Below are 144179 nucleotides of genomic sequence, written 5' to 3'. Positions count from 1 at the left end.
GTCAGGTAACTCCAGTTTACTGACTCTTTTTAAGACCCGATCTCAACCCCGTCCCCCAGCACATTGAAACCAGAATGGGAAAATCCTCTATCATCCCCCTTCAAATTCAAGCCTGGTTATAATGATGGAATTACAATATACTATAGGCATTAACAATCAAAATAACCCTCCCCCCTCGATTTAGCTTCACTACTGTTTTCCAGGTTTCCACACAATATATTGGAAACTAATTGAAGGGCTAGGGTGTAAAACATGGTAAGTGACATTTTGGTAATTTTTAAGTTACAAGGTAAAATGTGCCATCGTTCAATTTTCGAGTGAAATTGCTATGATATACAATTTGCATTGGACTTAGTGAAGCCTTGTGAAATTGGTAAACACAACACGATAACAATTTATCTACAGTATAGCTTGTAATGACCTTTTTTCTTGGGCTTGATGACAACTGAGACGCGTTGAAACACGGAAATATCCGGCAACAGAACTTTTGTTGTCTGCTTCTATTGACATTAAATGGTGTAACGTCCACTACAGGGAAACGCGCGGAACTGAAGCACGGAATTTCCGGCTAGAAGTCTGCAGGTCATCTTGAGGGTTATCGCCCACTGAGACGCCGGAAGCGAAACTCTTTCGTTCCGTTGCCGGCCTTCCGGCGTCTCAGTGGGCGTTAAGCTTAACTGCCACTCGAAAGACGCAGGTTTTATTCCCGGGTCGGCTGATCCAAAGTCAGAATTTTTCCGGTATTCTCCCTGCTTAAGCGGCCCTGGAATTCACCCAGCCTCAAATAAGTGGGTGCCTTGGGGGGGGGGGGGGTGAAAAACTGCGATATGAAAGTTTTGATTTTGATGTTGTAAATGAGCAGCAGAAATTCCCACAACTTGAAAAATGTCAATAATCAACTTCCTTCATACTATAGGCCTATATATTTTTAAACTGATAGTAATATCATATCAAATATCATAGCATGCTCCACAATTTGAAACCTTTCTCTAACATCGAAAGTAGCCTGTTGTGTTTATTTTACGTCTATTTTCTACCTCGTGATCTAATCGCGACGATGACGATGAACAGATAAAATGGATGAGCGGGAGAAAAACAATGATACATCCATGCCTTGACTAAGCTTGGAGCCCTGGCATCGCAGCATTTGACGGTTCCCATCTCTCGTGTTGTGTAAAACGTTAGGCTAAATGCAAATGTTCTGTCCAGAAGACAAGAGTATGGCATCTTTGACATGTGCTGTAGGTCTGAGGTTGGTAGCCCATACACTGGATGATATGATCCACATTGTTATGTGACGTCATCATTAAAAGATATGTCACTAATGTATTTATTTTTGTAAAAGAAAGCGTAATTTCTTTGTTATTAAATGTAATAATGCACCTTGTTTGTAATATATATCTTTTGTTTAATGTTTATTGTATTTTATGCTCTGTTATGAGGAACTTAATGTATCTTTGTTTGCAAGAGTGCTCTATACGAATTTGTATTTCTAAAGATGTATAGATGTCAGTCTTGTTGATAGTATCCTTTTGTAGATAGTGAGTGATTCATCTGTACTTTAATCTGTGTTCTCGAAAAGAGTATAAAAGCGAGGATATCGCGTAAGAATCATCACACTTTCGCCACGGATCGTCGAAGCTTTTTAACTTAAAAAGAACTCCTCGGTATTGTGCATACATCCTGGTATGGTAGTTCGGGGCGCAAGCTAGGCCTATGTGAACATAGGTACGCCGATAGCCATGCATTGATGATATGCACAATACTGCAACTATTCTACGTTAAATAATAAAGCTAGCCTAAAGATTAATTTGAAAAAAAAAAAAGGCTAAAGAGCAAATATTGGCTCAGTTATCATCGCATATCTCTTGGTGTGGTAGTTCGGGGCGCAAGCTAGGTCTATGCAATCATAGGCTTGCCGATAGCCACGCATTGAGTTTATGCGTTTTAGTTGAGTCAATTCATCGACAAAGCGAAATCCACGCTTTCATCTCAAGTATATTTGCATTATAATTGCAATGAATAAAGAATAAAACCTTTCAGTTTATATATACTGCAATAATGTGATTTTATTTCTCTGTGCAGTGAATATTGTCTTTGCCTAACACTACCCCTGTACCTGAGAGGAGTCTGTGTACTTCACCGAGTCTCATCGTTCACCGCTGAGTATTATTAAGTTAATATTAATAGTATAATAATACGACGCGTACGTTCTAAGTTAGTTAGTCGTTAGAACGTGTCAAGTGGCAGCTCAACGTGGGGCCCGATTTTGTAGTGTACAAGGGCAAGACCATTGTTTAAAGTTGAGATTAATTGTGCAAGAGCACTGAACTTTCATATTTATAGAAAAGCACAGAACTACTTCGTTCGAAATGGAAAGAAAACATTTGCGTAGCGCAAATAAAAATCTTGCTTCAAATTCAGAGCTTAATGTTCCCGATTGTTGTCGGAACATTGATAAAGATAAAACCACATTTGTGTGCAAGAAATGTACAAAGCTTTTACATTTTGAATGTTGTGGCCTAGATATTCGAACTGAAAGCCACGAGTCTACCGATTTGGTTTGTAAAGATTGTGAATTATTGTCTACGGATAGTTCATCTGATCCATTAAATATGTTCAACGCATTAAAAGCAATGATTGAAGGAATTAGCAAACAACAAGTCGAAAGTATGGGAAAATTACAGGCTGATATTAGCAATGATATCTGCAAACAGTCTGAAGCACTGAAAGCTGATATGTGTAAACAGTCTGAAGCACTGAAAGCTGATATCTGCAAACAGTCTGAAACACTGCAGGCTGATATTAAACAGCAAGCTGATTCCATTACCAGCTTGAAAGCTGATATCTGCAAACAGTCTGAAACACTGAAGGCTGATATCTGTAGACAATCTGACATATTGAAGGAAGATATCCTCAGAGAATGTGCGTTGCTAAAGGATGATATCGGTAAGCAGCACGATGAATCCATGAAAGCTTTAAGAGCTGAAATAGGCGAGATGGCCTGTGAAATACAACAACTAAAGTCTGAGAACGAGAGTACTAGGGCCCGATTCTCTGAAGAAATTCGGCAGGCTAGAGAGATGGACTTTGATGAGTTCCGGCGTAGCTTGGCAGCCGATGTTAATAAAGCCACGGAAAGTGTTCGCATCGATGTAGAGGATATTAATTCGAGATTCACTGAGGAGTGCAATAAGATTATTGAAAAACAGCTGACGATGGAACAGATGTTGGCCGAGGCCGAGGCTGACAAAATACAGTTCCGGGCTGAGGTCCAAGAAAATATTAGTCAGATTTCAGTAGTTGTGTCTCAAAGAAGCAAGGACGTTGAGGAAATAAAGACTCAAGTAGAACAGCTTACGAATCAGTTAGAGACCATGCACGTCACCCGACAAACAGAAACAGAAACTGGATCTCGAACAGCTGGTCATCCGTCTGCAGTTGCTGAGAGTGCAGCGTTGCCAACCGTGAACATTGAACTAAATGAAGCGATGGACAGAGCCGGTGGAGAGAGAACTAGAGAAGACAAACAAGTCTGTCGCCCACGAGATACACCTGATTCAAGAGGTAATGGAGTGGCGTCTGCTGTTCCACCTACCTTTAGTCTTTCGGGCGATGACAGAAGTTACAGAGAGCGTGAATCTCGCAGGGCCCGGCACAGTCTTTATGAAGAAAGGACAAAGAGGAAACGTCTAGAAAGGAAGAAAGATCACAGTTCCTCCTCTTCCAGCACCACCTCTGACTCTCAGTATCAAGCAAAAATCAGGAAGCGAACGCGAAGGCATGGAAATTCAAGAGGCGGGCCAGATGAGTCGCCGCCAAGAACTCAGCGATCAGCAATGACTGGAACTCCAAGGATGGCAGACCTTAATTCCTTGTCGAAGTTCAAGGGAGACCTGGAAGCCCAGAATGCTGAACAATACTTAAAAGAACTTAATATCAATTTTGATTTAATGCAGATTCCATACGAATACCGATTGGAAATTATTCCTCGGCTTTTCAAGGGCCAGGCTGAGCATTGGTTTCGAGCAAACCAGTTAGAGTTCAAGTCCTATTCTGATTTCTGCCGTCGTTTTCGCAAACAATATGCTTCAGAAGAGGCCAAAGAGAGGCAGCTGACAGCAGTGAGATCTCGCCGATACTTAAAGCAGTCCGGTATGAGCATGGAGGAATATGCCTGGTCTATTTACTCAGCCTACCGCAATCTGTCTGCTCGTTACATAGAACCTGAGATTGTGAATTTAATCATCTCCCAGCTTCCATATAGAGCTCGCAGTCTGAGTCTAGCTAATTCTCCTCAAACTGTACGGCAGCTAGCCGACTTTCTGAAAAGGTTCGAAGTGCTTGAAGAACAGGACAGTTGGAAGCCTGTGTGGAATAGGGAAGGTGCAGGCCAGGGAAATGCTCCCAGACAAAATAGAATTGGAAACCAACAACCCAGAGTCAGACAAGTTATGCAGAACCAGAGGAATGGATATTCCAATTACAACAGGCGGCGTAATCCTCTGAGAAGGGATGGCAGGAACAACTACGCACGTGGGCCGCGTCGTTCCAGATCTGATCCAGAAGAACATTCCCGTGACTCTTCACGTAACGCCTCTGAACCCAGTAACTTCAGAGCGACGGCGCCTCCGTTTGAACCTTCAGCTTCACGTTTGACGAACGAGCAACGTCAAAGCGTCGACATGACGAGAGACTTTTGTTGGGCTCCATCGACTAGTGCTAATCCGAGTGGTATACAGTCGGATTTAGCCAGTCGCCCAACGTGAATTCTTCGTTCCCGATCACGGTTGGGCTAAAATCTTGGACTTCTCTGGGAACAGATGACAGCGTTATAAATAGTGAAGACAATCATCTTTTTGTTGTGCTGACTCTCAATGAAGGAGAACAAAGTTTTGATAGAGCACTACAACAGGCAGTTAGAAAGGAAAATTTACCCAGGGCTCCATTAATTAAGGCAACTGTAACAGGCGTCGAGTTTATTTGTGTTCTGGACACTGGCAGCGAATGTAATCTCATGAGCTACGCCATTTGGAAGAAGATTAAAGAGAAGCTGCCGTCATTGCAGTTACAAACATGTCCAGATGTTAGGCTGACTGATTTCACTGGGAGAAACAAAACTAGAGTTGTGGGATGTAGACAAGTATATCTGGAGATTGCTGGAAGAAATTTATTGGAGGACATGTTTGTCTTGAGAGGTCTCGAAGCTGACTTTATTTTGGGCTACCCATTCCTCAGGAAATATGAAGCAGGAATTGACCTACAGCGCGAGAAGTTATCCCTCACCGTAGACGGAGTTCCGGTAGAGCAGGACCTCGTGAATAATGGATCTTCGAAAGGGACGTATGTAAGAAATGTCCGAGAAGATTCCCATGTCGATCAGTGGACGGCTAGTCCTGACGACATTCTGCAGAAGGTCAATGCGAATGAGATTTTATGCGAAAGGGGTAGAAGCCAATTGAAAGACGTCTTATTGAAGCATAGAGATGTATTTTCCGAGAGACCAGGTACTATTAAAAACTTCCAGTGTGAGATTGAACTCACCACCACAGAACCTGTGTATCGATCTCTATATCCCATACCTATAGCAAAAAGGAAACTCCTGGAGGAAGAATTAGAAAAGTGGAGACAATGGGGTGTTATAATTCCTTGTAATTCCCCTTACTTGAACCCTTTAATTGTAGTCGACAAGCCTGACGGTACAGTACGCCCATGCATTGACTTCAGAAATTTGAATAAAATTGTACGTGTTCCACGAAATTCAGTTGAGCCCATTTCGGATGCCTTACAAAAATTTAAAGGTGCTCGTTATTTTACAAATCTGGATCTGGCTTCTGGATATTTACAGATCCCTGTAAAAACTGACTGCCAACCATGTACTGCCTTCTCCTATAAAGGACGTCAGTGGATGTTTGCTCGAATGCCTTTTGGTATCTCTAGTGCTGTGTCAATTTTCATAGCGGCCATGCATGCTGTATTTGGTCCTGAAACCGAAGAGTATCTAACTCAATATATGGATGACTTGCTGATTTTCGACAAAGAACTCTCCAAGCATCTCGAACATCTGGACGAAGTGTTGCAGCGACTCCAAGAAGTGGGGATGACTGTAAAGCTACGAAAATGTGAATTTGTCAAAAAGGAAATTACCTACTTGGGTCACATTGTTTCTGGAGATGCTATCAAAATCCAACCAGACAAAAATTCCGCCATTAAGTTATTTCCTAAACCTAAAACTAGAAAGGATGTTCGGAAATTTCTTGGCCTCGCCAACTGGAGGCGGAAGTTCATTGAAAATTTTGCAGCAAAATCTGAACCGCTCACCAAGCTGTTAGGTAAAAATCAACGTTGGATTTGGGGAGACGAGGAAGAACAAAGTTTCCAGCTATTGAAGAATGAACTTGTAAGAGATGCTGAATTAGCACAGCCTGATTTTGAACAGGAATTCTGTATCCAATGCGATGCTTCTGGGAAAGGATTGAGTAGTATTCTTTTCCAAATGGATGGTGAAGAGAGAAAGGTCATTCAGTATGCAAGCCGAAAACTGAAGGAGAACGAACGCCATTACTCCATCCATGAGTTAGAATGTTTGGCCATAATCTTTGGAGTTGAGAAGTATGCTGTTTATTTGAAAGGTAGACCCTTCACTATCTACAGTGATCATAAAGGGTTGGTATGGTTACAAGACGCCCGTAACTGGAACAGTCGTTTGACTCGCTGGTCTCTAAAACTCCAACAGTACCAGTATAAAATAGTATACGTCTCTGGTCGCCAAAACGATCTGGCAGATATTTTATCTCGGTATCCTGCTGATGATATACCCCAGATTCAACCTGAACATAGCCAGCAGACATTCAGAATAAACTACCTGTGGGCCGAAAGAGGAGAAATAGATGACGTCGACAAGTGGAGAGAGGCACAATCTGAAGATGAATTCTGCAAAAATTTACTCCAATATCTAAATTCTCAGGAACCTAACCTCAGATTGCATCGTTCCTATCGCATTCAAGAAGGAATTTTATTTAAGAGAGGATCAGACAATCAGTCCCTTTGGAAACTGTGTGTTCCGGTGGTAATGAAGCAGCCTCTCTTGAAAGTAATTCATGATGAAGCTGGACATTTTGGAGTATCCAAGACATTGAAGCGACTTGCAGTACGATACTTCTGGAAAGGCATGAAGGATGACGTGATACAGTACATCCGAGATTGTGAAATTTGTGCCCAGAGTAAACCAGACAAATTAGGGATACTCAAGGAGACCCTTCATATCAGTCCCAAGCAACCTCATGAGATGCTTTCTCTGGACTTGATTGGGAAGCTTCCTCGTTCTAATGGATACCAGTACATCTTGAGCCTTATTGATGTGGGTACACGTTTTGTCTCCGCATATGCTTTACGGACTGCCAGCACCACGGAAATTATAAACACGCTTCAGAGAGGATATTTTGCTCACTATCCAAACGTTACATTTACCCTAAGCGACAGAGGAGCTCAGTTTACCTCGAAGCTTACCTCGAAGCAGTGGAAGGAATTTACCAAAAACCGTGGTATCCATCATGTTTGCACAACAGCTTACAATCCAAAGGGGAACATGGTAGAACGAGCAAATCAAGAGATAGTCAGATTACTTCGTTTATTTTGTTATCGAGAACATCAGACTTGGTCTCGATACATATCAAAAGTTGTTTGGTTAATTAATTATTCTATTTCTGAAACAACTGGATATTCACCTGCTGAACTATTCTTCAATCATCCTATACCCAGAGAGATCCTAACTCATTTCAATTGTCCCGAACGGGAAGAAGCCCAACCGGATTGGAAGTCCAAATTATTCTTAGCCCAAGTCAGGGAGAAGAAGAAGCTGTCGAAGGATTTAAAACAGAAGGGAAACGCCAAGACAGTGACAGTTGGAGACTTCGTGATGGTTAAAAACCATTCCTTAAGTTCCTCATTAGATAGGACCATTCAAAAGTTATTTATGTTGTGGATAGGACCTTATCTAGTGGACAAAGTGGAAAATAATGTTGTGATATTGCTAATTCCAAGGACTAAAGAATTATATGGTAAGGTTAACTTGGATAACGTAACACTGATGCGTTTTTCGGAGGATAAAAAGAAAGAATTTGTAATTTAAAACTAAGTTTCCTCCAGGTAGATAACTTCCTTCCTGAAACTTAGTTTCCGAAAGGAAGGGGCAGATGATATGATCCACATTGTTATGTGACGTCATCATTAAAAGATATGTCACTAATGTATTTATTTTTGTAAAAGAAAGCGTAATTTCTTTGTTATTAAATGTAATAATGCACCTTGTTTGTAATATATATCTTTTGTTTAATGTTTATTGTATTTTATGCTCTGTTATGAGGAACTTAATGTATCTTTGTTTGCAAGAGTGCTCTATACGAATTTGTATTTCTAAAGATGTATAGATGTCAGTCTTGTTGATAGTATCCTTTTGTAGATAGTGAGTGATTCATCTGTACTTTAATCTGTGTTCTCGAAAAGAGTATAAAAGCGAGGATATCGCGTAAGAATCATCACACTTTCGCCACGGATCGTCGAAGCTTTTTAACTTAAAAAGAACTCCTCGGTATTGTGCATACATCCTGGTATGGTAGTTCGGGGCGCAAGCTAGGCCTATGTGAACATAGGTACGCCGATAGCCATGCATTGATGATATGCACAATACTGCAACTATTCTACGTTAAATAATAAAGCTAGCCTAAAGATTAATTTGAAAAAAAAAAAAGGCTAAAGAGCAAATATTGGCTCAGTTATCATCGCATATCTCTTGGTGTGGTAGTTCGGGGCGCAAGCTAGGTCTATGCAATCATAGGCTTGCCGATAGCCACGCATTGAGTTTATGCGTTTTAGTTGAGTCAATTCATCGACAAAGCGAAATCCACGCTTTCATCTCAAGTATATTTGCATTATAATTGCAATGAATAAAGAATAAAACCTTTCAGTTTATATATACTGCAATAATGTGATTTTATTTCTCTGTGCAGTGAATATTGTCTTTGCCTAACACTACCCCTGTACCTGAGAGGAGTCTGTGTACTTCACCGAGTCTCATCGTTCACCGCTGAGTATTATTAAGTTAATATTAATAGTATAATAATACGACGCGTACGTTCTAAGTTAGTTAGTCGTTAGAACGTGTCATGGGGTAAGAGTAAAAGGCAGGCATATCGCCGGAAACATGTGTAAAAGGATAGGGAGACCTCCAATGCCTTCCTGAAGTGGCAGAAGCCGAGTATACCACCGCGCCGAAAGACGGAGGTTTCCATCCCGTACATAGGTACACAGAAGAAAATACTTGGGAAGAAATTACCCTTATGATTACATCATGTAACTACTATACTCTACAAAATAAGTTTAATAATTGTGTATGTAAGTTCATAAATATGTGATGGTTGTGCAACTTTGCCACCTAAGGAGCAACCGCCACTGAACAGATCCTTACAACTACAACAGTTTAATAAAGCAGTTGGAAACATCAAAGTGTGCTTTTCTAAAAGCTTCGATAAGTCTATAAGTAGAATGTCTGCGATTTCTTAATTGTTGATTTTTTAGAATCAATTTAAACTAATATAACTTTTATTACATAGCGAATAAACATTAGTATAATATTCAAAATTAGTTTTAAAATACATACAGAACTTTTAACCAGTGATCAGAACGCTACATTTTAAAAGTAGCTTCGCTACAGCTACAGCTACTCTTCCAAAATGTAGCTTCGCTACAGCTACAGCTACATTTACCAAAAAGTAGCTCGCTACGCTACTCCTGTTCGCTACTTCGCTACTTTTTGCGCTACTTCTGCATAAAAAATGAAAACAACGGTAGGATTAAATATTTATGTTCACATCAACATATTTTTCTTGAGAATAAATATTTCATTTTTTATAGACTCATATGAAGTCAGCATTTTGAATGAAAAGTACATGGAGCCCTTTGACTACAAAAGGACCCCAGGTTCGATACCCAACGGAGGCACATAGTGGTTAGGATCCAGTCTCGATCAGCTCATCTATGCATAAAATGAACTCAAAACAAAAACTAGGAAAGACGCCAAGTTAGGAGGATGAGATTCTCCTGCTCCTCCATTCCCCACTCTGCTCATCATTCATCATTCTTCCTCGTTTTCACAATTAGCCGAAAGTGGCAGAAAACGACTATAGATAATAGAATATTTAAATAAACCATTCATCCTCATTCTTATGATTGAGAGAAGTGGAAGAATAGATGAGGAGGTAAACAGAAGAGGACAAATGGGTGGTGGACAATATCAAAGCGTTCGGAGATTAATATGGAACAGGGATGTGCCTATGAAATGCAAGAAGGTAATATATAACACATACTATGTGCCAATAATTACGTATGGAGCAGAGACTTGGAGAATGACATAGAGACAAAGAAAAGATGCAGGCAGTGGAGATTAAATTTTTAAGGAGTCTTTTGAGATAGACTAGAAGGGATAGAATAAGGAATGAGGAATCCACAGACAGTGGATGTGGTGAAGCTTCAGGACAGAATAGATCAGGCACAGATGAGATGGTTCGGATACATGAAGAGGATGGATGCAGAAAGACTACCAGTAAGAGCTTACCTTGCACAAGGACTGGGAATAAGGCAAAGGGAGAGACCAAGATGTCGGTGGAAAGAGCAGATAGCAGAGAGTGTTAGGAGAAGAGGACAAGATTGGAACACCGTGGAAAGAAGAGGAGTGGTGGAAGACCAGGAAAAAATGAACAGACTTGACTTCTATGCCGACTCAGCCAGAGGCAGGAAACAGGAAAGGATGATAATGATGATGTCATGATTAGCAAAAGTTACAGAAAAGGGACGCAAAAGTAGGAGAAATACATAAATTTGAAAACTATGTATATTGTCACGGTATCTAGTGACATGTGAAACGCAGTTCGATATAAATTATTTTTTGTTTATTGATTCATTTTATGCACAAACATGAAAGTGTGAGGTTTGATCTTATTTTGTGAATAAACTTGTATCCGAGCCAGACGTCGGAAGCTGGGGACGGGTTTTTCTTGAGTGACAGCCGCCGCTTAGAACATGACATATTTGCACCAACACAGAGAAATGGAAGGATTATTTTCGTCGCTACCGGGCTTGAGTCGCAGCGGGCGGGCTAACCCATGTTCACGGATGACCAGGAAAACCAGCTGGAGCCCAAGCCTGCAAGGATCGACGACGCGCACTTGACCGCGTTTCAAGACAATGGAGAGAGGTCATTTCCATCCCTCTGAAACAGAAGCCAAGCCACTAGAGCGTCCTTTTCAACGGAAGAATTCGAATCTCTTATATATAGGCAGTACTATGATTCCAGACACAGTTTTTCACCCGGATTTCATAGAGAGAGCAGCTCCGCGCTACACTCTCGCGTGATTATTGTTTTGCGTCCGTGAACTTTGTTTCCTTACGTACCGTGAGCGAATCGCAGATAGAGAGTTACCAGTGCGCGCCTTATTTTGGTGAAGATTACGCGGTGATTTGTTTTTGCCAAGCGTGGACTACATAATAATGGAGGGCTAAAGAAGATCGAGAAGGGAGTCCGTCGACTCCCCTGACGCCTGCAACGACGCCGAAGCCAGTCAGACGACGCCAAAACCAAACACTGCCCAAAGCCCGAAGGACGCTTTCAGATCGACGTCCCAACCGAAGGTCGTTACCAGAGAGAGAGAGGGAAGGACGATTCCAGAACGACGCCCAAACGAAGCATGTCACCAGAGAGAGATGATTGCAGATCGACGTCCAATTGATGCCCGACACTGGAGAGATTCCTGACCGGCGCGTGGCCACGTACATCCGACGCTAGTGACAAGAGGAACGCCCGAAGTACAAAGGAGGTGCAAGTACACCAGATCGTCGCAATTATTCTTCGTCGCGATCGACCTCGGAGAACAATCTCGCCACAAAGGAACCGTGTGCAAGTCCCGCGTCCAGGAGAGATGAATGACCACGCCGTGTAGCAGAGTCTGGTACAGTATACTTCAGAGGGTCTCATGGACATGTAAACGTGCGTCGTTAGTATCAACACCGTACAGTTAACGCCGAAGTCTCACTTATTCGCAAAGTTATTCAGGAAACCCCGAACCTAATCCCCGCGTCTGATAATTTTTGGTATTGTTATAAAAAAGGGTAATTTCATTTTCAGATGTTCTAATTTAATTGTCTGCATTCAGCGTTAGAAGCTCCATTTCATTTCTTTAATATTTAGTGTAAATTGTCAAAGTGTGCTCCATTTTTTTTGTGTAACCGACCGCCCCGTCGTGCCATTTAATTTGTCAATAGTTGACTGATGAGTCCTTTTTAATTGTGGAAAGCGTAGTTGTTTTTATTGCAAGGTCGTGTGCGTGAAATAGTATTATTTGTTGCATAGTGGTTTTTAAGGTAATTTTTGCTCGCGCCGACGATTGATTAGTGTATTCCGGCAGCTGGAGCCAATTAAGTTTTTGCATCACTATGTAATTGATTAGTTGTTCTCATTGGACGAGAGAGGCTTGTGTGTAATATCCCCGTCCGAGAAACTTGTATAATGTCGTGCTTACGACTCGATGCATACGTTCATTCGAACGAAAGATTTAACCACGCCGACCCAATTGTCTTAGTTAACCGCTTTCCGAGGGCTGGCACTTAAGTTAATTTAAAAGAGCACAGGAGCTGGCAGACAAATGCCCTAAATTCACATAAAGGTTTAAAAATTAAAAGGAATGATATGTTAATGAGATCCATGATTTGTATCCATACTTCACATGTAAAAATACCTCATGTGTGTGAAAGACAGATAGAATGAATGAGAGAGCGTTTGAGGAGGCTTTGTAAACAGTTGTTGATTGCAATATTTTTTTGTTGTTACAATATATATTCACTTTTTTACCGTTCGTCAGTGTTGTTATTTGACGTTTTTTCAGGTACCGGATATTATACTATTAGTGTTTTATGATTGTTCGAATCTACATACCAAAGGTAAACCAAAACAGTGTAATATTTCAAGGTATCTATCCCCGCCTCGCAATAGTATGACAATAAACGACCGTCTCAGTACCGAACTTGAAAACCTGGACCGAGAGTCTCGACCGGTCTCCCGTACACATAACGACGTTTGGCCCCGTGCCGGGGTATGATTGACACGTCATTTCGGGGACCGTGAGTGCACTCGTTACAATATTAACTAAAGAAAATTGTCGTTTCTGCAGGAAAGTCAATAAATCGTACATACTTTCTGCAATATGATAAACTTATTGAGGAAACTGTCGTGTAAACCTGAGTGTTCTAAACGTATTGTAATTTTAAAATTTGTGAACAAATATTATCGCGAAAATAATTGTAATTCCAGAAACTCTATCATTCTTGTAACAATAATTTCTTGCTGGCGAGATCCTATATACTGACGATGATCAATGCTGTTAACGTACTGAGCCATTTATTGCTGGCACTATTCCCTTGTCAGTGCAGTGGAAAATCCATCGCTCGTTTTTGCACTGCAAGTTGCGTCTTACACAGCAATTAATGACATTTTGGTGTCTCTTACACCATGAATATCCACAGGATTTGTTCCGGGGGTGACGCAAACGAGGGACTTTTTTCCAGTGGTGCAGCTAGCGAGGCATGTTTCTCCCCAAAATAGCGATGCAGCTAAAAAAAACGTAGCTGTTACCAGAAATATATTCATACATGTCAGTTGGTTATCTGGATATCTGAATTATTCAGATACTAAATAAATAAATTAAGCAGATATCTTTAATCTACAATCTAGATAATCTGTATCTCCATGTAATAGACTGTCTTTATGAACCTCCTGCAAAATTAAGGGTTATTGTCGATTTTTTTTCTGACGCTGTTGCCACAATCAAAATTCACCTCAAAATGCTGAGAAAAAATGTAGCTGTAGCGAAATTTTCGCTACAACTACAGGAATTTTGTAGCTTCGCTACCGCTACAACTACAATTTTCAAAATGTATCGTCGCTACAGCTACAGCTACAAATTTTGTAGCTAGCTACAGTAGCGACGCTACAAGTAGCTCGCTACTTCTGACCACTGCTTTTAACATATTGGAAACCTGAAATGAGCTGAAAGTTTATGTGTTAAATCCATCAATCAAGTTGGTTGCGAAATGAATCTCTTGTTTCAATCGCATGCATTGAAACTTCAGCGTAAGGGGTTTGGAAGGGGAAGGGGTGGGCAAGGGGAAGGGGCACGTACGCAGGATTTTTTTTCGGGAGGTGCTGGAATTGTAAAAGTGGATAGTGCATAGCTGTTTTGTATAGGGGCGGCATACACAATAAGATATTTCATGTATTAAAATCTTTCCACACTAAAAAAATGGCAATCGGGGATCATTTTAAGGCGAGTTTGCATTTATCACTCCGATCTTTCCCGAATTCTTCTCTGCTATTATTTGAAAATGTTGGCTTTATCAAAATTTTCAGGGGGCTGTAGCCCCTTCAGCCCCCCTCTGCGTACGCCAGTGTCCACGCCCCCCAGCAAAATTAAAGTAAACTAAAAAGTGCACATTTGATACATATAATTTCAGTCACAGTAATGTATGTTAATTTATTGCAAGGACGTTGCAGAAACATGATAACTTCAAACTTAAGCAATGTTTTTTGAGGCGACAATACTATTATGGGGAGAAATGTACCTCGTTTGCTCCCCCCCCCCTCCCCGTAAAAAATACTTTGCTTGCCCCTTCCTGGAAAAGATCCTCCGGACGTCAGTGATTACAAACAATTCTGAAACAAAATTATTTCACTTAATTACTACACTTCATACTCAACAAATATGAATACCATACTTAGGAAAAAGAGAGAAAATTTGTAGACTTGGGTTTGAACCCGTCCATTAAAAGCAAGGAACCTTAGATGCGAACAATTTTACCAGCTACTCTACGACATCACTGAAAGTAAGTGTCTTGAAATGTGTTAATGATTACGCATCATGCGTAACCACTTTCCCATGTAACGATCATATTTTCACTGCAGCTTGTGAGAAATAAAAATCATTTTCACAGTACATTGAAAGTTATTGTTGGAGAAATTCGGATAGAAATAAAGTTTTGGGAATGGTGTCTAGGTACTAAGTACGCCATATTATAGTTCTCGGCTTCATAAGGAAGGGTGGAGTGGTTGGGTCTGTGTAAATTCTTCTATCTTGATAGAAATGACACACGAATTTAGTACCGAAGGTGAGTAAGAAGGAGCCCAACAACGTACACGTAGCACGTAATATTTTAGTCTACCTGTGGAGGTGTCGGTTTGGATGGTGGTACTGTGTGGTGGTGCCATCTGTCGTATTTTCCACAAACTACACCCTGACTTGTTGCTCGTCTTGCGGAGCTATCTCTATCTAATTCTGTAGGGCTAGACGGATAATAATTTATTATTTATTTTCATCGTTCACAATTACTGGCAATATTTTCCTTACAAATTTGAAGGTGCTACAGCACTGTAAAAATAAAATGGAATTTATGGCTGTAGTGCGATAATAAGCAATGGGCCAGACAGTATCATCTGGAGTAGAGTGGCATCTATCATTTTCATTACTAGGAGCAAGTCAACAAAATAAAGTACCATGTACGTACAGTCACGGACACTGCTGGGTTGTATTGATTCCATTGAAAGTCAATGCATTCACTACAACTCAGAACTGTCCGTGACTGTACAACCATGCATAAAAAAGTATAATCAGGAAGAAATTAACTGAATTGCTTGCAAGATATGGCAGCTTCTCGAACAGTGAGTGAGGGAAACACGGTAAGACCAGCGGTGTTCACATGTCATCGAGAAAGCGTTTACTGATCATGTTAAGTATTTAGACGTGGATTTGACCTCACTCAGAAACAATGGCATATATATCAGCCTATTTTTATGTTTTGAAATACAACATGAAATACCAAGTTCTTGGAGAAAGAATAAAATGGCTGTGAAAGACTGTTGTCTTGGGTTTTTGCGGAAGAAATGCTTTGTTTGAGAAAGCCTAAAGATCTTTCTAAGGCGAGAGCAGCGTTGCTGGGTAACCTACTAAAGAATTTCTCTCAATGATAAGCCCCCCCGATACACACATTCATTATCGAAATAATATATTCGTTCGAATTTGTGAATGCATTGATATATTATCATATTATTTTTCTTAATAGTGTACTATGTATGTGCTCATTTGAACGCTCTGTACATCACCGTTTTCCTTCGTTTAAATGTTTTTGTTAACGTATCTAAATTACCCCGCTTTACCCCATCGCCTAAACGCTTCGTAATTATTCCTCTCCGTGTTTAGACAGCAATTTTCTCCAGATGGACGTCTACCGAGTGCAGTGTTTCACTTAGAAGTTTGTAAATTTCCCAAGAAGTTTAACTATGGCCACCTTTGGTTCACATATCTTTGTAGGATACAGTAACCTCCTCTGGACTGCATTACTTTTCCTCTGACGAAGTTATGCAGTAACTTGGCTTCTATATATTAGTTTTATGTATATTTTTAATAATTCTTTCTATTTTGTGGTGGCTGTGCCTTAAATCATTTCAATCTTGATGTTTGCTTTCCACATCAGTATATACGTGAGAATTTCTTATGTAGAAATTAATTAAAATATAATTATTATATAAAAATAAATATCGGCTTCAAATGCTCCATATGGATTCGCACAAAATACAGCATGTACAATGGAAATTGTGTCTGCATTTATTATTGTACCACTAGATGTTTCCGCATGCGGTTATAAAAAATTTGAATGTGGCCATTTAGTTGATCTATGTGTTTGCTTACCTTCTCGTTACTCTACATTTGTGATATCGAACCAGAACCATGAGGGGCAACAGCCCCATCTACTAGGCAGGATGGACTTCATTGTCTGCTAATAGCTTACTCATTTACTCCATCCTATAGATTTCTGTTTTTTTTTATAGTGTAATATCAGTAAAGCTCTTCAGTGGAATGGGGGGGGGGGGGGGTTGGGGTCAGTCAGTCACTTCTTTCGAAGAATTTGGATTTTAGACACAACAACCAGGGGCGTAACTATAGCCATATGCCTTACTAATGATATACTGTTTTCTCTACATTAATAATTTTCACTACATTATATTAACCGCACATATACATAAAATTTCTCTGTCATGTTAGATATTCATTCCTAGATACATAATAGTAGTTTTAATATATATTATTATACATTATTATTGTTATTACATTCATATTTAACTTAGTCTATATCTCAACAAGTACAATTTACTAAAAGATGAAAGCAATAGTATACATGAAAAGCATTCTAATAAAATAATTGGGAATTTTTTAACGTACAAATTTCCTCAAGACCAGTGCTAATTTTCGGGGAGGGGGGGGAGCAACGGCTATCTGGCGGGACACACACACATGCAACAAATACCACCCCGCGTTTATTTTAATATCTTTCTCACTTACTCACGCATGTTGATTCTAATTTTGTATTTTTATGTACGTACTTTAGTTTACACTACTTTTCCATCTCCATAGATTAATCACCAATAATGATTGATTAAGAACTCTTGAAGCAGGCGGAAAAAGAACAAGCAACGCAAACTTTCAAGGCAAGAGCCTTTCTTGTCACCCCATCTGATACCTTAAACAGAGTTCCAAATTGCTTCAGTCATCTTCGGTTTAGACGCTCAAAACTAAGCTGACACGCTCGTCATTCCTGATGCAATAATTTTAAAGGCCAAAGGAAGTACCAGTTTTCTTATCACTGGAACTGTCTCATTATTTGCTCCATATATTGCGTAACGCTATTTATATGGTATGATCTACGTCTCGGAAGGGTTCAATGCCCTACTATTTCAACCTAGTTTCCTTATTTATAAGAAAACGGGGCAAGATTCAGTCGTCGACCGGGTGATGAAGTACGCAGAAGACCAAAACAATAAGCAATTAATGTACTCACAATTTGAAAGTTTAACTGCCCTATTTTTATTTTGATAATAACATTTTTTTTTCTAACTCAACATGTATCTGACAATTCTGGGATACATCTAACCATGCGTAGATATTTCATCAAGAAATGCAGGCTCGACCAGGACTCGAACCCGTGTCATTGTTCTACCAATTGAGCTACAAAGTCAGCCCTCTTTCGCATATGTAATCATGTGCAAACTCGCCCATTGAGATAGAAGCACGGAAAAGAAATTACACTGAAGTTTTGGGTAAAAAAATTCGTCTTGTGTTGTTCAGTTCTATTTCAGGACTTATCAGAGCGTGTTCACAGATCTTGGCAGAGAATTGGAACCAGTGTGAAAAACAAAGAGGTAAAGGAGCGAGAACATGAAAAAGCTGAAAAGGAAGAAATCTCGCTACCACTGTGCCGTGTTTACGTGATAGCTATGTTTACCTTGTTCCTTTGCAAAAAGTATAAATACTGCCGTCTTTATCTCATTCTCACTGTTTGATAAATGTAGCTGTCCCTGGGGGGGGGGGGGGGGAGAAGATATATATCCATCCTTCTACAGACACACCATTACCCCCCATATATACAGAGCATTCCCTGACATTCGCTACGAGACTCGGCGGCAAGCGGCCCTGCATCAGTGCTTGTCAGGGCCTCCCCCATGGCGCAGTGGTAGCGTCATTGCCTTGTAATCAAGGGGTCCCAGGTTCGATACCCGGTGGAGGTACAAGTGGTTCGGATCCCACTTTAAAACTGTAGGTCCAGTCCCGATTAGCCTTACTGTGCATAAAGTGGACTTAAAAACAGCAACTCAAACTCAATCAGTGCTTGTCTTTCCCGGTTAACGGGTTCGCGACAGTCGCTTACATTAAACCTCGTAAAAAAGTTTAGAGTAACAGGGCTAGTTCTGAATAAAAGTGGAAAGAAAAATGGGGAAATCTAAAAAATAAAGTATACAAAGACAATCCGCACACGATCCGTGAGTTAAATGAGAGTATTGTACGAAAAATCGGGAGAATTACAGTAGACGAACTTGCACGTGTAAATGCCAATTTCCTTCGGAGATGCCAGGAATGTGTTGCAGCAGAGGAACATCATTTTCAACACCTTCTGCAGTGAAGGTTAGTACACAATATGAAAACTGTAATTTTAATAGCCGACTCTAGCGACTGTCGCTGACCCGTTCACCGGGAAAGACAAGCGCTGATGCCGGGCAGCTTGACGCCGAGTCTCGTAGCGAATGTCAGGGTATGCTCTCTCTCTCTCTCTCTCTCTCTCTCTCTATATATATATATATATATATATATACATATACACATACAATGTATGTGTATGTGTGTGGGGGGGTTGATGGTGTCACGGTTGCCAAAATACTCCCTTCATATTAATCTATTAAAAATGGAAAGAATCATTCGTAATACGTAAATGTGCTTATATACCTACAAACCCCCCCACACACACACACACATACATACATGGACGTCCGCAGAATATTTTCCAGTGAGAGGCAAGCAAGACGTTTTTTCATGGGGAAAGCGAGACATATTTTCCCCCAAAATAAACACTGCAACACCCTTCCAATAATTAACATAATTACTGTGACTGGAATGAAATTATATGTAGGGGAACTAGGGCAAAATGTGCACTTGGAGAATGTAGACACAATTAAGGTGTTACAGCGTATGGTGTGTGCGACGTGCGGTGAAAAAATACATTGTAGATCGACAACATTGATGGAGTTTTGATCGTCACTTGAAACTGCGTTCCCATCTGAGCTGGCGAAAATAATCGTTCTGGACGAAGTACTTCTCGAAATTGCACTAAAAAATACAGCTGATGTTATTTTTGACTACTAGGAGTTAAGATCTCAGCATTCCTGTCACACGTAGGAAAATAGCTGACTGCTTTAAAATTTAAACATAAAATACTCATCCAGGGAGAACAGAAATTTAAACGAATCGTCTGATAGCTTAATGAGTTAGTAACTATAAATATTTTTGTATTTCGCCTTTAGCAAAGTTGGTTCAGCTGTTACGCATATGCTTCATGTATACTTTCCTAGCTTTGTGTTTTAACTAAAAAAAAAAAAAAATCGTGGGAAAATAATGGAAATTTGCAAGCGTTTCTCATATGCCACTCCTTACCCTAGAACACTGATGATTTTGTCGAATTACTGCGTTGCGTAATCAATGTTCTTTTCTAAACATAAATAAAAATCGTTTTTCAGACAACTCTTGGTCACTTTCAAACTCACAATCTAACCCCTGCCTCTCTGCTCTACAGAAGATGCGTTATAAGTCTGCATTGGTATTTTGCACTGTAGTCTTATTTTATAATCGGACTTCTCGTAATTATAATCATACGTGCTTTAAACGGAATCAAAATTTCATCCCTTTCGACACTCATGCGCTCCTGTATTACTTCTTATATTCACTTTATTGAATTCTGTTAGATGAGTGTGTGGAGCACGCGAAGACCGGTTCTGCATTCGCCTGCGATTTTAAGCACGTCAGGTGGGTGGAAACAGTTCATCATCACAGGCTGCGACTACGTTCTACCTGTCTGGAATGAAAAAAAAACTGCTTTCTGGGATTCAAATGTGTGTGTGGGGGATCATTTCAAGATATTTAAAACACATACATACGTACACACACTGTGAATGGGCGTCCGGAAGGGGGGCAAGGGGGATCACCCCCCGCTGGAAAATGAATGTCCAATTAAAAAGTATATATTTCACACAGCATTCCATTTCATTCACAGTAATTTATGCTAATTATTATAATGGTGTTGAAGGAACATGATAATTTCAGACTGAAGCAGTGTTTTTTGAGGAAGCATCACTATTAAGGGGGAAAATATGCCTCCTTTCCACCCTGAAAAAAACACCTTGCTCGCCCCTCACTGGAAAAAATCCTGCGGACTTCCATATGTGTGTGTGCGCGTGTGTGTGTACAGACATGTTATTCGGGACTGGACGTATAGTTTAAAATGGAATCCACGTCACTATGTGCCTCCACCGGATATCGAACAGCGGGAGTCAGTTCAAGATATCGTGTTGATTTTGATCCTCCTTAGAAATTCTCATCAGTAGCGTGCTAACAAGTTTTAACCGCAGCTTTTTCTATTATTATTATTATTATTATTATTATTATATTATTATTATTGAACACATAATTGCTGACTATTTGTCTTTTTCTTTTAAACAATATATTGATGGAAATCATCATGGTTTTTTTTAGAAAAAGGTCTACTATTACAAATTTATTGGTTTTAATAGACTCGTTTAAATCTAACATTAGGAAGCAATCCCAGACTGATATTTTATTTATTGACTTGGCTAAAGCCTTTGATAGTGTCAGCCATCAGCTATTAATTTACAAACTCGACCAAATGGGATTACCACCACGATTTCTGAAATGGTTTTCCAACTTTTTAGTAAATAGAAGTTTCTCTGTTAAGATTGGTGAAACAACTTCTTCTAAAAAAGAAATAGTTTGCGGAGTACCTCAAGAGTCGCCACTTGGTCCAATTCTGTTCGCTGCTTCTATCAATGGTGTTACATTATGTTTTAAATCTAGCACATGTTTACTATATGCAGGTGACATAAAAATGTTTAAAAGTATTTTAACAAATAGGCCTAATGATGTCGCTCAACTTCAGGCTGATCTCGATAGAATGACATATTGGTGCAAGATTAATGAAGTGGAAATTAACTTGAAAAAGTGTAAAGTTTTAAGATGTACTAAGAAAGTTCATTATATAGTCTCCAACTATTTTATTTATCAAAATAAAATCCAAGTGTGTGACATTCATAAAGACTTAGGAATATTAATAGACTCCTCTCTCATATTTGATGACCACATTTCAGAAATTTGCAAAAGAGCAAAGAGAATGCTTGGTTATATATTTTTCTCATGGAAAGTTTTTTTTAAAAAAACAAGATACCTTAATATTCCTGTATAAAACAATAGTTCGTCCTATTCTTGAATATGCAAATAAATTATGGTTTCTGACTGCAACCAGTCACCTTCAAAAAGTTGAAGCAGTTCAAAAACTTTTTATCAGGTAAAAGTGCACAAAGTTTAAAAAAAATACTATGACTAACATTACTCTGAATGGTTAACGCAGTTGAATATGTTTTACCTTAGAAGAAAGAAGAAAAATTAAAAGGATAAATTTTGTATAGAAGATATTAACTTTCCAAGTTGACAGTGAATACTTTTTGAATAATATAGCTCATAAAATTCCGAGATATTCCCATAGGTATATCTCAATTCTCACATGCCTAAACAAGGCCAGAGGTTTAGTAGCTAATCTTGTTGAAACCTACAATTTGAATTTATGTTGATGTATAAGATTGTAGGATCCACTGTTTTATTTTATAATTATGTATTAATTTTTAAATTTTGTATAACCAATTTTGACATAGTGATATACCTGGTTGTTTAATCGTTATCATCACTTAAATAAATATTATTATTATTATTATTATTAGAACAATACACAGTTAATTGCACAATATTATATAACAATAAACAATTATTAGTTTCAGAGATATAATAGATCTCGCTGAAAACTGTAAACTGAAGTGTAATTATGCTAACTTGTTATGTTATGTTATTCTATTTTATTCGTGTAACTTTGTACTTTTGTATTTGACTTAGTGCTGTATTAGGTTTTATACTGTGCTCAACACTTAAAATAAACGATTATTATTATTTTATTTTTAGACCTAACAGCTTTTAATCCAATTTTTGTTCATTATAATATGCATATAAAACATACATAATTGCTTTACATAACAAATATCAGTCTCCCCCTCCCCCTATTTCACAGATATTAGATTCAAAAAGAAAAACATTCCCCTTTACAATTGTATTTTACACTTTCTTAAAAATGTTAACAGACTATAACCCATGCGAACATGCGGATTGACAACAAAACTTGTCAAATTTATTGGAAGCTGAACCCTTAAATTATATAAAGTTTTGTATAATGTATTTCTTTCCCTATTTATTTTGGAATTCCAGTATTATATGTTGCGCACCTGCACTTTCTCAACCACATTCACATCTCTTATTGTCCGTTACTCCATTTGTTAATAAATATTCCCTAGTACATAAATGACCCGATCTCAGTCTGTTAATTAATACAATTACATTTCTTGTACCACTGACATGATGAAACCATGGTTTGTGGGCTTGAATTCGGCAAATGATCTCTATGATTTTCCAACTGTTACAAGTGTGTCTTCCGTAATATTTGGAAGACACACTGCTTTCTTTGCACACTCATCAACATGGGAATTGCCTGTAATATTACTATGTGCTTTAACCCAAGTAAACTCGATAATTTTACCAGGTTTTTGCATTGTTTGAACTAATTGAATACAATTGACAATATAAGGGGATAATTTATAAAGATTCTTGTAAGAGGATTGAAGCGCCTGTAATAATAGACTTTGGTAGTCAGTCAATATTAAGAAATTCGACGAATTTAATTTTTGGAATACAATAAAGCTTGATAAATTACATAAGTTTCTGCAGTAAATATTGGACTGTCTTGTGGAAGACGAAACAATGATTCTATTTTCTGTTGTGGGTCGTACACTGCACATCCAACTCCTGTCTCACTTTTAGATCCATCTGTGTATATAAAATAAAAACTTATCCACTGATTAAAATATTCCGATATGTGCGAGGGAAATGAATATTATCCAGAGACTGTTGAGGATAATCTAATGAAAAAGCAGGTCGTGAACGCATCTGCAAGGCATTTTGGTATTCTTGAGGAAATGTATTGTATAATTGTATCCAAATTGCATTGTTTCTGTTCGTTATTTTTCCTGTTTCATGTAAATGTAACATATTTTTTGGTACATTGTTGAAAGGATGTTCACAATATGCTTTTACTTTGAAGAGCGTATTTGCTGCTAACATTCTCTGTCTACGTGAAATGGAACATTCACACGCTTCCATGTATACTACGTACTACGTTTGGAGTGCTGTTTATACTCCTAAACATCTTCTCAAGAATTGTCTTTGTATGACATCAATAGAATTCAATTTTCCTTCTGTCAGGCTACACATTGGCAATAAAGAGTAATCTATCATAGGCCGAAAATAATTCTTGTAAAATAAAAGCATAACTCGAGGATGACATCCCTACTGAGTATTTGCTATTGCTTTGAATAAATTATACACTTTTTCTGATTTGACTTGTATGGCTTTAATTTGATCCTTCCAAATTAGTTTGGCATCCAATAAAGCACCAAAATATTTTACTCTGGATTCAATTGGAATACTTGTTTTTCGAGACGATGAGTGGGCTGTTGGAGGTGTTCCCTTTTTACTAAAAACTATAATAGAAGATTTTTCCATGGAATTGAAAGTATTTTACTTTCAAGCCACTTTTTCACTTCCAATATTTGGTCTTCTAGAACAGGAAAATGATCGGTATGAATCTGTAGCGTATTCTAACAGAGATAATGAAATACAGAAGGGAAGTTGCTAGCAACTTTGCTTGCTTGATTGATTCTTAAACTATGGACACATCAACACACAGGTTATTTTTACCCGCCATGCAATATGGGGGTAAGCCCACTAACTAAAACAAAATTGAGAACAGACCCCTAACAAGAAAATCAAATATGTCTGTTAAAAACTTGCTCAACTTTTAAAACGAATTCATTCATTACTTAACAAGAACTAAAGCTACACTGTGTCTGAGTACTAAAATCTCATAGATCAGCGGTTCTCAAACTTTTTTCTCATTGTACCCTTTAGTCGTAACTAAACGTCTAATGTCCTCTCCCCCCCATAGTTTTGTCCTAATAGTGAGTGGGTTTTGGGGATTTTTCTTGGCTGCCTGATTAAAGGGGCGTTTTTGATATGTTGGAAGCCTGTATCTGCCAAAGAGCAAAATGGCATTCGGACTGTGTGTGGAAAGGTGGTAAACAAATAAACATTAGAATCCTACGTTTATTATTTTATTGGGTGTTCCTGCGTTTTCAATCTATATGATTAAGCACTTTAATTTTCATATATTGAAAAAAGTAAAGAACAAAAATAAGTTTGGAAACAAACTGTCATGCACAATTTTGGAGTTCTTATTGTAAACCCTCAGTGTTTCTAATGAGAAGGATATGCCTGCATAGTCTGACAGTTTCTTGATGTCTAGTTGTGCACTTGAAACTTTCAAGCGGAGATTCGGCTCCAAATTTTGTTTATTATAGATTTCGAATGAGCATTTTATTTCAAAACATATGAAACGAAGATAAAAGTGTCAGTGACAAAATCAGCCTTATTTTCCTGTTGAGTGTTAAAGTTATGAAGTCTGAAACAATGAAGTCTGCTCTACACACCTGTAGCAAAAATGTTGTCATGTGGGTATTCTCGACATTTCTCTTTCGAGCTGATCGCGTACCCCTTCAAGTCGTTCTTGTACCCTTGGGGGTACGCGTACCACAGTTTGAGAATCAATGTCCTAGATTAAGAGCCGAGGCTGTAAAGGGCCACTCGCACACAGGACAACACACAGCCCTACAGAGCCTCGTTGGCCTGAAACATTGCAGTTACCGAGGTATACTACGTGTAAGTGAGATTGACTTTTGGGTGCCTTTCCAGAAGGTCACCCTTTACTACACCCCACCAGACAACTTTGCCACATTACTAGTAATTTTTAGTAACGGGCTAATCAAAACATTATATGATGTAAACTACATCATTGTAATCCACTGAACACAGAAAATTAAAGCAACACTTATGTGTAATAACTTTACAAGTAACTTATCACACCGCAGGCGTGAGTCGAACCTAGGACCCGGGCATCATAAATAAATAAGCTAATCATGTTATAAAAAGGGTCCCGCTGAAGCATTGAAAAGGAGCTTCTTAAAAGCTAATCACGACAGCGACCTTCAGCGAAGTTGGAAAACAACCGCTGACATTGCATTAGGCCGACACAGTATGAAAATCAGGAAATCAGCCTTTTTCCTCAGAATCGCCGTTGCCAAAGGACGCGATCAAGTCAACTGTCTTAACGGCCAATAGTTAGAATTTCATTTGAATACATCCCGTGAGAAAATTTCTTTCTTAGTTGCCTTTAAATTTTCAGCGAATGTAGTAATTGCTAGTAAGCTCCTGAATCGCTTTCCGTTTCACATTGAAGTTAAGTCGTAATAATTGAGCTCTTAAAATAATAGAAGTTAAAAGAAAAAGGAGAGAATTACGTTCAATAAGTGATCGTTTAGAAATCGCGTTTACGTAAGGGCAGTTTTGGGAGAGACCGAGTTATGCTCCGTAGTTGCGTTTATACAGAATAGGGCTACATCGCAACGAGGACCAGCGTAGAAGAGATTGCAGCAGAACTACAGGCAAACGAACATTCTGTATGTCTTTCCTTCCCCTGCCTGTTCAGTCAAAGATAGTATTTTTAAATAGATGTTCGTGTGTTGTTATTTCACGGGGCTAGCTCCCTTGCTGTTTGAGGTTGACGTAGCTCTTCAGAGCTAACCCCCTTTCTCTTACAACGTTCCTCTCGCTCAGCAAGCGAGTGGCCAAAGGCTGTCATAGCCAATCGACGATCCCCCCTTAGACTTTAGACGGTAACAAGAATCTGTAGCTGACCTCCGTGGCTAAGTGGTTAGCACAGCGCGCTACTATGCCAGGGGACCCGTGTTTGAATCCCGGCCTTGGCATAGGTGTTCTTTGTGAGTGTCCCTTCATCGATTTCATCCACGTTGTCGCGATTAACCAAAAGAGGAAGAAAACAACGCCAAATAACAAAAAAATCGAACAAGAGTCTGCATTTGTTCAGTTCCGATTCTTTCTTATTTCCTAATTTGGAATTAACGTTATTTATTGGTCTACCCTTATATCATAAGTGAATAAGATTATGGAATTTTTCCAACTGGTGGTAATTTTGTTTTCTTACGTTAACGTCCTTGCTTCCGGCAACTCTTTATCATTTACAGTTCTGCCCGAAGAGTCAGCTTCGGCAAGGGGTTTGTATTTGTGACGACGAAACCGTCGTCCTCCCATGCCTGTTATTCTCCCCGCTTGTCTCGCCCTGCTCCGCCAGAGAACACAGCAAGAGAAAGCTCGCAGGCACGTAAAGGGCATGCGCGTGGGAGTGCGGCGCACCGCCAGATTTCTCTCTGTGAAGTCAAATTTTATATTCCGGCACAGTGGCCCGCAAATTTCACAATTGTCGCGGAAGAAAAATAAATACGCAATCGGCTAACCAGTGACCTGTAAGCAACGAAATGTTTGCTATTCAAACGAGGTGAAAACTATAGTAGATGTCAATGTTCATTGTGGTAACACACGGCAGTGCGGCGTCCGTATCGTCCTTACGAACGGCCACTGGAAACATTTCAAACTTGGTCAAACCATTACATTGGTTGAAAAGATTGTACACACACACAAGTAGGAGTTTTAAAAATACCGAAGTTACATTTTTATGGTTAATATAATTGATGTACTATTTGAAACCAATAATTACCAAATTGTTTACAGAGAAAATTATATTCACTGTATTTAAAAGGGTTTATTAATAATAAAGAAAAAGCAACAATTAAATTATTACTATTAAACTTGACCATCCTTCTTGGGCTGCTAACTTGAACTCCATTATTTCTACACATGTACGGCCATGATGACATGTCCTCACTGAGAGTTGAATCCGCACGCCTTGGTTACAAGACGAGCATTAGGGGTGTAAGGGGTGACCTTCCACGAACTGCACCCAATTGTCAACCTCACTTCCACGTAGTACACCCTGGACTGCATTTTGCAGACGAACGAGGCTGTGGCGACTGGCACTATGGCCAGTATAATTGTGTGTGTGTTGTCCTGTTTTTGTCCTTGTGTGTGCTGAGTGCCCCTTTACAGCCTCAGCTTTTAATGAGTCAGAATATTTTAATATTTTAGTAACACGACACTGCAATTATGCTATTTGAGTTATGTAAGGTGCTGGACCCCGAATAATGCGACGGGCGCAATAATGCTGACGCACCCAAAATTTTAAATTCAAATTCAAATTCAAGACGAGCATCAGAAAGTAAACTCAATAAGCCGAGTTATTACCTATAATATTGCATACATCCAGTACGAGTTTGCGATTGTTCGACGAGTACACAATTTATCACGCAACAGACGTTCTCTATAACCTGCGATATAGCTTAACGGAATCTTTCCATTGGTTGTAGTTCTATGCGCTTAGAAATAACATTTCTGGTGTGAATCGGAACTAATGCCAGTTTGACTCACCTTGGCCTGAGGTCTGTGTACATTTGCTTTGAACATGTTTATTTGCAGATGGTGATTGATTAGAAGGAAAGGAGCTCGCAGTTTTTCTCTCTTCGTAAGTGGAACGAAAGACCTTTTCGAATATAAACTTGAAGTATATCGAGCTAATTTACCATTGCAATTGCCACGCTAGCGCAATCGAAGCAAGATTTTCGTGCTTGAATTTGTCAGCATGGAGCGGAACTGCGTTACAAAGATAGACTGACGTTAGCAAGCTTCGGCCAAAGCGCTACGTCACTGGGTAGGTTCTTCCGGAACGAACACGAGAGGCGCTGGCTGACGTCTACGCTGGAGTATATAAAAAAAGCAAGGATGAAAAATTATCACGAGTAAAGAGCATACTAGGATTTACCTTCGCACAGAAACAGATCGCATGCAAGAAGCGAGCGTTTATAGCATGGCCTGCGTGCTTGGGTTATTTAACTTCATCTGTTTGTCACTAGATGTCCCTAGGTTAGGGTATAAGTGCTTCTAGTTTAGTTGATGCACTGTGCTTGCAGCGATGGGTCAGCCGCGGCGCGCTACTTGTCTATTATACGTGGGTCGTGATCGTCAACCAAGCTTTGTTGTTGAACATTGTCGTTTACCAACACTCAACGACCTTCAACTTGGCGAATTGCTAGTCAAGGTCCGACTAGCCGGACTCTGCAATTCTGATATTGAAGTGTTCACTGGACATAGGAAGGACGTGGAACAAATTGCTCCCAGGTAAGTTATTATCCAGTTAACTAATGTACATTTCCAACTATTTATACTTGTACAGTGTCAACATTTACCTGAAGGTGGCAAAGGAGATAATCGAGCTAAACTAACAAACGTGTGAAATTCTCATTTCAATAAAAAACCGGAAATAATTAGGAAATTTGGAGATGTAGCCAAGTTTACGGATATCTCGCATTGTGTACATAAATAGTCCGATGTTCATTTTCGATAAACATTGGTACGTCAGTGTTGTGCAGAACTATTTTGTTATGAACGATACAATTCACCTCGTAAACACACATTCCGAGTTCTCGGAACTTTGATGTTTATTGATACACAGTGCCGCAGCAAAATATACAAAAGATTCTCTCCAGAAAAGAAAATAAGCAAGCTTTCGCTGAAAGTATAAGAAAGATTGTTTCTAAAAGAATACATTATTTGTTTTTCCTTTGCATTTTTACCCTAGTGGACTAAGCCTGGAAAGACAACGTACAAAATAAAAGTAGCTTCGCTAAAGTAGCTCGCTACAACTTGTCAATAGCGCTGGTTCACTGCATTAATGTGGCTTTAAATGAAGTCACATGCCTTTTTGTTATCCTCATACATTTGATCGTGACCCTATTTAGAGGTTTATTTCAGAACAGTTAAAATTAGTTTTGTTATAATCTTCACGGTATTGATACTGTGAAAATATAGCATACGAGTTATTAGCGTCATTTTCACAACTACTGTTCTCACTTAATGTCAACAATCATGATGTTGTCAAGTACACTAATTTCAAACAGGTGATCTAAGTTTTAAAACAATAGTCTTTCCAAAAGTAGTTGTAGCGAGTTTTTCATGTTCGTATACTGGAAGAATACTAGGGTCAGAGGCGCAACCACAAATTTTTGCCTGGGGGGGGGGGCAAGTACCAGGATAAATGTACCAATAATAATAATAGTAATTATAATAATTGATATTATTATTATAATAACATCATTATAATTATTATTAGTAGTAGTAGAAGTAGTAGTATCAAAGACGTTATTATCCTCGTAAATTACGCAAAAAGGGATAGAAGAATAATAATTTGACGGAGCACCATGGCATTCTCTCTTTTCCAACATTTTTCATTTAGATCGTTCGGCGCCCAGGGCCGACTCCCGCCGCCCCCTAGCTACGGCTTTGAACTTGATGAGACTAAAGAAAGCAGGTAAGCAATCAAGCAAATTTTACGAGAAGTATTTTTATTTTTCCATAAAATTTGAAATTGAGGGCGGTACTTGCCCCCCTGCAGGTACACTTGGCCGTCAACGTTTGCCCCACCTATAACTCATTTCCGTCCAAGGTTGGGGGGTCGGCAATGCCCCCCTTGCTCCCCCTGTGGTTGCGCCACTGGCTGGTGTTGGTTCATTTGACAGTCAATTTAAAAATAATATTTATTGACATTGTTCATTACGCTGTCCACCATGTGGGTCAATTTTAGGGGGGTGAGCAAGAGACTTGCTACCCCTCCCCCAAATTCCCCAAGAGGAGCATATATTACACACACACACACACTCTCACACACACCCACACACACACACAAATATTTAAATTTGTCTTGCCCTCGCAATATTTATTTGAAGTTGGTTCTTCTGAGTGTGATAATATGTCTTTTCACATGCAACATCAAAATGATAAAATAATACCAAGTAATGTTCTTAAAATTTCACATATGAATGTTCAATAGAATTGTTGAGAAACATCTAAATACTACGACATGCTAGGGTTAGTGTGTTCTGGCCAGTTTACTAGCAATGATAAATGCAAACGCAAACATGCGGAGTTGTCATTTTCGTCACGCAGGTAAATGTCAACAAATGTGTACACTCTTTCGCTAGAAAACTATGAGCACAACACAACAGTATAGAATGCGCATTCAGTGCTCGTCTTAGCTGAAAAATATAATTCTACGAAAACATTGTGTGAATTCAAAAATATTCAACCACTAACGGTGCGAATGTAAGCGCAACAATAAAACCTACTTTGAAAATAAGTAATCTCTAAGAATATTCCATTTGTTTACATATATACTGAGGTGAAAATGATCCCTGTCTACGGATATATATTCTAATCGACTTCATACGATTCCGGAACAATACCCTCATAATCTACTAAACGAGATAGAAAGTTTATTAATCTTTTGACACGTACACATATTACACAATGCATTAAAAGTGCTGTTTGTTAACTGATAGTGGATATAGAACAGGGTTGCGGTTCTTCTTCGTCAAGGTTTTATCAAAAAGCGGGACTGTCCTGGTGCCTCGAATATATCTCAAACGTCCCGCTTTTTAAATATACTTTCTTAAAAATTTATGGAGAAATTTTATTCCATTTTGTTTGTAGTATAGTCATGTAACACACCCCCTGGTGAAACACTGTTGACCATTTTGCATTAATTATGTTTATGGTTTATAATTATTTTTAAAGTGGAATTTATGTTATAGTGTGTCTTGTACCGGTTCATTTATATTAAATGTGTATAATATATACTTATTATATGTATATAATACATATTTTTTTGGTTTTCTTAAGTTTTTAACATGCCTCGGCTTCTTACAAAATGTCCCAGGTTTTTAAACTAAAAATTTGCAAATATCCAAGCTTTTTTTACAATTATGGAACCCTAGGCATGCTGCCCTCTCTTGGGAGTATTTGTTAGGGACCAAAAGCGTCTCCTCTCTCCCCAAATATGGCGCCAATGGTCCAAGTTATGGGTGTTACACTCCGTTTGCTTTCTTATACGTATGTTTGATTTAATTACATGTAATACATAATGTCATTCCAAGCGAATTTTAGGATTACCTTGAACGAAGTGTACGGACTCTTTCTTCTTTTTTTCCTTGCCGTTTTCTTCAAATATTTGGTCATTTCATTTGCTTTGTCGTGCTTAACTTGTATAAGTTAACAAAAACAATTGGCGGCACAATGTTAGGAATTTCTTGTGACTGTCTACAATTTCGTAAATGGTTTATTCACGACTGTAGAATAAGAAAGATATGACAATCTCCAACAATTTCAATAGCATATGTTTTGGAACGATGATAGATTTCGCTAGTGAACCTATGAGCGTAAATGAAAATCAAAAAAACTTTGAACGCTCCAATTTATATTGAAGACAATGCATGAATTTTGCGTACACAAATATATAGCTACCTCAAAATAACATAGGTAATATGATTTGTCTAAGCATTGACATTATCGTCTATGTAAAGTTTCCAGATATCGGTGTGTTATTTAGAATAGTCTTGTTGAAGTTGTTTTAATACCGAAAATATAGGAATGAATTTGTACTTTTTGGTATTGGATCTTTCCTGTATATTGAAACCATTTAGTTGAGAAAAATTGCTTAATTTGCTGAGGAAACTTTCAGTTAACTTTTAACCCGACTTTTTGTAGTTTTTGATTTACTATTACAGTGGAACCTTGATAAGTCGAACATCAACAACTCGAATAAAACCTTGATAAGACGAATTTTTGTACAGTTTATGGGATGCCGTTCCACCTCAATAACTCGAAGGTAGACTATGGAAAATTTCTACGAGTCGAAGTTAAATTCTAATCACCTCTATAACTCGAAGTTTTAGTTCCACGGACCTCAATAAGTCGAAGTGTAGTAAACTTTAGACCTCTATATAACTCGAAGTCGGCGATTTTGTCCCTCCACAACTAGAACCTTGGTAAGTCGAAATCCTTGATATCTCGAATTCCCCCCCCCCTTTCAAGTTCGAGTTATCAAGGTTCCACTGTATATAGTAGGTTAATCGCAACGATGAGAATGAATTGTGAATTGATAGTATAGATGAAGAAACACGCACTATGAAATATTTTTTCTCAGGAAAGGCGTAGCCGGAAAACAACCATTCCGCCACGGAGGTTGGTTAATTGTTTCCTTGTGTTAATTTTTAAGTAAGATTCATTCTCTGGTGTACTGTATCCAGAACGAGCAAGCCCAGGTGTCTTATCAGCTCGTTAGGCGCATTCTGAAAGTCGTAGGTTCACAGATTGGGACTTATATTCAATGAACACCACACCACGGTCACTACATTATCGGTGTTCTTCCACATTTCTCTCGTCTCCTTGTCGTGGTCAACCTAATGGTACGAATAAGCGACGTTCATTAAATCATCAACTCATCAAACGCGTGTGAGAAATATGTTATACAACTCTTCCTGCTGTTGCCTTACAAGTTAACCATCGTTTACATTTCCTAAGTGTAAAGGTTTGCCATCGCTGATGGATTCCTGGACAATGTATGTGTGTACTGCTCGTAAGGCTTTGACCATTGCCGCCGCCCCAGTGGGGAGCTTGTTGAGTGGTCGACTCAGGATCTCGTTTCCCCGGCGGAATGCCTTAGTTGCTAGGTTAGTTTTAGGTCTCTCAGCATAAATACACTGCAATATTTCGTGGCTTGACCAAAAAGGTATCTAACAAGCCTAACCTAACAGTGAGAACATTTATCGTGGTCTCACTAGACAAGGGAGCTCAAAACTGTAACTGTGTGCGACTAATGAGACCCTCGTTTCCGAGGATTTCTTATTCAAGTCCTGGTATTGGCATCCTCTCCAAGAGTCCCTTCATCAATTTCATGTAATCACCATTTCATACACATCATTTAGCCAACGGTGGCAGAAAAACGACGTAACATTATAGTAATCATTGCATTCCTAGGCTAGTGATGTTGCTTAGATTCTAATCACGTGATCAACATAGGTCGTTCAGCCAATTAATATCTTCCAATCAGAAGAAGCAAATTCTGTGGCTTCCCTGGATTTAAGAAATTTATATAGCTTAGTATTGACCACACTTTAAACAAATACAGAAAGTAGACCTATATTTTTCTAATTCTGCAACGTTATATCGTTGCCAAACACAACGCGAGTTTCATGTGGTGTAGTAAGCTATAGACACTTTTATCTTATCTCGTTTGTTGACTATTCTTTCGACAGAATACATCTGTCACTGTGACAGAAATAAGCTATACATCAACAACTCTGTATCACTACTTTCGTAACATGACAGAAATTTAGTTAAAGTCTTAAAATACACGTGTGCTTCATAGTCCTCTCTCTAGTATATGACATTGACAAACAACGTGCAAGTTGACTGAAGCATGATTCACAACTTGCGTGGATTCAGATATCCGCAAGCTAGGACGGAAAGGAAAACATTTAGGCTATGTCTAATGTGCTGGAACTGAATTACAATTTTCTTCTGATATGAATTCACAAGGTCAGACATCAGAATGTGCGAGTTCTCGACTCGGCTTTTTTTGCTACATCAGTGGGATCATTTTTTGAAGTGATTTGACATGGAAGAACACATGTCTACTGCGTTCTTATCTATGTTCGTGTGACGAACTTTATTCAGCCGGAAGTGGGATTCAGTATCGGAAATGCCTATCACCAAACAAGTCTCTTGTGGACAACAAATAAGTGTTGCCACTTCTTACTAGATGAAAATTAACATGGCATGAAAGCAATTAACAGAAGAAGTTGAGTGAGGCTATGATGTTGATAATGTTTGCATATTGTTTGTGACAAGGGTGATAGATAGATATTAGTGCTATGAAAATAATTAATTACATCTATGTGGTTCGTTAGGGCATACGTATACATATTTGGCTATTTCCACGTGATCGAGCATATTTTGAACCATTTTTCGGTCATATTCAACACACTTTCGTTTTTTCAATGTTAGCCCTTTCTGAAGTAAATTTATTTCCATCTTCTGTGCTCGTTCAAGATGTTGAATTTGTTAGGGAACTTTTAGACTAAAGCGACAAGTGATACGGGGGTGTCACACCGAAGCGACAAGGAACAAGCGACATGGGCCTCTTCAGTCTATAAGGAAGCATTCACTGCGCATGCGTGATTTTCGCTTTAATATGTTGCGCTTCCTTCATGTTTCACTTGATTTTTTTCCCCTCTACATTTCTCATTCCCTCTTTTCTCCTTAGATCCCATATTCTTCTATTTTCCTCTTTTAAATCTCATCGCGCTACGACGCTAGGGGTCCCGGGTTAGAATCCCGGCCTGGACATGGATGTTTGTAAGTGTCCATTCATCAATTTCATCATGTCATCACTCATCCCCATCTTCGCAACTTTGCCAAAAGTGGCACAAAAGCGAAGTAAAATAAAGCAAATAAATAATCTTTTAAAGCTATTTCTTCTTGTAATTTCTCCTTTGTCCTCTTTCCTGGTGTTCCATTTTCTGTTTCTCGTGTTCTCCCCACTCGCTTCTTGAAGTTCATTTGGACTCGTTTTTCACGTATTTTACATTTTCATTCTTTTGATGATTTCTAATAAATCAGATTTTTTAAAAACTTATTAATGTTTCTCTGTGTTTTAAATCAATTTTGCTTGGGCAGTTTGTTTTGTCTGAACTCATACATTTCAACTTTAGTAATGCTTTATTTTCCACTGTGATGTACATTCACTTGCTTTTATTCTAAAAGACCTTTCTTATAACCAACCCTTCTCTCTCTCTCGTAAATTTTCTCAATCTAACTGACAAACCTTTCATTAACTTTTTACAGAACTCAAAACAAACTCCTGAATGAGCTGGTTAAAAAAAATCTCTGTTTCGAAACTAGATTTCCATAGAAAATAATATAGTAGTTCTTAGAATTTCACAACCGAGCATGGCTATGTCTAAATTTCACTAGATTCTGGGTTTCCAAAGCTCTGTGGATTGGACAAACAGAACCCTCGCCAGATAAGAGTCCTCTATTGTTTCCCCTACCCTCAAAAAGCTTATCAAAATTTACACAAAGCCACAAAGAACGTAGTTTTGCGTGTCAAGAGATTAGCATCCATGGGAACATGCATGGCATGATGGTGTGAGAAAATATTGTAAAATTGACTTTTCGTCAAGCTTGTTTGTTTCGCGTAAATATGTCGTGGATATCTTTCGCGTGCGGGTATTCTGCAATGTCACTATTTATTACTGTTTTACGTAAGAATATCGCAATGTGTGTTCTTCACATACTTATTTTTACGCAGTGTGTCGTTGTTGTTAAATCTGTAACTAAATCTGCAGTGCTGATTTCGTAATGTTCAGTGTTGTAGTCCCAAAATTTTGCAGAGGGTATACGCTAAGTTTCGTGAAACGTTTCCATTAAGTTTGTGATTGATTGATTTGGTGTTTTAAGTCCACTTTATGCACAGTAAGGCTAAACGGGGCTGGACCTACAGTTTATAGATGTGCCTCCACCGGGTCATTAAGTTTGTGGATTATCTTTCTATTAAACATATGGATAATGTCATTTAACTTGAACAAAATTACCATTGGCAGTAGTTTTACTTCGCTTTTCTTTCACTTTTGGCTAATCGCGAAGATGTGAATGAATGGTGGTGATGAAATTGATGAACACTCACGAAGAACATCCATACCCGGCCCGGGATTCGAACGCAGGACCCGTGGCCTTGTAGCGCACTATGCTGACAACTCCGCCTTGTGAGCCCATTGATGGTAGAATACTCATAATTGGCATATGAGAGGCATGTTATGAATGGAACTAGTATCTTAATGATTACATATATACGTAAAGGCTACAGTAGTATTTTTGAATTGTCAATTTGAATACTCTTAATAACTTTAATGATACTGATAAGAACAGTAAAAATGAAAAAAAAAAAACCCTTGAAAAAAAACAAACAAAAAAAAAACTTTGATCAGATACGTGCCAGATCAACTGGGCCGACAGCCTGGCTTCTCAAAAACGACCACAAGCAAGCTGTAGGATAGTAGAAAAAAATGCACATCAACAATGCAACCTCACTTTTTTCTAAAAAAAAAAAATCTGTTATTTTCTGATATGAATGGATACGCTTAACATATAAAACATACATAAATATACGTAGTACAACGCTGGGGGAGCAAAGAGCATGTCAGTAATTAATTTATGAAACGAACTCGAATAAGTGCTCTTTCCTACAACCTTATGATCGACCTTTTTAATGCTCCTGTCTACTTGGTGTTGATTTTAATTGAGGTTGACATGGAACGATGCGGTACATTATGATTCCTTATATTCCGTGACGTCTTGATTCAATAAGGCATCGTGAGTAAAATTTACACCAGCAGATGGCTCCACGATCGTTTATCTTATTACGGCCAGTAAACCTTGAAACAGGAGGGTACTGTTTTGAAACACCAAGGGCATTGATCTGGTCTGTTGAAATTTATGGCCTTTTTTCGTTTTTTTGTGAAAAAAAGTGTGCAAGTGAGCAGTTGGCGTAAGGTGGCGTCTCAAGTAAGCACAAGCTGTTATTCTTGTTTTACTACCGAAGCCGATGGGGGGACAGCGAACAAAAAAAGTTGGAAAGTGTGAAACTGCCCCCTATTAAAGTAATATTATCGTCAATTTACAAATAAAGAAGTAGAACTACTGCTCTACCAAGAAGAGAGAAACCCTTTGTCGCTGCCGCTTTTTTAACCCAAAGAGTGCGTGGTGATGCAATCAGCTGCTTCTCATGTAATCCTGCCCATGCGTTGCCAAAATGTTTCGGTGTTCAAGATGTCGTCGTCATATTTAACCACTTAGTGTTTGGACCATCATGAAGGGGATTAATTTGATGTGATTTTTGTTATTTAGCGTCGCTCTTTTTGCAACTTTTGATTAATTGCGACGATGAGGATGAGTTATGATGTGATAAAATTGATGAAGGGACACTTACGAAGAACACCCATGCCCAGGTCGGGAGTCGAACGTCAAACCCGTTGCGCTGTAGCGCGCTGTACTAACAACTCCGCCACAGGTCTGTCACCGTACACAGCGAAAGAATAGACGTAGGAGTGCCACACACGTAAATTTGCCGTTGCGTAGAAACGAATTTTCGTTTCGTCTCCCTCTCTCTTAGCATCATGTGTTCTACCCTGCTCGAAAACCTTCGCTATTGTTGCCACATTGTCATTCCATTCCTGGACACACTCGCGCAAACATCATTGAAAACAATTGAATAGCTCTCCAGCTCGCGGTTCCCACCGTTCGGTAGGGACGCTAATGTGGCAATATAGCACGGCGTAGTGCTTGCTTCTTTTATGCAGTGCATGTTCATTGGCTAGCTAGTAACTAGTGTTGCCAACTGTAATAATGAAGCACTATTTCTGTCACGGAAGGGGAAAAGGCAGGTAAAGTGGCGGTGAGTTTTGTTGGATTGGAAGCACCATATTTTTATTTTATACTAAGTATTTGACCGGTTTGACGTTGTGTGCGTGTATTGCGTGTGTTTATGTAAAAGTGTGTGTTTGCTAATGAACGTTAAATTCCATAATGCCTCCAGTTCTGTCGAAGTTGAAATCAAAAACCTTGCATAGCCAAGCTCGGGAAATTCTAAGCAACGTGCACGAGTTCATGAAGGAGGAAGCCAGTCATGGTGTTAGCATCCCAATAAAGCATTTTGGCAAGAGAGCAGCGAACAGCAGCAACAAATTGTTCATATTTCATAATTTTGGAATTATTCAAAATAAATAAATTATGTGGTTCCAACATCATTTCAACTCTGGCTCCGGCACGTGTTCTTGTAGAAATTGCATAGAGGAGGCTGTCATTTTTGCTGCTTAATGCGATACATATTGTTTTCTGTGTTAAAATTGCCATGCTTTGATGGGTGACCAAGTTCATAGCAGGGCCGGCGGAAGGGGAGGGCGAACCGTCCCATCGCCCAGAGCGGCAAAATTTGAAGAGAAGAAAAAAATAAGCCTATTGAAAACTGTGATCGAGCGAGATATTCTTTTGCGCTGAATAGTATTGAAATAGCATAAGAAGTCTCATTATTTATTTTATATTTTGATGTTTTAGTTAGGAATATATTGATTTTCAATTTTCCGTTGCTGCGTAATGACCGGGGGGGGGGGGGGGGTCGAAATAGAGCGGCATCTGCCGCCACCTCCCAGGGAGGCAAAATTACTAGCGCCGGCCCTGGTTCATAACAAAAGAAAAAGCCGCGCAGCTTATCGTCTAGTGGCAGTATATGTACTTGTTATTGTTGTGGAAGCCGGCATCCTTTGTAAATGTACAACAAAGGCAACCGACTGTCGCCGATCTCAGAGAGGAAATAATAATACTGCTTCAGGAGGAGTGTTATGGTGCAATTGTAGCGGTTTAACACGTTGGCATGTTATTATCTGCCGTTGCAGTTCCATACCAGTGTATACGGGTTTTGGGAGTGAAAAGTTAGAACGCCACCAGTGCATTAATGCAATGAAAAATAATATATATTTTTTTTTATTTTGTTTGAAATCACTCAAATAAGGAATCGTATGAAGAAGTCTTCTTTGCAGCATTTTTGGTAATTTTACTTATGTGTTAGTTCATATTTTGCGAATTTTTAGTCCATATGTATGTAGCTACATACATAGTCACTTGTTAGTACATATTAATCCTAGTCCTGGTATAATGCATGACGTTTAAAACTCAACGTTAGATAGACCTGAATTCTCTAATTTTATTGTTGTACGTAACAGCTGTGCATCGGCGCACCGCAGCGATTTTTCTATCTGCTCCATTAGCAACACTGCTTCTTTAGTTCTGTCGCGCATTGCACGGCAGAATTATCTGCGCTGGACTCTAATATTAAACGTTGTTGAAATCTTTAACAGCGAAAAAAGGGAAGGAAGTTATATATATATATATATATATATATATATATATATATATATATATATATATATGACAACAGGGGGCACTCAGGCATAAGCTAAGGGAAACATCTTCGTCTGCGAAAAGAGTAAACAAATGAGAGTTGGTCATGTTCTTTCGTAGACTGTAAAAGTGTTCCCCTGTGCATAGCACCACGCCATGAAGGCGTATAGGGGGTGTGGGGGTAACGCCCCACACTTTCTTGATCCGGTCGTGAGTGGGGGTGATGTGATCAGCATCACCCCCAGGGTTTCCCCCAGGTACCCATGTTATTCGACGCTGGGTAGGCGCCGGGGCCGCTTCCACCGTTAGAAAAGTTCCCGGATTTGAACCGGCCGGGGATCGAACCCGGGACCTTGAGCATGGTAGTCAGACGCGTTACCGACTGAGCCACCGCGGCCACTGTAAAATTCTCATTTCGCTCGCAATTCGTTTAGGGTTAAGCATTTCTGTAAGAGTCGTATCCAGTTACTTGTTGCATACAATTGTTCATGAGAAAGTGATACACAGTACAAGAACCGAGTGATTGTTTTAAAATTCTTGCAGGCGACAGGGTGACGTTTACAAGATCGAAAACGGTCAAAGTCGAGGAAATTTGAGGTAAAACCATATTTTTTCTGTTGCTTCGGAAGTCCGTAAAATCTGCGAAGTTTTATTTCACATAAAAATGCATAATTTTACCTTTAGCACGTAATACACATATTTCTAGAGAAAGAGCACCCATGTACATATTTTAGACATTCCAAACAAAGTAAAGTTTCCGAATTCTTTGTGTAAACTTGTTAATGCTTCAAATAGACGAAACATACGGTAAATTAGTAAATTATTATTCTATTCGGGACTCATCCTCATCTTCACAATTAGCCAAAACTGCCAGAGAAGCGAAGTAAAAAAAACAACAAGTTAAGCTTACTTACTAATACCTTGTATGATACCATAATCTTACCGTTTATGTTTTGACACTCCCGATGTTTAGTCCAGTTTTCCCCTTGCTTATGTACCCTAAACGAATCCAAGTTGTGCTTTCTATCGTGTCAGCTCTTGAGGGAAAAAAAAGCTCTCATGTGAAGAGACCCACAGTTGAAAAGGACCAGACCCCGTCCACTTAATTCGAGAGGACACTTGTGACCTAAATTATACAAGAGACCACTTATCTCTTGAATTACTCGGGGTGGGATGTTGTGGAGGCATGGAGGAGAGTTCTGCTATGCCAAGTGACGTCTCTGTCTACAAATTAAGTTTTCGACGTAACGTTATTGGATTCTGTCTTCGACTAAGAACTTCGTATCCTCTACATTATTAGCCGATTTGTTTCTAAAGTGTTATTTCGTGCTTTCTTTCTAGTCACGTTCCACGAACGATTTCTTGTTTTCTAGATTAATCACAGCGGATAATGAACTGATGAAGTACATCTCAAAAGGAAAGAAACATTCAAGCAAGGACCACAGACTTTTTAGCAGCTTTCGTTCCCTTGACAATGTGGATTTACATACCCACAGATCAAAACTTTCTCTCCTGCATGCTTGAGCTGGGATTTGTGCTCTGCGGTTCCGCGAAATAGCGAAGCGTTTTACGTTTCCATATCATAATCAGAGTCCAGAATTCAATTCCCCATTATTAAGGTTTGAGACGGTTCAGCAAGGTACCGGACTACATCCTACACTTGCAATAGAAATAACTCATCACTGGAGATGTTTGTGGTAATGATTGTACGCGTTCGAGGCATATAGGCAACGGGTGAAGCGACGTGTACAGAAATCAACGGGGCACTCATCAGTTAGGACGTGCCGTTTGTTTTAGCTGTCTATTTTTGGTGAAATGTTAATGCGATTCAAGTTTTGTTACATCCATTATTATTTTTCGCCTTGAATTTTTGAAAACATTGAATCATAGCAACTGAACCTGCAGTTTCAGGTGAAATCCTAAGTGTCCTACCAGAACTCTACCTTGAATCGAACGCGGAAGGCACCACTAGAATCGAACCTGTGCTTCGCCACTGATTCCGATTAGTTTATTTACAAGGTGCAATTGGAAAGCGCTGGAACAATAAATGGAATGGAAACAGCGAAAGAATAAGAAACGTGACAGGGCGTACTTCACGCTCTTTCTTCCCAAGTGAACCTCAAATGTTGCGATCCTGTACTCTGTGCAGATGATGGCCAGCAAGAACAATGCTTGGCGACCTTGAGCCTAGCAACACCCATCAACCGAGGAAGCAGCCCACGCATGGGTCGTATTGGAAACTGCTGCTTATTTTAACTCGACCTGAAATGACTTCATTCCAACAAACCTCAGGTGGCTCTAGCCGTCGTGGGGAAACTCCCCCCCCCCTCGCCTTTTAAAGGCAGGAGGAGCTGAAGCTAATATAGTTTGGGTTTGGATACATCAGTACTCACTGCTCAGGCAAGTTGAACTCAACAAAAGTTAGCAATGGACCGATATGAAATTTTGATAAATAACAATATGTAATATACCAAAACTAATAATAACTTGGTTACAAATTAGCTTGTTAGATTATGTTCCGTACTTGAATTTCTGTCTAACTATCTTACCTCTATGTTTATTTTTCTACATTCTTGTAATTAAATTTCCTTTTTACTATTCTTATTAGCTGTACATTGTAGATTTAATAGAGTAAATGTCATCGTTGATCTTTCATGTTAACCATCTTCTTGTTTATGAAATCCTGTAATTACAATATTTGACTGTTTTCCACCTTTTAAATAATACCTAAATAAAGGTTTCAAACTTGTAATTTAAACTAGATAATAGGATATGAACACTGCAATATGTTTTCAATAAAGAGAACGCAACTAGTTATTATTCTTTAAATTAACTGTAAACCGAATAAAAATAATCGTAAATATACTAGATACTTAATAACATAATTATTTGGAATGTTACTGGTGCGATTAATTTATTTCAGTCGATCTCTTATAATGCAGCTATTTCTTGAAAAAGTATTTTAGTTAATTAGCACCTTGGGGTACTGTATTTTAAATATAACATTTATAAATATAGAACTTTTTATCATTTGGTTTCGTATTTTAAAACTTTCTATAGATGATCAAACAAATTAATTGGTATAATATGATTTATTACTCTTTATCGCAGAGTTCAAGGGTGTGGAATTTGATAAGTTGGCCTCAGTTACGTATTATTGATTATGATGGATGGGCATCCACATGAAAATTAGAGAATTTTGATTATTTATGTACTTATCGTCAACCAATGAACCTTAGATCCCCGTTTTCCGTGGGGCCTCCCCGATGTCGCAGTGGTAGCGTCGTTGCCTTGTAATCAAGGGGTTCCCGGGTTCGATACCCGGTTGAGACACATAGTGGTTCGGATCCCACTTTAAACTGTAGGTCCAGTCCCGATTAGCCTTACTGTGCACAAAGTGGACTTTAAACACCAAATCAAACCAAAAATCAAACCCGTTTTTCGTGTTTCTGATATTCTTACATCTTACATAACCTTATCGTAAGATTTGGGAAATCTTGGCTCCTAAAAGTGCATCTTTATAAACACGAGCCTCCTCTAATGGATTTCTCTTTTTTCGTTTACTGCATTTGCTTTTTCCATTTCTCGCTCCCTTTTATTTATTTTGATCCTTGTTCTCGCTTTCCCTTTCTTCATTTCTTTCTCTATTTTTATTTCGTTTTCCTGTTTCCCGATCCTTTAATTCTTTATTCATCTTTTCTTCCTTTCTTTCTCTCCTCTCTGTCTACCTGCCGAACTTCGTGGCGGAGTGGTTAGGACAGTGCGCTACGACTCGAGGGGTCTTGAGTTCCAATCGAGCGGTGTTTTCATGAGTGCTCTTTCATCCATTTCGTCTTATTACCATTCATCCTCATCTTCATTAGACAAAAGTGGCAGAAAAACGACGTTGATTGACTTGGTATATTTTACTTCGCTTTTCTGCTACTTTTGGCTAATCGCGAAGATGGGGATGAGTGATAATTTGATGAAACTGTCCAAGCCTTGATTCGAACCCGAGACCCCCGGCGCCATTGTGCACTGTGCTAACCACTCCGCCGTGTGAAAAGCGAAGCAAAATAAACCAAAGCAATCAATCCTCACTTAGTTTCTTTTCCTGTCTCTCCCTTTCTCACACTTTCACTTTATTACTCCTTTTCCGGAATGTCTGGAGTAAGAGAACGCGAACGCGTCCGGGGCGCATGTTGCGGGGTGTGCCTCGTCCAATGAACGCGCGGAGGGGAGGGGTCGCGCGGGACGGGGCGGCTCGACTGGTCATTCGCGGTCCAGTAGTTCTGTAGTAAACATGATAGCTCGCACGCACTAGGGGAATTCTGCATTCCCCACCTAGTCTGGCCCCGCCCACAAGCTTTTGCCTCAGCGCGTCGATACTCCAGACATTCCGGAAAAGAAGTATAGGCTATTGTGGGTAGAAGGGTGGGCTAGAATCATACTGAAAGAGGCTATAAGTTTAAAGCTACCAGAAATGGAAAACAGTTCACTTAATTCCTTTGGATATGGTAAATAATTCATACTCTGTATTTCATGTCTTTACAACGATGAAGTAAGTGGACGCTCATCGTTGATTTGTTTCACTTCAGGATTTGCGTTAATTAACTTTCATTTGTTTCTTGAATAGGCAGGGCTTGTCAAACAGCGCTGTAACTATCGTGCCTTTGTCTCTCTACGTTTAATTACAACTAAGCTCTAGGGCCTCCATAAGCCGCTTATCGAAATTGATACCAGGTGTTTGAATATAGGGCGACAGAGGTTGCAGCGAATCTTACAGCGACGCCGCGTCTTCCCGTTAACTGAAGGTTCTGCCCTGTGGCTTTTTAGAAAAGCCATGCCGATTGGTTTCTTGTATGCCATTTCATGTTTATTTGTGTGCAAAAGCAATCTGATGGTTGGTCCGATGCATTTGCATTTTACGCGTTCTCTCTTCCCTTTGTGAGCGAAAACAATAGACTCTAAGATTTCGTGCATTCACACTTTGTTTTACTTCTTTTTTTCCATTTCAGTGCGAACAATATTTTTCGTCTCCCGTCATGTATTTTTAACACCATCGAGTACTGAAGCGATAGGTCGTCGTAGAGATTGAAGTTGCACAAAGCAAAAGCAACATGCACAGTTTAACATTCAAGAAAAAAGGCAGTACAAGGCCTTTGACAGAATTTAATATAATACTGTAGCTTGTGTCATAAAAATATCCAATAAATCCCCAGAGCATGTTTTGTTCGAATACTTTCCTTTCCTCTATTAATTCAAGTCAGGAGTTTAGCGTACTTTTGCATTGTAAGCAAAGCTCACAAATAATAATAATAATATATTCCGCGAGTAATCTACACGCGAAATTTAACTAACTAACTAACTCTCTAGCCTTTTTAAACCCGAAGGTTCATGGCTGCAGCAACACAGGCCTTCCATCTGTCCCTATCTTGAGCAAGATCTATATACTCCTTTCCATCCCTACCGATTTCCTTTAAATCCATCTCAACGTTGTCCCTCCATCTTCGTCTTGGCCTTCCTACAGGTCTCTCAACATCAGGTTTCCCAACAAGAATCCTGTAAACTCCTCTTTCCTCTCCCATTCGTGCCACATGGCCTGCCCACCTAAGTCTTCTTGATTTAATGATTATAATAATATCTGGACGTGAATACAAATTATGTAGTTCTAAATTATGTAACCTTCTCCACTCACCTGTCTCCTCATCCCTTTTAGGTCCAAAGATTTTCCTAAGGATCTTATTTTCAAATACTCTCAATTTGTGTTCCTCTTTCAATATAAGGGACCAAGTTTCACACTCATATAATACTACAGACAAAATTACTGTTTTGTACATTTTAACTTTTAGTTTCTTAGATATTAAACAAGAAGACAAAAGTTTATGAATAGAGAAGTAACATGCATTTCCTGAATTAAGCCTACTTTTTATTTCCTCTTTAATATAATTTTCATTTGTTAATATTACTCCTAAGTATTTGAATTTGGAAACTGGTTCAAACGAGTTGTTATCAATAATTAATACACGCGAAATTTAACGTCTTCAAATGTTAACCAGTGTGGCTAGCATGTGACGAGCGGATAGCGACATATTTAGCAAATGTCGAAATGTACTGTTCCCAGCAAGGGGTAGGCCGGGGGGGGGGGGGGGACGCTGAAGCCTAGGGTGCCATTCAAAGCTTTTTTTCTTAAAATACAACGAAGTTTGAATATGCGACAGGGAAATTACACTAGGCAGATGTTACTCGACCTTACTTAAAAAAAAAAAAAATCAGAAATGGAAACTTCAAGTCATTAAATATAACCTATATTATTTTAATGAGATTTTATTTGTTTCCTGATTTCAAAATTTGTAGGATGTAAATATCACAAACCGTCCCGTATCGTGGCCGTTTAGTCTCGGGCGACTGCCCTTGGGCTCTGAACGCTCGCTGGTTAGTCGGGAGAAGCGTAACAACTTTTCCCCTGAGATCTCGGCCAGTGTATGGGATCGGTGGCCATCCACCACCGTGAGGAAAATTGGGGAGCTACGAGCGAGTAGCGTAACCCGATCATGGAAAACCTACAACGACCGGGGGTTCGTCGTGCCGACCACACGTCATCCCGTAACTGGTTGGATGGTTGCCCACCTCTACTTAGACATGTGGGAGTGAGCCCGGCCGTCAGTCTGTTGCGCCTCGGGTTACGTTATGTTAAACATCACAAACCTTGGCTAAAGAAGAAAATATCGAAGGACGCACATAAAATGTCGGTGCTTGGTAATGGGGGAGGAGGGCGTCAAACCACAATCTGCCTTGGACACCAACGAAATATCTAGCTACGGAGCTGGTCCGCAGTGACTGTATGACGTCACGTACCGGTATATATTGTCTCCTGTGCAAAATGCACCAACAGCACTCAATCTAATTTGCCTGACCTATTCATATGTTTACATTTCCTATTAGATGCATAACTGAGTAGGGTAGGCAGGTCAGGTTTGGTAATGTCATCATATATCTCAAAGTTGCTGTAGCTATCGATAGCCACTCGTGATTGTCGTGGGTCTAGTATTCAATAATGTCAACATATGTCGTAAGCCACATGTAAGCAATTCAATTGTCAAGCTGATTTGAGAACGTCACGCTGTATTCCAATAACCCAACATATTGTTAGCTAGATATACCAATGCATGTTGCACAAAAAAGAATACATTATAAAGATAAACTGAGCTCATGTTTTAAATTCAGCACACCAAACTGTTTGACATTTTTTAAAAAAAGTTTTTATGAATCATAAAATTTGGCTACTATATTCATACTTAAAAATGTTCCTTTTGGGTATAAACATTGTAATTCTCGCCTTTTCCTCATAAACTCCCCTGATTCCGTTATCTTTCTACATGTAAATTCTGCCTTAATAAATGCCTCCCCTATGGCGCAGTGGTAGCGTCATTGCCTTGTAATCAAGGGGTCCCGGGTTCGATAACCGGTGGAGGCACAAGTGGTTCGGATCCCACTTTAAACTGTAGGTCCAGTCCCGATTAGCCTTACTGTGCAAAAAGTGGACTTAAAACAACAACTCAAACTCTGCCTTAATAAAAACTGAAAATGTGAACTAAATCATTGTGTAACTTGATTTTCTTTTTTTTTTTCCAGCATTCTAGGCCATGAAGCGGTTGGTGAGGTGGTCATATCACGACGAGCGGGGTTCCAAGCCGGCACCCGAGTGGTGTTTTCAGTTGATGATTGGTGTGGTTCATGTGACTGGTGCCAACGTGGTATGCAAGTTGCCTGTAGCAGTGTTGTCAAGGTAATGTCCACATTCACACTTCTTTCTGTTCAGTTATGGTCGCAGATTCTTAAATTGTTCCTCATAATTGATTTGAAACCGACGTTATTATGTACCATATCTATAAAAGCCGTTAAAATGCAGGATCACTACCATCAGTAGAAGATGAAAACGCCCTGACAGAAAATACTTTACATCATATCATACATACTGGACGTCATTAGAAAATCGAACCGGAAGTCCCCAAGCTTCATCAACTATTCTGAACATATTTGTATACTCCATAACTTTTATCAAAAGAATGAGTTTAGACGCGGTCCAGCCAACACTGTTTTTTATTTTACTAAATTTCTTTGAAAATGATATAAGAACATTCTTTCGTTTGTGTAGCTGTTTCTGATGTTAAACATCTATGTACAGATAAGCAAGACACTCTCCCCACAAAATAAGCCATGGGTGAAACGGGTGACCTTTTCAGAAATCTCTCTTCCAACCAGTACACCCATGGGCGCCCAAAGGGCGGAAAGGTCTCTCCTTGGAAAATTAATATATATATATATATATACACGAGGGGGTATCAAAATGTTTTGCCTGTTGAGGTATAATTTGTTTAATAATGGATTGAAACAATGAACATACATATAGTTTGCCTGTAGTGTCCTCTACTCAGAGTTACTACAATCTTTCCATTATTAAACAAATTATACCTCAACAGACAAAACCTTTTGATACCTCCTCGTATTACACATAGTTTCATTTCAGTCAGAGTAATTTATCTAAATCATTATAAGGGAGTTTCAGGAACATGATAACTTCAAAATTAAGACGTGTTTTTTGATGCAGCACTATTATGGAGGAAAAATGCCTCGTCACCCCGGGATAAAATTAGCTTGATGACCTCTCCGTGGGAATAATTCTTCGGACGTACATGTGTACACCTTGGTCTGCATTATTTCAGGCCAACGGGGCTCTGGTATCTGTATCCACAACCAGTGTAATCATCTGTGGAGCTTGAGTTGTGTTCTGTCCATGTGTGTTTGTGATTGTCATTTAATCAATTTCGTCACATCACCTTTCATCCTTCCATTCGCGATTTGTCAGAAGTGGCAGACGAGCGAAGTAAAATGAAACAAATCAATCAAGAATTTGGAATATCCGCTCTCACGGGAGACCGTCGCTAATCTGCCACTGTGTCGGTTCGGTGCAGTACAGTACAGTTACTAAGCTAGGTGGTAACAATGCGGTATCGAATCGTAGCGCCAAGCGAAAACATTCTCATAAACCATTCGAGGAGACACGCAACCAGACAAGAGCAGTGTTACTACACGAAGGGAAAATTTTAGGTGAAAAGGGTAATTTTATGGACAAATAAAAAAAAAGGAAAATTTGAAAATTTCGGGTTCACATAATTAGAACGAGGCACTTTCGTCGAGTAATTTATCCCATTCCAGAAATGAACCATAATGCCTTGCTACTTGCTATTATCTTTTAGTGATAGTTTGATTTATTTTATATATTTACTTCGTTTTTCTGCCACGTTTGGTTGAGAGAGAGAGAGAGAGAGAGAGAGATATGGTGTTTTAAGTCCACTTTATGCACAGTAAAGCTAATTGGGACTGAACCTACAGTTTAAATTGGGATCCGAACCACTATGTGCCTCCACCGGGTATCGAACCCGGGACCTCTTGATTACAAGGCGACGACGTTACCACTACGCCATCGGGAGGCACTTTTGGTTGATCGAGTAGAAGGAGATGAACGGTGATTATATGAAACTGAAGAAAGGATAATCAATCACAAACACACATGTTCAGCATTTAACACAAGTCCGCTGAGGATTATACTGGCTGTGGGTCCAGACGCCAGAGCCTCGTTAGTCTGCAATATGAAGTCCAGGGTGTACTAGGTGAAAGATCTTGACATTTGGGTTCTCTCCGAAAAGTTGACTCCTTACACCCTCAGTATCTGAATATCCATGTTTTGAATATTTTTCACAACGTACGTCTGGTTTGAGTTTTTGTTTAAAGTCCAGCGTATCGGACTCGGGATCCCTTGATTACAAGGCGGAGGTCGCAACGTGTGTCGATTGATTGATTTCGTTTATTTAACTTCGTTTTCCTGCCACCTTTGGCTAGTCGCGAAGATGAGGGAGTGTGGGACAGTCGTCAAGAACATCCGAACCTCCCGAGACCCTTCGTAGCGCGTTGTGATAACAACCACCCCTACGCCGGTACACCGTGTGTCATTCGGTTAGTCTTTGAACTGATGATTCTATGTCAGCTAATAATAACAATAGCAACACGACAACAATAGTTGACGTTTTGAAGTTTTGTTAACACGTATTTCAAGTTCTCAAAGATGAAGGGAAAAGTTAAGACAAAAAGGGAATTTTTGCATCTGAAAAAGGAATTTATGGCAACACTGCACGAGACAAACTTCGCCCTACAAAATCTTTCTGGTTATGCCGACTAACGTCATTTCCTTGCGAGGATAAGTGCTGTTCGTAAGAAACCGAAAGCAAGAGTTTGTGGGTTTGGCGGTGGAGCTTTTCCGATGATTCATTGAGCAATAAACATAATAATAACTATTCTGCTAACCAAAAGCACTTTCATGACGTCAGCAGAATTGCAGTTTTAGGAAGAAAACGAAAGGCCAAGGCTGTATGTATGCACGAAGTGAAACAAAAAGGAAAGTTTAAGAGCGTCTTTTTCGTTTCAAGCAGGTAGTACCAAGGGAGGAGGGGGTATATTTCAAGGGCAAAACCAGGAAAGTCATATTCAGAGCACGTAGAATATGAAGTGCATAATGTTAGTTTTTTTGTATCTGAAACCGGTCTATGAAATGCTCGGTTAGTACTCTTGTAATTACTATTGTTTGTAAATTTCAGAATTATAATATTTACATTGTGCAAGATGGACCTGTCTGTATCTACTTCTGTCACTCATTTGAAACGACATACCCAAAAACAACACACGACTAGTGAAATTTAGGTGGATTTCGACCCTTAGTAAACTTTCAGACCAGAAAAGTCGAATCATTGCTCGCTGTTCTTTGGTGCAAACGCAGAGCAGCACGGCCATTTTTACCCTGCAGCAACAAGAAAAAATGAGTGACGAAGGTCAAATATGCGTTCAAAGCAACGACAGAGGCACATTTGATTCGCATGCGCGCGCAGAACGCAACACTGCTAACCTAAACAAAATTACAGCAAATGTGCACATATTTAATGACTGATCCTCGTAGCTGGGTCATAGTACGAATGTTTAGAACGAATGTTAAGTTCACTTTATGCTCATATAGGTTAACCGGGACTGCATCTACAGTTTAAAATGGGATCCGAACCACGGTGCAATGTGAATTCAGCTGAGTTCGAACCCGGAACCTCTTGGTTACAAGGTGATTGCGTTACCATTACACCATCAGGGAGGTTGTGTCGTAGTAAATACAATAGAATTTGTAAAAAAAAATCTTATTTTATGCTGAGTTCTGCCTCTTTAGGCTAATCGCAACGTGAAGATAAGCCATGGGATTGTTTGTATTTTTATTGCCTCTTAACGCAAACGATTGATCATATTGTTGTTTGGCTCGTCGTGTTGCACATTGGTTTGCTGACAAAAATTATCTCGAAATAACTTATTACGTCATCTGCCAACAAAATTACGGGTCTCTTAAAAACATTTCACCTAATGAATGCCCATGACGGACATTGCATGATCAAGAGCCTCCCGGAAGGCATTGTGGTAACACTGTCACCTTGTCATCAAGGGGTCCCGGGTTCGCTCCCAGGCAGAGGCACATTCTACAATGGTTCGGATATCAATTTAAATTGTAGTTCCAGTCGCAATTAACCTTTCGGTGCATCAAGTAGACTTAAAAGACTAAAAATACATCAAATATAAACTGTAGTAGCTTATCTGTGCATAAAGTGAACTAACTTAATCTTTTGGGATTGCATGATCGGGTCACGATCGTGTCATTGAATAGTTCTGCTCCGGGTATGTTATGTTGTGCTCACGCATGCGTGTGCTGGCGTACGGAAATGTTGAGAAAAATCAAAGTTTTCAAATGAATGTAGTAAAGTACTCGTGAATAACCAAAGTGGTAAATGCAAAGCCTCCTTAATCCCCGATTGCCATTTTTCCCTTTGATCAAGTTAAAACGACCATTATAAATGATAAGTACGAATATTTTATTGGTCTCCTGTATTTCACGAGACATTTCTAGTATTTTATCGACACAACATGTACGCCGTTTTTGCAATAAGTGAAGTCATTAAAAAGTTATGAACTGTGTATTAGTTTCACAATATCTGATTGTTTTCAGTCTAGCGTAGTCAATTGTCTTTGGGCAGAAGCTACGCCAAGCCGCCTTCGAGTAAAGCTACCTTTATGCAGTAAACGCGAGAGCGAAATCCTGTTTTATATTTTAGAAGAACAGTTTTCTTTCAAAGCATAAATCAACGACTTGATAAGACATCCAAGCTTACGTTAGGCTTCGAATGAAGGCTGGTTGTTTACGGCGCTTTCAAGGACATTGGCGCATACCTTTATTTCGAATTAACAGTCAGGTTAGGACTTCAAGGATCATATAATCCGGCAAAGAATTAATGTATCGTTTTATCAGGCAGAAACTTCGATAAAGAACATTGCAGTTCAAACAATGATTGGATGCGCAGTGTGCAACGTGAGCACACCTGCGTGAGTCATCGATACAAGGCGATTGCTACGAAGGGGGGAACTGTAGCGTGGACTACGAGACCATGTCTACATGCTGTGTGCGAATTTAACTTTCAGGATTTGATGGGAGTGAAGTTGTCCATTGCAGGATGAAGCACTTTTAGCGTTTTATCGGCACACATGCCATTTTGAAATAAATAATGTTATTAAAAAGTTAAGAACTCCTGTGATTTAGCATTCGTTATTTGTTCCACACTGATTCAATTGTTATTGGGCAGCTTAAACAACTTTTGCCTAATAACAATTTGCTACACTAGACTAGAAAAATCAGATATTGTGGAACAAATAGCGACTGAATAACCACGGGAGTTCTGTTTTGCTTTTGCTTAAAATGCGTGCTCGTTTAAAAAAAGAACAAACCTTTGTCTAAAAGATTTGAACTTTTTACGTACAGTATATTTAGCGTCTTTTCAATGTCACATTTTGCCTAATTGACAAGATGAAAGTGAACTTAACGATGATTGTATGAATTTAATAAAGAGACACTTACAATCGGTAGAGTACGCAGGAATATTTTCGGAGGATATTAGATAAGCTCCGTTCTAGAGGGGAGGGGGACATGATACCAATAAAATATTTGGTAATTATAATTTTTAACCTTAATTTTAGAAGTTGTTCAAAGTAATCGGGGGTCATTTTTAATGGGACTTTGGCTTGAAGATGGCTGACATCGAAAATGTGACTTAATGGCACGGTACTATATGCACAGGTAACTCTAACTTTACCGTTACCTGTGTGTATTGTATTCGTTTCTGTACCCCTGAGTAACTATGTCAATGGCTGAGGGCCTCCTAAAGGCTTACTTGTCTTCGCCTCCTCCTCCCCCCGCACTGCAGGGTTTTGCGGCTTGTAGATCCGGCACTGATGACAAGAAAATCTAAAGCCACGCCCTCATGATTTTTTTCCAATCACTAAATCGTGTCGATTAATCCATGCAAGTAGAAAAATATTAAAGATTAAAAAAACAAACACAAAAATCTACGTTGATATAACATTGTGTGGTTGCTGATTTCAATTCCTATTATGAAGGGATAAATTGGTCGAAATAGGGAAATTCCAAACCTGCTGAAGGGAAATTACTTTTCACATTGTGGCAACACTGCATCCCTGCATTACCAGTCGAGCTATCGAGCAGGCTACTTTGGAACTGCTCGATGTTGGAGCGTGAATTTAAACCTGTTGAATCGGAGTTTTAGTATTTTTTGGAAATATTGGGAGAATACCAGGAAATGGCTTTTTGTTTTCATTGTTGTAAGAAACGCAAAAGGAAGACACTAGAGCACTTTGGCTTCTTCACCACGACGATCGTGAAGGTAGAAATGGCTGACTGTAAAGTCGCATGTTAGTCTCAACAGAAAACCTACTAGTAAGTAGTATAATTAGGCGTATTTTTATAGCTGTGTAGAAAAAAAGTGTATTAAATAAAGCCATTAATGTTTTTCCCCATGTTAAGGGTTGAACTGGTCTATTCTAACATTTAAGTTGACAATTTTTTGTGCATAGTCTAATTAACAAGAATCTTTTCACAATACAAGGGAATAAATGAGGGGGTGTAGTGTGACCGTATGTAAGGTAAGGGTTTAACGGGTCCAAACCCCCTCCGGTTTTAAGTAAACATTTTGCACTAGTTTTATAACCAAAGAAACCTCTTACAATTAGTGAAAACATTAGGAACGACTTGAGATGACCGGACCCCTCTCCGATTTTCTTCATATTTGGTATACTCACTAATTGAGGCCTCCTAATCACGAATCTGAAGTTAAAAGTTGTCCGAAACGCTTAGAAATTGCAAAATGAGCGAAAATAAGGCGTTAGTTTTTGGAATGGAAACCGTCGATTTTCGCTAAATTTTTTTGTTTCACAAGGAAATATATATATTCCTGATACTACCACGACACCAAATTTTAACTATGTTTGCCTAACCTAACCACACGTCAATGGTTCGTGGAGCTAGCGCCAATGGTTCGTGGGGCTAGCGTCAATGGTTCGCGAATATTTTGCAATTTCTAGACGTTTCCGACAAATTTTAACTTCAGATTCGTCATTAGCAGGCCTCAATTAGTAAGTATGCCAAATATGAAGCAAATCGGAGAGGGGTCCTGTCATCTTAAGTCACACCTACCAAAGTTATACTATTGTTATGGTTAATGTAATTAATGTACATGAAGGCAATTTATTGATTGCATATCAAAAGTATTTTTTAGTAATAAGTAGTAACAATTGTAACTTAAAATTAAACCACCTTTCGACAGCTAAGTTGAACCCTTCCCATTATTTTTTGCACATATGCGGCCGTAAGGGGACAGAATGACATAAAGTTTAACTTGTAGTGTTGACGAGACGAACTACTATGATTCATATGCTCTCGCGAGAACGGCTATGAAATTGAATGTTCAAATTAATGCAACGATCATAAACTTGTATTTTATTACCCACAAATAGTGTGCTTTGAACCAATACACGGACAAAAAATCCGATTTTAAATAACCATTTGAATTTTATGAGAATGAAACCGATACTTTTGTACGGTTTTTAGAAATTAAGCAAATTTCTTGAATTTTAAATACCACTGTAATGATTGATCTAAAGCTGAATGATATTATGTGTATGACGAAATAGTTATGCAGGAAGTGCTGACTGCTGAAAGATTTTGTGCTGTGACCGTATCGAAAGTTTGTGTGCGTGGTTTCATTGTCACTATGTTAACCATACAAGCAACCCGCTTCAAACTCTGATCGAAACTAAAGTTATTGTTAAACTCCTGCACCCAGACTGCAGAGCTGAAGGACAATTGCATTAAGGTAACGGTTCCGATTGTTTTATGATTTCTCCTACCACAAAGACTAATTATCGTAGAATTTTGGAAATCATTGTCACACGAAATTTGAACCTTCCTTAAAGTAATGAGCACTGTTTGGACCTGAGAAAAGTTATTTATGTCGAAAAAAACAACAACTTGATAATTACCTTACGCACTTCTAATGGACAAGATATTCTCCGTCGAGAAGCGACAGTAAATATCGTAGAAGCGTGGGAATGAATGTAGAAGTAAATCGGAACCTTAGTAGAAAGCATTTAGGGACTTTATTTTAATGCTAAGGGAACCAAACCTAACCTGCCTAACATAACCACGAAAGCATATATTAAACAAAACCTTAAGTAATCGCTAAAACTCCGCAGTATGTGTTAACAGACGTACATCGAAATCGAACCATGTAAAAATTGCATTCGTAGCATGATTAAATCGCAATAAAACAAAAGGCACTTGGGTATAATTTAACAATACAGGGAATTTCTCCAATTTGTTTGAAATTTCGGATACTTACTAATTAGGGTCTCCTAATCACGAATCTGCACTTAAAATTTGGCGCTCACGTATAGAAACTCCTGAATTATGGCTAGCCCCACGGACCATTGGCGCTAGCCCCACGAACCATTGGCGCGTGGTTAGGTTAGGCTAGGAAACATAGTTAAATTTTAGGGTCGTAGTAATATCAGGAATATATATATTTCGTTCTTTAAGTATTCGAAACAGAAAATCTTGCGATAAATAATGAGCAATTGTGCATTGTGGGTTGCGATGACTGACCCTCTTATTTTGCAAGTTTGACACGTGAGCGCCAAATTTTAACTTCAGATTCGTGATTAGGAGCCCTAATTTAGTGAGTGTGCCGAATTTCAAACAAAATGGAGAAATTCCCGGTATTGTAAAATCGCTCCATTTTAGTGTATATACAAACAGTTTATGTTAACAAAAAGCTTCGAAAATACTCCGAAATTGCAGGTTATAACTTTCGTGGGCCATTGTTTGGGATCAAATACCTCCGTTATTTGTGCTTTCCTAACGCTGGAACCACTTTTACATTACGTAAAACATTGAAATCTGTCGATTAAAAAAAATCGACGTAATTTTCGAGGGGGTACAGTAGGTAAACGGCCCCATAGAAAGAAGCAGGGTGAGTTTTGTTTCATTCATATGGTTATTCTCTCTCTCATGTCGTGTTTGTTTGATTGATTTAGGTTATTTTACTTCGCTTTTCTTCCACTTGGATAATCGCGACGATGCGAATGAGTGATATGATGAAATTGAAAGTAATTTTTTTCACAAAAAGGACAAGCAAGAAATTAATTTATTGCGTGGACAAACTTTTAGTTAACATACTGCGTATTATTGGTTATTATAGTCGACAGTTTATATTCAATATTTCTATGATTTTTTTTATAGAAAAGTCTTGTTAATCAGTAATCACTTCATGGCAGGTATAGGGTTTTCCAATAAGAACGATATGATTTTACAATGAAATAAAATAGAAACTATTTCAGATACAACCAAACTTTTTATATTATTTTGAAACAGTTTATTACATTATGATTTGAATAACACATCATTTAAGTATCCACCTCGACTTCGTGCACACGAGTGAATTCGATGAACCCAATTTTCGATGATTTTGTGTGTGCAATAACTCGGGCCTAATGTCACGAATGCAGCGTTTGATGTTCAATTTTAAGGCATCAAGGGTTCGTGGTCTGTTTGCATAGACTATACATTTCAAATAACCCCACAAGAAAGCAATCTAAAGGAGTTAAATCACAACTTCTTGGAGGCCAACTAACAGTTGCATTTCTTGAAATTATCCTTTCACCAAACTGTTCTTGCAATACGTCGATAGTGGTATTAGCAGTGTTGTTGGAACCACAATTTCATCTAAATTTGGTCACAAAAAATCTGTTAACATCAATCGGTACCGCTCACCAGTCACTGTAACTGCATCTCCTACCTCGTTTTGGAAAAAAAAAAAATGGTCTGATGATGCCACCATGCCATAAACCACGCCACAAGGTGACCTTTTGCGGATTGAAGGCCTTCTCGTGAATCTCGTGTGGATTGTTTTCACAAGAAACACGACAATTTTGTTTAATATATCCACTTAACCAGAAATGAGCTTCATCTGAGAAGATAATTTTTTGCCCAAAATTATGATCCGTTTCAAGTTCAATGGAACGTATATTTTCATAATTTTTTTTGGATAATAACCAAACGTTCTTGAAGTGTGTATTTAGCCATGATGAATTGTCACAGTATTCTAAATACAAATGACAACTAATGACAGTTATAACATTTGAAGCATAGTTGCCAGTTCATTTCAAAATCATATCATTCTCATTGGAAAACCCTTTTATTACAGAAAAGCTTGTCCCTTATACTCATCCCCTTCCAAACAGTCTATTGCGCCTTGTAATAAAGGGGTTCCGGGTTCGATACCCGGTGGAGGCACATAGTGGTTCGGATCCCACTTTAAACTGTAGGTCCAGTCCCGATCAGCTTTACTGTGCATAAAGTGGACTTTAAACACCAAATCAATCAAATGAATTTGTACCCCTCAAGTAAAAAAAAACCCGCCTCCGTCACTGCATAGTACTTCGAAATATATTGAGATTTGGAAGTTCTCTCAGATCGCTACTCTCCCGCTCCGAACAGTGGAATCGTCTCTTTTAAACATCTCATCTCGCCGCCAGCTGCTGTTCTGGAAAGCTCTCCAGGTCGTAGTCGGATGTTTGTTTCCAAGCAAGCGTCGGAATTCTTTTTTGGACTCCATAAATCAACGGGTTTCCTTACTCGCGCCCGTTACGCCGAGTATGTCGATCAGCTGAAGCCATGGCTCCCCCGCTGGGAGCAGTTTGTGCGTCTCCCTTAAAGTGGATCTGACGACATCTCTTCAGAGTTCGACTTTGCAACATATGCGTCGCGTTTGAGTTAACTGTAGCATGTGCCGTCCTTGACGTTATTTCTTGGCGTTTAATGCTGCTGATGTGCTCCAGAAGCGGTGTTGCCTTGTAGTCTACTTCATGTTCACGATAGGGCAATCGGAACTGGACCTACAGTTTAAATTTGGAACCGAAACACTGTGCCTCCAGAGGGAATCGAACCCGAGACCCCACGACGGAGTAGGTTTTTGTTTAACTGTGTATTCATTTTACTCCTCACATCTGATCGTTCAGTTTATCGTGGCAATAAATGGGAGGAACTACGATAACGACATACAATAATAACTGAAGCGAATGTAGAATATAGATAATGTCTCCAATTTCGTTAATATTTGGTATACTAACTAAATTTGGCCTTCTAATCACGAATCTGGTGTTAAAATGCGGGTGTCACGTCTGGAAATCGTGAAAAAAGCTGATGTAAGTTGAGATTTTTTTAAAAGCTGTATAGCATTGTTTTACGAACAAAATTTTAACTAAGCTAGCCTAACCTAACCGGAAATGGTTCGTGGGGCTATCCGTGAATGGTTTGTGAGGCTACCCGTGCATAATGTAAAATTTCTACACGTGACCCCCGCATTTTAACAGAGTCGTGATTAGAAGGCCAAATTTAGTTAGTATACCAAATATTAACGAAATTGGAGACATTCTCTGTATTCTATATTCTTACCTAATAACTATTTAAATCCATCCCTGGCCGCCTATTTTGTAAGACAATACGTTAATGTGTAGAGCATTAATGCCAGCTTGGTTCCTGTTTGCAGTGTGATATATTGTTTGTATAAAACAGTAGAAGTGTAGATTAGAATTGATTCTGGGTAAGGAGATGTACCCAACTGATATTCGCCCCTCCCAACTGTAACTTCTGAATCCGCTACTGACTCCCCCTCCTCTTGAAACAGGCAAGAGGAGGTGGCGCAGGTGGGCATTCTTCCCTTGTGCGTTTTTTCAAGGTTCACGAAAGATTCTGTTCAGTCCCTTTGTTCTGTAGCCTTCATGTCATCATCTCTCCCTCTGGGCCACTGGGCGATTCAGTGACCATACCCAGAGGACGGTTGGCTGTGGCAACGCTTTCGACTATCCGTGGCACGCGCTGTGGTTTCGGTTGGGATGGGCCAAGGACATTACCGTGGCGAAAAGAATAGCTGAACCTACTGTAAAATGGATTTAAACAAACAAGATCAACTCCTACAAAAGGAGGTCCAGGGGGTTCTTCCCCCCCCCGAAAGACTTACCAAGTCCAAAATTATAAGAAAAATACTTGTTTACCGTTGTTTTACATGATTATAATTATACATCTTTGTGTTGACAATGCCTACAAAACTTCATGCGTACCACTCACTGCTACAACAATACTCATAAAAATAATGATCACACCAGGAACCTTACTTTTCACATGCTGGACCTAACAATCTATGTGGGAGTGAATAAATAATCAATTTTAAATTGTTCTTGTCATTAATTTCTTTGGTAGGACAGCTGTTTTTATACAAATTTTACTGATTTTAACTAGACACACTAGATAATGAATATATGCTGTTACATCTTCATTCTTATATCAAATTTTTTACCTGCTCAGGTATTATTATTATTATTATTATTAATTGAACTATAATAAGAAACAACAATCTTTACCTACAAATTACAAATTTTACTGTTATCACATGTGAGACAGTTATGTCTGTGCATAGAGTGGACTGAACAGAGTAAATGTGCACTGGAGGCACTTTACCCGAGACAATGTGGCTACATAATTGTGGTGATAGCACTTTGAGCACTTGCATCTTTAAACCTGACTGTACTACCATATCTTTGTTCAAAACTGTTCGAAATGGATCCATAGTGGCAGAACGACAGTGAAGTCATGAAGATTAGCATTCACTGTAGTCTCTGAGCACTGGTGAAGAGACCCACGCCTCTCTGAGTGGATAATGACATGTTTTGACGAGTCGCACCTTAGTCTTGGTTTTTATGTGGAAATGACGCGGTAATGTAATTATTACGTTTTGGACATCACGTTACAGCAGCATCGTGACCTTGAGTCACGGAACACAGCAGATGGAAGCTGGGAAGGGGAAGGCTAAGGAGGGGATGCCATTTCAGACTGTTTCACTCTTCCTTGCTTCTATTGTCCAAGGATCGTGAGCTGGAAAATGGCAACAAAAGTGACTACGGAGAACGCAAGACAACACAAACACGCCGCTAATTTGTTCAGCACCCTCGTGTCTTGCATGCGCGAAATTTGAATCAGTGACACGCAGATGTAACCAGAGTTGGCAACACATTTTTCGCGGAATATATTTTCCACTGACGACAATCCAGTAAGATCACTAGACATAATAGAACCTAATTTTACCGTGATCAAAATCTCACTTTTGCATACATACGCATGCAACGCTGTACCTAACCTCGACCAACATCTTTACGGATCATTTGAAACTGATGATCATTTCTTCGCCCTTAATTCAGTGGTTTACTCACGACTTGGCTACGGAAGGATCTGGGTTCGAGTCAGGCTTGGGCATATAGGCGTGCGTTCGGAGGGCAAGGCGGGCCTTCCCCCCTAATGTTTTCATTTAGATATTCAGTGTAGAGATTTTATCCCATTAGTAGACAATATTGAACAAGACTTTTGCCCTACCTCCTAATCAGAGAATGTGCGCACACCTATGCTTGAGCATTGGTGTTCCTTTTATCTAACCATACATCCTCATCGCCACGATTAGCCCAGAGAAGCAACGTAAAATATGAAAAATGCAGTTCAGAAGTTGTTCCACCAGAGGGGATCGAACCAGGGAAGGCCAGTTGCCCGATTGAGAATCACTGCTTTAGTCGAATTGGATCCGAAATAACCTCGAGTTCTACCGAGGAAAATTGCCAGAATCTGCATTTCCAAATGAGACATTGAGATACTACCAAGAACAATATATTTCTTACAGGCTGCTTTGATCTCTCTACCTTCACTAGCAACCGCAACACACTTAAGTTTCCCCTGACCTCGGGGGTTTATTAAGCAGAAATCACAAATCATTTTTTTTTTCTGGAAGAGCGTTACATAATCTTCCCGTTCGGTGTGGCCTTGGTGAGCAACTGATTACAGAGCAATGCAAAGGAGACACCTTTTTATATCCCTTTGTTTCAGCTGGCGATAACGCTTGCATTTATTTTGCCAAGGAAGAAGCAAATCCAATCTCTTGTTGTCATCTTTTAGGGAGCTTTCGAATCGAGGTGACACGTGCCACTGGAAACGAACCTTCAGAAATGAATGCAACCTTTTGTACCGAAGTGACGCAACAAGCTACACGTGCCGCTTGTGTGTAGCTCGGACTGGACTTTTTACTCAATATCGCCTAGGTCTGCTGGTTACTCATGCGTAATGAATGTTTCATGCAGACTGGAGGCGTCCGTATCGCTTGCCACTGTTTTGTAGAATCCTCGAGTCGATTTGGTCTAAAAGCTCCCTTAGGGAACTATCAGACCGAAGCGACAGGAGGTTTCACATCGAAGTAAGAAGCGACACGGGCTGCACATGCGACACTCAAGCGACATGTGCAGCTAGTAGCTTCTCGTGCCACTTCTGTACGAAATCCTGCCGTTGTTTCCGAAGGTTCGTTACCAAGTGAGGCCTCCCCGATGGCGCAGTGGTAGCGTCGTCGCATTGTAATCAAGAGGTTCCGGGTTCGATACCCGTGGAGGCACATAGTGGTTCGGATCCCACTTTAAACTAGGTCCAGTCCCGATTAGTCTTACTGTGCATAAAGTGGATTTAAAACACTAACTCAATCAATCAATCAATCGGTGACACTTGCTCCTTGTCGCGACGGTATTGAAGCTTCTCTAGGAAGACTTCACCCAGAAGCGACACGTGTCGTTTGAAAATTTCACCAATGGACTAGAAACTTGTGCAGCATGTTATACCGCTGTGGGGTGAACCGTTGATTGGTTCGCCTCAGCTGACATACGTCACTTCGGTGTGAAATCTCCGTGTGAGCACTAATTACGCTCCACAATATCCGAATTAGGTTGCAACACTTCTTGGTCAAGCCTCGAAAGTGTTTACGTACAGGTACTTGTTTTCCCCGGGTTCGATACCCGGTGGAGGCACAAGTGGTTCGAATCCCACTTTAAACTGTAGGCCCAGTCCCGATTAGCCTTACTGTGCATGAAGTGGACTTACAACACAAAATCAATCAAACGTACTTGTTTTCGACAATTTTCGGCTTGTTTTGCATTATACCCACGTACATCGACACATATTTACAGGGAAGTAAAGACGTTGATATGAAATTGATAGCAAACCATATTATTTCGAGTTTATTATTAATATTCTGTCCTTCAGCTACAGTAACCGATGACACCATCGTGCAGCCCCCTTCCGGCAGTATATTTATCACATGGGACTGTTTTTTGTACCATGTATATTTTTCGAGGTATTCATTTTCTTTATAAAATGGACCACCCTGTATATGTTATTTTGGCTGTAGATGGACCTCCTCTCCAGTTCAAAATTTTTTAGATAGAAACAAATGACTGTATTTTCTTATTCCCGCAGTATGGACGTGGCACTGTGTCAGATGGCAATGGTTTGAACGGAAGCTGTTCTTCCCACATCCACATAAGGGCCGGGACGAAGCTGGTCGCCGTTCCTGCTTCCGTGCCTGACGAGGCGGCTGTGCTCGCCAACTGCTCTCTCTCCACGGTGATGTGCGGAGTCTACAAAGCCTTGCAGAAGACTCCGCTAGGGTCGAAAACGGCGTTGGTGCAGGTTAGTACGCTCTCGACATCTTTTGTCCATTTTTTAAAGCACATCGACAGATGCTTTGGTTTACGGAGCCTGTGGAGCTGAAATGTTTTATAGACTGCCATAGCTTCTATATTTCCTTAAGTGTTTACGCAATTAGCATTCTAAAAATCCATTTGGAAGAATGGTGTTGACTCTACCACCTTTTCTAATTATTTCACATGAACATATTCGAGACAAATCAATATATATATATATATATATATATATATATATATATATATATATATATATATATATACACACACACAGGGTGTTACGTTGGAATCAAGGACGTATTTAGAGTGTGGGTTCAGGGGGTTCAGAATTAGGTTGCAACACTTCTTGGTCAAGCCTTGAAAGTGGTCCAGGCTCCCCGAAAGCGCTGTCATGTAGTAAATGTAAATAATAAATAAATACTTGTTTACCGTTTGTTTTTAATGTTTTGTATTGCTAGTGGTCTACGATTAATGAACATTAAACATTATTAAATCATCTACGACTTACAAGACGACACGAAAATTTATGTAAATATAGTATTATCGTTTCATATATTATTCATAAAATAATATTTTTTACTTTACTTTCATCAGCTGAATGAGAATCTTTTATTCTATTTATAAATCTTGCAGTTTTATATTTATTCTGACATTTGTCTTGGGAAGAACAGCTGATTTTATACGAATTTTAACGGTCTTATTCAGAAATAAGCTAGATAATGAATAATGGTGCTATTTCTATATATAACACCATTTTTTACTTACTAATGTAATAATAATAATAATAATAAATATCATACCCTTACTAATAAATAATAATAAAAATGTTGCATGTGTGACACTTGGTTAACAGATGCGGAACCCTCCCAAAATATATTTCTACATATGTGCCTGGTTTGATTGTATTGTATCTAGATTCAAGCTGTTGAAGAAAAGAATCATGATAAAATGAAACAGGTTTCTTTTGAATCAAAAGTTTACCAGATTAATTTTCATCAAAGAGTGGCTGCGTCTAGAGCTTCTCTGCACTGTTACCAACTTACCTCTTTTGCAATCAAATCTGACCACATCGTTCTCTTAACTCTGAAAATGATGAAGTATTCCAAGCACAGGTGGACCCTGAATTTGCATTTAAATCGGTAAGGGGTGGGTTCAACTGCTGAAAAACATTTTTGAGGGAAAAAATTGTCCTATTTTCTTCAGTAAAATGAAGTCAAAATGACCTCCATAACCCCAAATCTTTCTGCATGGACAGAAACCTAAACCTACATCACATTTCCATTTCTTGGGGCTTTGGCTCGACCCATTCTATAGTCTCTAAAGGCAGGTGGTCCTAAGTTCGAATTAAGACGCAACGAAAGTCCGGACAAGGGTTAAGCGGAACATCCAACATTTTGCCAACATAAATGCATTCAGTGGTACATTCTAGAGGAACGCCCTGTATATCTGAGACAGGTTATCACATTCTTCCATTAAATACATGTCGTTGCTTTCTTCAGGGCACTGGACTTCTCGGCGTTCTGGCATGCGCAGTGTTACACGAAGAAGGCTTCCACGTGTTTTGCACGGACCCCAACGTCAATGGACTTCACATGGCAGCTCGCTTCGGTGCCCAGCCTGTTGCTAAGCAACCAGGTAAAAAGATGCCTTTTTTACTTCAAATTGAGCACACACATTCAGTTATCGACTAAAGGATGCAATACTACAGTATTCACAACTGAAGGAGACATTATGGTCTCCATACTGAAGTAGAACCCACTGTATATTTCGTGAGTCATAGTTGGAGGAAGAACATTTTCACCTGAGGTTGAAGGATAGTGGTAATAATTCTAAAGCAGGTTGGAACCACTGCAACAACGAATTTTCAATAGCATACAGCGGTCGCATCGCATTTTGCAGCATGTTCCAAGAATGGAGGACAAGAATAACGAAGTAGGCTATCTTCTTTATCTACAGCATATATATTAGTAGTTTCTTCATAAGAAAGAACTCTTTCTGAAGATGAAAGGCGAATAGAAATATTGATGAAGGCTACATACTGTGTTCTTTTGTCAGTTATTTTCATCTTGTCCACCTGGCAACCTTGGGAAGGGATAAATTGTCATCCTAAATATCATATATTTCACACATTAACTTCATTTCGGTTATTTATTATAAAGAACTGATAATTACTAGTAAGACTGGCACAGTCGTTGCATGAACATGACTTCAAACTGAAGCAGTATTTCTGGGAGAACAAATACCTTCCTTGCCCCTTCTCCGGGTAAAAATAAATCCTTACTTGGAAAATAAATACTTCGGACATTCGCTATACCGTCAATCTGTGTTTTTAACTTTTCGGCCTGTCTGTTCCAGGACCTCTACACCTGAATCCCCCACCGGAAGAGGTGGATGTTGTGGTGAAGGCGTGCTGGTCATCTGACGTCGTTCCTCTGGGACTTCGTGCGCTCAGGCCAGGCGGTACCTATTTGATGTTGGGACCAACGGAAACAGTCACGTTACCTGAACAGATGGCTGCCCATAATTTTTCAATATTAGGTATTTATTTTTCTTCACTCATCTCTTACTATTCTACTTACCCTTTTTTTAGTTCTTCCAGAGTATATAGCCATGTACTTATATTTAACCAATGAGTGCATATTTGTTATTTCAATTAAAACTTGATATGGTGTGACTCTCCCGTACGCATCCAAATGTCAACCTCTCTTCGAGACTCCTCGATGGCGCAGTGGTAGCGTCGTCGTCTTGTAATCAAGGGGTCCCGGGTTTGATACTCGGTGGAGGCTCGTAGTGATTCGGATCACTTTAAACTGTAGGTCCAGTCCAGATTAGCGTTACTGTGCATAAAGTGGACTTAAAACACCAACTCAATCAATCAAAGTCAACCTCTCTTCCACGTACTACATTCTAGACTGCACTCTTGCAGATTGAGGCTTTGGCACCAGGACTCACACAGCCAGAATAATCTGCAAGGTTCGTGTTGTGTGCTATCCGTGTGTACTGTACTTGTGATTGTCCTTTCATCTTATCACCTTTCATCCTCAGCTTCCGATACAGAATGTGACAGAAGAACGAAGTAAAATAACAAATAAATCAATCAATCAAAGGAGACGAACTTGTTGAGACTTGTTGGAGTGAGCATTAGGTCACTATGAAATACTTTGAAACTCTCCTTGGAAATATTCACCCTACTCCTCTTGGAATATCATTGTAATATTCACAACTCTTATCTCAAAGTTTTGAGACTCAAAGTTAAGCTGCAAAACTATTCAGCAAACTGTTCTCTTATTTCAGTTTTGGCCATTGGAAAACTGATAGCATGTACTCCAATCAGCGGCAAGAAATTTCAAAGAGTTACTGTGGCCTATGAGACAAACAATTATATGTCGCATACAATAAGTAAACTCTTAGCAACCAGACGATCTAGTACCTTTTACTTCTCCATTCCATTATTATTTTATCGTCAAGGGGTCCCGGTTTCGATACACGGTGGTGGCACATAGTGGTTCGGATCCCAGTTTGAACCGTAGGTCTAGCCACTAGCGTATCTGTGAATAAAGCGGACTCGAAAATCACTTTTAATCATGAATTAGAAAACAAGCCGTAAACTAAGTATTAGAAATCATGAGTTTTCAAATTGACAACTTTCAACGAGTGCAAGTGTTGCAAAATGCAATAACATTTTATGAATTAGATTTCCGTGGGAAGGTCCAGTTCTGATTTGTCTATCTGCACATAAAATGAACTATGAAACTTTGGAAATTTGTACTTAGGTAGAAATAGAAATGATCTTTATGCAGCTTGAAAGGGAAACCAAATGGAACGATCAAATAGCATTTTCGTCATGAGTAACGGAAGCTTAGGGCTTGTGAGGCCGAAGTAGAACATTTGAAAATTTCAACAGTTTGTGAACAAATTAACATAATTTCCCAACCTGTCCCATTTTACATTCCCAATATCAAGTATTGATAGTTTTTATAGCGAATCTATCCAGTGTTACTGAACAAATTTGACACGGAAGAAACTTGGCAACAGCAGTTTTTCAACCCGCCCAGCCCTTTTGAATCCGACCCGAATCGGAAGCTGCTAATGCCTGCGGAACGACAATGGCGGAGGTGGATATTACCCCGGTCTCTCTAATTGGGTCATAACAAGAGGGAACTTGTAATTGGAACAGAACATAGCCTTTGCAAATTGGGAAAGAAGGGGTGCGCTGTCTGGAATGGCAATTATGTGGCCGAGGCAGGAACCTTCATGTAATGAGTTCGATCGGATAACAGGGCGGGCTAAACAAGTAACGAAGTTGAGCATCTGAATCACTCGTATGGATTTTGAATTCGGTGAGATAGAACGGATTGTATGCGTGTGTGTAAATATGTTGTACAGCTATAATTCCAGTGCATCAGAGAATTTCGTCTGCGCTGAAGAAATGACTGTGTCTATTGTATTTCTTATGGTAACTTATAACATTCAGGGTGGCCTCACGGGTTGACCGTTGTCATACCTACCTAGATTATCTTTTTCTCTATTCTTCCTCCGTTTCTTTACCCCTTTTCTTTGTTCTGTTACTCGTATCACTTTTCATATTTTTCTCTAATACTTTTTCTTTTTCTGTTTCTCAAAGGTTTTCTCTTTCTCAATCATCTTTTTTTTGCTTTCTATCGTTCTCTTCCTACATTTCTCTATCCTTTTTTTTACAAATTTTTCTATTTTACTATCTACGTATTTCTTTCTATTTTTCTATGCACTTTTGTTTCTCACACTTTCTATCTTCCTCCCTCTTTGTCAATCTTTTCTTCTGCCTTTTCCCCATTTCTTTATTCCTTGATCTCTTTCCTCCTTTTGTTTCTCTATTTGCCCATTTCTTTATGCCTCTGTTGTGTAACTTCCTTTCTTTCTTTTCTCTTTGTCAATCATTCTTTCCTTCTGTTTTTCTTGCTTCCTACATTTATCTATCACTTTTGTGCTCTTTTTCCTCCTTTCTGATCTGTCAAGTTCTTTATATTTTTATTTTTACTTCTATTTCTCAAACTTCCTTTCTTTCTCACTCGTCTTTTCTTTCCTTCTTCCTTGTTCCATTTCTCTCTCTCTCTCTTTCCTCCTTTGTTCTACCCTTTTCTTTATTTCTCTTTCTGCCTGTTTCTCAATATTTATTTCTTTCCCCATTTTATTCGTCTGCTTCTTCCTTTCCTTCTCTCTCTCTCTCTCTCTCTCTCTCTACTTTATTTATTTCTCTGTCTGTTCTGGATTTTGTGTCTTTGTCTCTCGTTATTCATCCTTATTCTTATTCCTTCTTGTATGATTGTACTCTACCATAATTGATTTTGAACATTTCTCATGCTAGGGCTAAGACTATTACACAATGGGTTAGACCCTACCTATCCCCCCTGGTGGCTACGCATCTGTCGTCTTTATAAGGAAATAGTTCAAGTTAGGTTTGCAAACTACAGTAATCTTTGTAGCTTTAGCCAGGGACAGATAACTGAACACGTCTGGATCATAGCCGAAATCCCTTGTTACATTTGTTTAAATCTTCCATATATCTTGCTATTCACAGCATCTCTTCATTTTCTTGTTAAAAGCCACAATGAACGTTAACTATTCACTGATATAGAGCAAAATTTTGTACTGTCTGTATATTAAGTGACATTTCCAAGAAAGATAAAGGAGGTGAAGGGGCGAATCGCCCCTCTAAATGTGTTTTTCAACATCGCTAGCAATTTTATTTCAATATAAATAAAGAAGTATAAAAGCTTTATATAGCAATATTTCAGCTCTATTTACGAATATTTCATCAGACTCAATGATTTTACAATTGTGTTCTTTCTACTCAGATTAACAATACTCATAATGTTACAATTACTTTAACAATTGTAGATAAAATAAACATAATTTAAATTTGTCAGTTTAACAATTATTATAAAAGAGCTTTGTGAAAGTAATTATAAAATCTGAATCATTGTTGGCCGGTGTAGAAAACGTATCATTACTAAAAATTACTTTGCCTGATGAAAGCTTCATAAGTTAGGCCGAAACATTATTAAATAAAGATTTTATGATAGTTTATTTGATTGAAATAAAGATATTAATGACAGTAACCTGCAATGTACGCAACCAAAAATAATTTGCCAGTCTTGTAAAATACATAGGTTGCGTGTATATATACATTACTATTCTGTAAAGCATCTTTTGAATTTTGTATCGATATAATTTTATTAATTTATCAATTGCGATTTGCATCAAATAACTAATAAAAACTAACCCCTTGAAAAAGGATTAAAAAAGGCTTTGCAGATTAGATTAGCAGCCGTGAAACGATATTGAAACGTGCACGAGAGACCAAAAACCAGTTTTTTCGTAGTCAACCAGCGCATGGACACGACTCGGCGGCATGCAATTAAGAACGGAGCATCTCCAACAACCGGCCAAGAGTTTTAATTAAAATCCTCGGCCTCAGAGCTCCCCAATTGCCGAGAAAGACTGCGCAATCGTACCTAGTTACGCGTCTCACCGGTAGATGGAACTGGCAGTACTGCTGGAACTTGGGCCGTCGGTAAAAAAAAAAAAAGAAAAAAAAGGCATGAATGAAGTGGCTATACATCGTTATAAACTTTGACGGGGTATATGAAGGTTTGACCCAGATTTTCTTCAACGCCAGTTACATGAAAAGATTAAAAACTGAGCGCTGGCTAAACAAATAACTTCTGGAAGTCGCCATTGTTATACGTCTGCTTCTGAAACTAAAATAGGAAGTGGCACAGTATGCTTACGTGGGTTGATTCAGGCGAATGTAACCAGTGTTGCCACAGAGTGCAACCTTTTGCAAGGGTTCAAATTTCCATTTTACGTCCATTTATCCCTTTCATGTAAAGAAATCATATCACATAATAATAATAATAGTTACTGGTACTTCCTTCGGCTTATCACATACAGCCAAACCCTTCGCTATCGCGCCAGATGTTTCAGATTCGAACCCTGTTCAGGCATGAATTTGTATTCTCACCCATTTCATAAGGTTTTATTTATGTCCATTGTTGCTATTAACGGAATATGTAGACAAGTAACGTAAAATAAACAAAATGTAAATAGACACGTAGGCTTATACTCTAAAGAAGTGGAGAAATAACAACCTTATCTGTACAGATATTAAGTTTATATCCTCAATTTTACCTGAAATTTTGGCACATTTAATCAAATTTCCCTGCAAAAGGGAACTTTCCTCTCATGTGGCAACACTGAATGTAACAGGCGATCGATTTTTTGGTCGTGTGGCAAGGGATCACCTCGTGAGAGTGTAACAAATAATTACTTTCAACGAACCTAATAGGTGGCATATAAAGCAAAGTAATATCCCATTTACTAAATAATGTTAAAGTTTAGTTATTTTTAACTCTTTTTCATCTCATAATTGAAGACGAATTACGAATGGTTAAAGCATGAGGAGCTAACATAACGTAATGAAAATATAGTAAATGTGAATGCCATTTTCTGTGAAAGTAACTTTTCTGTAATGGGTACAATGTAGATGACAATATAAATTTTCTGACAAAAGTCGATTAATAGGAATAGAAACCAACACTGTAATGTAATTTCCTTGTTACAATTATTAAATTTATTTTTACTTAGAAAGTATTTCTTTCTCTTGCAGGGGTGTCGAGCTATTTGCCACATCAGCTGGAACAAGCAGTGGACTTCTTGGGAAATACGGTTCACAAGTTTCCTTATAGTGATCTGCTTAGTCCTGCATACAACCTTTCAGAATTCCAGGTAAATATTCTGAAGATCATTCTAGATTTACTGTTTCATTACTGCTCGAGTTGGTATCGAGATGAGACGCGACTGCCAGTGTCTAGGTCTCGTGATACAGGGTAATTCAAAATGAATGGTACCAAAATAAAGCATATATGTGACTGCTGTAATGAATGTAATTCACAATTAACGATATAATATGAAAGGTAAACTCATCAAATTACTTGGTACACAAACTACAAGTTTTTACGGACATTTCACAGATGTTCCATGGGACTTCGTAGGTAAGTCGAGTCGCACGAATGTTTTCAACCACTTCGTTCTTGACAGATGGCCGTTCTGTGCTTTCTCCCTTTCATAAGCATCCCGTTTCCTCAAACTGTTTCACCCACCTTGCGATGTTATGGCGGTGAGGTGCTTCTTTGACAAATTTCGTCCGTAAATATGTGTGAACAACGGTTACCGATGAAGTTTTTGCGTATTGTAGCACGCAATAAGCCCTGTCTTTCGCTGATGCCGCCATTTTGATTGACGAGCTTGTTATGTTTCAGCGTTGCCAGATGAAACCTGGAAAGGTAAACTATCATGTTATGTCGATAATCATGAATTTAATTAATTACAGCAGCACAGAAATAGCAATAATTACAAGCAACGGGAACTTTAAGTACAGTTTAAATAGTGTAAGACAGAAAGTTAAATAATGACTCTCCACCTCTAACCTTGAGTGCACAAAGGTGTAATATCTGTAGGATTCCCCTCCCCCAAAACATTTTCATTCTGAGAAATTTTCTTTTGCAATAAACTTGTAAGAATATGGTAGCCAAAATAGCTCATATTTACAGATTTTCATGTTATTGATTTTTTTAATTTACTATATTTTTTTTAAATAAAAGGAATGACAAATTCCACATGCTGTTTCTATCTTTCTACTTCGGTAATTTTATGTCGTTTTTCACCTCTTGGGTTATTCGCGGCGATGACGAGAATGATGAACTGATGAAATGGATGATGTGATAAATACATCCTTATCTTACCCAGGACCTGAATCTCTGCCTTCGTAGCGTATGCGGACTACTCCGCCAATAGCTATGCGTTGTTTTGAATGTCATAGTAACAGTACATTATATTTGTTTGTATTTTTCTTATTTTTTCACGCTTCTGTACTACATTTGACAAATCGCAATGATGAGGATGAATGATAATTGAAATTAACGCAATGATGACAATAAGTCTTGTGGAGAGACGTTTAACCCTCAGTTCAGACTCTGTATTTTTATAATGTAAATCAGACTGTGGGGTCAAGTTTCACCCCTAATTGTCTTTAAGTTAACTTTTGTATAATTTTTTCAGTAAATGACACCAATTGATAACTGTTGCATTATAGTATATTTTTCACAACCTAAGGTACCTACATTAACATATTGAACTTTCTATTTACATAGTTTTATAGGAAATAACAAAAAATACATAAGGGAAGAAATATGAAAATGAAAACTTGAAGAAGATTGCTCAGAATTGTCAGTAAATTCACCAATTGATAACTGTTACATTACATTATATTTTTCACGCATCACACTGAAATAGAAAAAATAGTCAAGCACTATTAAACAACACAATGTTGTAAGACATGCTTTCTTACATTAATCAGTACAAAAAACTTTCCTCACACAAATCAGACACACGGGTAAAATTCGACCCCACTAACAAAAACAGCCAAGAATTCACGGGAAACAAAAAAAAAAATCTTCACATTTCACACCAGCACCTGACACCTAACACCCTTTTTGACAAAGTTACTGACTATCGTATATGATGATGAAAAAATTTCGAAATGCGTCTGTTTTTTAAAAAAAATTGGGTTAGAATTGAACCCACAGTCTGATTCCAGGGTTAAGTAAAAACAGAAGTGATTTTTTGTCAATGGATCATCCGTTATTGAATGACACAAAATCCCAACAACTCCGTACAGCGACTGTGACTTGCAGGGGTTCTCTTGCTTTCAGCATTAGGAAAACCCATCGCATGAAAAGATCGTGGCATACCACTAGTTACTTGGAAAATGACAGTATTAGTCCGTTCAATTTGTACCCTGCATTATTCAAAGCTATGCCTTAACTGCTGCAATAAAAACATTGGTTTTTACTCCCATCTTTCGGCAAAAATCGCAATTAGCTCATGCATGGGCTTAAAGCCGAGTTTCACCGTTCTACACACGCATTAGAAGAATCAACTCAAAAGAATTTTAAATTCATGTGGGATTTTTGTTTGTTTGTTTGTTGTTCTCTCCGCTTTTTTCCGATTTGCATGCTTGTTTTGTTCTCCTCTTCAACACTAGAGAGGAGAGAATCATTTATGAAAGCCATTTTCTTTGTTTTGGTATTTGCTTTTTTCATCTAACAGACCAGCGTGATTGTAGACAAGAGAAGTCGAGTCAGATTTTCTCGGTTGTTGTTTTTGACGAATCTTTGTTACGGTCTTTCGTCCATTTTTCAACAACTGGCTGTGGATTTCGGAAATTTCCAATTTAGAAAAACCCTTTGATGTAATGGCGCACCAAAAAACAGGAAAAAATGTAAGGGGAAAATTCGGAAAAGCTGAAAAGGAAAGTGCATGTTCCAGCAAGTATAATAATAACACAAAGCTTCTGTGGCATTGTTCGTGAATTTTGCTTTATCCCTTTGAGCTCTCAGCCATCTAGCAACAGAAAAATCATCTGAACAAAGTCCACACACTTTTTTCGCTGGTTGCGGAAGTTATATCCGTGGACCTGCTACTCAGTTCAGGAGGTTAGTGCGTTAATTTAGAGATACGTAGACCAGAATTCAAATATTTCCTTTGGAGGGGGGGGGGGGGTAGGCTTACCAACTTTTAAGAATAAAATTCTGGGAGATTTCTTTACAGCCTTCAAAGCTTTTAGATTAAAATGTTCTGGAAGACTAATGTCCTTAATATCAGCTGTTGTCTGTTTATGGTCTTGCTACTGTGAATACAAAATTAAATGAACTTTATCGAAACAACCTAACTCCCACAACGTATAAGTAAACAAAACAAAATAATATAGAGATACACAGACTCTTCTTAAGCCGTAATACTACATGGTCAATTCATACCAAATGGTCCAGCACTAGTTGCTTGATCATTAAAAAAGAAGTCGTATTTTTAGTAATACACATAAGCGAATTAATAACTTTATCCGCAAGACTTACTTGTAATTGTTCTTCTTACTTATTTTTGTTCTTGTATCTCCCATGAAAGGGAAGTTCAAAACGGACATTATTTTTCTTAAACTTGACTTCCTTTTAAAAATAGCGGTCATTTTGATTTCATGGTGTCCGGCATTTTTGGCCTTTTGCAGACAGTTGAGATAACTCAGCTAAGGAAAATGATAGAAAGCTGAGGTAAAAAGATTGTTTTCAGTACATTTCAAGCTACATTTTATGTTCAATACCTTTTTTTATCATCTCTAATGCAAATGACTAACATTTAGGGCCAAATCTGATATTGAGTTTTGAACAGAAGTCAGAGAAACACATACATTCAATATTTTGTCACAGAATATTTGAACTCTGTTACTGGTTTTCTCTTTTAGTTATAGCTATTTGAAAATGCTTGGTTTTCACTTTTTCAAAATTTGAGTCTCAATATCTCTGCTGGGGACCTAATAAGAAATTTGTATTTACAGCACACCAAAAGAAAATAAAGAGATAATTAAAAAATACTAAATCTCGCAATTCCGGTATATATCAGTGTTGTTTATTATTATGCACACAGTAGAGCACATTTGCATGATTTTGTATTGAATGCCACTCCGTTCTCTATCCCGCTGAGGTTGCCTGGGTATATATGTGGTATTCTTTTCTACTGCAGCCACATCTTTGTCGCTAATTTATCTAATACATCCTCCAGGATGTAATATAAGTGAGATAGCTAAACTAATATCGGATCAACTAGAGAGCATTCTCGCTCCACCACGTGCATCACTTTGAAAACCTGATTCTGGAGGCGGTTTATGCTCTCACGATAATTGCCAGTACCCGTCACAGCCTGGAAAAATGTTCAAATTACATCTAATGACAATGACATTGCCCTATCTTGAACGACAGTGTAACGGCATCGAGACAAATTGACACATTGGCTACATTGTTCCATACCACACGCATCGATTATTACCAGTGTTCGAATTGAAAGCAGGGTTGCCAGATTGTCGAGATAAAAATACGGAACAAAAATCGCAATCACAATTTGAAAATAAGGACAAAATTGCAAAAACACAGGAGATAGTCGTAATAAACATTTCTACTCACGTTTTCATCTCTTCGTAGCGGTTCACAGGGGCATCAAATGAGACCACAGGTGGGACAAACTGTTTTCAGGCGGGCTGTTCGTGGCATAGTAATACCTTCAAAGATTTTCTCTCCTTCCTTGTTTCTTCATCTTTTCTCTTTCTATCTTCTGTATTTCTTCCTTTATTTATATATTTTCATATATCTCTATTTTGTTCCGGTTTCTTTCTTCCTTCAATTTTATATTGTCATTTCTCAGTATTTTTCTTCCCATTCCTATCTTCTTTCTTCCTCTATTGTCTTTCTCTTCCCCTCTTTTTGTTCCTCTTCCTTTCTTCTCTTCCTTGATTTATTTCTCCTCTTTCTCTACCTTCCCCTCTTTTCTTCCTATTTCTTCTTCCATACCCCTCTTTTTGTTCTCTTTCTGCCTATTTATTTTTCTTCTTGCCTTTGTTTCCTTTTTCCTTCCAATTTCTTTCTTTTTCTCTTTGCCACTCTCTGTATTCCTATTTCTTTCTCCTCTTGATTACTCTTATTTCTTTGTTTCTCTCCCCCTCTTTCTTACTCTTTATTTTAGTTTATTTTTCTCTTCCTCTTTCTTTCCATATTTTTCTCTCATTCCCTCAGTTTCTATTTCTTTCTCCCTTACTTTTCTTCCCTTTCTTTGTTCCTATTTCGTTCGTTTCTCCCTTTCTTCTTTCCCTATCTTTCTCTATTTTTCTCTTTGTTCCTATTTCCTTACTTTTTCTTTTTTCATTTCCATTTTTGGAGCTCTAAAGTTTTGTAATCGTCGCACATAGGCGAAATCTCTACCAGTTGCTATTCTGCATATGTAGCAGACAGCAAAATTTGGGTTGGAATATTTATTTGGTTATTTGAACTGACTAAGCGCTGAGTATGTACTTTGTTAATAGTTGGACGCATATCTTGCGTCCACATAGTGTGATGTGTATACAGAATCAATAGAAGTATTTGTGAAAACCAGACTACTAGATGAACGCTATACAATATAATGCGCTTGCCAACCTGGCCAGTCAAAGCTGCTAAATTTCCAGTCTGGCGCTATGTATCTGTGACTTTCCATAACAAAATTCCAATGCCCTCAGACCCCACACGTAAATATCAAAACGTTGATCTGATTTAAAATATATTTTTCAATTGTATACGTTGCCGTAGCATTTTTTCCTCCGTTCACTCCCTTTTGATAGCGGAAGAGAAGAGAAAACTGACCAATTTTTCTCTCCGGATTTTTCTCCTCTGTCCATTCATTTTGGAGCCTGACGTGAATTGGACAATACGATTCCACACTATCATGTAACATCGTTTATGTGGCGGCAGGTTTCGACCCGACCGGAGGAAGGAATGCGGTGTCCATTGACGATTACGTCACACTGGAGAGTATTCGGCGGACAAATGGCTTCAAGTTGTGACCGGACAAACCATTTTTTTTAAACTTCCACAATAAAAGTTTGGCTTGATGTCACTTCCTGACTTTAATCAGCATGATAACGTAACGTTCGGTGCGAGGAGAAAGAAACTGCAGAATGCAAAGTATTTTTACTGCCATTTCTTTACTCAGTTCCCTTAAAAGAATGATTTGATCTGTTTTGCTTTGACATTGCCTTGAATTTTGTCACTTTTGGCTAATCGTGATGAGGAGGATGAAATGTTGTAAGATGATATTGGTGAAGGACAATTACACACATTGACAAGACCGTACACGAGCCCCACAGAGGATTGTAGTGGTTGTGAGTGTAGACGCCAGAGCTTCGTTAGTCTTCAAAATGCAGTTCAGGATGTACTACGCGGACGAGAGATTGAAATATATGTGTCTTGGAAGTACAAGGCCGGTTTCTCCCTATTTAATAGCTTGCCTAGGATTTTTGAGTTGTTTTTTTTCCCCCCACTGCTACTCGAACCATTCCGTGGTCTGAACGTGAGTCGACCACTCAACCACCGTTCCGACGCTATGAATTCTGAGCAGGGGATGTGGCTATAAAGAGGATATCTCTTAATTGTATTTTTATTACATTACTTGTGTTCTTTTTCCTTTTTCCATTACATTACTAGCAATTGTTTTTGCAAGAGCTGTCATCGAGGCTGAAATACAGCCGCTCAAATAAAGACAACTTAGTCTTATTATTTCAAGAATAAAACAGCGATGTAGACAAACTTTGTTATTATTTGTCTCATTAAGAAAATAATTTATTTTGTTCATATACCGTACAAATAATAGTGTAAATATCTTGGAAAGAGCATGTAATAAAAACATTTTCTCTCCCGTCGTAGTTAATATTCAAACCTTCAGAATGATTTCCTTATTTTCAATTTTTTGCATATCTAAATCAAAAGGTTCTAGCTACGCCTATGCCTTGCCGTGTATATAAAAACCTGTCTTAATATCTCCCCACTGCAATCCGTTGTACAGTGGTTAGAGCAAAGTCAGATCCCAAGTTCGGATCCTGGGTTAGAGATCAATTTTTGTTTTGTCCCATCATTCACCAGTTTATCCTCATCGTTGTGATGAACTTAATAAGAACAGCGACATAAATAACCGAAATAGAAGGGAAAACACTGCGACATTTTTGCATCTCTCTTTCAAGTGTTTTTTTTGTATAAAATTAGTTTTAAGAGAAGCTCAAGAAATACGCAAGATGATGAAATAATAGTAAGAATGCTAAGAATGTCTGAGCTGATTATTTAAGACCGTGCTACATTTTCATTTGAAAAGCAGAGAATAAGGAAATTAGGTAGTCTGTGAATTCGGTTGGACAGTTCTTGCAGCCGTATGAACATCAGAGGCTTATGTAAAAGAAATCCCTACAGGTGTATCTTGCTATTTGAGTACGAGGAAAATATAAGAATATTTCTTTGTGGCGCATATTTTTTCAGTTCGTTATTCTAAAAGGGAGTTTTATATTAGGTAGAGTAAGCAAGGAAATGAAACTCGCTTCTTGAAGGATAGGAAGAATTTGTTGGAACTGAAATGAAAAAGTAGGTCGTTCATATTTCTTGTTACGGAAATGGAAAATACACCCGTGCGCATGACCGGGAAAAATAAATGTCAGTTGTTGATGGGAAAAGTGTAAAAATTGTTACTGTGGCTTCACACACTGAACATGCTGGCTTGCCCAGGAGTACTCAAATGGGGTATAATAGAAAAAGGTGGCGGCTTTTTTTTAGTAGATCGTGCTATTTTTTTCGTTTTACCAATTTCGTGTATCCAGTGGCGCAGTAATGTTCTTTTTTGTGGGGTTACAAAATCCAACCTGCATATTATGGAGCATATCTCTCTCAATTTTTAAAATAAAATTTGCATAATCTCGTGCTGCCAATAAAAAGCAACATTCACAAAATGAATTTGATTTTTTTTAAAAAAATTATAGCAATTTTCAATACTTTTTAACAGGTTTTGAAAACATGCACAAATCTGGAACAGATATAACTGTAGGCCTCTTTCGATCGTTTCCTTCTAATTTTAAACAGCGTTTTTTTTTCCATTAAGTTTTCCGAGAGTATCACCATGTAGTACTCGGTGGTTTATTTATTCATTGAAATTTCCAGTACGGCAGAAGTCATTTTAAACCGGAAATGAGGGCCTCCCCGATGGCGCAGTGGTAGCGTGGCCGCCTTGTAATCAAGGGATCCCGGGTTCGATACCCGGTGGAGGCACAAGTGGTTCGGATCCCACTTTAAACTGTAGCTTTACTGTGCATAAAGTGGACTTAAAACAACTCAACAACAACATAAACCGGAAATGAACGATAGTAAAACAGTAGATTAGTGTTAAAAATCAAATTAAAACAAAAACTGTAGAAAGATAACGGAGCCCAGTTTTACAATAGCATTACTTATGTACAATTCTTTGTAGGTTGATGATAGATAGTATCTGTTTGGTTTGAGATGATGATAAACATTCTAAGTTCCTTACTTTGATTTTTTTTTTGGCTAGGCGATAATGTGGACAATAGAATCTTTGTTTAGCTACTAAAAACGAGATTTTTTGTGCGGCAGCGTTTTGCGTACGTCAAATTATTTGAGAGGGTTACAAGCACTGGCGTACGCAGGGGTAAAGCTCCCGAAATTTTGAAAATATATTTCTAAATGAAAGCAAGAGGTTTAACCCCAACCAAATGTTGTGGGATGGGAGGACTTCGTATCAAATGTGGTAACCGAATTGGTTACAGAATTGCAGCAGAATACTAGTACCAAGTGTCTTATGTTCAACTGTGGCCAAATCACAATTTCTCACTCTGCTTTTCTATCACGAGCAGTAATAAATCACTTGGGTACCCTTGTTTATAGCAACATCAAAATATCACACACAACTCCAGAAAGTCTCCATCGAACATAAAATGGAAGGATCCTCGCAATGAAATGTATGAATTACTACGTAATTCCATCGAATTGCACATTATCAAAGGGAGACCTTCAAATGATACCAATTAAAAGACGCTCCAGGTCCTGGCGTATTGTTGTCTAATTGCATATAACGACGTCCAGAACTCTTCCCCTCCCCTCAGCACCACTCGATTAACACCCCCATCCCTGGTCATGGAATGCTCATCGACTCCTGAGGAAGTGTTCAGGGGAGGGGAAGGGGTTATAGCGGGACGTTGATGTGTAAAATGAACTGAGCTCGTGGAAACCATCCAAACCACGCAGAGCATAACTGAGCAGAATTCAGGAAATTTAAAAACACGAATCTCCACAGGGGGAAGTATTGATTAATTTCTCAATAGGAGCTTTGCAGAAAGTTGTCAGCGGCGATTTGAGTATTGTTGATTAACTTGAATAGTATAAATACAATACCGGTATAATAACTAATAAAAATAAATCCATTTTATTCCAAATTTATTATTATATCGTTTGCGAGACCAGAGGTGGTCATTTTCGTTCAACCTCCCTAACACACCCTCATGACTCGCCTTTCACCCTTACACGCCCTCACCCTCACAAGTCTTCGGAGGGTGAGATCTGCCCTCATGAGGTACGCCCTCGGAAGGGTGACCGCCTTTGGGCTAGACTTTGCTACTTCATCCACCAGGAGTGAATTTTAAAAATTATATATTTTAAAAAGATATACAACTCACATTATCTGTGCACATACCAAGAGTATTTTTGTTTAATTACTTAAGCGAAACAACCCGTGCTCTTAATTAAGAAATTAATTCTACCGTGTTAACATTGCACCAGGAAAATTTCAGAAGTTTATCGCAGAGATTCTCAACTGGAAATAAAAAGCCTCATCTTCCAAGGGAATCTCTTTGTTCTGCTGAAGAACCGGGGCAAGAGAGCCTGTCCAGAGGGCCAACGTCTCGTTCTGCTGAGCAAGTATTGTCGAACGATCTTGACTGACGGTTTGTCCAAGACAACGGCACGATTTGACCAGCAGCCTCGCAAAACCTGCGATAAGACTTGGCATTTCGCCATGTCCAAGCTTGCGAAGATGTAGCAAAGGGTCCTCTAACGGTTTGTTCTGGAAGTGATTGCCCATGTCGACATTCTCCTCGACACCCAACCGCGAAGAATCTTTCTTTGAAGGTCTTTCAAGTATTCTCATAGCATTTGCACTACATGTTGTCATCTACTGTTTACGGCCCGCACCTCTATCAGGAGAATTATTGCGCTCAGATTTCCAAGACAGTTCGGTTCTGAATAGCAGTAACTACGGGGATGTCGAGACAGAGATAGCTCCAAACAATATAAGAACTGATGAAAAAGTTGGAGAATATTAAACATCAAGGCTCCCGTGAAGATGTTGGTGCCCTATTAATTTGACTCGAGAGGGCTTTACCAGTGAACGAATGAGAGGGGGAGGGATTGCATGGAGGGGGCAACGTGATTGCAGCTCAGCCGTTTACAGCAGCGCGTACTGCTTCACTCTACCCAATCGCTTTCTCATCTTTTCTACCATGGATTTTGCGAGTGTCCATTCATCAATTTGATCATATCATCACTCATCCCCATTCGCAAATTATCCAAAAGTGGCACAAGAAGCGAAGTAAAAAAGTAAATCAATCAATCAATCCAGCGTTATGCACGGCGTTGCTCCACAGTGTCTGTGGGACGAAGGATACTTCATACTTATCACTTGATTCGATCTCGCCACCGAAGTTGAAGGGTGTCGCCAAATTTTATTCTCTCCACGGACATAGAAATCTCTACGCGTATCGATCTGAGTACGCCTCAATCTCTATGAATGAGCCATGAATAGAATTATACGTGTCGTCATGTACCTGTTGCTCATACACAGATCTTTTCATCAGATTTGAAGAAATGCGTTTGTGTCTTTCCCCTCCTTCATTTTCTGTTTATTCCTGTCTTTTTTACCTAATTAATAAAACGTCACTAGTTCGATTGCCGGGGTTAACATATCAGTGATTCGGGTCCCACTTTAAATTCTGTCTAGTCCCAATGAACGTATATGGACGTAAAGTGCCAAACAATATTTGCGAATATTTATTTTGCACATTATCTTCGCGATTAGCCGTAATAGGAAGGGAAGTGACGGAAAACTACAATACACTATTTCGGCCAATCAACAAACTCGTGATGTTGGTTATAGCATTCTGCTTCACAGCCAGGGATTCCATCTACTTCATCAGCCCATAATTCGTCCTCTTCGCCACGACTAAGTCTGAGATGTGGAAGAGACTTAGAAATACATTCAACATAGAATATTCCATCACATAGATTTTATGTGTTTATTGTACTGGGAAAGGGCGTTTAGTTCCAGAAAATGTAATCAAGAATTAATCCCTTGGTTAATGGTTATTGGGATTTACCAAGACGAGATTGGCAATGTAAATGAGTGTCTTATTCTCGGTTTCGTCTCGAATTCGAATTGCCTTTTTTTTATCGTCTCCATCTTGAAAGGTAAGTCTCGGTCTCGTCTCGATTTTTACAAGGCCGTCTCGTTCTCGGTACAATCCTTACAGTGTCACGTTTAAGTCGATCAATAAAGATAGACAAGATCGACAACCTATCGGGACTCATTTTTTGCAATGTTACTGTCATGTATAGATCATACACCAACTTGGTTCCTTTGTATTGCACCATATAATTGTTGAGCGTATATAAAACAATGCAAATGTAGATTAGAATATTCTTGCCTCGATGAGATACCCAACAAAATTTCATCCGTCCCAAGTGCCCACACAAACATATGACTTTATGACAACCACTGCACCACAAGCAAAACATATTATCTCAATTTCCTACATCTGGCAACAATTTCCTCACAGCACGACCCGCCACTGCGCACCGGAGTTCATTGTCTCTAGGATTTTTAGCTTTGTTCTATGACTCGAAGCTCAGAAGCATCCAATTTAGTCACAACTGCGACACAACTTTTGCTGCCGGCCAATACAACGCAGGAACTCCACATTCGGCTGTTTATTACAGAAGGCCCACTTGTATCCTCTAGCCTTCCATTAATCCGAGGGTTTGCGGGCAGCGCACAAAGCCCTTTGAGCCCTACATCATCTGATGTCTTGAAGCGTGGGGGTGGTGATTGAAGAAGAGAATGGTTGAGCGGAAACTTACGTAAATTCTCATTTACCAAGCAACAACCTCGAGCTGCCATTTCCTCTTCAGTGTTTACACTCCCGTAGAAAGCACCACCCGTGTTTTCCAGAATCCACCAGACTGCTGAACCAAAGAAATGTCCAAATCGGAGATATCTGGAGAAAGGTGTCGACGAGCCGGTTCGATCCTCTCCCAGGCATGTATCCAGAAATGCATTTCGGGAGGGCTTTGAACCAAGTGTCTCAGAAATAATATAAATGTTTACAATTAATACCTTCATATAATTTATAGCTTATAATAATTATTAAAATACTTACATTAATTTTGTTATTGTTATTACTTGAGGACAGATGTAACAAACGGTACGTATTCATTATCTAGCTTGTAGTTGAGATCGTATACATTGTATTGTAAAAACAACTGTCTTGGAAAGGAAATTAATGTTTAAAAAAATTAAAAATGAATATCTATTGAACGACAAAGGTCGTTAGGTCCAGTTCATGAAAAGTAAAGTTCCTGATCATTTATGCATATATTATTTATTATAAGCCTCGTGTAAGTATGGCGAAAACAAATACTCTCGATCATAATCCTAAATCCTAAACAAGTACTGCGACAGTCAACATTGTCAAGTATTGAAATAAGATTATTATAGCAGCACTATTTCTAATCATTGTCCGCCAAGGTAACGTAGGGTCCTTGGTTCGATAATAAATAACTCGTATTGACCATTAAGGTAAATTTTTACGGTGGCGAGACTGGCCGAAGTAATGTGAAAACTGTTAATCATGTCACGTGAAATTCTCAGGAATGATATTGTAATTTTTTTCACGAGTTATTTTATACGATTGATTGACATGGTTTATTTTACTTAGCTTTTCTGCCACTTTTTTTGGCTGGTCGCGAAAATAAGGACGAGTGATGATATGATGAAGGGACACCCGCAAAGAGCACCCATTCCCAGGCCTGGATTCGAACCCGCCCTGGCGTCGTAGCGCGCTGTTCTAACCCCTCCACCATGGAGGTCGGCGAGTTATTTTTCACATGTTAGTAAATTCATGTTCAATTATTTTGAACTTTCTTAATTTGAGAAAAACAAGTGCTCTAGATTAGAGACGATCTTATTCGGACCATGGAATGTCCACGTTACTGGTAATATCGTGTCCAGGCGATATTCTGATCAGAATAACCCGAACCCGAAAATGGTTTGCTATCTCTTCTTCAGATCAGTCGCTTCTTACAAAAACTTCCAACCTACGTTCCACGAAAGTGTCCAAACGAGAAAACTTATTTCATTACAGATCTGTACTTAAGACAATGGTTACTTAATATTCAAAGAACTGCTAAGTTCTTATTACAAGTCAGCTCAAGGTGGAACAAATGCAAGAAGATGGATCAACCTTAGATATTTTAAACATTCCTTTGATAAGTTTAGTTGCGACGACGCATGAGACATTCTTGAGAAGAGGCCGTCAGTGAACATCTCTCTTTAATGTAGCTCGAATGCAGAGTGGAGAGAGATTTAGTGGCCAGATGAAAACGCGAGGCTTTTTCGCAGTTTTGCACTAAGAAGAGGACAAAAACACAATTGCGGTTGGAGCGGCGATGTATGAGACTTTTGTGCGGTCCCTGGAGATTATTGCCCGCAAAGTGACGAGGAAATAATGAAGCCTGGTGCCTGTTGTGGCGGTTTGTGAGGTTACCCGAGATGACCTGAAATGGGGGAATAGCCCGCTGGTGCTTGGTGCGTGCAGCTGGATGGAGCCGGTACCGTGCGCAGTTGTTGATTGATTGCTAATACCCGTAAGTAATTATCATCTACTGCGTTGCCCCTTCCTGCAATCTAACAGATTATGTAATTATGTGGAGTACTTCTTTCTTGTCTGTCTGTGAAAAGAAAATGGAATTTCCATTTTAACATGTCAAATGATAATGTAAACACTTCCGTACACAGGAAAAAAACTGTTCGAGTTAAACAAATGCGTTTGAACCATTCATTATTGGAGTGAGTTAATCAAAAGTGTTTGGAACACAGCTTCGAGCTTGGAGAGGGTTTAACGGGTCCAAACACCTCCAATTGGTTTAGTAAACATTTTGCACTAATTACATAATCAAACCAACAAGTAATCATTTCATTATATTTGGAAGAATTTTGAAAATTGTATTAATACTTAATGGCCACACATTCTTCATTTACTATAATGTTATTTTCTTCATAACTGAAGCATGTTTCAGAATTTGTCATGAAAAAAAATATTGTAATTAGCAATAATTAATTGCATGTAGTCTCAAAAAGTGAAATTTAGACATATTTCGATATTTTTTCGAAAGCTGAAAATAGAAATTGAAATATGAATCTATTCCTACAATAAGCTTAATGAATAATAACGTTAATAGATGAACATTGATAAATACAATTAGTTTAATTATATTAATAATTTATTTATAATAATAATAATCATTACTATTTCTGTTCTTATTAACGGTCTGTTAAAATTTTACTATCCTGGAGCATTCCACGAAAAGTGCTCCTACTCCATGTGAATAACAAAATGAATTAATATGGAAATTATTATTGTTTTTAATTCCATTATGTTTATTGAATTGAATTGTTGTTTTAAGTCTACTTTGTGCACAGATAGGCTAATCGGAACTGGACCTACAGTTTAAAGTGGAATCCGAACCACTATCTTCCTCAACCGGGAATCGAACCCTGGTCCATTAATGTTTAAATGTTTGTGAATGGATATAATTGCACATTTCACCAATAAAATTTACTAGCATCTGTAGCCTATGTTTCACAGACAAATTAAGTCAAAATCTCATGTCTAGAACCTTAAATTGTGTGTTAAAATGTCACGCTGGAATGCACCTCCTTGGTCTGTTGGAAGTTGAACCTCCCATTATTTATCTACATATATATACACGGCCATGGGTTCGAGTCAACAAATGGAATCATCGAAGAAGGTATGTAGCAACCAGTGGCGAAGCGTGACATTTTTATGTAGTTATTGCAAGACTTGCCAAACGTCAGGGTCAATTTCTCAACCCGGGGAGGTGGAGGGGGCATTCCTACATTGATAATGATGATAACAGTGTGCATACATGACGTGTGAAGAAGAGATGGCTAAATCTATATATATATATATATATATATATATATATATATATATATATATATATATAAATAAACTTCTCTCTCCGAAATCCGGGTAGTAGAATTTTTGAATCGAGAATTTTAGATTTTCCGGAATCCTGATATTTTTGGCCATCCCTGGTATGAAAGTAAGATATGTTAGGGAAAAGGTTCTGTTTGAGTAAGTATGTCTATCACCTCGAGAACAAAAATCTTGATCAATCTTGTCATTTGTAAGCATAGTAAACACAAAACAGCAGGAACTACTTCGTGTTTTGTAAACCAAGAACATTTTTTCCCCAGAAATCGATATTTGAACCGCAGGGTCCAAAAAAATTTAAAAACAAATACTATGAAGAAAATAGAATGGATCCAGAACCGCTTTTGTTCAGTTCTTTCTAGCACTAACCGTGGGGAAATTTATGCTTTTGCTTACTTATATTTTTTTCTATGCACCATTACTTTCATCATGTATTCTGTGTAAGTTGCGTTGCGATGCCCTTCAATATGTTTTTTTTCTCTTAAAAATCAAGAGCGTTGCATGCTTTACAGTGCTAGACATTCTGAGAAGTTTCATCTTGATGTCGCAGAAATCCTGCCGTGTTTGTAAACAAGGAGGCTGGAAAAAAAGTCTCATGACCAGACCTTCAAAAACGGGGGAAAAGCGGTCGAAGGACCTTGGATTCGCAGACCTGCTGCGATGAGCTGGCCCGCCTGACAGCATTGCACTCAACGGAAACGCAGCCTGACGGTTGGGCACGGGGGGAGGTGGTGTAGAACTGGGCTCTCCTTTCGACGCGCTAAACTTAGCGAATCTCTTGCGTATTTCTAGCTGTTTAATAGTGTTACTTGACTAATTTCGCTCAAATATGCGAATATTCTGATTTATTTTTTCTTCTGTAAAACATTTAAAAAGCAATATTTTATTATTTTGCTTTGTCATCGCCGCATCTCCCGATGACCGGACGCCTCGCCTCTGGTAGCAACTCAAACTGCCTCTCCCCTTCCCGCATAAACGGATGCAAGTACATTAACTAAAAATTAACAGCTGAGGTCCTAGTTTCATATCCCACCTGAATTTTCAAATCACTCCCATCTCTTCAATTTATATTTAGTCCCTTTATTTCCCTTCCTTTCTTTCTCGATTCACAAAATCGGCTAATTATATTTCATTCCTTATAGAGTCATAATTGAACTACGAATCATTTATCTATATTCAGGAGTGATCTGATAGATATTAAAAGTGTATACTATATTTGTTTTGCTTCTTGAATCATCATTACTGAACGACGAAACATTTGCTCCTTTTGGAGTAAGATAAGATAGCTACGTGCCAACAGCGTTGATTAAATATAATTTATTACTTGTGCCATCATCGGGAACCAACTGAACTACTGATCATTCACCTCGTTTGCGGGAGATAGAATAGCTTCATGTTAACTGTGTAAATTCCATTTACTACTAGCGCCATCATCGCGAACCAACTGAACTACTGGTCATTCACCCCTTTAAGAAAAGAGAGGATACATACGTATTAACAGCGTAAATGTAATTTCATCTACTACTAGCGCCATCATCGGGAACCAGCTGAACTACTGGTCATTCATCTTTTTGAGGAAAGATAGAATACCGATGAGTTGACAGCGTAAATTTGATTTCATCTACTACTAGCACCATCATCGGGAACCAACTGAACTACTGGCCACTCATCACTTTGAGGAAAGATAGGATACCTACGTGTTGACAGCGTAAATGTAATTTCATCTACTACTAGCGCCATCATCGGGAACCATCTGAACTATTGGTCATTCACCACCTCCTTGGGGAAAGATTGGATAGTTGCGTGTTAATAGGAGAATGAGTAGTAGTTCAGCTGGTTCCCGATGATGGCGCCAGCAGCGAATGAAATTAAATTGGGTATTAAAGAGGCGATGAATGATCACTAATTCAATCTTTCCCGATGATGGCGCTAGTAGTAAATAAAAAAATAAATAAGAAACACGTAGGTATTATATCTTTTCAAAAGAGTCTAATGATAAGTAGTTCAATTGGTTCCCAATCATGGCGCTAGTAGTAAATGGAATTAAATTTACGCTGTTAACAGGTACCTATTCCATCTTTCCCCAGAGGAGCTGGTGAAGGATCAGTAGTAGCTACCTGATGATGGCGTAATGAGCAAATATATAATTTTAAGCTATTAACACACAATTTTCAGGCCTTTCTCCGAAGCGGGTGAATTATTTACATACAAATGATTATGTATTTATAATTTGACATGCATGAAATTCGTAAAAAGTTTTGGCACTATTTGACATTTTGTAACTCTGGACCTACACACCAGTGGCAGTTGGTGGGGGTCGTAACTTTGAGAAGTTCTAACTAACTGTTTTTGAAATTATCTGTAACAGAGCTAATTTTTGCATAGAATTAACGTTATCAAGTTACTTTACAGCACTTACCTTGGTAATTTGAAAACTTACATCGTGGCAGAAGAACTGTTTTTCTCTGCATGCAATGGTGAAGGAGTTTAGTTATATTGCCTAGGCAAGAAAATTTGGCTCTGTTGCATGCTAAATGTACAACATCTACACTTTATTGTAATGTCATGTCTAATTGTGGGAGACTGCAGACTGATACTACTTTGGACCAATACCGATGATGACTGAAAACTGACAAGCCATTCAAAATACTAGTGGGCGAGTTTTCCATTCCAATTATAAGCATTAATTTACCAGGGTTTTTCTTGCTTTGAAATATTTAAAAATTACATCAGAATATTAAAATACCTGCTATGTAATCACGAATACAGTTTTTGCACATATTGGTAAAAATATCAAATTTTCCACAACTTACAGGATAATTTGACTCCGCGAATTTGTCACATGGCATTTTTGCAGACCCGTGAATGATCAAAATACCGCAAAAGTATCGGCTGGTATCTGTAAATAAAATCCAACTGATACCATTAACAGCGGCAATGGCTTAGCTGTACTTCAGAGCATTTTCGATGGATTGCTGCATTCATTTGGAAAACACATACATAGAGAGTAAAATATAATGAATGATCATTCAAACAAAGTTGCCTCTTTGTACAATCATTTGTCGTAATAATATAAATAATGAAGTTTTTTATATTGCATGCCAGAAACATAAATAAAGCATCTGTAAGTCTTCATATTTATTGATTCACAATTAACAATCATTGATTGTGTGTAGTTTAACCAGAAAATCTCAGCAGAAAGTCCTGGTTATTTCTCAATTACCAGTAACTGACTTGCTTTTAAAAAGTAACTTTCCGAACACTGAAGATAATCTCCTACAAGTTGCAAATGCAATGGCCAAATTCTTTTAGTAGCTCTTCGTATCACCTTTGGCTAATCCTCGTGTAATGGCCAAATTATTTTAGTAGCTTTTCCTATCACCTTTGGCTAATCCTCATGGTGAAGATGGAACAGAAGAAATAGGGGACGAACGGCTAGTGACAGCTTTAGCAACTTCGTGATGGATGCTGAGAACACCAAACCTACACACATATGCATCTAATAACAGAAATAAACATGTGAATAGGTTAGGCAAGTCAGTTTTGGCGCAGTTAGCGTGTATCACAAAGCTGCTAGTCGCTAGCTGCTTTTGAAAACAGTGTTCAGTTTTAGATTGAACTGCAGTGACAATCCTGATGGCATAGTGGTTCAGATCCCACTTTGAACTGTAGGTCCGGTCCCGATTAGATTTCTGTGCATAGTGTGGACGTAAAAATAAACTCAATCAAGATTCGAACCCTCGGTGGCAAGATCATGAATTGAACACTCAACGTGGTCATCCAGAGAGGTAGCTAGAAACTTTTAAGTATTTTCCCCCCCATTTATTGCAAGTATCTATTAAACATGCTTACCTCGATGTATGCATTTTTTTCATTTTCTATACTAATTAACCAAGGTAATAATAAAATTATAATTGTGTAAAATAACTGAAGAGACTTACCTCTTGAGTGAAAAGACGTTAACTGCGCTCCATGGAGGAATGGATACAGTTACATGCTACAAAGCCAATGGACGCAGGTTAGGCTCATCACATCATCCATTTTGTCTTTCATCCTATGTTTGCAATTTATTTTTAATTTATTTCTCTTATTTTGTATGGCGGAGATTAAGGCTCATGCCGTCTTGCACTCATACATTCATAATATAATTAACATATAAACATAGAAAATGATGAACTCTTCACATCATGACAAACCACAGCAAAAAATAACAATTCATAGACCACAAAACATACATACATTTATACAGGGTGTTGCAAAATACCTGTTACAACGCTTGGGAGGTGATTCGATAAGTAAATACAAGGAAAAAATGCCATGTGAAAAAATGTCGAAATCGGCACCGTTTGCGAGCGACAGGCGTGCGAAAATCGCCTCACACCATGTGTAAAGCACAATAACTCAAGAAGGAAGAAAGATATCAATGTCGGATTAAAAGAATACAAATAAAGTCGTGCCTGACGAATACAATGGTGCAGCAATTGAGGCCCAGTGTAAATTGCGCAAGGGGACTCTCAAAGAAAGTGGGCAATCCCCTGATGGAAAATATAGGAAATTTACTACTATTTTCTACATAATGTTGAGATCGGAATGTAGGCAGTAAAAAATGACGACGTATGTCCACATGTCCCACTACTGCTGGGGCACCGTCCCGCACTCGGGACATAGGAAATTCACTCGAAAATGACGCTATGCCGTCAAATTACGCTCAGATTGATTTCAGCTAATTGATACAGAAAGCCCCACTAGAGGCGCTGTGAGTGTAGGTCACCTGTTACGTATTAGTGTTGGTGGATACTACGTAGAGAGTGTAGTCGACCGTTGTTTTCCTGTCTTGTTCTGCGTCTCGCAGCGTGGAGTTTAGTCTGGCGTGTGTGTATGGTTGAATTGCGCCAAGGAATATTGTACGTAGAGTACGTATTCCCGTGTTCTTTCTCGGTTTGCAACAACTGCGTGGACACCTGTGTGACATTACGTGGGTGCTAATCACGGTAGTTGTGATCCGTCACTCGGAGGGAAAGTGCCCCTGTTGCTGGGCAGTTCTCGAACAGGAGAATGGTAAAGTACTCTACCCACGAGCTTGCTGATATGCATCTCGTTTATGGAGAGGCAAACCGAAACAGCCGTGAAGCACGGCGTTCGTATCAAGAGCGTTTTCCCAATAGGCGGTTACCAGCACATGCACTCTTTCAAAGACTTGATGCTCGACTGCGTGAAACTGGATCTCTACTACCCCGTAGGTGGGATTGTGGAAGACCCCGCACTGTGCGCACCGTGCAATTTGAAGAGGACGTGTTGGACGCGATACGAGACCGTCCTGACACCAGCACACGTGTCATTGCTCGTACTCAACAAACCCACCATAGCAATGTGTTCCGCGTTCTTCAGGAGGAGGGATTGCACCCATACAAATTGCATAAGGTGCACCACATACTGCCCACGGACTTTCCCCTACGCATGGATTTCTGCCAATGGTACGTGCAACAAACTCTTGCCATTCCAGATTTCCCCAACAAGAGTTTTGTTGACCGATGAGGCAATATTCACCAGGGACGGCATGTTCAATAGCCACAACAGCCACGCCTGGGATATGGACAATCCGCATGCAATCATTGTGCGCCATCATCAACATAGGTTCGCAGTGAATGTGTGGTGTGGCGTAGTAGGTGACCACTTGATAGGCCCGTACATTTTGCCTTCTACTTTGTGTGGTGGGAAGTATCGGGTGTTTCTACATAACGTATTACCTGAACTTTTGGAAAACGTGCCACTGGCAGGTAGACAACGTATCTGGTTTGAACACGACGGCGCCCCCGCACATTTCGACCGGGGAGCCAGGGCCTTACTCAACGATATTTTCGGCGATCGTTGGATTGGCAGGGGTGGACTTTTACCGTGGCCACCTCGTTCCCCCAACCTCACATCACTGGATTTCTTTGTGTGTATAAAACCCCTGTGGAATGTACTGATGATCTCGTTGCTCGTGTTAGTGCCGCTGCTGGGACAATTGGTGACATGCCAGAGATATTTGCGCGTACCAGACAATCAGTGCTTCGCCGATGCCATCTTTGTCTTGAAGTCAATGGCGGACATTTTCAACAACGTCTCTGAGTATAACGGTGTTTGTGAGCCCCTATCAGCACCGCATAGTGTCCTTTAGTGAAAGGTGCGAGTGAAAATGCTGGATATCGCTGTACTTCATACCGTCGATCTGCATGTGCGGAGGTTGTGCGCTTCTCAGTGGAATCCCTTCCAGATGTGCTGTGACTGGAAATGTTACATGCCATTGTGTGCGTTTTCTCGCCATTCTCCGTCTTCATTCCTTCGAGGATTACCCAGTTTCTTTGGGGAGCTCTCTTGTAGTGTATGTACAGCTTGACGACATGTGGCCATTGTTTAACTTTTGTTTTTCGTACTGGAAAGTAGTGTGTCAACATTAAGGGATTGAAAACGTTTTTTATGATTTTCCCGTATTTTTTCCATTTTTGGATGGTGTCCCAGCAGTAGTGAGACATGTGGACATACGTCGCCAATTTTTACTGGCTACATTCCGATCTCAACATTATGTAGAAAACAGTAGTAAATTACCTATATTTTCCATCAGGGGATTCCCCACTTTCTTTGAGAGTCCCCTTGCGCAATTTACACTGGGCCTCAATTGATGCACCATTGTATTCGCTAGGTACGATTTTGTTTGTATTATTTTAATCCGACATTGATATATTTCTTCCTTCTTGAGTTATTGTGCCATAAACATGGTGTGAGGCGATTTTCGCACGCCTGTCACTCGAAAACGGTGCCGATTTCGACATTTTTTCACATGGCATTTTTTCCTTGTTTTTACTTGTCGAATCACCTCCCAAGCGTTGTAACAGGTATTTTGCAACACCCTGTATATATATACAGGGTGTTTCTAAAGGTCGTTTACAACGCTTGGGAGGTGATTCCTCACACGAAAACAAGCAAAAAGTCTAAGTTCCATTTTTACAACTGAGGCTTCGTTTCCGAGATAGGAGCCTCGCAAAAGGTGACAAAGTGAACGTCACACCTGACTGGGACGAATACTATAACAGATAGAGAGGCGGTTCCAAGGGAATCATAAAGGAATCGTATGTGCTCAGTCCGGAAGTCACTATGAAAAGTTCACTGCACGCATGCGCAATGGAGTCCTCAAAGGAATTGGGGATTTCCAGCAAGAACAATGCATGGAAAGTGTATGTAACGCATCAAGAAGGACCGTGACAATGAGAAAAGCGTTAAAGACAACACATCCCGACCTCAAACATCAAAACATGAGCACGGAACACATAATCCGAAAAGTTGAGCACGGTTGCATACCCCAGTTACACGCGAGGAATGAACGAATCGTGTCATGTGGCATACGAGAGACACATCACTCCACCAGGAGGAGGGAAAGAAAAACACAATATCAGATGATTGCGACAACGTGTATTTATAAACGCGACAACTACGTAATATCCCCACACACACAACAAACAACAAATGCTACAATATCTTACGCACGGACAGTGCGTGTGGCTGTACACCAACTGAAGATGTCACTTTCACCACACAAAGGGGGTGGGGAGCAATACCAAGAGTGTTCGCGCGCGATCACTGTGACGTAAAAGAGACCAGTTTTGGAAGCGCTGCGCAGGCAAGTCTGGCTCTCGTAGTCTACGTTTGACCTTCATGGCTGCTGTACCCGCGAGAGGAGCTCGAAAGGTTGGTTCTCTCCGGCTGTCGTCCCAATCGTGTTGCAGGTGCTGGGATATGATCAGCAGTTCGCTCTAGGTTGTAATACGCATTGAAGAGTACTAGTATGTTGTATTTAAAGAAGTTGACGTGGTGGAGTGGGCAAGTCAAGTATCGCAACAATTGGTCTTTGGTGTTCGTACGGTGATACGGTCAATTTTTGCAGTGTGCCAGTGTTAAACAAAAACGATACTTTGCAGTTCCAGCTCCCTATTACATAGATGGCTGCGTATACGACCCAGCAGTTAGCAGACATGCATCTCATGTATGGGGAGGCACGTGCTAATAGCCGTGAGGGAAGTTGTCTTTATGGAGAACGCTTTCCACATAAACGTTTACCGTTTCACGCCTTCTTTCAGGTAGTGGACAGTCGACTGCGTGAAACAGGGTCAGTCTTACCACCGCGGCAAGACGTTGGAAGACCCCGAAGTGTACGCACATATCAGTTTGCAGAAGATGTGTTAACAGCGGTCGCAGAACATCCTGGCACCAGTACGCGCGTGCTCGCTCGGGCACGAAACACGTGTCATGTGAATGTTTGGCGAGTGTTGTCAAAAGAAGGAATGCACCCTTTGAAACTGCAAAAAGTACAAGAACTGTTACCTCGTGACTTTCGACCTCGTATTGAGTTTTGCCAATGGTTGTTGAATCAGCTGGACACAAACCATCACTTCTGGGGAAAGGTATTGTGGGCAGATGAAGCCATTTTCACCAGGATGGATGTCTTCAATAGTAGAAACAGTCATGTCTGAGACTTTGACAACCCACATGCACTTTTTGTGGCCCATCACCTGCACAGGTTTTCAGTGAATGTGTGGTGCGGGATAGTACATGATCATTTAATTGGACCATACATTCTCCCTGTTCGCCTGATTGATCGCACGTAGCATGCATTTCTTAGTGAGGTTCTGCCTGAACTGTTGGAGACCGTACCTTTGGCACTGCGGCAAGAAATGTGGTACTAACACGATGGGACAACAGCTCATATCGATCGTAATGTACGACATTTCCTGCATGACGTGTTTCGTAATAGGTTCAATGGTAGGGATGAACCTATGCCTTGGCCACAGAGGTTGCCAGATCTCAACCCTCTCGATTTGTTCTTCTGGGGAGATATGAAAATCCTCGTATGCGACACACCTGTCACATCAGCTGAGGACCTCGTTGCTCGCATCAACGTCGCCGCCGCGACGGTAGCATATACACCTAGCTTGTTTGCTCGTACTCGACAATCCTTGATTCGTCGCTGTCATCTCTGCGTAGAAGTGAACGGCAGACATTTTGAAAACCGTCTGTGATTATCGTTCTCGGCAAATCCCAGTGAGAACACTCTTGGTATTGCTCCCCACCTCCTTTGTATGTTGAAAGTGACATCTTCAGTTGGTGTACAGTGAAACGCACACGCAAGACATTGTAGCATTTGTTGTTTGTTGTGTGTGTGTGTGTGTGGGGGGGGGATTTACGCAGTTGTCGCGTGTAAAATTACACGTTGTCGCAATCATCTGATATTGTGTTTTTCTTTCCCTCCTCCTGGTGGAGTAATGTGTCTCTCGTATGCCACATGACATGATTCGTTCGTTCCTCGCGTGTGTAACTGGGGTATGCAACCGTGCTCAACTTTTCGGATTTTGTGTTCGGTGCTCATGTTTTGATGTTTGAGGTCGGGATGTGTTGTCTTGAACGCATTTATCATTGTCACGGTCCTTCTTGCTGCGTTACATACACTTTCCATGCATTGTTCTTGCTGGAAATCCCCAATTCCTTTGAGGACTCCATTGCGCATGCGTGCAGTGAACTTTTCATAGTGACTTCCGGACTGAGCCCATACGATTCCTTTATGATTCCCTTGGAACCGCCTCTCTATCTGTTATAGTATTCGTTCCAGTCAGGTGTGACGTTCACTTTGTCACCTTTTGCGAGGCTCCTATCTCGGAAACGAAGCCTCAGTCGTAAAAATGGAACTTAGACTTTTTGCTTGTTTTCGTGTGAGGAATCACCTCCCAAGCGTTGTAAACGACCTTTAGAAACACCCTGTATATATATATATATATATATATATATATATATATATATATATATATATATATATATACATATACACACACATACATACATATACACACACACACAGATATATATAGAGCAGTGGCGTATGCTGGTTTTAGCGAGTGGGTAATCTCCTACCCTTGATTCATCTATCCACTCTTGAAGTCTCCCTGCATATTTACCTCAGCATCCATACAGGATTTATGAATATATGTGTGGAAAATTTTACCTTATTGTTGCGACCACTATCAATTAATTGTTGTGATTGCAGTTAATCTAAGTTTGGAATTTCAAATAATAAAACAAGAAAGTATAATAAACCTATAAAAAAAAACCTGTAACATAGAATATGAAAGGAATGTGCTAGTGAAATAAAAACCCTCAATATTAATCTAAGTGTAAAATTCAAGTTACCCCAGTACCCAGTTACTCGTGCATTCCCGATTTTTGTTTTTATACACGTAAGTATAACTTCAAGATCTGTGGTACAAGAGATGCTACTGGCCTACCTGCATTAACAATTTGCAATTTCTCCGGAAAAGATCTTGTTCCAAATATTTTCACACCCAACTGTTCTATTATATCCATTGCGTTTAACTTCAGTAAATGCAGCACTAGCACGAATACTAAACCACTAACACCTAAACAAATAATAAATTTTCGAATCGCCAATAGGAGAACCAAGCACAACACAAAGCCACCTACAACACGCATTCAATTCCCCGTGCCAATCTCCTCTTGTGTTCACTCAGAATGAAATTCCTTATGGATGCTGAAAAATTCCCTTTTCCAGCTTTAAATTTCCTGCGATGCACGAGGTTCTCCAAGTTGGATTCATTGTGTTTCTTCTAATCGAGACTGGACCTACTGTTTAAAGTGGGATCCAAACCACTGTGCCATGTGCCTCCACCGGGACCCCTTGAAAGGCAACAACGCTACCACTGCGCCATCGGGGAGGCCCTTTTCATCTTTATGATCACTATTAATCAAAGCAACGTAAATTAACTAATATATATGTATCTATATAATTTATTTCTGATAGCTTTCCCCTTTCAAAAATTATTCATTTCCGTGAAAGAAGTACTCTCACTGGTTTTGAAGGCTACAAAGAGAAAGTAATCACGCATTTTAATATACAAAAATGGAAAAAAAAGTAAGCATTTAAATAGTTTAATTACTTCATTAATCAATTTATTAAATTGTTATTTGACGTCGCCTTTCTTCCACTTTTGACTAATCGCGACAAGTGATGATATGAAATAGCTGAAGGGACATTTACAAACAACACACATGCCCAGGTCGGATTCGAACCCTGGAGCTCTGGCGTGATATGGAATAATGCTAACCACTCTGCCACGGAGGTCGGTGTAATTTCTTGAATTTCTAGTTTAAATTTTAATTTATTTAATTACCTGCATCTTCAATATTTAAACTTTTTCCCTTTGACAAATTCTGTTCAAATAGCAGAGATCAGGAAGACAGAAGCAAATGTAAAATGAGAATTAACATAGAATTAGTTCGCAAATGTACGTTCAGATTTCCCTGTTTCTTGCACACTTTGAGATGTATTTTCCCTACTTCCCTTTTCAGTTAGTAATTTGTGAACCTAGAATTCCCGTTCCTAAGAAATTTCCCCATCCTAAACAACACAGCTCCTTTGATACAAAGGCCATTGGGGAAGAATGGCAGAAGAAGGCGCTAGCCGAGGGAACGGCAAAGGCTCTGGGGTGGAGAATGCAACTGGCGACTCTCTCCAGAAGGAGGTTACCCTGGCCCCTCTCCCCTCCCTCTCGTCAAGGGATTTAAAGGGAGGCGGTGGAATCTCACCCTTCCGAGATTCATCCAGCTGGAAAAAACCTCTCGGACATTCAGCGGCAAACGGTTGAAAACATTTGCACACTGGAAGCAAAGAAATGTATGAATCAAAGATTGGTTCGGAAGAATATTGCAAAGAAATAAAAAAAATACTAAAAATTATAGCCGGGTCATCTCCGATTACCTAGATTACCCAAAGTATACACCGCTGATATAGAGGTATATATTATACACATAGCAGGCCATAGAAAAATAGTACATTTTGTTGTACACATATTAAGCTGAACATCACTCATCTAAAGAATCTATTATTACAATTTGTGACAGAATTTGATTTGTAATTAGCAACTAACATTCTTTTCCTATTTTCAGACTGCCTTATCGGTTGCCAATACAAGGAAATATTACAGAGTTGTAATAAAACCACCAACATGAAACTACATGGATGCCACCCTGCAGATTTCAAGAGCTCTACATGTGATAATGAAATGTTGATTTCTCTAATAATACTACATACCATATTTGTATATTTTACTTCCATTATGTAAAGCATGTGGTCTGTTTCATATGTATACAAATTAAGCTATTCATAATTGCACACCGTGGGAAAAAAATAGCAATAAAATAACTTTGCAGAGTTATCAAAAAGCAAAGAAAGTGATTTTTGATTATATATTTTTAGTAATCATCTTGCCATATATGTGGGTTGCAAGCATTTATAAAATATGTAAATAAATGATTGTTGCACGAGTGATCATGTTTTTGTCCTGTATAACTATCAGCATTTTATTCAAGTATTAGTCTGTGGAAGTATGACGCAATTATGAAATAAAGTACTCTGAACATGTGGTTGTCTCCTAATGGTATCACTGATACAAATTTTGCAATTACATCTAGTAAAAAGAATTTTGTTTTTTCATAAATATTACTTGAATATTTTTTCTATTACTGTTTCATGTAACTATAAAATGTAACAAAAATGCATATAATAAACCATGTTTTGTAATGTGTCCTTCATTACTAAATTAAGGTTGTCTTAAAAGCTACAAATAAATGTAAATTCAAATGTATGATTTCTACTCTGGATTCAGTTTGCATCAATGCATTCAACAAACTTACTGGACTATTTCAAGTAGTTTCCATCCACCAAGTAAAGGTTTGTTTGAGGTGTTAAAAATAAAAACATTATGAATGACTAAAAAGAATTGACTTACAATTGACACAAAATTTAAAATGCAAATAATCATTTAGTAACCAAAATAGATATACCACAACGAGTTAAAAAAATGTAAAATTTTAAAATTTAATGCTGAATATTATTTTTGGAAGAGAATTGAGCAAATATTTAAATTATTAGAATTATTAAAACACACTAAAACTATTCATGGCAACAATGCATGCTTCAAGTGGACCTCTGCAGTAGCTTATTCTATTACCTTGTAGTCTAGGGGGGGTCTGGTTTTCATTTTACTGTAGGTTCACTACATACTATTCTTTCCAAGCATGAAGCAGACAAAGAAAACTTGACTTGAACTGGTGGATGGCTATGGCAACGGGTAAGAGTCTGTAGAAATGGGAGAAAAAGACCTGAATAAATATCGAAAATATGTATGGAGAGACTACCTACGAACATGTAAAAACTATCTGCATTGAGTAAACTAACTAGTGGTGCCATCTATTAGCAGTTCTCAGAACCAATTAATGGAAAGTGAATGCTTATGCCATCTAGTAGCAAATGCCTGAACTAAAATTGAAAATTTTTGCAAACTATTTCACCCTTTGTAGCTCAGTCAGGAAGGACAGGACTCTCGAGTACCGAAGCCCGTGGATTACCCTCCCCGGAGAGGAGCATTGCTTTCCATGATAGGAAAGGTATGTGTTGTGGGCTTTTACTAGCTCCAGAAGGGCGGTGCTGGCTCCGTAGAGCCTGAAGTGGGGCTAGATTAGGTTGAAAGGAACTTAGGAAATTGGCAAAGTGGATGGGAGAAGAGAACAGAAGGAATTTAAAAGCTATGTTCCTTGAAGGGATTCGAACCCACAACCTTGATGTAACTTGATGTAACACCCTTACTTACTGAGCTACCAAGGACATGCACTCAAATGGTTTTCGGAACTTCTATTTACCTTCCAACAAAGGAAGAGGAAAAAAATACAAACCAACTTCAATCTAGAGTAATAATATTTTTATGACAACAGTAAGAATAACTTTAAATTGTTTTCATATATTGTTGCAATTGGAATTTAACTTTTATTCCTTCAAGTTGCTATGTGCTGACTGACTGGCACCACAGCAAGAATAACCTTAAATTATTTTCAAATATTCCAGTCTTTGAAAGAAGTGTTAGAACTTATCATGTATTCCTTCAAGTTGATGTATGCTGACTAGTGTCACTAGATAGAAGTAGCACTTTGTATTTTTTTTCCATCCTTGCTTTGTTGCAAGGTAAATAGAAGTTCCGAAAAATGATTGAGTGAATATCATTGGTAGCTCAGTCAGTAAGGGCATTACTTCAAGTTCCGAACGTTGTTGGTTCGAATCCCCTTCAAGGAACATAGCATTTTAAATTCCTTCTGTTCTCTTCTCCCATCCACTTTGCCAATTTCCTAAGTTCCTTTCAACCTAATCTAGCCCCACTTCAGGCTCTACGGAGCCAGCACTGCCCTTCTGGGGCTAGTAAAAGCCCACAACACATACCTTTCCTATCATGGAAAACAATGCTCCTCTCCGGGGAGGGTAATCCACGTGCTTCGGTACTTGAGTTTCCTCCTTCCTGACTGAACTACAAAGGTTGAAATAGTTTGCAAAAATTTTCGATTTTAGTTCAGGCTTTTGCTACTAGATGGCGTAAGTGTTCTTCTCAAACTCGTTAGTACTGATGTTTTCCAATAGATGGCACAAGAATTCATTTTCTCATTGGTTCCGAGAACTGCTAACAGATGGCACTTATAAAAACTGACAATCTATACTTGCACTTTGCAGTTAATTCTGGCTAATTATATTGTACATTTCAGGTTTTACCAGTTATTTTGTGTCCACAAATGGTCCTAGGTTTGAACCTTTACCTGGGCATTCTTTGTCAAGTGTCCCTTCAATTGATTTCATTATCTTTGCAATTAGTCAAAAGTGAGAAAAACGGAATAATGTCTTTAGGAGAAACCTTTTTTTTCTTTTCTTCCTAAAACACTAAAATTGCTTACTTACGATTAGTCCAATGTTGATTATAGCAACGTCCAATGCCAAGAAAAGCCTGAAGGGGAAAATAGTTACCCTGAAACGTTGCTATAATCAACATTTCACTACTTGCTAGTAAACAATTTTAGTGTTTCTAGAAAAAAGGTTTCTTTTTAATAAATACATTATTTTGAGTGAGAAAGGCTAAGTAGAACAAACCAAATCCAAAAACCAGTTTTGTTTTGGCATCTTCAACCTAACACATTTTTAGTAGTGTAATAATCTCTCTAGAATTAAAAGAATTACTGATAATGGCAAATTTTGATTGTGAAAGTAGCAAGATTGAAATATTTTAATGGTGAATCTTCAGTCTGCAAGTAGATCCTATCTTACCTACCTTACATTTGGAAGTTTACCTGATGAGATTTCCAAGAATCATTTTTTTACAAGACCAATTACTTTTATTCGTAACAAAGGTTGCTGCCTGCGTTAACATTTGTTCCAGTAAATTTACATACATATGTAAGTGTGGATATATGTGCATACGTATACATTCAAAGGTTGCGAGTTACCCAGAATTCACATATACTTCAAATTAACGCATTTCTTGTAAAAAGTCAAGTTAAACTAAGTCCACTTTATGCTCAGGCTAATTTGTACTGGACCTACAGATAAAATCCATGCCTCCTTCATTAGGAAAAATGTATTTGGGTGATTGTCCATTTATATTGGCATGTAAAACTATAGTAGCACATTAATTTATTGGTATTTTCCAAATATGAAACTATTAAATTACTGCTTCAACACAGTTAAATTATAACGGAAAATCACGCCTTACAGATTAACAAATCTGATTAAAATAATTATAGATTAAATTATTCCAATTAAGAAACTTATTCAGTATAATTCTACACTTAATACTAGTAAAACTAAGGCAATGTGCAGGTGGATGATGTTTAATGTTGCATTTGGCCACGACAAATCGTTTGGGAAACAGCATTTGTATATGTTCTTATGGACATTAACGGAAAAAAGGAACTTTTGATCTAGTGGACCGATTGAGCAGAAATTCAAGACCATGGTAAAACACATTCTAAAAGTCAAGATTCTGAAGTTTAATAAAAATCGAGTGAAGGATAAGGCCGTAATTGAGGATCAAAAATCACGGAAGATAACAAAAGGACGCTTGAGAAGATAGCATTCACGCTGAGCTGTCCCACTTTCCATGCTGATGGACAATGAACGGGTCAATCACCTAATCCCGTCAAGGGTGCATTTCATCAATACAGGGGTAGATGACGGATGACAAGTTTTTCTGGAGGGAAAGTAGAAAAGGACTTAAGCATAGAGGCTAGACATGGAAGTCTTCGCGTGAAGCTGAAAGAAAACAGTGCTAGTTGAATATTCGTTCGGATCACATCCGCGCTAGTTGATTTCGCAAAAGAGTCTTTGTTAGTTTTCGACACGTTGAACAGCCACATCATGGGTGAGTAGATCACTACAGAGCGGCAAGGGGTTTTTCCCCCTTCCGATCGCGCCTACGTCTACGACAAAATTCCATCTGTCGTCGCGTGAATTTGATTACCGCCGTGATAAATTATAGCCCAATAATTGCATAACATCTTAGAAACGCTGCCTGAACTATTTAAAGCTAACCGCCGCATTTGTAACCCTGTGAACTCTTGATTTCAATGTGTGCGAGATCGTGAACTGTTGAGATGCTGAACCATTGTTGAAGTGCCGATCCATTGTTGAAGTGCCAATCCATTGTTGAGATGCTGAACCATTGTTGAAGTGCCGATCCATTGTTGAGATGCTGAACCATTGTTGAAGTGCCGAACCATTGTTGAAGTGCCGATCCATTGTTGAGATGTCGATCCATTGTTGAGATGCTGAACCATTGTTGAGATGCTGAACCATTGTTGAAGTGCCAATCCATTGTGATTTGATTTGGTGTTTTAAGTCCACTTTGTGCACAGTAAGGCTAATCGGGACTGGACCTACAGTTTAAAGTGGGATCCGAACCACTTGTGCCTCCATCGGGTATCGAACCCGGGACCCCTTGATTACAAGGCGACCAATCCATTGTGAGATGCTGAACCATTGTTGAAGTGCCAATCCATTGTTGAGGTGCCAATCCATCGTTGTGCAGATGGAAGATCCTTGCTTCAGCGAAGATTACTCCAGAGAAAGGAAGAATGAAAGGAATACGGGTTGACAATGGTACGTTAAGTTCTGGAAGTGAAAGTGATTCCGTTAATCGAGTGTCCATCTGAGATGACATCCCAGGTAGCAATGACCCAAGTCCAGCCGTAAGGTAAGAAAAGCATTTTTATGAACGTCGGAGATCGATCCAGAATATCGGCGGGAGATTCTAAGTATTGGATTACACAATATTCCGTAGCCAAATTGACATAAACATTATCTACTTCGCATACTAACATTTCGTCGTAATTATTCATTTGTGAACTGAGAAAGTAATTTTTTAATTGATCCAAACCCTTAGTAAGTAATAATCATTTGAGTATAATTATCAGTCCTAAAATCACATTGCTTTGAGTAAGAAAAGTTGCTGACCACCGTATTTAAATGAAAGCTAAAAAAGGATATTATTCCAGGAAAATAAAAGTATTTGTAGTAGGATTAGTATTGTGTTATCTGCCGATGAATGTGTGAGTGAGTGTGTGGTTTGTGCGTAAGAGGGCAGCTTGTATAATGTGAATTGATCTATTTAATTATATAGATTTCAAACCTATTTTCTTGTGTTACGTAATTTACAGGATTGAATAATGTAACTGTATAAACAAAGTTACCTCGCTTTAAAGGTCCAACTGCATAAACACGATCCCTGAGACCATATTTATTATGATATTATTATATTCCTTATGGCTTGAGTGCAATTATACTTGACATTATTGAACTAATTAATTAGTGTGCATTTTAATTTAATTGCTTACCACTGAACCCGAAGGTTTACAAAATCCTAATTACAGAAGGCAGATAAGCACACAAAATTTACAAGGGTCGTTCAAGGTTGACCGGGACTTATTTCTGCAGAGGAAATAGGTAGCAGAAGAAACACCAAACTATGTCAGTTTTTCAAAGTATTCTCCGTGCGCGGCGAGGCACCGTTGCCATCGTTCTGGCAGCTCCGGAATTCCTTTGGCGTAGAAAGAACTTGGTTGTTGTCGTAGCCACTGGAGGACATCGCTCCGCAGTGCTTCGTCTGTCGTGAATTTCTTCCCTCCCAGATGGTCTTTAAGGGGTGCAAACAAATGATAATCACTGGGGGCTAAATCCGGACTGTAGGGGGGATGGGGCAGAACTTCCCAGCACATGTCGGCCAGAGTTGTTGTTGTCACATTGGCCGTGTGAGGGCGGGCATTGTCATGGAGAAGAATGACATTTCCAGACAACATCCCAGGTCTTTTCTTGCGAATGGACTTTCGTACAGCACCACTCAACAATGTGGAGTAATACTGGGCATTAATCGTGCTCCCTTTGTCCAGAAAATCCACATGGATAACGCCCTTCATGTCCCAGAAGACACTTGCCATGATCTTTCCAGCGGACGGCTGCGTTTTGCTTTTCTTGGGGGGCGGGGAACCTTTATGCTGCCACTCCATGCTGCGTCTTTTGGTCTCTGGGGTTGAATTGTGCAACCATGTTTCATCACACGTGATGATGGATTGCAACAATTCATCACCTTCTGCTCGAAACCGATTCAGAAGCTGTTCACAGACTGTCCTGTGTGTCCACTTCTCATCGAATGTCAGCTGGCAGGGAACCCACCTTGCACAGATTTTGCGGAAGCGAAAGTGGTCGTGAATGATTGTCTCAACACTCCCGACACTGATATTCATCTCGGCAGCAATATCCCGCACTGTTACTCGCCGGTTCTCAAGAATCATTTGCTTAACACGTGCGATATTAACTGGTGTGACTGCAGTCGGGCGAATGTGTCCATGCGCTTCATTTGTCACCAGCTCCCGTCCTTCGCGAAACTGCTCACACCATTCGTACACTCTTGTCCGCGACATCGTTTGTTCACCATACTGTGCTTGCAATCGTCTGAAAATCTCAGCTGGTTTCACTTTCTCCTTCACGAGAAATTTGATTACACACCGCTGCTCCACACTCACAGACACACTGCTTGCCACCATGTTCGCTGCAACTGCTGCGCATGCGCGAAATAAGTCATGCCGGGCGCTAGTTACTCACGAAGGAATACATTACGTCACCCGCAAGTTTCATCATGATCCGGCTATTCATCGATTATTTACATACGAAAATCCCGGTCAACCTTGAACGACCCTTGTAAGTTTATACACAAAAAAAAACAACAGAACCAATAAAAAGGTAAAAAAAAAAAAAAAATAAAGTGTTCCCCTGTGTATAGCACCACGCCATGAAGGCGTATAGGGGGTGTGGGGGTAACGCCCCACACTTTCTTGATCCGGTCGTGAGTGGGGGTGATGTAATCAGCATCACGCCCCTGACCACCTTTACCCCCAGGTACCCATGTTATTCGACGCTGGGTAGGCGCCGGAGTCGCTTCCACCGTTAGAAAAGTTCCCGGATTTGAACCGGCCGGGGATCGAACCCGGGACCTTTAGCATGGTAGTCAGACGCGTTACCGACTGAGCCACCGCGGCCACAACAACAGAACCAATACAATTAACATATATACAAGTAACCAATTATATAATCACAAGTAATCAAATTAACCAATCTGGATGTTTTTGTCTTTCACCAAAGAACAAAAAGTTGTAATAATTACATATATTGAATATGTTCGTGTATAATTGTAATATACTAGAAGACATAATAGTTGTACCGAAACAATTACAATGTATTTGTGGTTATACTTTTGTTTCAATCAATTTTTTATAAAGTTTGAAAGGCAATGAGAAATCTAAGCTCTGGTTATTAATTGAAAGCATATTATACATTCTACTTAACGGACAACTCTTATATATTCAAGTTTTAGGTGCTTTGGGATTCAGTAAGTTTTGCCAACGGAAACTATTTTTACAAAATATGTAAAAAATTTCACAAACTGTTGAATCAATAGGATAAACTCTAAGACAAATATAAAATTCAATTGAATATGGGCCAACCTCCTTGTCAGAGTGGTTAGTACAGTGCATTGCAACACCAGGACTCCTGATTTGAATCCTGTGCGTTCTTTGCGAGTGTCCCTTCATCATATTGTCTCATTATCATCTTTGCGATTAGCCAAAGTACAAAAGTGAAGTGAATTAAGCAAAATCAAGTGCATATGAGCCACATAATAATATTAATGGAAAATAGTTCACAAGATGGACAAAACTGTTAGTTAACTAGATCAACATACTCCAAAGGAGTATTTTTATCTCACCAGGATAAACCCCCTCCCCTCCGGACAAATATTTTACACCTGAATGTAGGTCTCCTTATCTCCCTGCAAACATCACACTGCTCCACAATGAAATAACTTGTAACACTGCAAAAATGTTTATTTCTGATTGAAGACAGAATACATAAAAAACAATGAACCAAATGATCCAAACCAGAAGTTAGGCAGCTACATAAGAAAAGGATATGATTCCAAAGTGTGCATATCCTGTACAGCCTGTTTTAGAGGATTTTTTCATTGCAGAGAAAACTTCTCCGGAAGGGTACGTGCACAGCTGCCATACCTCTTCGTCGCAATACTGGGCATCTTGTGGGCATTTCAGTTCCATCCGCTGGAAGCAGTTAAACAGAGGATGCTGTATCACCTGTTCAAGAGGAGAAAGATGAAGCTATGGAATTTTTACATATTCAAAAACATTTAGCACATGCGTTTATTAGAATCAAAGTTGTGTAAAGAAAGGTTCCATGTCCAATACAGAATCTCAAGAAAGCAAGTACCCTGGGAGGGAGGGAGATATTTTACAAATCCAACTTTCAGCATTTATACTCAACAAAAGGATGTTACATTGTCTATTATTACAAGTTATTGCTTAAAAATAAAATATTGAGTTGTCTTTCTACACTTACAAATTACGCAAAATTACTGTAGTGGTGCCTTGCACAATGAACGTTCTGCATAATGAACCTGGTCTGATTTACGTATCACACTAATATTGCCACACACAATTAACACCTTAGCAGCTGTGATTCATTATCTTACACGAGCAGGTACAGGGAGTATTACGCTTTAAACACAAGCTAATGAACTAAAAAAAAGACCAGCCAAAGCGTTGAAAGCCAAAATAGCAATGAACAACATACCATGTACATATATTACTTCATAACTATATTGTATGCACTGAAATTTTTGTAACTCATTAATGAGTAAATTCCTAGCATTTCCACTATTGATGGTGCTTTTTATATTCCCTGTAATACTTTCACGATATTTTGTTATTATGGAAAGAGCTCAGAAACTGATTAAAATTATTCCAATGGTTAAGTTATAGGAAACAGCATGCCATGCAGAGGATCTGGGTTCAATTCCCAGGATTGATGATCACAGGTGAGAAATTCTGATTACGTCCATGCATTCAATGACTCAGGCTCTATGGTACAGATCCACCACAGCATTTGAAACAATGGCATGGGAGCAGTGTCGCTAGACTAATTTACGGGGAAGCTTGTACTTCGCATATTTTCAGACGTTTCAGAAAGCTTGGGTGCTACTACAGTCGTGTGCAAATTAATCTGAACAAGCTCCTTTTTTGTCCGAATTGTCAGCAATTGTCCACTAGGTGGCAGCAATGTACACGCGGTGGCTATTTTTATCTCCCACGTTTTCTGTGCATTAACTTGAGCATTGTTGACACGGTCAGGCATCTCTTGCGTTGATCCTTTGCGTTTGTGTACATATCTATGAGTTCGTAAGTGTATTTTGTTCCATATAATCAGTAGGGTAATTGTGGCGGAAGCATCAGCGAGATTCTGCCAATGGATAAGACACCTAGGATTGTGACTTTATTGCAAAATTCTCTGTTGGTGTAGCTACCGTAAATCGAATTATCAAGCAGTACAGACAAACTGGTTCCATTTCACCTAATAAAAAGGGGCAATGTGGGAGGAAGAAGACATCGCCATATGATGATAGTTTTCTTCTCAGGAAAAGTAAACTGTCATCATATGGCGATGTCTTCTTCCTCCCACATTGCCCCTTTTTATTAGGTGAAATGGAACCAGTTTGTCTGTACTGCTTGATAATTCGATTTACGGTAGCTACACCAACAGAGAATTTTGCAATAAAGTCACAATCCTCAGGAAAAGTAAACAAAACCCGGCTCTTAACTGCAGTGGAATTGAGGGACAAAAAAGTTCATTTGGATGTTTCCAATGTATGACGTAGACTTCTTGCAGCTGGAAGGAAAGCCAGGAAACCAGTGAAAAAACAATTTCTCTCAGCTGCAATGCGCAAGAAACGTCTCTCGTGAGCCAGTGCTCATCGAAATTGGACAGAAGACAGAAGAAAGTTGTGTTCTCAGATGAAACACATTTTGAGGTCCAGGGACAGAGGGTTCAATACGTGCGTCGGTCGAGTAATGAATCTGTAATGTCAGCACATTTGCAACAGACCGTAAAACACCCTGACAAGATGTTTTGGGGATTCTTCACCCATGAAGGACCAGGATCATTAGTGCCAATTGATGGTATGATGAATGCTGACAAATACATACATGTTCTGAGAAGGACAATTATTCCAGTGCTCCAGGAGGTTTCCAAATGGTGACTGCATTTTCCAGCAAGATTTGGCTTCTTGTCACACTGCCAAGAAAGTACAGAATTTTATGAGAACAATATTAGAGTGTTAAAGTGGCCCGGATATAAATTCAATCGAGAATTTGTGGGGTATTTGCAAACGACGAATATCAAAACTGAACTGTTCCACAAAGCAAGCAGTGATTGAGTCTCTTGTTTGTGTTTGGTTCCATGACAATGAATTTAATGCAATATGTTCAAAGCTTGTAGAATGTATGCCAAAACGTGTAATGGAAGTTATAAAACAAAAAGGAGGACATATTAACTATCAGAAATAATTATCTGTTCGTACCTTATGTGAAAAATGAATATCTGTACAAATGTGTTTGAAAAAGTTAAAGTATTTTATGTTGTAAGACAATAATTGTATTTTTTTGGATGTGTTCCGATTAATTCGCAAGGAGCTGTATACCTGGGGCAGCTCTAGGGGAGGGTGGGTGAGGGTGATTCACATCACCACATGTATGTTCGCGATCGGGAACGTGTGGATGGACACATACCTCTGAACAATAGTACTATATAACTCTTTCAAATGCAGTAGTAGTACAAATACAGCATAAAGTTTGCTGCTTCACTGATCATGAAGAAAATAGTCTTAATATAGAAAGCCTGTTATGGAGTATAGAGTTCCCAAAATGTCCACGAGTCTGGAATGAATTTAAGAACTTGAGCCTCTATTTTAATCACAAGATGGTCCTAGGGTTTGCATTTAGGAAATGGTGTTGGATTGGGTTAGGAGTCCCCAGTTCTTGAACTGATCTGGCCTGGTGCCAAGATGTTTTTTGGGATGAGCGATAACACTAACAATTCTTGTTCTACCTTAATGAAAAAAGCAATATTGCTACAATTGTATTGTACAACACAAATTTAATTAGGGATGAACAGATGTGAAATTGATGCCGACACTAATGAAGTATTGATATACAATCTAACGATACCAATAACCACCTGAAAATTCTATTACAAGGCACCAGCGTTACCACAATGTCATTAGGAAGGCTGGTTTTACCTTTGGAAAATGCTCTGTATTTAAATTTTTACTTTAGAGAAACAGTCTTGCTCACATTCATAAAAAAGGTGATTTTGCACAAAATTACAAGCTATTTATGTATCTGATTGGCAAAATTATGATAATTCTGTTGATATGCATAAATCATTTGATGCTGATTAATCTGTCCTATCCATAAGTTGTATATTAATGTGCAGGAAGAGTGCCTGTTATACTAATCGAAATAGTGTACCACAAGGAAATAACATGACCTACTTTTTGCTTTTCTACACAATTATGTTCAACAACAACATTACTAACAAGATTCATAGCTCTTACACATAAACTGATATTTAACCCATAATTAATACTTATAAATTTCACTGAAATTTTAAATAAGTTCTTTATTACTGAAAAACTATCAAACTCAGGATAGGCCTTGTCTCGATTGAAACACATTACAGAAATAAACCACAGCTAGAGAGCTTACCCAATGACAATGCGGTAATGTATTCACCTTGTTCCGTCTTATACGTAGTTATTTTCTACTTGTCTTTGTAGTTTTCTCTTACCAATTTTTAATTACTTGTTTTGTCAATATGTATGTAAACTGAACTCAGTTAACCTCAAAGCACTGTAACTGGGCATTTGCCTGTAGTGTTCAATAAATAAATAAAAATAAATAAATAAATCAAGGAAACTCAGGTTTGATACCCACAGGAAGCACATAATGGTTCGCAATGCACTTTAAAACTGATTAGCCTATCTGTGCATAAAGTGCACTTAAAACTGAAAACCCAATACGTGAAATTAGAGCAAGGTTTATGAGTACTCAGCATATAGAAGACAAGGGATTATCCTGGCTGAAGAGTCCAGACATGAGTTATTTTCCTGCAAGAATGCACCAGGGTGTATTACAGGAGTACCCTCAATGAAGGTCACCTGTTACCATCTCAGAAATGTACCGATTACACAAATATTGACACAGAATGTTTATCTGTATATTTGTATGCCCTAACACATCTAGAAACATTGTTTAAAAATATTTTAAATAGGGTTGAGCTGATACAGACACCTATCTGGTGTATTGCTTCACAAAAATGCAATGTGAAAGTCTTGCAGATTCTAATTACAATGGAAAGTATGCAAAATTTGAGTTTTCCATTTGTTTTGCACCAATATTGTGTGGAAAACTATTTTCTGAGGGCATAAGATTTATATTAATACTGTGATGCAATTCTTGAATATTTTGAAGCAAAACCCTGATAAATTGATGCTTATAATTGGAATACCAATACTTACATGCTAATATTAATTAATATTTTTTACAACTTTTAATTGAATTTCAAGTCCACTTTATGCACAGAAAGGCTAATCGAGACTGGACCTACATTTTAAAGTGCGATCCAAACTACTTGTGCCTCCACCGGTTATCAAACCTGGGACACTTTGATTACAAGGTCACGCAACAACTTTTAATTTTTACAATTTTCAAGCACGGGTATTGGTGAGAATCAATAAGAGTATTGGCAATGTTATGGGTACTGGTTCAAAGGAATATCAGCTCAGACTTAATTTTAAGCTAGGCGATGCAAATTAATACATTCAACAAGCACTATTTTTTGTGTGTGAAGCACACCATATTTCAAGCCATCTGTAATACATATTAAATATCACATGGCTGCAAAAGAGCCCATGAACCCAAAAAAGAAGAAATATAGAGCAGGGTGTCTACCAAAATTCTTGACCTTTTTCCCACTTTCTCTCAACATTTACTTAATTGCCCCCTACTTCGGCATAGTTGCAACATTAAGAAAATATATATTTTATTCAATAAAAACACCTACTACAAGGCCGGATAAGATGAAACTGAAGCTGTACTTGATCAACATATTTAGACTTGTTTTAAATATTATTGCATGTAAAAATTAATGCTTCAGACTACATCCTGGATGGGAAATGGCCACATTACTTTATTTAATACAAATAAATCACTCATACCTGTTCGTACCCAGCCTTACTAAGTACAGACTGAACCTGCAAGTTAACAACATTTTAACTGTTCATGTTAATATTAGTGAGAGAGAGGGAGTATTTTCTCAATTCTTGCTTGAGATCTGTGACTAGTGGAAGAGTTGTTTATGCATATATGAATATGCTTATTAGGACTGAGTTACAGTATTCAAGAGGAAACCAAGCTTCTGTTCAAAATGCCTCCGCTGAGATGACACCGTGCAAAACTGGTTAATTCAGGGGTTCAATTAATTTGAACTTGACTGCACCCCCCGGCCCCACTGCTAGAAATCATTCTCAACTAAACCATAAGTGGAAGTGATTCCGCACGAGTGCAAAATTTTTATGCATCTTTGCAAATGAATTGGCTGCTTAAGAGTCTGCATCATTTTACATATTACAAACTTTCATAATTTCAAACTTACATTGACCTAAATCTGCAGTTTCCAAAATACACCAACAATATGGCCTCTGTTCACTGATGATGTGATAGCTTCACTGGAACACTAAATGTCCTTAAGTCACTTCCTGAAGTCCTCTATCAGAAACAGCTGTGGTCAAATTATACACTGTGGATCTGCAACTGCAAAAGAAATTATAATACTATTTGCAGATGACCACAAATATTAAATAAAACTTATTACTAGGGGCAGAATCATGGGCACTATAGTGCAGGAGGCCTCAGAAAGAGCATTTCGCAGGCTAACAGCAGACGTCGCCCGCACACTATTGCCGATACTCTCGTGTCGTCTGCTCCTCACCAGAACAAACAGGCCGAGGTCATTCATTCACCCTTCCAGAAGGGTGCAGCGAGCCAGCTGTGGCAACCGGTCTTGCTCATTCATGGACCTGATTGGTTCCCGCAGACACACACCCATATTGTTGTCCGCTGTAAGCCCGCGAAGCGATCTTTCTAAGGCCTCCTGCACTACAGTGAGTGGTGAAGCTGGAAATTTACTCATCGATAACTTTTTAGAACAGATTCTGATATTATACAGACACACAGTGCCATTTTCAGCATGCCAAAAGTGTAAAATATCTAAGGATATTAAATACACACGCAAACAATCCTTTTTTACTGCGGAAGCAAGTATTTTGAAATCACTTTACAAGAGAGCACAGAACTTTAAAACTACATCTGATACATTTTCTTTACAGTGTAACAGTACGACACTGTACTGCATTAAACTTTCCAAACTAGTTTCAATATCCTCTGTGATGTAAATTGTGGAAATATGAAACTGAGTGAATCATAACGATTCTGATATTGATTTTGAGTTTTTTTAAGTCCACTATATGCACAGAAAGACTAATCGGGACTGGATTTACAGTTTAAAGTAGAATCCAAGCCATTATGTGCATCCACTGGGTATCAAACCTGGGACCCCTTGATTACATGGTGACAGCTACCACTACTGTTACAACTATGCAATTGGGGAGGCAATCTGCTTCATCACACCACAATAGGAACCAAAAAAATTCTATAACAAGAACATGTTATACTAGTTTTCCTTTTCAGTTACACACTTATTTGCATTAACATTACATCTGATCACTTTTTTTTATATTATCATTGTAAAATATTACATTAAAATATCGTAAAAATTGTGAAAAAGCTCTTATTGCACAGAAAGTTAACAGGCAATACTTGAGTATTTATAGTGCCACCACCTCTGTTGGCATGGTATCTCTACCAAAGGTTTTGGCTTTGTGTGATCACGGATGTTCAATTGTTGATGTAACTTCATTTGCTCTTTTAATCTCTCCACTCATTCTCAACACTGCAATTTGCGAAAAGTTATTAAAAGTAATGCACAAATTTAGGAAAATATTTTGAGTTACTAAGGACACCAAGAAAGTTATTTGCTGCAGGATTGCTCCTTTCAACACAGTGTTGGCCTTTAAGATGATTTCCAGTGCTAGCACATTTCACAGTGGTTCAGTTCAGATCTCGCATTAAGGCATGGCTGACCTTTTGCCGATGTCAGTGAAGCCATTTTCAAAATTTCCTTTTCTTTCGAAATACTACTATATTTAAAAATCTGGTGAATTACATGCGCTTACAATTCCTTCTAGAGTATTCATATGAATCTTTCTGCGATTTGCTTTCGCTACGTATTCACAATATTTTTATAAGCTCACATAGCCATAAAACTATTGTAAATATATCTACGACAGTGAAAGCAAACCACACAAAGGAATTTTAAGGAGATGTAATTTACCTGATTTTGGAATATCATAGCAGTTTTTTGAAAAAAGAGGAAATACCGACAACTGCTTTGCTGATGTCGACCACAGATAAACTGTAGGTCTAGTCCCAATTTGCATATCAATCCAAGTGAACTTTAAATTTATTTTTCAAGTTTTACCTCGAACATGGCATCCGGCGTTGCAGTGTAGTACCAGCTCTAGTTTGGCACTGACTGCTGAAGCTTGCTTGAAGGTCATCTTTGCCCTTACAACAGCAACAGGTTATACTCATGAGTACTTGCCTTTTCTGCTCTAAAGTGACGATTACAACTGAAACAACAAAAAAGATGTTAGATACATGCCAGGTCAATTCGCACGAAGAGAATTTGCAAGAAATGTTCTGGTATGATTATGCAAAATACTCTTGTTACAGAAATTATACATGCCATCACAATCAAAATAATACGAATGTATCTAAATGCTTGCCAGAACACACATGTGAATAACATCCAATATTTCCACAACTATTGTTCATATTTCATTTCGGTTTCCTTTTTCCGTTAGATACACTTGACATATTTGAATTAAACTAAAGCAGAGTTGATACCATTTGGGTCTGACAATGACAACACTTGAAAGTTGAACAATCTAGAGTGGTTCAGATATTTATAAATGTTGAAATACATTTCCTATTGGAACTGTACCACACAGCGGCGTAGCGGGGGAGGGAGGGGGAGTAAAATATTGGGGGGGGCTTAGTGACAAAAAAATATGATGCCCGAGTGGGATGTACGTGCAATAGGTAGCTAGCCCATCCTCCCCCCAGTTGTACAAGAAATTAACTTTTACCCAAAATACTCTGCTTTCGAGTTGCAAAAAAGCTGTCTTTTTTGAATGGATGTTTTTCTTCGATAAAAAGCCGGCTTTTTTTTTAAAAAAACCTGAAATTTTGGCTTTTTACCAATTACAGCTAACCTATTTTACAACTAGCTAAAAAGAATGTAAATGACGTAGTAGCCAAAAGACATATATTGGCCAATCCCAGTGGACACACATTGCATATTGGTTCAGATACAATTTAAATCCTAGCTAACCTCTTTTTTTTTAGATCTTTCAACTGTTTTAAAATAATAAATTGCATAGTTTCCTAGGATGTTCTCAATATTTCTTTATTACCTTTGTTCATAAAAACATAAATGTAATGTAATTAAGAGACAAAATGCACTTGGTGAGCATATTAGGCGCCATCTTTGAATATGTCTTATTCGAGACACTCATGCCAGTGACAGTGTACAATTGGTTGGTAATGATTGAAATGATTATATTTAATAAACAAACACACTTCTGCAAACTAAAAAGCATTAATAAAAAATTATTAAGGATTTTGTGAGTTTTAGAGAATGATAAAATATGTGAGACACATATGCAATAACAATTGGTTATTTTTTTATTAATGATAGTAATTTTTGTAATTATTATAATTAATAAATAACTGCTTATGTAATCAGCAAAGGAAGCAGTGATTCAATAATGAAATGGTTTCTTGAATCTTAGTGATAAAAAAAGAGTGTGAGCCTCCCCTCTCCTGGTATCCAAGTTTCTCATATGGCACGGGTAAGCTAGGGTTAAAATTAAACGGTAAATGTCGGTTATATCGGAGACACATTTCTTCATTTTTACAGAAGAAACTACTTACGGAAATGAGTTTCTGTAGTATTTTGAAAGTTCTTGGAGGTATTTTCTCCCCGTAGAATGCTGCACAACAAGAAATAAGCACTTTTGATATAATAAACTTGCATTTTGTGCAAAGCGACAACATTATGCTGTTGTTTCCATTATGTACCTGCAGATGGCGCGAGCGTCGAAAGTCATGCGGTCTCGCCAGTGTTTCCAAACGTGCCTTTTTTTTACCAGAATTTTTATTTATTTTATTTTTATAACTATGCTTACCTAACCTAACCTTGCCGGAAATGGTTCGTGGGGCTATCGTGAAGGGTTTTTGGGGCTATCCGTCAATGGATTGTGGGGGCTATCCGTCAATTGTTTGTGATGACATAATGAACACGAAAGTAGGTATTTTTCGGTTAAGAAGGTTGAAACACTGCATACCCCACTCCAAATCGACAAAACACAAGCACGATGTGCGATGATCCACAGCCGTGCGCACCATATTGTATGTTCCGCAACGGAAGAAAGGACCCAAAAGAATTAATCGTAATGTGAAAAATCGAAGTTATTTTCGTGTAAAAAGCATAATGGCACCTTCAACTATGTTCCGCAATACACAATTGGTAAGTACGAACCATTTAAAACTGAAAATATTCGATAGAAATGTGTCTCCGATATAACAGACAATTACCAATTAAACTTATAGTCCTGATGAGCACATCTGACCATGAAATTGACTTTAAACAAGCTTTTACATTTTTGTTTGTATCAATTTAAATGTTGATGTCATAAAATATGAAACAAATGTTAATATCAAAATATTCGGTTTCGGGACAATTAAAACCCATTACTATTCAGAACTCATATGCAGAAGTATACGTATTACGTGAATGTGTGTATATATATCCTGTTTAACAGAGCTTTCAGACTGAAGCGACACATGGCTCTTGGAAACCAACCCTTAGAAGTAAATGCAACCTTTCGAACCGAACTTTTGTATGCATCTGTAATCATGGACAACCTAAAGGTTGCAAAACTAGATACAGAAGAGGTTTAAAGGGGTAGTGTGTCCCCAATGCTTTCGTTGTTAGCTTAGTGAGTAGTCATGTTGACGACTCTTAGCATTAAAATAATGCTCTAATAACTGCACTAATTAGTTTCTCCTAGCTTCAAACCTAAAAAAGGGGGCTGTCTGTTTACCCACTGTACCCCCCTCGTCAATTCTTTTTAATAGACAGATTTCAAGGTTTTACGTAATGTAAAAGTTGTTCCAGCGTTAGGAAAGCACAAAAAATGGAGATATTTGATTCCAAAGAATGGTCCACGTAAGTTAAAACCTGCAATTTAGGAGTACTTTCGCAGCTTTTTGTTAGTAAACACAGTTTGTATGTACACTAAAATAGCGAAAGAACATGCTGAAAATAACTATCGGTACCCAACCTAACTACGTAAAATTATAGCTGCTGTTGTGAAAAGTCATTTTGGGTGCTATATTCACTTGCATGAAGCCTTCGGGCTGGGCTGTCCTGCTTCACAGTCAAGTAACATGCTAAGGTAACAAATACATTAACATAACACAGTAACATTTCAGAGAGATAAAATCAACTGAAACAGTTCATAAACCATACAAGATATTTCATTTTCTCTTGGGGGTACAGAGGGTCAAGGGTACCATTGTTCACTATTTTAAAACATGCCCTAATACTCCAAGAAACTTGTGAAAAATAATTAAACATTCAGAACAATTACCAATGTGAATATTGAAAGTGAAAAATCTATGGAACTATGATTTCCAAGGTAAAAATTTACTATCCTTCGGACACCTCTAATTTTTTCGTTTTGTCAATTTTTGACATTCGTACTTACGTATCTGCTTCGCGGAACATTCCTGAAGGTGTATCAACGTTGTTTTGATGAAATTTGAACTATGTTTCCTAACCTAACAGAACTAACCTAACCACATGCCAATGGTTCGTGGGGCCAGTGCCAATGGTTCGTGGGACTAGCACCAATGGTTCGCAATTATTTCCAATTTCTAGATTCTGATACTAACACGACACCAAATTTTAAATATGTTTCCTAACCTAACAGAACTAACCTATCCACGCGCCAATGGTTCGTGGGGATAGCTATTCTCAGTCGGAGAATTAATTTTCAACGAACAAGATGAATTTCAGCTATGAAACATTCTATCACACAAAACACCTTCCCGATGTTCGACAATGCTACAGGAACTTATTACGGTAAGTAGTTTCTTCTGTAAAAATAAATAAATTTGTCCGAAGGATAGTAAACAAGTTCCACAAAGACTTCTGAAAAATTTTAAACAAACTAGTAGCCTACTAGAACAAGGGGTTGCCTTGGTGTTAAGCTACCTTGAGGTAACTTCTAACAACTAGCCTCATGGGATTGGAAACTTTCTATTGCTTCTTTGTACATGCAAATATCAATAATTTCAACACTTATGATTAACCATTTCAAACATAATACTGGAGAAAATATTCACTTGTTGTTCGGTAACAGTTCAGATTGTTTTACGATTTTTTCAAATTCATCTAGCAGGAAGACTAATTATTGTAGAATTTTGGCAATCATTGTCACACGAAATTTGAACCTTCCTTAAAGTAATGGGCACTGTTTGGATTTCGAAAAAGTTATTTTTGTTTGAAAAAACAACTTAAAAATTACCTTACGTAAGCACAGGTGCTTCCCCTGGACAGTGTATGGTAACACTTTACTATACCGGAGACGGATATGTTCAAATTTACAGGAGAAAGTACTTACCCAAATCATTTTCTGTAGCGTTGTTGATGTTCGGGAATGTAGTTTTGATCCATTTTAATGCGAATGCATGTGGTTTTCTACGAAAATCTATTTCCGACGTGCTATTGTTGCTGCCGCAATTTGCTTTCTGCACTAGAGCACAATATGCTCTCGTATTGTCTGTATATGCTAAATTGAATGAAAGGAGTGCTAATGTAACCTAACCTAGTAGGCATACCTCGACTCCGTGATGGTTCATGGGGCTATCGTGAATTTTTGGGCTAACGTCAATGGTTTTTGGGGCTACCCGTGGATGGTTTGTGGGAAATAAGGATTAACAGTAAGTACTCGTTAATGTAAGAAATATACATTATTTTAGTTAGAAATTCATTATTTCACCTAAAGAAATGTTCCGCAATGCAGAATAGTAAGTTAGCAATGTAAAAAATTGCGAAATAAATCATTGATAGGTGTCTCCGGTATAGTAAAGTAGAACCCACTTCCGTATAGGGGAATCTGATTTCTTCATTATTACAGAAGAAACTACGGTAAATGTTTACTATCCTTCGGACACCTATAACTTCTGAGTTTCGTCAATTTTTGACATTTGTACTTACCTATCTGCTTTGCGGATCATTTTTTAACGTGTATTCAAGTTGTTTTTTTAAAAAAAAGTGTTTTTGTAACTGAAGAACGTACGTTTCCGCAAATGGTTTGTGGGGCTATGCGAGAATGGTGTGTGGGGCTACGCATATTTTTTTTGAAACCAATTTTTAACTATTGTAACCTATTGTGACCCTACCTAACCTAACGTTACCGGAAATGGTTCGTGGGGCTATGCGTCAATGGTTGAATTTCAGCTATGAAACATTCCCACATCACACAAAACACCTTCCAGATGTTAGACAATACTACAGGAACTTATTACGGTAAGTAGTTTCTTCTGTAGAAATGAAGAAATCTGTCCAAAGGATAGTAAACTAGTATCGAAACGACTTACGGAAATCACTTTCTGCATCATCGTTGAAGTTCCTCAATGTGTTTTCTTGCGCCGTGTAATATTTTTTAGCATGAAATCATTTTTTTCTATAAAAATATCTCTCAGACACTCAATTCCTGTTGCTTCCATTTGTCAAGTATGGTTCATGCGTTTAATCGCATAACCCCCCCCTGTCATGTCAATGTTTCCAAAGATGCTTTTTTTTTTTGGGCAAGATTTTTTATTTTTCGAAAATTCTAACTATGCTTGCCTAACCTAACCTTATCGGAAATGGCTTGTGGGGCTAACGAGGTATTAGCATAATTTCAAATCCGGCCACGAAATTAGGTATTCTTTGTGAAGGTTGAAAACACTGCATGCACACTTCCACAATGTGTAATGACCCAGTATGCTATCGCCATAATGCATGTTACAGAACCGAGAAAAGGGAGACAGTAAGTACTCTTAAATTTAAGAAATAGACATTATTTCCATTAGAAATCCATCATTACACCTGAAGAAATGTTCCGCAATGAGGAATTTATAAGTTACCAATGTAAAAAAGTGCGAAATAGGTTTATCCTCTATACGGAAGTAGTACCCTATATGGTTTTCAGTACACCAATAGGTGTTTTGAAACATATGCAGTGTTCAGATTTTCATATAAAAATATTGGTAACAGTTAGATATAGCGAAAACACATTTCTTCAAATTTACAGGAGAAAAGATGGGAAAGTACTTGTAGAATTGAGTACCTGTGGACTTTTGGAAGCTGGGAATAGTGTTTTTTCCATTCGTGCAACTTATTCGGCCGGTAAATAATGTCATTTTCAACATTCATGTATCTCCATTGCACGATAGCTCGTGCCACCATTACGGTCGACTACGTGAATCAGATGTCCTGTGCGTTTGATTATGTAACCCAGTCAGTGTAGCAACCACGCGGTAGTTTTACAAGATGACGTTTGAGCGTTTTTTTTTTCTAATTCTATTTTCTATGTTTGCCTAAATTAACTGAACCTAACCTAACCTTCCGTGAATGGTTTGTGGATCAATTTTCGCTTAAAAACCTTTTGTGAATAGTTTGTGTGGCATTTACTGGTTCATAAGTTTGGTAACACTGCATATCAGCTGACGATAGACAACGTGAGTCAAGATTTGGCCGCCAATTAGCAACGACCAATAAATACTTATAATGTTAAAAATAACGCTTTTTTCATTGAAAAAAAAAGTAATCTCAAGTTGAAAAATGTTCCGCTATGAATATGAGGTAAGTACAAATGAAATTAATTTGAAAATAAACGAGTTAAATGTGTTTTCGCTATATCTAACTAGGGTACTACTTTACTATACCGGAGACACCTATCAATGATTTATTTCGCAATTTTTTACATTGATAACGTACTATTCTGCGTTGCAGAACATTTCTTTAGGTGAAACAATGGATTTCTAACGAAAATAATGTCTATTTCTTACATACGATAGCCCCACGAACCATCACGGGGACGAGGTATGCCTACAAGGTTAGGTTAGGTTCCATTAGCACTCCTTTCGTTCAATTTAGCATATACGGACAACATCGGAATAACAAATTCCACGGCATGTTCCACACCTGGCAACAACTTCACGACGCATCCTCGACACATGTTGTAGCAGCAGCAATAGCACATATTGTGTTCTCCTGCAGAAAGCAAATGGCGGCAGCAGCAATAGCACGTCGGAAATAGATTTTCGTAGAAAACCACATGCATTAGCATTAAAATGGAACAAAACTACATTCCCGAACATCAACAACGCTACAGAAAATGATTTGCGTAAGTACTTTCTCCTGTAAATTTGAAGAAATCCGTCTCCGGTAGAGTAAAGTGTTACCCTAACTAGTACCAAAACATTTTTAATTAGGATGGATGGAGTTACATTTACAGTCACCATATGTTAAGCTAAACATACTCCATACTATATTAAATATAACATGGAAGATATACTTTTGCTTGTAATTCATCTACTGTACAGGTACTGTAGCTATACATTAAACCTACTAAATGTGTTAAGTACAAAACCATTGAGTTTCATTAGATTTAGACAACAGCAATTTTTGTTTACTGTAAACCATAAAAATATCCTGCATGCAAATTTTAATACATAACTGCAGTAGGGTCACTAATATGTATGGTAAATTCAAATGCAAGTATAAAACGAAATTGAATGTTGGAATTGCGACTGCTTGGTACAGTACTATAAATCTTCTAAATGTAATTCATGCATTCAGGGGAAAACCTGCCAAATGTAATGTCAACTCTCTTTCCAGTTATAAAAAAATAAAAAAACAACCGAAATTTCATGGAATTCGTTGGCTGATGTATGTATCGTGCAAGAGGTTTCATTCTTGTGGTAAAATGAATTCATTGTAGAACACAACCAACCAATGTAATTATTCCTACCAGGACAATTGTTTCACCACGTACAAAGTTAAATATTAAATTAAATATAATTCAAACTCTTCGTTCATGGATGGTATATTGGTATGGTTAAAATTCCCGACATGAATGGGGAGGCATGGTGGTCTCAGACACGAACCAAATGGGGCAAGTTGTAACTCTGTATATGAAGCACACGAGTGTTTTGTAGTAATATTTAAACAGAACGTTTTATTAATTGTGAAATAATGATTACTTGATTAGTAACGACTGCCTTACGTCACACAATACACCGTATTCTTGTGTTAATTTTTACACTGGCAGCTGTTTCGAATAAAAGGAACATTTTCAACAACATGCACATCGCGAAACGAATGTTATCTACGAAGTACGTACCCTTATAATTTCCTTACCCAAGGAAATTACTCAACAGCCTTCATTTCAAGTAGACGATATCTGTGGTGTGGAATGGATAAGTTTTGTTTTGTGGATTACCCGCCGCCCAATATCACAGGGTCTTCCTTGTCGCACAACAGTTTTGCTACCTTTTGTTCTGACGTCAGACGAGAAAATCCTACGAGGTTTGGTTAGGGCTATGTTACGTTGCATACAATGAAAAATTATGATTTAGGCTAAGAGAACTAAGCATAGCTAGTTTAATCTAACAACGTAGACATTTAGCCTAAAAATTAAAAAGCTTTTTCCCGTCACGTCAGAACACAAGTTGCTCAAGTGTTATGCGATAAGTGAGACCACCCCATATCACATGACTCCAAGTTGACAGCGTTGCCAAATGGACTTTCACACTGTACATTTTGCCCCACTTGTTATCTTGTTCAGGGTGCGAAATCCCGGGGGGGACGGGAGGATTCCCCCACCAACAATCTTGTCCTGAAATTAACCCCCCCCCACCAAATTCTTCCGGGTGGAGAGTTTTTGTTTTAACAACAAACATAAACAATTAGTTTGGAATAATATCGAAAACATACAAGAAAAAAAAAGGACAACAAAGAGCTTAGGACACTGAACCCAGAATTCCCCAGAACGCAGAAATTAGACCAACTATTTATTTCTTCTCCATTTCTCATCGCATTTCGTTAGCAACCACGAAGTATATAAACATATTAATAAAACACGTACTAGCATTTATATGTGAATCTTATACAGGAAACTATTATCTTTTTAATGTCTCTTAATTTTTGCCCCTCATCCCTTACGCAAATCATTGTTCATAGCATCAGTAGTACATTAAAATCTTCAATTTGCAATTACATTTTGAATTAAAGACAGTCGTTATAATATATTATATATTTTATATTATAATTTAATTATTTAATAATTTACATATATATGACATTATATATACGTGTGTGTGTGTGTGTGTGTGTATATAATGTGTGTGTGTTTGCGTGTCTGTCTGTCTTTCTGCTCTTTCGCCCCCACCAATCTGCAGTGATTTCGCACCCTGATCTTGTTGATCTTTTTCTGCATTTCCCATGCACATTTTTTCCGGTTATCCTCTAGGTTTTTTTAACATCCTTCCCGCAGTCTCCTTGTCTCTTAGATTTATTTTCATTTCTGTTAAAAACGAAATTATTTTCGGCCTTCCTCGATGGCGTAATGGTAAAGCTCTCCTCTTTTTATCAAGGTGGAGGTGAAATGTGCAGTGGTTCTGAAACCACACACAAACATACGTGTAGTGTGTGTACGTGTGAAAATTAAGGTCTTCTTCCCAAACAGAGGGAAGAAGAAAGAAAGGGAGAGATAGAGTCTGTGAGACAGAAAGAAATGGAACAAATGGAAGGAGACAGTGAGCGAAAGATAGAGAAAAGATATAGTGAAAATGAAAGAAAAACAAACAGGAAGGAAAATAGAAAGAAGAGGGAAAGCAATTAAGAACAACAGAGAAGCAAACACTGAAAAGAGAAATAAAGATAGAAGAATAACAGAGGGACAGGAAGAAGCGAAAGAAAAAAAATAAGAAAGGAAGAAGCGAAAGAGAGAAATAGGAAAGGAAGGGTCGAGCGCGCGCGTGCGAGAGAGAGAGAGAGAGAGAGAGAGAGAGAGAGAGAGAGAGAGAGAGATAGATATAAAAGAAGAGAAGGAAGGAAAGCAATTGTAGTTTTTGATTTGGTTTATTTTACTTCACTTCTCGGCCACTTTTGGTTATTTCGTCTCATACCCTTAGGTATGGGGGATCATTTGGGAATGTAGCTCACTAATCATCATTCATCCTTGATGGTAAAGCACTCTCTGCTCGTGGTGAGCTTGGTGGTAAGGCGCCAGAGGTACTAAATTTACACACTTGAATGGCAACACACGACACTTGAGTTTCACACCCCTAAAGACTATATCAGATGGCTGATATAAGGATATACATGTCTCTGTACTCCAACTGAAGATCTGCTGGGAGAGGTTATGCTTGTGACTGTACGTAGAGTCTGACTTGCGACTAGCGTTAACACGCTCTCCCTAGAACCTCCTCCTCTCTCTCTATTCAATCGTAACTTGCTCTCAATCACTGAATTAGAACTGCTCCCGATCTCCCTGCCTCCCAGACATTTATTGCAATTCAATTTACTAAACAAATGCACAGTCAGGCCTGTAGCCTCTTCCTGATACCGCTGATGACCAGGAAGAGCTTCAGTGCTGTGTGACACTGCATTCTTGTGATATTTCTGAATATTTCCAGATTGGAAAACGATGGTTGAATGACTGGGGGTTGGAGTTCGTTGTCCATAATAATTAAAAGATACTACGGAACTTTACGTTTTTCGGAAGATGAGTATAAGTGATAACATTGATGAAGGGCATAGGTGGAGTTTCGTCCGTCCACTTGGGGCTAACATTATTCATGCTTTTATCCATTAAGAAAATCATCACATTACTCTGGAAATAGATGATCCCACACCATCATATGAAACATCACAGAAATTGCATTGGGTTGATATATTTGATATCACATAATTTCATTTCATTTTTATTTATCGTTTCTTTTCAGCCACTTTTGGCTAATCGCGATGAAGAGAATGAGTGATGATGCGATGAAATTGATGAAGGGACACTCATAAAGAACACCCATTCCCAGGCCGGAATTCGAACCTGAAACCCCTAGCTTCAATTATTTATCCACATATCCCGAACATCCTCTAACACCACTGGTATCGTAGCACATGTTGATTTTTGAGTGTCACTTTTATGAAAGGAATAAATACACTATTATAGATTGGTGAAAATTATTTAGAGTAAAGAAGGTATAATTTGAATATGTTATATTATTAATTTTATAATAATGGGGAATCCTGTGTTCATGGTAATGAACAAATTACAATGTTGCAAGACATTTAAAAGTCCTATCTACAATACATACGTAATGTAATAGTACAAATTTAAATTTCTTGCATTTCTCTGCAACTATATTTTCTTAATTTTACTACAACTGAGAACCACTTGCAATTAGATCCGCGACAAAAAATTAAGATATTACACCAATCACGTAATTGTCTTATCTAAAACTTCAATAGAAGTGCTCCTTTTGTTCTTCTGTAAAATTCTTGAAAAATGTCGGTCCGCTACCATTTCCTTTTACATGTTCAGCAGTGCCAAGAAAGAAAATCTGCCTTGCCCCATAATTGACCTTAGTCTTGTTTTGATACGTTTCATTGTAGACACTATACAATGTTCAGTATTTTGTGCAGGTTATGTATGTCTCTCCGTCAACTAAAAATGAGCACCAAACCAGGCCGCGATTTGTGATCTTATCAGAGGGGTTTAGTATCTGAATAATATATGTTTGCCAAGATATCACCAGAATATTATTTAGTTATTGGTGTCCATTAATTTAAACCTCGCATGCAGATCTTATTTTTACCTATGCACACTTATAATTGAACGTTATTGCTTAATATATAATCTTTATATCAAATAGAACAGAAATCAACACCATCCGAAATTGGATTTCTTTAGATTGTAGTCCAGTACTGCCTATTCCAAATCAGAAACGAAATAGGAATGGACAGGAACCTATCACTTTTGTCAACATTTAATGAGCAGCGTTGTACATAAGAAAAAATACTTAACGATATAATGTGTATTTTATATATAGGTATTGAGCGCTAAACTTAACTGAACTGTACTGGAGATCTGTAAGGATGGACGTCCGGAAGGGGGGAGAAAGGGGGGTCACTCCCCCTGGAAAATGAAAGTCCACCTTTTTTCACACATAATTTCATTTTAGTGACAGTAATTTATGTTAATTATTATGTGCGTTTAAGGAACATGAAAATTTCAGACTGAAACGGTGTTTTTTGAGGGGTTATCACTATTATGGGGAGAAATGCCTCCTTTGCCCCCCTGCCCTCCAAGGAAAAAAATCCTGCGGACATCCATGACTAAGTATTATGACGTTTTCGGATTTTAAGAAAATCTCCACTGAGGAAATGAATTAAGGAAACGAAGAATTGTGGACTATTACAAAATTGAGAAACTCCTAAGTTATTCGCGAGGTGCGTTATTCTCTCTCTATGTAGGATTAAGGATAAATTCAACTTTTTATTAAAAGAAGTGTCATACAGACCTAAAGGAAAGGTCTCATTAAACAAAATATAAAAAAGAACACGTCACTAATGATGACGTGAAGAATATAGAAATTTTCAATTTAGGAGTGATATTATTTAAGTATCTTAAAAAATAAACTTTTAAATGTGAATTCTCGACCAAACAACTTTTACATAACCCTGGTCAGATTGCTTGAAAAGGACACCGAGTATGACATGCAAAGAGGTTTCAATTCAACAGTTTGCTCGACACCTGACTTTGAAACTTATGCGGAACGTATGGTCTCCATAAAATATACATGCACTTTAACTTTACATCGAACTAAAGAAAATATCATAAAAGGAATGTCCAATAGTTCATCTGCAAAATAAATTATGTTAAATAATCACAAAACATATTGTGATATGAACAGCATGCAGTGCTGGTTTAGTATTCTCGGTAAGTGGGAAATAAATATCCTTGGTTGAGATGTCATTCGTAACCAGAAAGTGAAATAATTTAGGACTGTGGGGAACTCCCCTACAAATCACACCCTGGACCTACCTTTTGTTGTATTCTGTATCAAAACATAATTTGAACTTCTCTCCTATAGTATTACTGTCACATCACAAGAGTAACACATGAAATTGTTAATTCTCAGATGTAAAGTTTCATCATGAATTTCCTATTTTTTTGGGCAGCTTCCCTTTGCTTAATTATTTTCTGCATGTGTCGCATGCGTTTGGGGAGGCTAATGTCTGATTCTGGGGGGAGAGCTTAGCCCCTCCTAGCCCCTACCTAACTACGCCCATGATGAGGGGACATTAATTGCATTCTATGCTTTGTATGCTCTATTCAGAGAGATACGCGTATGACTTGTACGTATGTGCGTGTGTGGACAAGTGTACGAGTATGTATTTTGTGTGTTTAATGGAATTAACGTGCAATGTTATGTATATGGTTGAGTAGAAGAAAAGGCTCTTGTTCAGACGAATTGTCATTCTCATTAAGCTTGTTGCTATGCAGTGTGCGCATGCGCAGTGTGAGTCCGAGTTGAGTCGTGAGACGACGTACAGGTGTTGTACGCCTCGTCATATTCGTGTACATTTGTGTGGAACCCTTCATTATATTTAGTGTTATTTACGTGCTTCATGTTATTAAAGTTTAAATTAATCTACACATAGGCGTAGCTAGAACTTTATATTTGGGTGTGCACAAAAAAATGAGGTCTTGCACCTTTTTAATAGCATATTTTGCAACACAATCACTTGGCTCTTTAACTGCACTGATGTTTGTAAAGGAATATAAATTCACTAAATGACAGTGTTGGAAATTTCTGAATATATGTAGTAGAAAAAATCAAATTGCATAGGAATTACACACATACAAAATGTTCATAAATGTTACAAACAAATACATCAAAATACACGTCATCTATAACAAGAGACGTCTGTCAAAGGGTACAATGTTCGTAAACTCATCAAGAACTTCATTTACATCAATAGACTAAGCTTTTTCTTGTTCCACAAATAGCAAGAGCAGGGATTCCAATCTATCCTGCTTCTGAGTTCCTCTTAATTTAGTTTTAACTTGGGTAAGCTTGGAGAAAGCTGTCTCTCACACGTGCAGCTTGTGACAGGTATAGAAGAAAAGCGCTGCAGTACAGAGTAGAATGCAGTAAATATCTTCTTTCTCCAATGACAACAAAACATCGAAAAACTATAGACACTCGTTTCATCAGCGATAATGCACACGTTTGTACCAAGTAATGACATTTTCAACTTCTTACAAACTGCCGCTTATTTTCTCTCTTATTGAAATATCTGTATTTAATTCTCTGTGATAAAGCAGCCTATTAGGGTGTGCCTAAGCACACCCGCACACCCCGTAGCTACGCCTATGAATCTACATACATGTTCCATTGTGCCAGAGTGAAACTGACATACGCGAAACCACACACCCAGGAACTAGGGAGCCTATACAGCTCTATACGGCCTTAACTCTGCCATTTAAAATATGATGTTACTAAATAATAAATAAATAAATAAGATACACTCACAAAGAACACCCGTTCCCAGACCGGAGGTCGGCATTGGAAAAAAAACAAGCCAAAATGGAAAAGAGAAAGAAAGATGAAAATCACAGAGGAACAGGAAGAAAGAGAAACAGGGAGAATGGAAGAAGTAAATGAAGCCAAAGAGAAAAATGGAGATGGAAATAATGAGAGAGAGACAAGAACAATTGAAGAGAGAAGAAAGACAATCACAGAAGAATAGGAAGAAGAAAAATAATGCAAAATTGAAGAATGTAAGATAGAAGAAAGAAACGAGAAACGGAAGCAACAGAGACTGAAAGAAAGGAGGAAACATATCAAGATAAAGAGAGAGAGAGAGAGAGAGAGAGAGAGGGGGAAGGAGAGAGAGAGAGAAGGGGAAGACAGAGCCACCAACGCTGAACTCGCCATTCTCTGGCAACGTGTTCTCTTGTTACAAGACCAGACGGTAGTCTAAAACGAAACGCAGGAGAGCCTAACACAATGGAGCGATCACAAAGCGCTATTTCATCTGTTAACGCTGAACGTTCGAAGTCATGGCAACAACTGAAGCGACGTAATTGCTCTATTCCGACCTGCTGTATATTGACCAATGTCTATTACAGGAATATTTATTCCCCGCCCTCCCACGCCAGCCTCGAAGCCAACACTCGTTTTAAGCACTTGACATCAGTTTTCAGAAACGTGCCATTTGGACGCGTTCGTCAATTGTTCCCTGAATGATGCACTATTGTTGCGTTTGACCGGGTGGGAATGGCCCCAAGTATGCATTGTTCGGATTGAATCGAATCGATAAGGTAATTGGTAGGTTATTCACGGCTCTGGTTATGGATTTGAAATGGTCTTCACTCCCACAGATTTTCTTTTTTCATGAGCACCACACAAGTCATTTTGATCAACGCACTGAATTTTCAAAATAACCCTCAAATTCTACTAACAGTGATTGCGAAAGGGGAAAATTGCAATTATGTCTGTTACGGTCGCTTATAACTAGGGAACGGAACTTTATGTGCTACAAAACCCCGAAATATTTTTTTTATGTGTCATAAATGTTGAAAATATGTGATAAAAACAGGAAAATATGTGACAAAAATAAAAACAATTTGGTAACAAAAACAAAATATTACATGCATTTTTAACACCTGAAATCAGTTCCTAAATGCTTACATCTTAGTGAGCTATTTTTTAGAAAAGTTGCAGTGGTTCACCAAAGCTTTTTCCAGATTCTCCATTGTAAATCTGTGACGATTATCTCTAAAAAGCATCTTATATTGCGAGAAAGATCGCTCCACGTCACAAGAAACAATTCTTGCATATTTGAAGCACGAAATGTCACTAACGCTGAAGTTTTCCAAAGCTTCCTCTTCCTCTACTTCACCTTCCAAAACACGTGCAATTTGGCACAAAGTTTGAAAACCTTGATTTTTCCCAAAAAATCTGTACATTTAGACATTAGCACTTGCGTGTTAGATCCATTGGGGGTAATTTTTTCTCCCAATAGGATCGTAGGCGAAGTCTGCCAGCGAGCGTGTTCAAAGTCAAAACAAACATAACACTGTCAATATGAAAGAGGTGCGGAGAATAAACATTTTTCCTTCGAGGATTTCGAGGTAGCTGAAGTCAATGAGTGATTTTATGTACAGCGTGTTTCAAAAAGAATATACGTATTTCGCATGCATATATTTATTAAACGTTAAGACATACGAAGATGAAACTTGACACACATACTTACTAACCTCTCAAGTTAAGATTACAGATGTTCAATATGTCCTCCAGCAGTGACACGAACAATATCACATCGATACTCAAATTCCTCCCATACTCGGGCAAGCATGTCCTTCGTCACTGATGTTACGGCAGTACGGATCCGGTTCTTCAACTCTTCCAGGTTCTGTGGGAGTGGTGGTACATAAACATTGTCTTTAATGAAACCCCACAGGAAGAAGTCACAGGGTGTCAAATCCGGTGACCGTGGAGCCCAGCTGATACATGCTAAGTTGCCAGCTCCTTGACGACCAATCCAACGGTTCGGTAGAGTTTCATTCAGATAATCAAGCACTTGGCGACTCCAGTGAGGGATCTTGTTGAAAAATGAAGTTGTCTTCGTGCAGCCTCGGAAACAGCCAGTTTTGTGACATAGAAAGATACTGCTGAACGTTAACCGTGTTTCCATCAAAGAAGAATGGGCCGTAAACAGATGATCGGGATATCGCGCAAAACACATTCAATTTGGGCGAATCTCGTACATGTTCAATGAATGCATGTGGGTTCTGTAGGCCCCAAATGCGAACATTATGTTTGTTTACCTGACCACTGACATGAAACGCAGCTTCATCACTAAACACGATGCGTTGTGCGAAAGTGTTGTCATTGTCAATAGCATCAAGAATCTCGTTACAAAATGCCACACGTTTGCGTTTGTCATCAGGACGCAGAGCTTGTAACAGCTGTACCTTGTACGGCTTCATAACCAGCCGACGTCTCAAAACACGCCAAATTGTTGTTGTAGGAAGTTGGAACTCCCGACTGGCACGACGAGTTGATTTTGAAGGGCTACGTTGGAAAGCAGTTTGAGTTCGTGCAACATTTTCTTCAGGAACACGAGGGCGGCCAGGACTCTTTCCTTTACATACACATCCTGTATCTACAAACAGTCGATACCATCTGCGAATGTTCCACCCATTCGGAGGATCAATTTGGTACCTCAACCTGAAACGTCTTTGCACTGTAATCACGGAATTGCACTTCGCAAACTCGAGAACACAAAATGATTTCTGCTGCGGAGTAGCCATTTCAAACAACTGACGGTTACCAAGCAAAACAGAACACAACTGACATCTAGCGGCTATTATATGAACTAGACTATGTATTCGTTTCTCTAATAGCCGAGCCGGGGCGCAGCGATCGATAGTTTGGACAAAATAATACTTTGTAATACGTATATTCTTTTTGAAACACGCTGTATTTAAAATGAAAATTCGCAAAATATGTATTTACATACGGAAAACTGGAAAATATGTGTTTTTATGTAGTATAAAATTTGCTGGGTTGACATATAAGGCTATGATCAGAATTTTGGCAAAAAAGAGGTTCTCTATCTTATCGCAGAAAAAACATTTATTTACCTAAACTTCCGTTCCCTGCTTATAACCCTTCACCCCTCGCTCTACGCCGAATATGATTTACCGAGTGATCAACGTCAGGTTAACTAAAGAAAGTTCAAAAGCTTTCAACTATTGGTGTTTCTCGCATCGTAAAAAACAGGGACGTCTTAAGGGCCGGGCGAGTGCCCGAGGCGCCGCGTTTGGGGGCCGCCAAATTGGGGCGTCCCCTCTTGACTAGCTCCAAAACCTTATTTCTGATTATATGCGCATGGCCATTTGTTTTATAAAGAGTTGAATTTGTGTAGACAAAAATTAATTGATGTTACTGCTGCATGACATTGCAAAATCATTTAGCAATTTAATCTAAGACATTACTGTTATTTTTATATCATTATGTAAGTGTTAAATAAACACGTACATATCTATAATACATGTGTTTTTTAACGGTATGGCTATTATTTTTCCCCGTTAAAGTCGTAAATATGTACCATGTTCATATTTTCATTGAGGGCTGCTGGGAAGTTAGGGGGTTGCAGGGTACAAATTATGGGGCTGCAAAAAACCCACCTCGTCCTGGTGAAAAATTTATTTTTTATTTATTTACTCAGAGTTTCAGATACAGTCTTATTTGGCCATTTTACATTGAAACAACATAAAGTAGAAACAAAAAACAACAAAAGGTAAAAACAATAACAAGATGGGATAGATTTACATGTTCTTGGTCAGTAATGGACAAAAATTACTTTCTGGAAGGAAATATCTACATTCAGGGGAAGTTTGTTGTAGATTTCTGGGAGCCTGTGAAACAAGGAGCGTTGTAGAAGGGATAGCCTAGTGGTTGGGTTGTGGAAGAGTTGCAGGTTGCGCGTTTGCTTTTGGGGTACCCTAAGTGTGAATTTACTGATTAGGAGATCTGTTCTGAGTTTGCCATTTATTATCTTGTATAAAAATTTCATGTCAGCTAGATCACGACGAAAGGATGGAGTGTGAATATTCAGAGCAGCCATGGTGTCTGATTTGGATACATGTCGAAAGGAAGGTATTCTATGGCGAACAATTGCAAGAAAGAAACTACAACAAAATCTATTTTGGTGAGATTGGTTTTTGAGGCCATTGCCCAAGTTGGGGAACAGTATTCAAGGATGGGCGAGATGAAAGATTGAAAGAATAAGGCAAGATATGATGAGTTTTGAATTTCGCTAAATCTGTATAGAGCCGCTCCTGGCAAGTAATAACCAGATATTCTACCTTCACACCAATGCGCGAAATTAAATCTGCTACTGGAGTGAGAACAGAAAACGAGGGGGAAAATACAGATTATTATTGCCTAGTCACCGTAACTTACGTATTCGGTATTGTTTCAAATGAAGCAATGTGATTTTTTCTTCCGACACTCAGTGTTGCCACAATCTGCAATGGACAAAATTTCCATTATCGATCAATTTTCCCCATTCAGTTAATCAATATAGTAATAAAAATAAACCCGGTCAGTCACGAATGTATAATTTGTGTTTGTCCCTTGAACTATTAGACTATATAAGTTCATAGTCGCTATTAACAGATGTAAAATAAAATATAAATGTAAATACACACTTAGGCTTGTACTCACAGGACTACAAAAAGTAACAGCCAAAAAGTATGGATACGAACCTACAATCTAACGATTTTGAGAGAAATGGAAGTACATTATCTATTTAAATTTCTCTGTATATTATTGTTTGTTGTTGGCGCAACAAGAATTCTGAATTCCTAAAATATGTTCTGATGCGTGGAGTCAAATGCTCCAAAACTGATTACTTTAGTTCGAGCACCAATATCGAGTCTGACGTTTTGAATTTTTCCCTGAAATTTTAATTTGTCATCAAATTTCCCTTCTCGCTTAAAATTCCCTGCAAATGGGAAATTTCTCTTCATATGGCAACACTGCCGATGTTCCCTAAACGCAGGAGGCGAACTCTCAACGATGCCACGGCAAGATATCCATCCGCGTTCTTGTTTTATCTCGTCGTGTTCCGTTCGCCTGGATATTGTTAGCAAGCACCAAAGCAAATAAAGGCATGTTTGTTTTTTGGATGTCGGCTCGACGATTCCGCCCGATCTGGAATCCAAACCAAGCAGCCCCGGAAAACATTTTTTTTCTATATATATTTTTCTGCAGACACTCTTCGTCACCTCGCTCGGTTCTGAATAAATTCTTCCAGTTCCTATTTGTTTCACAGCAACAATCGCAATTCGAGGCAGACATATTTGAGAATCGAGAGCAGAACGAAATTTGGCTTTTCGACGAGGCCAAGAACTCGACGAAATCGAGATCAAATTTACTGTTTGAGTCTTCAGCAAATTCAAACTTAAGATATTAAAATTTCGCGTAATATAAATATAGATACGCATTTCTCTAGGATTTAATCAGAAATACCAAGGGTGACGCCAGGCAGGGGTTTATCCAGAATTTACCATCTGGGGACGGGGAGAGGGGTTGTAAGTGTAGTGAGTTTGCGATTTAAGTCCACTTTATGCACAGTAAGGCTAATCGGGACTGTTTATAGTGCTTCCGCCGGGTATCGAACCCGGGTCCCATTAATTAGGATTGCAAGCATAAATTTAGAGCCAAATTGACCATAAATTTCTCGCTTTTGAAAAAAATTTAGGGAGTTGATGAGGGAATTTTGGGAGGGTATTAGAGAATGTTGGGGACATGTGGACATAATTGAAGCTAGGGGTTCCAGGTTCGAATCACAGCCTGGGAAGGGGTGAGTGCACCTTCAACAGTTTCATGATATCACCACTAATCCTCATCATCGTGATTAGCCAAAAGTTGCAGAAAAACGGAATAACATAAACCAATCAACCAGTCAGAAAATTACAAAGGAAAAATGGTTGCCAAAACTTACGTTGTTGGTTTGTTGTAATAGATATTTCCATTCTGCCTCTCTATGTTTCTATCTTTATCTTTTTTCTATCTCTATTTTTATCTTCTGTCCCTTCATTCCTTTTCCTTACTTGTTCACGTGTTTTTCTGTCATAATCTCTCTATTTCGGTCCCACATTCTCTCTATTCCTCTGTGTATACGAGTGTGATTCTTGCTTGTGTGCAATACATGCAGGCTTTCTTTTATTCTCGAAGGGGAACGATGAATTCCAAATCGAGAAATAAAGTTTCCACACTGCTAACGCGAATAATTGCATCGATGTTTTATATGCTTTACGTTATGTTACCTTTAGCACTTCAAATCATTGATGTACGTGGCTGAGAATCTCAAGGGTACAATTTAACAGGTTGTTTATGACGAGAATAACCAAAGCAAACGTGGAAGTTACAAAGTACCCAACAGATGGCGTGGTGATAAAACTGAAGTGATTTTCGCACTCGTTTCCCTTGCAAAAAAAATCAGTTGCTTCACGAAACGCTTCTTTTTCATATTTGTTGTACCTAGCAGCAAGCCTGCATAATAATAACAGTTTGCTCCTTGTTTATTGTTTATAAAATGTTGTTAATGACACTTGCAGAGCGGGACGTGGATATTTACACTACTTCTGACCATGTTCTAGGAAATGAGTTTCTTTGAATGACCAGTAGATGGTGTTGTAGCAGCTGCTGCGTTGACCCCTCTCCACAATTCTTTTGCGTTTCTTCTTTTACACCCTTCACGAAATATTACACGAGGAGAATTCAAAAGCAGGCCCATTGTTCGTTTAAATGCAGACATTTCTGTTTTTACTGCATCCATGTTTATGTGACATTAACCTTTTACACGCCGAATTGTCTTTGGATTTGAAATTAATGAGTTTATCAGTAATTTGTGTCTCTTTGGTGTACATTAAAGAGAATTATTCAAAAAAATTGTTATTTTTTATTTTCTCTATATGTAAACTGGAGTGTTCCCAATTGGGAACATTGGCGTTTCATGTGAAGTATTATTACAGAGTTTTCTAATTATAATTCAACTGGACCAGCATGGTTTCCATTTATATATTAGCATAGTAAATGTACAGAAATATTACATATAAGCTTACAGAGAGTCAGACAACAATACAACCTTCAAAATACAAAATACTAATACAAATACATAATAGGATAACATAATTGTATAAAAATGAGAAACATCCTTGTGAAATTTTACTCAAGGAGAAAAGGGTTTATTTTATTGAAAATGTAGCAATACCAAATTTTAAATATATGTAGTTTACACATTTGAAAATGAAAAAAAAAAACACACACACACACAGAATGTCCTAAACTGGTGATAAGCCATGGAAAGCTGGGAAGCAGTGTAAATGCATATTTCTTGCACACTCGCGACATTGTAGGCGAGCATTTTTTTGGCAAAATGCACACCTTCCTTGTCCTGCTTCAATCAGAAAATGACCATCAGTTTTCCTCATTGACCCTGGGATTTCAAATCGTGGTCCTGGCCTCGAAGATGTTCGTGGATTTTTGCGAATAAGGAAAATTTTCTCTTCGAAAATCGACACAATTTTGCCCTTTTGAGCTGCATATAGGCACGTCATTGAAGAGAGATGCTCGAGGTATGTCTCTGGTAAAATTTTATGAAACAACTCAATAGGTTCCAGTGACAGTAATTCTGGGTGTTTGTCGGATAAGCACTGAAATGAATCATCACAATGGAGCGAATTGTTTTCTATAACCGTAGACTTCTTCCACGAAGGATGTCCTACCTGTTTACTTGATGCCCCTTTAGCCTTTCTTGATGTTGTTGGCTGAAGAGACTCCGGAGTAGATTGTTCCATGTTAGTTGTGACAACCAATTCACCACACACATCTGAAGGAACCACTTCTTCAAAAACGTTGTCATCAATTTTTTCCTCATCGGTAAGATCTGCAGTTTCTTCTGGAGGCAAACTGACAAATATCCACTACATCTCCAATGTCTTCAGTATCGTCATCTAAAATTTCATTCAAATACTGAAAAGCTGCTTCCAATGTTAGGAAACGATTCGATGCCATGTTGTTCGTACAAATGTTGTTGAAAGACTGAATTTTATAACAACGAGACGGCATGAATCAACAGAAGCAGCTAACAGAACGTGGCACAAAACACGCCGGGATATTTGTTATACAAACAATGTAAAAACAATTATTTCAAATGTACTTGTAGCCAACAATAAGCATGATTTTATTTCCATTGTTGACCAAATTACAAAACAATCTTGCCTCAAAACTGTGAGAGAGGAAAATTTCTCTTCAGTTTTTTGTGCGAGTTATTTGTTGTCTGTAACCATTGTTCATGCAAAACGCCAATGTTCCCATTTGGGAACATGATAATATACTTACGTCCAGACTAATAGAAATAAATGAAAAACCCATTCTAATGCATTTCATGTAATACTAGCATTATGTTCTGCCCGATATTGTACAGAGAAGAAAAAGTAATTTATTAGGGTGTAAATAAAAAATATATAATATTATGAATGCAATTTTAACCATTTTTGTGTAATTTCATAGTATACTATCCAGACGATAATAATGAAAATATTAATTAAATGTTGTTAATAGTAAATATACACCCTAAATTAATAGATGAAACAAGAAAACTTTGATTTTTTTTTTTCAGTATAGTTTTAAATGGAAAATTAGTTGATGTTCCCAATTGGGAACATTGGCAGGTAAAGGGTTAAAACGAATCTTGGGCGCTACACTAAAGGGGATGGTTAACTGTTGTGTGCTGTCATCTTTACGTGTCATATAAATGAACTTTGGAGATATTTTACACAGATAATGTCTAGAAACAACATACTTAGTTTTTTTCACGTGGATTCTGACTATCATGTACACCCGCAAGGGGATGGTGTGGAAGATATTATTAAGAGAGGAGAGAGGAAAATTAATGTAGCGAGAAATAAAATTAAAGAACAAAGCAGACGAAAAACTGGATTGATTGATTTGGTTAATTTTACGTCGCCAGTATGCCAATTTCTATAATCGCGAAGATGAATATGAGTGATGGTAAGACGAAATTGGTGAAAGAACACTTACAAAGAACGCTCATGCCCAGGCTAAGATTCGAACCGGGGCCGGAGACCAAGAAAGTGGAGAAGAATATGAGAAATAAAGAACTTGCTCGATAAGAGAGTGAAAAATATGAAAAAACAAAAGGAACCAGAGTAATATAGAAGTAAAGAGAATTTAAGAATGAGAGAGAGAAAGTTAAATCTGTATTAAGAAGATACAGACAAAGTAAAGCTGTAACGGATCTACAAAGGATCGAAAACAGTATAAAGAGAAGGTACAATAAAGGAAGAGGAAAATTACATGAATAAGTAGGAAAAGGGCAATACAATTGTTAGTGCAAATAATAAGCATTTTCATGAAGTCGTGACATTCTGCTGCTTCTTGGCAGAAATAATATCAAAAGCAACTGAACATGACTAACTTATTTGAATAGGCACAATAATAAATTTTACATATAGGTACTGAAATAGATTACTGTTAAAATTTCTTATTGGTAAGTATAAAAATAGCAATTAGAAACGTATGTGTAAAAAATCATAACATCTGTTTTTAAAAACATTTCCTCACTTGTGTTACATTCCTTCCATATTAGCTCATTGCATGCACGCACAGAAAATAGCCAGATCTCTGGAAAATATATAGCCCTGACAAACAAGAAAATGAGTAAAACCACACATTTTACAGACCTCTCGCGGAAATTGTCCGTACCTGGTCGAGTACCGCAAGAAAAACAGGATGGATGCATTCATTGTAGAACAAGTTGCTTGTGTTTTTGCTGCGAAAGATGTGTCCTTGTAGCTGGCTTGCTCGAAACCATTTACAAGGCGCTGAAATGCCCCTGTGCATTGCTGAAGGGGAAAAGGTTGTTGGTGGTGGGGGTGGTAGTAATTCACGTGAGGGATAAGTGAGAAGCACTCGAAAAGCCAGACCTCTTGCTCTTGTACGAAACCCCCTTAAAAACACGTGGAGTTGAATGACTATTCAAGTTATATCCTGATGAAAGCACATACTTAACTTATGTACTGCAGGGATTCCCAAACGTTTCGTTTCACGGCGCCCTTAGTGTTTCAAGATTTTTTTACGCAGCGCCCTTAGTGTTCCAAGATTTTTTCCGCGGCGCAATTAGTGTTCCAAGATTTTTCCGCGGCGCCCTTAGTGTTTCAAGATTTTTTCCGGGGCGCCCTTAGTGTTCCAAGATTTTTTCCGCGGCGCCCTTAGTGTTCCAAGATTTTTTCCGCGGCGCCCTTAGTGTTTCAAGATTTTTTCCGCGGCGCCCTTACTGTTCCAAGATTTTTTCCGCGGCGCCCTTAGTGTTCCAAGATTTTTTTTCCGCGGCGCCCTTAGTGTTTCAAGATTTTTCCGAAGCGCTCTTAGTGTTTCAAGATTTTTTCCACGGCGCCCTTAGTGTTCCAAGATTTTTTCCGCGGTGCCCTTAGTGTTTCAAGATTTTTTCCGCGGCGCCCTTAGTGTTCCAAGATTTTTTCCGCAGCGCCCTTAGTGTTTCAAGATTTTTTCCGCGGCGCCCTTAGCGTTTCAAGATTTTTCCGCGGCGCCCTTACTGTTTCAAGATTTTTTCCGCGGCGCCCTTACTGTTTCAAGATTTTTTCCGCTGCACCCTTAGTGTTTCAAGATTTTTCCGCGGCGCCCTTAGTGTTTCAAGATTTTTTCCGCGGCGCCCTTAGTGTTTCAAGATTTTTTCCGCGGCGCCCTTAGTGTTTCAAGATTTTTTTCCGCGGCGCCCTTAGTGTTCCAAGATTTTTTCCGCAGCGCCCTTAGTGTTTCAAGATTTTTTCCGCGGCGCCCTTAGTGTTTCAAGATTTTGTCCGCGGCGCCCTTAGTGTTCCAAGATTTTTTCCGCGGTGCCCTTAGTGTTTCAAGATTTTTTCCGCGGCGCCCTTAGTGTTCCAAGATTTTTTCCGCGGCGCCCTTAGTGTTCCAAGATTTTTTCCGCTGCGCCCTTAGTGTTTCAAGATTTTTCCGCGGCGCTCTTAGTGCTTCAAGATTTTTTCCGCGGCGCCGTTAGTGTTCCAAGATTTTTTCCGCAGCGCCCTTAGTGTTTCAAGATTTTTTCCGCGGCGCCCTTAGCGTTTCAAGATTTTTCCGCGGCGCCCTTACTGTTTCAAGATTTTTTCCGCGGCGCCCTTAGTGTTTCAAGATTTTTTCCGCGGCGCCCCTAGTGTTCCAAGATTTTTTCCGCAGCGCCTTTACTGTTTCAAGATTTTTCCGCAGCGCCCTTAGTGTTTCAAGATTTTTTCCGCGGCGCCTTTAGTGTTTCAAGATTTTTTCCGCGGCGCCCTTAGTGTTCCAAGATTTTTTCCGCGGCGGCCGAGTGAGAATATATACCTACCTATCTAACAATTGCAACACTCAGTTAGCGTTAGGTTGCTTGCCTTAAGTTAAAAAATAAACACATATTTCAAATTCAGAAACATTTTACACATTAAAAGTACTAAATAAGCACATACATTGGAATAAGTGTCATTTCAGTGAAAATATTAGAACATTTCGCGGCGCCCCTGTAAGCCATCCACTGAGGCGCCGCGGCGCACACTTTGGGAACCATTGTTCTATAGTTTTGCTTATGTATAGACTTCTTACGGCATAATAGTGACGGGGATGGATTATTAAGTGATACGAAGCCAGAGTCTTCAGGTTTGAATCCATGGTAGAGCATTGACTTTTCGTCGTGTTTACTTCTCACCCATTGTTTCGTCAATTCTTCCTCTCTTCTTTCAAAAATAGTTTTTTATGTTCTCCATGAAAATGTGCGATCAAGAGAGCAACTCTTTGCGATTCCCCGCACCCGTACACGATCCGGAAAAAATGGCTTGGCTACGAAGAATGTGTAACTTGTACTGTAAAATCACTGGTTAGTGAAAGGGTTTAGAGGGGGGACATGTTCTTCCAAAATCTTCAGTTCAAGAGTAACTTAACCGACAACATTCTTACTTACATTAGGCTGTAGATGCTCGAAATAAGTTTCATTTATATATTTAAACGCATATTCAGATGTCCGTGGCGGAATAGTTAGAACAGCGCGTAACGACCACAGGGGTCGCACGTTCGAGTCCCGGTATGGCCATGGGTGTTCTTTGTGAGCGTTCCTTCATAGGGTTACCAGATCGCTACAAGGGAAAAGTAGGAGATAATGTTCCAAAATGTAGGACAAAAGTTTTGTTATGTACCCAATAGGACCAAGTAATGTAAATAGTTTGCCAAAGAGGAATAGAGATGGCAGCACCAGGCATGCAAGACTAAGAATTAGCATAATATATTTGAATAACTTTAGAAATAAGAACAAAGCAAATTGGAAAGATGAAAAACAATAGAATCTACTATAAGAAGATAAAGAATACATATAAAAGAAATAAATTAATGTATATACGCGATAAATTAAATCAGTGATCATATGAAAATTAAAGAAGTCAAAGTACTGATACAAGTTTGTGTCTTTGAACAGATATTGAATCTATTGAATCTGTATGATTAATTTACCATCCCCATAGTGGAAACATTGTTTACACCAGTGGCGGCGCGTTCCAATCGACGCCCCACAGCACTATTGGTTGCGCGTGTCAATCTTTTGGCACCAAGTATACACTCTGTTGTACCCAGTTAGTGTTGGTGCGTTCCAATCGCAGCCGCAAGGGAGGAGATTAGTATATTTCTCAAAGCTTAAGGGAAAATAGCTGGATAGAGGAATTCATTAAATCGTCTAAAACATAAATAAATGGAAATCCAGAGGGAAATTCAAAGAGAAGACAAGAAGGAAGTCCAGATCCAGACCGTCCATTGAGAAGGAAGTCCAGATCCAGACCGTCCGTTACGAAGGAAGTCCAGATAGAAGAATATACAAATTGAAGAAAAGAAATAATAAAAAAAACATATCGAGATAAAACTTGACTGTAGATGAGCATTATAGAGAAAAGTAGCTCATCAAGTAAATATTCTATTTCCATGTATCCTTGTTTATATAATATATTCGTTTAAACGTCTCCATTGGAAGGCATCCTGTCTGGTTTCGTTGTCAACAAAGAACCCTACCCTGTAGATATTCTAGCTGAGGTTTAAGATTAAGATTCATGCACCTTGCACCAAATAGAGGTAGCAACATTCACAATAAGTAATACACATTTCCAGAACATGTAAGAAAGTAATTTCAAATTTACGCTTTTCAGCTTTTCAAAAATATTTCTTAATAAATTCTTAAATGTAAAATTTCCAAACTTGTTATTAATACTACACAATATACACTTCTTACTACTTGTTTTAACTGATACTTCTCAGAGGAGCCAATTTTCATCAAAATTTTAGATTGTCAAAATATATTTATGAGAGACTGAACAGTCAAACTCTTTGAAATTATACTGAACCCAAGTACCAATCTTTTTACAGACTTTTTGAAATAAATATTTCTCTCATGTTGTGCTGATGGTAATGAAAATACTCTCTCATTATGACCTGGAATGGCAAACAAATATTCATCAATTACCGTAGCTTGAAATGGATCCAGAAATTTCATCTAGGGTAGTTTTTAGTTTAATAACTTTGTTCTCTATATCGTCTGCTTTGCAATCAAAATATTGAAAAATAATGGGAACCACCTTGTTCCATCAGTATAAACCCCAAGGCAAGAGATTCCGCTCAGGCACTGAACAGTGGCATTATCAGAATGCGGCCCCAGTGTTCTAGCAGAACGCTTAATTTTCTATTTGGGTAATGGCTGAATCAAAATAAATTTCACTATTGAGTTTGGGAGTGCAGTCAATAAATTTGTAACTTGCATGATTTCTCTTTGTTTAACTGAAACACGTATTTTCCTAATTAATAATATGTGACGCTGAAAATGTAGGGCATTTATGGTATTTTTCAAATTCCTCCCTTACGCTGAACATAAGGCTAAAATGTAGGGAAAAACCGGACGTCTGGTAACCCTATTCCTTCATCAACGTCATCATATTATCATTCATCATCATCCAAAAGTAGAAGAAAAGCGAAGTAAAACAAATCAAACCAATCAATCAATTTTTAACACACACACACAATCACACACTCACTCACAGACAGACACGTATACTGTACATACAAGGTCCATCGACGTTGTTTGCCGCTTGCCTCAGAAGGTCTGGTCGCTGGGGAAAGTTTGGTATCTGTTAGTTTTAGCACGGGAAACGTGTTTCTGTGTTCCCTCCTTGTATTCGTGTATTTCCATTTTTCTTATGCGATTCATATTATACAGTAGTATCCGAGTGATGATAATGTCTCACTGTGCTGTAAGAGCATGTCTGACCTATCTCAAGGAAACGAAAAATACTAATATATTTTACCATATATTTCCGTCAGATAAAAAGTTCCAAAAAATTGGCAGAGTAAAGGCTATTGAAAATACAACATTTCAGGTTGCTAATATTTTTTAACAGAATGTTAGGAACGTAATTTACAATCCGAATTACACCAAAGATGCTGAAGAAAGGTACCGTTCTTACATTGATAATTCCAGTTACACGTGAGCAGGTCAGTGATGATAACAGCGTTCTTGCAAGACATGTGAAGTAGGGATGGTCAAATCCTGATTTTTTACTACGGAGTATATGATCGTGAAATAAGGAAGACAAAACTTTAAAAACAGCTTTGTTAATAAATTCGACTTGAAAAATGGAATAATTTATATAAATCTCTCTCTCTCTCCGAAATTCGGATTACCTCAGATATCCGGTTGTAAAATTTCTGAATTGAGATTTTTAAATTTTCTTACATCTGGATATTTTTGACCATCCGCAGTGTGAAACCAAGATGTGTTACGAAGGAGGTTCTGTCTGCCCTGAGTAAGTGTGTCTGTAACCTCGACAACAAAAATCTTGTCATTTGTTTTTCATTAGAAAACGAAACAATCATAAACACAAAACAAGAAGTACTTTGTGTTTTGTAAAAAAAAAGTAGTGGCGATTGGGTACCAAAACCTTGGGGGGTGGGGATCAAGGACAATTTACTTTTTTTTGTTAGATAACGATTAGCATTAAGAGAACATACTGCAGGGGCAAATTGGGGAATCTTCTCCCCACGTCTCCTCCTAATCGACGCCACTGTTTGTAAAGCAAGAACATTTTCTTCCAAATTCGATATTTGAACAGCAGGATTCAAAAAAATGAAAAGGAGAATTACTATGAAGCAAACACAATGGTCCAGACCTGCTTCTTTTACTGTTTTTCCGGCATTTACCTTGGGAAAACTTATGCTTTTGCTTACTTATTTTTTTTCTATGCACAATTACATTCATGTATTCTATGTAAATTGTGTTGTCATGCTCTTCAATATGCGATTTTCTCCTTAAAAAAACAAGAGCGTTATAATGATGGTAATAGCAGACACTCGAAGAAGTTTCATTCTGATGACGTCACAGAAACCCTGCCGGGGTTGTAAACTTGGGGACTGAAAAAAAAGCTGTGTTATTACCACACCTTCAAGAGCGGAGGAAACTAGCGGTCGACGGACCTTGCTGTACACATTGTTGCCTGACTAGGAGATTGAACTTGTACAAGATCTGCCGACCTCCTACGACGTCAGAGGTCTCGGGTTCGAATCCCGGCCTCGCCATGAGCATTCTTTGTGATTGTCACTTCATCCATTTCATGATATTATCACTGATACTCATCTTGCGATTAGCCAGAAGTTGATCGAAATAAATCAATCAATCAATCGTATGTGATCTGTCACCAGGGATTGTAGCATGAAAGCAAGAGAAGTCTATTTTCAGGCTCGTGTATAGCAGAGGCAGCTTAAGGGCCGGGCGACCACCTTGATTGGCGCCAACACCTTATTCCCGATTACATAAGCTTGGCTTTTTTCCGTTTATTTTTAAGTCCACGTACAAAGAAAGGTTAATCGGAACTGGACGTACAGTTTAAAGTGTAATTCGAACCACTATGTGCCTCCACCGGATGCCTGGCTCTTTGTTGCAGAGGCGTCTCATGCGGTGCATGCTACGCATGCGTCAATTGTGGGAAAAAGGACAGCTGGCTCTCCGACGACATTAATGAGCATTTCTACATTCTAATTTCTTCATATAGGAGAAGTATTTATTTTACACGAGAGCGCTCAACTAAGATTATATTACATTTCTTGGATCTGAAGTGACGCATGCGTCAATTGTGGGAAAATAATTATTACTTTCTTCCATTACAGAGCAAGCTGCCCTTTTTCGCACAATTGAGGCATGCGAAGCATGCACCGCATGCGTTCAGGAGACGCCTCTGCGTTGGTTAAAAAGATGGATTTTTTGTTGACAAGGATTAATTTAAGTTACTACTGCAAAACATAATAAATATATTGCAAAATCATCTGATACTTAAAGCTAAGAGATTACTATTATTTTGATGCTATTATGCAGGTATTAAACGAACACACGCCTATAACAAACATATTCATTAACAATAACACTTGAAGTATTTTGAAAATAAGGCTATTATTTCTCGTCATTAAAACCATAAATATACAACGTGTTCCTGTCTTTTTATAGGAGGGAGGTGGGAAGTAGGACGACCAAGTAGGAATATTGTGGGGAGGGATTA

The 144179-nt window shown here is 38.6% G+C and overlaps 1 protein-coding gene and 1 long non-coding RNA gene across 2 annotated transcripts; one reads left to right on the top strand and one right to left on the bottom strand.

Moving 5' to 3' along the window:
* The first annotated feature begins 28542 nt into the window (after positions 1–28542).
* Positions 28543–98014, top strand: LOC146002877 (uncharacterized). Its single transcript, XM_083140905.1, has 7 exons — positions 28543–28952; positions 47238–47391; positions 62428–62640; positions 64154–64289; positions 65010–65192; positions 70303–70421; positions 97381–98014. Exons 1-7 carry the CDS (start codon positions 28747–28749, stop codon positions 97441–97443), a joined length of 1074 nt encoding a protein of 357 aa, XP_082997031.1. The 5' UTR covers positions 28543–28746; the 3' UTR covers positions 97444–98014.
* A 7601-nt stretch (positions 98015–105615) lies between these two features.
* LOC146003170 (uncharacterized) lies at positions 105616–127804 on the bottom strand. The gene is made up of 4 exons (XR_014443793.1): positions 127543–127804; positions 113300–113450; positions 111356–111513; positions 105616–105942 (listed from the first exon to the last, which is right to left on the bottom strand). It is a non-coding gene; the product is annotated as an uncharacterized LOC146003170 (long non-coding RNA).
* Positions 127805–144179: the final 16375 nt, after the last annotated feature.

This window comes from Lepisma saccharinum, chromosome 19, assembly GCF_977018435.1.
Source record: "Lepisma saccharinum chromosome 19, izLepSacc3.1, whole genome shotgun sequence".
NCBI lineage: Eukaryota > Metazoa > Arthropoda > Insecta > Zygentoma > Lepismatidae > Lepisma > Lepisma saccharinum.
Note: the sequence above shows the minus strand (reverse complement) of the source record. Positions and strands in the feature narration are given on the sequence as shown.

Excerpts from the sequence above, each read along its gene's own strand:
- LOC146002877 (XM_083140905.1), top strand. The coding sequence starts at position 28,747 with ATGGGTCAGCCGCGGCGCGCTACTTGTCTATTATACGTGGGTCGTGAT. Across the intron at positions 28,953-47,237 it reads GTGGAACAAATTGCTCCCAG|CATTCTAGGCCATGAAGCGG; the intron begins GTAAGTTATTAT and ends TTTTTTTTCCAG. Across the intron at positions 65,193-70,302 it reads CCATAATTTTTCAATATTAG|GGGTGTCGAGCTATTTGCCA; the intron begins GTATTTATTTTT and ends TTTCTCTTGCAG.